This window comes from Lithobates pipiens, unplaced genomic scaffold (assembly GCF_037356315.1).
Source record: "Lithobates pipiens isolate NorthernLeopardFrog02 unplaced genomic scaffold, aLitPip1_a1.2 Scaffold_157, whole genome shotgun sequence".
NCBI classification, from domain to species: Eukaryota; Metazoa; Chordata; class Amphibia; order Anura; family Ranidae; genus Lithobates; species Lithobates pipiens.
This window is the reverse complement of record NW_027507746.1, coordinates 1,784,162-1,928,340: the sequence shown is the minus strand read 5'-3', so window position 1 is coordinate 1,928,340 and position 144,179 is coordinate 1,784,162. Positions and strand designations below refer to the sequence as shown.

General features: G+C 44.7%; 1 protein-coding gene across 3 annotated transcripts; it reads right to left on the bottom strand.

The window, feature by feature from the left end:
• Positions 1-27,942: 27,942 nt before the first annotated feature.
• LOC143981452 (NACHT, LRR and PYD domains-containing protein 3-like) lies at positions 27,943-130,088 on the bottom strand. Of its 3 annotated transcripts, none has more exons than XM_077479299.1 (9): positions 130,037-130,088; positions 121,746-122,045; positions 118,339-118,377; positions 97,152-98,862; positions 94,815-94,958; positions 53,600-53,770; positions 44,063-44,239; positions 42,659-42,741; positions 27,943-28,874 (listed from the first exon to the last, which is right to left on the bottom strand). In XM_077479299.1, exons 1-8 carry the CDS (start codon positions 130,071-130,073, stop codon positions 42,693-42,695), a joined length of 2,628 nt encoding a protein of 875 aa, XP_077335425.1. In that variant the 5' UTR covers positions 130,074-130,088; the 3' UTR covers positions 27,943-28,874; positions 42,659-42,692. The 3 variants fall into 3 exon arrangements, with proteins under 3 accessions (XP_077335425.1, XP_077335426.1, XP_077335427.1); XM_077479300.1 differs by lacking the exon at positions 27,943-28,874 and adding an exon at positions 39,331-39,348; XM_077479301.1 differs by lacking the exons at positions 27,943-28,874; positions 42,659-42,741; positions 44,063-44,239 and adding an exon at positions 84,006-84,051 and having other exon boundaries at positions 53,601-53,770.
• Positions 130,089-144,179: the final 14,091 nt, after the last annotated feature.

Genomic DNA, 144,179 nt, shown 5'->3' with positions numbered 1-144,179 from the left:
CGGGACAGTGATACTCATTTCTATCTCCGCCCAACGACTCGTCGCAAAATAGGAGGACCAGGAGACCGTCGTAGATAAGTGGGTCGCGTAGTAATATCGTATAATATCTGGTGCTCCCAGACCCCCGTGTGAGCGCGGTGCAAAGACAACCGTATGGGCAATTCTATGTGCTTTGTCACCCCATATGAATTTAGTAAAGGCCCTCTGGATACTGCGGAGTTGGGGCATGGGAAGGGCCACAGGTAGAGTTTCGAAAAGATACAGAAATTTAGGGAGTATTGCCATTTTAAGGACGTTTATCCTACCTAAAAGGGATAGGGGACATTCCATCCACTTACGGAGTAGACCGTGTGTTTCTGAAATCAAAGAGAGAAAGTTAGCCTGGTATAGTGTGCGATAGGATGCTGTTAAATGAATGCCTAAATATTTGAGCGAGTCAGAACGCCACTGGTAGGGAAAGGTGTTGCGTAAGGCAGCGAGAAGTGGGGGAGGGATATGAATGGGAAGCGCTTCAGTTTTAGCTGTATTAACTTTATATCCCGATATATTACCGAACGTTTCTAGGAGGGCATGGAGGCAGGGGAGTGAGGTGTGAGGTGTAGTTAAAGTAAGCAATATGTCGTCAGCAAACAAGGACAGCTTGTATTCTTTCCGTCGTAAAGAGACTCCCCTGATGTCTGAGTCCTCCCGAATGCGTGCTGCTAGAGGTTCAAGGCATAATATAAATAACAAGGGGGAAAGGGGGCAGCCCTGTCTAGTACCATTGCTATGTGTAAACGTTGGGGATTTGAAGGATGCCAATTGAACTTGTGAATAGAGGGTTTGAAGAGCCGATACAAAGGAGCCTGAAAAACCGTAACGTGCAAGTGTGGCAAACATGTAAGGCCATCCAAGCCTATCAAAAGCCTTTTGGGCGTCTAGGCTGAGAATAAGAGCAGAGCGAGCGGTTTTATCAAGCATGTCAATTAGATCAATGGTGCGTCTGGTGTTATCGCCCGCTCGTCTACCTAAAACAAAACCCACTTGGTCATTGTGAACAAGGGCAGGGATTATGGAAGAAAGTCTATTGGCTAAAATTTTTGTAAAGATTTTATAATCTGAGTTCAGTAGGGCAATGGGCCTGTAATTATCTGGTAGGGATGGGGGTTTGCCCGGTTTCGGAAGGACTGTGATATAGGCGTGTAGGAATTGCGAGTGTGGAGTGACCCCTTTTTGTAAGGAGGAGTAAAGCTTTAATAAGTGAGGGCCGAGGATGGGAAGGAAAGTTTTATAATATTGATACGGAAGACCGTCAGGCCCAGGGGACTTATGCAAGGGCAGTTCTTTTACTACTGCTGCTAACTCTTCTATCGAGATATCTGCATTAAGGGCGGCTAGCTGTGACGGTGATATTTTAGGCAACTTTAAAGGGGAGCAAAAAGAATCAAAAGCCTCTTGAGTGAAGGAATATTTAGGGTCAGAAGCTAAACAGTTGTACAATTTGTCGTAGAACGAGCCAAAAACTTTGGACATCGTCAAAGGACAATGGGTCGGGGAGCCGTCAGCCTGAAGGAGGAGGTCAGGATAAGATTGAAAGGGACGCGGTTTAAGCTTGTTTACTAGCATCCTGTGGGGTTTGTTAGCGAACTCATAAAATTTCTGCTTTGCCCAAATTAGGGCCTTAGAACATTTTTGCATATCTAGCGATTTCAAACGCTCACGGAGGGTTGTGACCGTGCGCAAACGAGTCACCGTAGGGGAAGCCAGGAGCAGATCTTCAGCCTTACGGAGCTGTGAGAGGGTGTCTTGCCTCAGGGCTGCCGAGTCCCGCTTTAAGCAGGCGCCGGCAGAGATACATGCACCTCTAAAAAATGCCTTGTGGGCTTCCCATAGGGTAGACACCCCTGCCACTGAGCCGTCATTCAGTTGAAAAAATTCCGATAAATTTTGGGATAGTTGAGCCTCGACAATGGGATTGCGGAGGAGAAAGTCATTGAGTCTCCAATGGCAGGTTCTCGGCATGGAGTAGGCAAGAACCAGGTCAAGCTGAACCGAGGCATGATCTGACCATGTTATGGGGTTCAGTTCTGATGCCACCGCCGATGTCAGTAGGGGCGCTGATATAAAAAGGTGGTCAAGTCTGGAGTACATCTTATGTGGGGGGAGAAAAATGAAAATTGTCTGCTAGTGGGGTGCTTGATTCTCCATATGTCCAACAGGTTATGGGTTCTGATTAGTTTACGAAATGTGGTGGACTGACGTTCCACTCTAGATGAGGGAATGGAAGGAAAAAGCGTCTGTCTGTCTCTCCTAGGAGACATGACCATGTTGAAGTCCCCCCCCATGATCATGAAGGGTTGAGCGTATTTACCTAAGCTGTCCAGTAAGTCAGAAAGAAATTGGATTTGGCCCGAGTTAGGAGCATATACATTAATCACAGTGAGAGAGCGTGAGAGATACTCGCAGTCCAGGAGGATATTTCTACCATGGGGGTCTATAAATGCAGATTTCACCCTGATCGGGCAAGATTTCCTAATCAGGATTGCAACCCCTGCTTTGCCAGAGGGATCAGAAGCCAGAAAGGAATTTGGAAAGTGTTTAGCAGCAAATTTAAGAGAACCCCCGGGGCGGAAATGGGTCTCCTGGACCAGGACTATGTCTGCAGCCGAAGATTTGAACTCTTTCAGAGCCAACCAGCGTTTATGAATAGAGTTCAAGCCTTTAACATTATAAGTAAGAACCCTTAAAGCCATCTTCATGAATTAGCATTAATGCAATGTAAGCAGAACAAACATGTATTAACCAAAAATACCCGTAAAAGTTAACTAGGCAGTATAAACCATGGTGTATCCTGTGGGATAAAAGCAGACGTGTGCATAAAACATTGACTATAAGGAAAAAAGCTACATAATACCTTGAGCAGTGTAGGTCAAAAACATCCAATAGGCCAAAAAAAAAGCCCATAACAAAAAAAAAGAAAGGAAAAAACGGAGAAAAAGAGCCTGGGGGGCAAAAACCACCCAGGAGTCCACGGCCAAGGCCGCGGAACAAACGGAGGCACACAAGGGGTTCCATCTCATCGGGAGTGGCTCCCCTCGCCACCTTCCGACAGCGCCCAAAAATAGCCAAAAAATAAAAAAATAAATAAACAGAACAATTTAACTTAGCTTGACTCTAGTCCAAAGGAGCAATGAAAGACCCATAATTACGGGCATGGCCAACCCCATAACAGGGGAAACATGGTGACTTAGGGGCCGAAGACAATCCCAACCAGGGTTGGGAAATGGGTCCATCTCAAGGAGGATGTCTGGCAAATGGTGAGCGTTGAGGGGTAGAGAAGTTCTTCTGCGACCTCTGCCGAGCGGGGGTCCAGAGTCGTCCTGGAATGGACGTGGGTTTGGGTGTCACGGGAAGAGGAGTGGGGTCTTCATCTGGGATCGGTGGTAGACCAAGGCTGCGGAGAAATGCTTCACTTTCCTGTAAGTCTCTCATGGAGTATTGAATTCCGTCTTTTGAGGCAGACAGGCGAAAGGGAAAACCCCATCGGTATGGGATTTGAAGATTCTGTAGGTGCGTAGTCACCGGTCGGAAGCCTCTGCGTTTGGCAAGTGTGATCGGAGATAAGTCGCTGAAAATCTGTATCTTCGCCCCCTTAAACTCCAGGCGGGATTTGTTGCGGGTAGCCACTGTTAAAGCCTCCTTACTGTCATAGTAATGAAAACGTACTATGATGTCTCTGGGGTTAGCGCCCGCTGGGGGTTTGGGGGCCAGGGATCTGTGCGCCCTATCCAGTCTCCAGTCAATATCCGGAATCCGAGGGGCCACCACATTGAACAAGCTGAGAAGATATGGTCTAATCTCTCCCTCGCCAACGGTCTCCGGCACGCCCCTGATACGTAAATTTTGGCGGCGTTCCCTATTCTCTAAGTCCTCTTGCTGGGATTGAAGCTGAGCGATTGATTGTTTCAGACCGGCGTTGTCTTCTTCCAATACGTGGACATATTGGATCATATCATCAAACTTCGTTTCCAAGACATCGGTGCGTTCACCATTTTGAGCTATCTCTCCCCGTAGTTCGTGTGCAAGCTTCCCCATTTCTTTAGAGACGTTGCTGGTCAGGTCTTGCAGCAGGGCCTTGAGTTTGTCATCAAGGACTTCGACCGTGACAGGGGCAGCCATTGATTCTGGTGAGGCGGCTGAGGTAAGCGTTCCGTGTCACCCCTTGAGAAGGCGTTTGCGTGGACAGGGTGGCCGTCGAGGTCGGGGGAGGGGATGTAGGTTTGCTCAGAAAACGATCAAGTGTATGCGAGGGTCGCAGGTCTGGAGATTGAGACTGAGTGGGATGTTTTGGCCCGTATTTCACCATGAGGCGTTTGGACTAGAAGTCAGACAGTCGTGCTGTCCCCCTTTGTAAAGTTGCTAGTTATGCGTCGTAGGGGGAGTAGGAAGGCGGCTTAGGGCGTCATTTAATAGTTACATGGTGCTCATCTCATGGGACCATATGTGTGGCCCCCACAGCAGAGAATGAAGCACATGAGGTATAGGGACCACACAGGTAGAAAGGGCAACGTGGGGCTCCTGGATGAGAAAGAGGATTCCAGGGGGGTAAATTGTGCTGGTGAGGTGGAGGGATCCGGGGAAAGAGCTGAGGAGCAGTGCCCACTGAAAATGTCAATGTCCCGGGAGTCCCAATATGGCCGCCAGAGAAGGCCAGAGCCTCTGTGTTTAGCTGAGAGTAGTGGTAGGGGGGGAGGCAGAAGACTATTGCCCTGTCAGCGGGCACAGTGTGCAGAGTCAAGCCAGCAAGGGTAACCACACTAATGAACTCCCAGGGCTTCTCCTCACCTTAGGCCCTGGGTGTAGCAAGATGGCCGCCGGAGCTCCTCAGGAGGCTGTAGAGCTGCTGCTCCTCCTCGATACCTCCGGGAATGCTGCTGTGGATACTCTCGCCGTCCGGGTTCACCCTCCGGTGTGTGCGACGGTCTAGCGGTGGGCAGATGTGTCTGCCTGTGTGGTGGAGCCCGTAGCCCGCAAGGCCCGACGGAGGAGGTAGGCCGCAAGATGGCGGCGGCGGGACTCTCACCGTGGCGCCGGCCGCGCACTAGGCCGCGAACGGCGAGAGCGCCGAAAGGTGGAAATTCCGCCCGCAAAACGATCCGGGCGGCTTCCCCACTCAGGATGAGCCGTTTTGGAGCCTCGGCAGTCGATCCTGGGTGCGGATGGAGATGGATGAGAACGGGAATGCACGGAGCTCTCTTCCAGTGCGTCCGTCCACCTCGGCTCCCCCCTTCCCATATTAGAGCTGGGCGATTTTCTAAAAAAAAAAATTTGTCATTTAAAAAAAAAAAAAACTCGATTCACAATTCGAATCGAGTTCTTTTCTATGGATACCGCGCCAGTCCTGAGGAGCTGTGGGCAGGAGTTTTTAGGTGAGGCCGTGGCTTCGTCCTAGTCTGTGGGTCCGGCCTCGCGGACTAGGCCGAAGCCGCGGCCTCACCTAAAAACTCCTGCCCGCAGCTCCTCAGGACTGGCGCGGTGTCAGCACCGATCCTGGTGAAAAAATAAATATCTAAAAAAAACTATTTGCTGAAAATTTGAATCGATTGGACCTCTCAACTCAATTCAAGATTCAAATAGATTTTTTTCCTCCAGCCCTACCCCATATGTGTACAATCAGAACTGTTTTTTTTTTTCTTGCTTGCTCAAAGTACCAGCAAAAAAATGCTATTCCTCTGAAAAGCGATCTGTGCTCAGATCGCTTTCCAGGGGCATTTGACAGCTGGTAAAGGGGCAATATGTTGCCTCCTGACCACCTGTTTTAATCCCTTAATGTGATTGTAAAGGTTTGCTTTTTTTAAAAATAACAAACATGTTATACTTACCCTCACTGTGCAGCTCGTTTTGCACAGAGTGGCCCTGAACCTTGTATTCTGGGGTCCCTTGGTGGCTCTCGTGACTCCTCCTCATATCAGACAACCCCCTAGGAGTAGCATTCTCCCGTAGGATGGATTAAGGTGAAAAAACACGAGGTTTTACAACCCCTTAAATGCATCATCACTATGCTGGAACTGCATGCAATGCACACAGTTGCAGGGGGGTTGCAGTGCAGCCTCATTCACATAGGGGGATGTACTTAAAGGGGCCCTGACTGGAAAAAGATTGAGAAACACCGACATAGAGGAACCCGTCTCTCCATTTTCCTCCTGCAGCCGCTGAATGCCTGTGGGAGGGAGAGGTGGAGAAGCGGGGGGGAAATGGAGAAATTGGTTCCTTTACATGCAGCCACCCACTTGCAACCGGGCCCTGTTGTTCCACCACCAAACTCGGAGTAAAGGGCCCTGTCAGGGGGGCCCTTCAGGGTTTCTTGCATCGGGGCCCTGAAGGTTCTAGTTACGCCACTGGTCAGAAGTTCACAAAATCAACACCCAGCAGTCATGTCATGTGACTCACTGTGACAGAGCCAGCCATCACCAAGATAGAGCACCCCCTGCCTGTCACTTATCATAATGCTGACAGAGCCATGATAGAGCGCCCCCTGCCTGTGAGTTATCATTATGCTGATGATCTTACCCAATTTCTGATCGCCTGATAGCAGATTTACTGCTAAAGGGGGGTCACGCTGCACAGGATCACTAATGCCCCGTACACACGAGAGGGATTAAGTCTGACAGACCTCCAAAGGAGTTCCGCCGGAGTTCCGACGGAGTTCTGGCGGACTTTTCGACCGAACGGACTTGACCACACACCATCACACCAAACTCCGACGGAGTCGAACGTGATGACGTACGACTGGATTCGACGTAGGAAGTTCCTAGACAGTAGCCAATAGCTGCCCTAGCGTCGGTTTTAGTCCGTCGGAGTAGCACACACACGAGCGGATTTTTCAAAGGGGACCGGGTCCGGCGGAGTTCCGTCGGGAAAATTTAAAGCATGCTTCATTTCTAAAGTCCGTCAGACTTTAGCTTCGCTAAAGTCCGTTGCAGCCCACACACGATCGGATAGTCCGCCGGACTCAGTCCGTCGGAGTTTGGATGTTGAAAAGTCCGCTCGTGTGTACGGGGCATTATATACGTGATCCTGCATTTCTGGGGGTCAGAGCCAATCAGCGGATCCGGCGGACTCGCCTAGTGGTCTGCCTATGTAAACAAGGCAGTTCACCATTCTGTCAGTGTGGAAGACATTGATCCTGTGTTCCTGCAAAGCAAGTACAGGGATCTATGTCTTCCTTTAGTAAGCACCTCCCCCACAGTGAGAAAACACTTGTTAGGCACACATTTAACCCATTGATTGCCCTAAATGTTATCCCCTTCCCAGACAGCGTCTTTAGTACAGTGACAGTACATATTTTTAGCACTGATCTCTGTATTAGAGTCACTGGTTCCCACAAAGTCTCAAAAGTGTCACTAATACCGCGTATACACGAGCGGAATGTCCGACAGAAAAAGTCAGACGTAATCTTTTCATTGGATATTCCGATCGTGTGTGGGCCTCATCTGACTTTTTTTTTTTTTCGAAAATCCTGACGGACCCGAAAATGGAGCTTGTTTTAAATATTTCCAACGGAACCAATTCCTATCGGGAAAACCGCTCGTCTGTATGTTGTTGTGATGGACCATAAACGACGCATGCTCTGAAGCTATTGGCTACTGAACTTCCTTTTTCTAATCCCGTCGTACGTGTTGTACATCACCGCATTCTAGACGGTCGGACTTTGGTGTGATCGTGTGTAGGCAAGACAGTTTCAGCGGAACTCCTTCGGAAAAACCTTCAGAGTTGATTCCGACGAGAAAACCGGTCATATATACGCGGCATTCGTGTCTGATGTGTCCACCGCAATATCGCAGTCCTGCTAAGAGTCGCTGATTGCTGCCATTACTAGTAAAAAAATATGTCCCCGGATTTCATTTTAAAAATCTGGTCACCTTACCCTACAGCTTAACCCATTCACTGCCAGTCACATTTATACATCAATCAATGCACTGATCACTATATAAATGTGACTGGTCCCAAAATAGCACCAAAAGTGTCCGATGTGTCCGCCATAATGTCGCAGTCAAGATAGATAAGAGATCTCTTAACATCTAGGAAACACCCGGAAGGGGTTCTAGTGCCATGGTGTGTCATTGCACTTTGAGGAACACCATCAATAGGATTTAAGCCTATCCTGAGGCATAGTTTGTATCCGTCTCTCTTGCAGGGGGTCCAACTGGGTCGGTGATCTGTCATAGATGAAGACTCGGTGGACCCTTTTTGATGTGTCTCTCTCCAAGAGGGACAAATATTGAATTTGATCTAGGGTTGCTTCATTAGCAATTTTTGATCAGGCTGGATGTTATTGTTGCAGCACGGCTTTCTTTTTCTATTCATTTTTATATACAGTGAATTGTCATTGTGTATAAGTTTATATATGTTATCGTTATGTATATACGTGTGTTGCACGCGCACTGCAAGCAGTGTGATCGCACATATATAAATATATGTATTTTTATATAGGTTTGTAATTTTAGTTTAAATAGGACCAGTGACTTAATTAGTGATATATACATGTGGATTAATGCAGGTGTATTTCCCTGCATGCTGGCATGATCCATGTAAATGGGTCAGATGTTATTAAGTTCTAAGGCATTTCTGAATGCATTAATTATATTCGTCTCATTTGTGGCATTCAGTTCTCCTTAATGGAGATATAGATATCAATAAAACCCATTTCTAATTTGTTTGCAGGTCACCCCCCGTCTCCAATGCATGTAGCATCTGATATAGTATAACAATAGAAATTGGGGGAGATAGGATGCTATATATGCCGATGCAGATTGATATGTTAATTGCGACTCCCTTTGTGGAAACTCTCCGCTACTATTCACTACAAATATCTGTATAGAGTATTAATCTGCTTTTACTTTTGTGCAATTGAGTTTTAGATTGTTGGAATGATATTTACATATAATTTTTTTAAAAGCTTGTTAGATTGCATCATGGATTGACTCTGTATTAATGAGCAGTGTGAACTGAAGCATTGATGGAATTGGGGACACAGGTGATGCGCATGTGTGGTGATTATACACCGCCCATTGAGAGCAGTTTGGGGAAAATATAAGTCAGTTTGTCTTGCCTAGTGACCAGCCCCATGATTAAGTCAATTTTATGACGAAACATGTCGGATTTTGGCTACTAGGCGAATGAGAGAGATACATATAGGATGCTGAACATCTTACATTGATCCTTGTAAAGCGGCGGTACAGTTAAGGAGCGGTGAGAGACTATCCATTATTCCCGCATATCCTGGGTCCGCCGTGACCACCTATGCTTCAGTATGGGTTATTCAAGAGTGCTATGAATTTTTATATTTGGCGTGTTTATTCATCCTTTGATGTGAGTGCAATGTGAGAGTTTTTTATGTGTGATTAAAAAGTTTTATACTGTATCACGCTATGGAAGCAAATCTTTTCTTTGTTGCATGAGAGTATCTATGGGAACAGCCGTGACACCTATGGAAACATCCGTGGCGTCTATGAGAACAGCCATGGCACTAGCCCTGCATTCTGGAGTGGAAACTTGAATATCCCATTTAAACCCTGTAAAGAGGAAAAGCACATCCAGCCAAACAGGAAAGTGTGAGACATATACAGCGGGTGAGTGTAATCACATAAGGGGAGAGGAGTCACATCTAGAGCGGTGTGGTGGAGGAGTGGAGATGTAATCTGCTGGTTATTCAAGAGACACTGGTTAAGCGTTTTTTTCACTATTCCATTATTTGGATTATGATCTGAAGATTCAACGTATGGACTATGATTTGACTGGGATACATTATATTATGTTCTCTGGAGCTTTCACAGTGGTGTTGGTAACAATGTTTTTAGGAAGTGGACATTGTTTGATAGAACTTGAAACCATTCATTTGATTCTCGTTATTTGTTTATTTATTTTTAGTGTTGAATAATATTTAGCCACAGGGTATTTTTTTCAACAGATCGTATATATTTATCACTATTCATCTGGTGACATGCACTATATAATAATTTGTGTTAATTAATTTCAATACAAACTATTAATTAATTTTCTCTATTTCTGTATGCTCGGGGCAGGGTTTGCACAGTGTAGTAACATTTAGTAATTCATGTTCACTGGACTGGGTCTATATTTTTTAATACTTTTGAATTCACTGGTGTGGATTTATATTTAGCGCTGCTTATTCTATTGTTTAGATAAGGAATACTGTACACATTTAGTTTTTTTAAAGTGACGGCTTAGTTTAAAGTTTTTTGTTTAGCGCAGTGGTGATACACAATAGATGGGGGGAAAGAGTAATGCCGCATACACACGACCAGACTTATGTCCGACAGACTTCCAAAGGAGTTCTGCCGGAGTTCCGACAGAGTTCTGACGGACTTTTCGAATGAGCGGACTTGGCCACACACAATCACACCAAACTCCGACGGATTCGAACGTGATGACGTACGACTGGACTCGAATAAAGAAGTTCATAGCCAGTAGCCAATAGCTGCCCTAGCGTCGGTTTTAGTCCGTCGGAATAGCACACACACGAGCAAATTTTTCGGTAGGAACTGGGTCCGGCAGAGTTCTGGCGGAAAAATTTGAAGCATGTTCCATTTCTAAAATCTGTCAGACTTTTGCGAATCAAAATTCCGTTGCAGCCCACACACGATCGAATAGTCTGACGGAATCATTCCGTCAGACTTTGGAAAAGTCCGCTCGTGTGTACTGGGCTTTAGTGTATCCTTGTTTTATATATATATTAAGGATAATAATAAAACAAGATAAAAAATTGAAAAAAATAAATAAATATTTTTTATTATTATTATTTCCTCTGTCACAGCAGCTGGCGGGTCAGGGGGTCTTTGGGGGGGTCAAGGATTAAACAGATTGGAGAAGAATTGGGGGCCCATCTAGGGCATGGCGCTCCCACATGGTTGGTTGTTGGTTGTTGGTGGTTCTCTCAGGAGCTAGGTCTCCTGGAGGAAAGTCAATATGTGGAAATCGCAACGTCTTCGAGTCAGATGGGGCACAGCTGAGGACATGGTCAGTTATAACAAGCAGAAAATGGGATTTAAGGACACCCAAAGACCCCCCTCCTGGTTAAAATTGTTTTTGGTTTATTAATTGTTTAATAAAGGGCTGTTGTGGCCGTTTCAATCCATGTCACGCAGTGTTGTGTTTTTATTATTAGTTCATAGCACCGAAAGTTGACGAATCCTATAGTCAGGTATTTTCTCTTTTAGGAATGCATTGAGTAAAGTCAATTCATCAAACAAAGCATCTCCATCTAGGGTTACATTTGGGCATTGTGTGTTCAGAAGTTGAACGGTCTTCTGAATATCAGACCTCGCAGGAACTCTTTTCAGAAGCAAGCATTGAAGGTCTTCAAGGTCATCTATATGCTTTCCCCATGCATGGAAATATTGGACCGAGGCATCAAAAAAAGAGCGAGCAACTTGAAAGTAGGAAGCTTGTGTTATAACCTCAGCTCTTTCTAGCTCCTTGATTAGTTTTTTTAGAATCACTGGCACAAAGTCTTCCTCATGTCTAGCAGACAGCTTAGTTTTAAGGGTGTTGAGAATCTCGGCTGATTCCACGGCACAGCGATCTTGTCCCTCCAGGGATTTTATTGTGTCATGGAAAAGTGACATATTACTGTGGATGTAAGTAAGCCACAGTTCAGTTGTAGGGTCTTCAAATACTTTCCTAAGGACAACTGGACACTTTTCTTCAGACAAAATAAATAACTTGAGTGGCTCATAGAGCATAAGAATTCTTTCTAAAGCAGGGAACATTGAGAGCCACCTGACATTGCTGTGCCCAAAGATGTTTTCATATTCTTGCCCCACAAACTCACAAAAACTCTTCAGTCTTTCAACACAAACAGTAAATATATGAAAATATACAAAAAATCTTGTTAAGAATATATTCAACATCCACTGGGATTGTATGTAGGGCAGTTGGGGCACAATTGTGCACAATATGAGCTGGACATCCAAGACCTCTAACTTCTCGCTGGAGGGCTCTTCTGACTTTAGTGTGCACGTCTTCTCTCCCTTGCCTTCCTAGTCCACCAAAGTTTGTATTTGGATTGTCGGCAGAGAAGGCCACAACTTTATTTTCCAGGTGGAATTTTTGTATCATTTTTATCACCTCATCTGAAATAAGTTCAGCTGTTTCACCTTTCAGTTCAACAAAATCAAGAAGTTTTGTCTCCACAGAGGAGCGTTCCTCTTGTACCTTGAAGTAGTGAACCGTAATAGGCAGCAACTTGACACGTCCATGGATTGAAGCATCTACCGAAAGTGCTACAAAATGAACATGCTCAAGGTCATGTTTGAGCTCATCTGTTGACCAAGGAGCAAATACATTTGTCACAATGACATCACACTTTGTCCGTGCACAACAACATTTAGGATTGAAGAACTTTCTATTTAATCCTGAAGTGCAGTCCATTGATCGGAAACTATGATTATGGGCAATGGTGTGATATGAAAAAACTCCCTCTTGTAAAGCAAAGTCATATTCACTCCGTGAGGGTTCAACCTTTCTGGAAAATGATGTCAAAGAGGTGGAACCTGCACCGGCAGTTAGAGCAGCTTTGTGTTTGCTTGTGGCTTTGTGCTCTTTAATTGATGTCCTTCCTCCACTTCAAATAGTAAACACAGAAATGCATATTGTGCATAAAACAGAAGATCCCTTTCCAGCACTTTTGAGGAAAGGATACTCTTTTTGGAGTGCATCATTGAAATAGCACTTTCTTTTGCTGTGCATTGCCATGACACTACTGCAATCACTACACTGCCAAACTGTACAAATTCTGTAGAGAGACAAGCATGTCTTACTTAAAGGAAAACTACCACTAATGCCGCGTACACAGACTTTCGACTGAGTTCTGACGGAGTTCTGATGGACTTTCCAAATGAATGGACTTGGCCACACACAATCACACCAAAGTCCGATGGATTCGAACGTGATGACTTACGACTGGACTAGAATAAGGAAGTTCATAGCCAGTAGCCAATAGCTGCCCTCGCGTCGGTTTTTGTCCGTCGGACTAGCACACACACGAGCGGATTTCTCAGTAGGAACTGGGTCCGGCGGCGTTCTGTCGGAAAAATTTGAAACATGTTCCATTTCTAAAGTCTGTCAGACTTTTGCAAATCAAAAGTCCGCTGCAGCCCACACACGATGGAATGGTCTGCCGGAATCATTCCGTCGGACTTTTGATGTTGAAAAGTCCGGTCGTGTGTATGCGGCATTACAGATAAGCTGTAACTAGATTACTTATGCATTACATAAAAAAAAACTTATAAAACACACACAACCATTTTTTTTGTTTTTTTTTTCTCATGCATTACATAGATACATAGTAGGTGAGGTTGAAAAAAAGATACAAGTCCATCAAGTCCAACCCATGTGTGTGATTATATGTCAGTATTACATTGTATATCATGTATGTTGTGGTCGTTCAGGTGCTTATCTAATAGAAACTATCGATGCCCCCCACTGAGACCACCGCCTGTGGAAGGGAATTCCACATCCTTGCCGCTCTTACACTAAAGAACCCTCTATGTAGTTTAAGGTTAAACCTCTTTTCTTCTAATTTTAATGAGTGGCCACGAGTCTTGTTAAACTTCATTTTGCAGAAAAGTTTTATCCCTATTGTGGGGTCACCAGTACAGTATTTATATATTGTGGGGTCACCAGTACGGTATTTGTATAAAAAAAAAAAAAAAAATATATATATATATATATATATATATATAATAATTACGGGGTCCTGTTAGTGACGAAATGCGTAGGCAGGAGGAGCTACACCGCTACACATGGCTGTCCCGGAAGTATCGGGCGTTCTTTTGAGACCGGCCGGCTCGATTGACTTAATGCTGTTTACTTATTGGTGCTATGTAAGTGCGCAATTTGTTTTTATTTTGTTATATTAAATGTTATAGTTTTACACTATTGCGAGCTCTATTCTTTGTATGTTCACTGATGTTTGGGATTGTGGCTGAGTTTGAACTGTGAGAGGCTGCTTTTACCATCCCATCCGTCCAAAGATCCTAGGCTGGGGAAAATTAGCCATCTGCGCTTTGCGGTTCTCTATAATAAAGAACAATTTGTTTCTGGTAAGCAGGAGCGTGAATTGTGGTGGAGGTGTTCAGTCTACACAACCTTGGATTTCTTTCACCGTTTCATCACGGTGGGAGTTAATATTATTATTATTATTATTATTATTATTCCTTATTTTGGGACTTTCTCTATGGACTTTCTAATATGATTATGGATCATTTAACATTAAAGCGATCGTGTTTTTTTACTATGTACTATTTATCAGTTATGTTGTTTTCACTGGCATTTGATCTTTTAACACTAGTTATCTGATTGGATATTTAGTCTTATTAGATGTCCAAATTGTTTCTCTATATATTTTTCTTATCACACTGGAGAGAGTATTATTTGTCTATATACCGTATTTTTCCGTCTATAAGACGCCCCCATGTATAAGACGCCCCCCACTTTTGCAACCCAGAATTAAGAAATCCATATTTTAAACAGGTAAAACAGAACACAGTTTTATTTAGTAATTAACTTTTACATACCAGTATATTATGCATCATATCACTTTATTCAACCTCTGTTGCATCAATGTTCTCTTCTTCATCACTAGTTCCAGACAGAATTCTTCTTTTGCATCATTGCTGTCTTCTGAGTCAGTCAACTGTCTCTCTGCAGCTCTATTCCCATGCTCTTTTGCATAGCTAACTACACTGAGTTTAAATTTTGCAGAATAAGACAGTCTCTTACTTTTATTATTCTGTGACATCTTGGGCTCAAAACGCTCTGCTCTCTGCATCTGCACAGTCTCCACGTCGAACGGGATCGTATCTGCGCACTCTCCACCTCCTCCTCTACCTCCAGCTGACGTCACTAACATATGGCTCGTGATTGGAGGAAGCCGTTCACAAGCTATGACCATCTAGGCACCCGCACGGCTCTCTCCCAGGCTGACTGACCGTGTATAAGACGCTGCTCGAATTTCAGGCTAACAATTTAAGGATAAAGTAGCGTCTTATACACGGAAAAATACGGTACACATGTATTTTGCATTTTTTGAACATACTTTCTTATAGGATCGGTGGTATTATCCATTCATCTAATTATTCAATTTTTCACAGATTAATTATTTACATATTTTTTTAGCGCAACCCACTTTTCTTTCTTTTTTTTCTTGTGAATGTAGTATAACATTTGGGTTTTGCAGCTTGTCTTTGTTTAGTGATTAGGCAATCGTGGTTTTTTTCCTTTTTTTATATTTGTATAATGAAATCATATCCCCTCTCAGGTGTCTCCAGAGAGAATAAGTTCAGAGCTCACAACCTTTTCGTTATAACTAATATCCTCCAGACCCTTTATTAGCTTTGTTACCCTTCTTTGTAGTCGCTCCATTTCCAGTACATCCTTCCTGAGGACTGGTGCCCAGAACTGGACAGTATACTCCAGGTGCGGCTGGACCAGAGTCTTGTAGAGGGGAGAATTATTGTTTTATCTCTGGAGTTGATCCCCTTTTTAATGCCAATATTCTGTTTGCTTTGTTAGCAGCAGCTTTGCATTGCTGAGCGCATCATCTACTAGGACCCCCAGGTCCTTCTCCATCCTAGATCCCCCCAGAGGTTCCCCTCCCCCAGTCTATAGATTGCATTCAGATTTTTGCCACCCAAATGCATTATTTTACATTTTTCTACATTGAACCTCATTTGCCATGTAGTTGCCCCTCCCCCTATTAATTTGTTCAGATCTTTTTGCAAGGGTTCCATATGCTGCAGAGAAGTTATTGCCCTGCTTAGCTTATGAACAAATTAAATAGGATTGGTCCCAGCACAGAACCCTGGGGGACCCCACTACCCACCCCTGACCATTCCGAGTACTCCCCATTTATCACCACCCTCTGAACTCGCTCTTGTAGCCAGTTTTCAATCCATGTACTCACCCTATGGTCCATGCCAATGCACCTTATTTTGTACAGTAAACGTTTATGGGGAACTGTCAAATGCTTTTGCAAAATCCAGATACACCACGTCTACGGGCCTTCCTTTATCTAGATACACCACGTCTACGGGCCTTCCTTTATCCAGATACACCACATCTACGGGCCTTCCTTTATCCAGATACACCACATCTACGGGCCTTCCTTTATCTATATACACCACGTCTACGGGCCTTCCTTTATCTAGATACACCACGTCTACGGGCCTTCCTTTATCTATATACACCACGTCTACGGGCCTTCCCTTATCTATATACACCACGTCTACGGGCCTTCCCTTATCTATATACACCACGTCTATGGGCCTTCCTTTATCTATATACACCACGTCTACGGGCTTTCCTTTATCTATATACACAACGTCTACAGACCTTCCTTTATCTAGCTGGCAACTCACCTCCTCATAGAAGGTTAGTAGATTGGTTTGGCAAGAACGATTCTTCATGAATCCATGCTGATTACTGCTAATGATGCCGTTCTCATTACTAAAATCTTGTATATAGTGCCTTATCATCCCCTCCAAGATTTTACATACTATTGATGTTAGGCGAACTGGTCTGTAATTCCCAGGGATGTATTTTGGGCCCTTTTTAAATATTGGTGCTACATTGGCTTTTCTCCAATCAGCTAGTACCATTCCAGTCAGTAGGCTGTCAGTAAAAATTAGGAACTATGGTCTAGCAATTACTTGACCGAGTTCCCCAAGTACCCTCGGGTGCAAGCTATCTGGTCCCGGTGATTTATTAGCTCATTCATTTTGATAGTGTAACTTTCATCACTTCCCAGACACATGTAAGTCTATGAGTTGTATTTCTGACTCATAGACTGCATTCTATGCCCAAAGCCCCACAGTGGGGACACTGTGGGGGACAGTTTACAAGACAAAATGTCACAAAATGGATGCACACAGGGACACATGCAGAGTAAAATATTTTATTAACTGCTTGCTGCCTGCCCACTGTCAAATGATGGCGGGGCAGTGCAGCTCTTGTTCTGGGCCGCTGTTATACGACACAGGGCTATTTAAAGAGCCAAGTCAGTGGCTCTTAACCATGTGATCGGCTGTGTCCAATCTCAGCCGGTCACATGCAAACACGGAGATGCCGGTAATCGATGCTCCTCTCCTCACAGTGACAGAGTATGAGGAGAGGAGAGCCGATCAGCAGCATCTCCTCACAGGGGACAGCTAAGGAAGTAATCAGGGCACTGATCATCAATGCCCTGATTACAATATATAAATATAGTATAAAAAATTGAGTGCCCACCAATGCCAGCATACAGTGCCCACCAATGCCAGTGATCAGAGCCCACACGTGCTGGCAATTAGTGCCCCCTATCAGTGCTGTCCATCAATGCTGTCCACTAATGCCCATCAGTGTCGCCCATCAGTACCACCCATCAATGCCCATCTGTACTGCTTCTCCATGCTATCCGTGCCCACCACTGCTGCCTAACAGTGCCCATCAGTGCTGCCTATCGGTGCTCATCAATTCCACATATCAGTGCCACCTATCAGTGTCCATAAGTATGGGATATTAGTGCCTCCTCATCAGTGCCCATAAGTGCCGCCTCATCAGTGCCCATAAGGATAAGTGCCACCTCATCAGTGTCCACCAGTTCAGCTTATCAGTGCCCATCAGTGCCGCCTCATCAGTGCACATCAGCGAAGGTGAAAAATTACAAAAAAGCCTTAGCGCTGATATTAATAAATATGTAGGATTACCATACATGTATAGGAAACACCCAAATGACTAGGCTGCAACCATGCCAGTGTTCTATCACCAAGAAAATATATACATTTGCGTATAATGGTGCGCTCTGGTCAACTTCCTTTTACACAATCTACAATGGAAAAAACAGGGATACTGGTCCATAGACTACTATAGAGGATATACGCTGAACACCATCCATGCAAAATTGCAATAATAGTATGTGAACAATAAAAAATTTATATAAGTTATATAAAGTGCTAACAAATATATGTGCACTAACCAAAAGATACGAAAAATACTCAGCACTAATCACAAAAGCATGTGCAAGTAAACCATAATGGAAGTCACTGGCAACAAACCTCCTTCACATCCAATACAAAGTGCTATTTGTGCTAATTGCTATTCCATCTAGTTCATGAACAGCAAAGCTCCCAATCCCGAAACGACTTCAGGGGAAGAGTATTGTGCAGAATTCTAATAGTGTCATATAAAATTTAGTAGTTCAAAGTGCATAAAGGATTTAGTGTAATCAATTTAACAAAGTGCAAACCCACAACTGTGCACTTTTTCGCAAAGATATGCAAATAAGCAATAAATAGAAAAAAATAAAAGTGCTATTGTGCTTCTTGGCATTCAGCTTGTTTCCCGAACACCCCAAAGATTCAAACAGGTGTCAGGGACATGTAGCAAGCATGTAGCAACAATATATAAAACACTCCGATGAGAGTTAGTATGTAGTAATCACAGAAAATATCCTAGAGAAAAAAAATTATAAGTATATATCAGCTATTGTTGTTTTAAATAACTCCTACTCCGCATACTGCAAACACAGGATAGTAATAAATATCACTACATATGCTGAATACTGATATCACTTATAGAGTGCAGTCTCTAATACATAAAGGAAACACAGTCCCTTCACTATCATGAGATAGTATAGTTGACAAACGTTTCCCGCTGTAGAGCGAAGAGGAAAAAACTTTCCAGGACGTCAACACACACTATCGTATGCCTTCAGATTCGATCCGATCTTGGCAGATCGTATGCCTTCAGATTCGATCCGATCTTGGCAGATCGTATGGGTTCAGATTCGATCCGATCTTGGCAAATCGTATGCCTTCAGATTCGATCCGATCTTGGCAGATCGTATGCCTTCAGATTCGATCCGATCTTGGCAGATCGTATGCCTTCAGATTCGATCCGATCTTGGCACTAAGTAAAACACAAACTTTCATTGCGCAGTGATTATAAGCTATGCAGACTTTATCCACACCAATTGCACTCACATAACCCAAGCCGATAGATAGCGCTTGAAAACAATCAGCTAGATACGATTGGAGGCGTTTCCCAGACAAGTCACCTTTCTGACTTCTCAGAGGGCTCCGAACATAACGTCACTGGCTCCACCCAACGCGTTGCATCATATGTCACATGACTTTAATAGCGCACCATTCTACACAAATTTTATATATTTTCTTGGTGATATAACGCTGGCATGGTTGCAGCCTAGTCATTTGGGTGTTTCCTATACATGTATGGTAATCCTACATATTTATTAATATCGGCGCTAAGGCTTTTTTGTTATTTATTCCCTGTGGCTTTCCCCATGATGTCAGAGGGGGAGCTGGAGCAAGATGCAGGACGAGAAGAGTGGAGGAAGAAGAAGATGAAGAAGATGGATTAGAAGAAGTTGGAGGAACAAGAAGAACATGGAAGGAAGACCAGATGTAAGAAGAAGAATTTAATGAAGGACTTGTCAAAAACCATCTACTGTCTTGTTTAACCTTTTTGTCACTTTTTTTGACCATAAGAAAGTGGATGTGTTTAGGCGCATGAGAAAGGTGAGAAATGCACAATTACCTGGATTGAGTAGAACATGTGTGGGAAGAAGGAGAGCCCCAGCTGCGTGTGATCCAGTGTGTGGAGAGCCTTGAATGCCAGACACTGCCCAGGGAAGCACCCATATGTGCGTCGCCAAGAAATGCCCACCAACGCCATGGCCCATGGCAAAAAGGGGGGAGGGGTGCTATCAGCCGGACAACTGTGTCTCCAGCCAAACGGCACCATGAAGGCTCCCATATTGCCCACTTTCTTATGATCATCAGTGGGTAACCATTTATTTACCCCTCTTTTTATGCACAGCTTTTAGTCACTTCTATCTTCCACCCCAGTCTGGTTAGCCTTCACTGCCCCACTTGCCCTCCCCTCACCAGCATGGACCCCTTTCCCACCTCTCCTTTCTATCCACACCCCCCATGAACTTCCTTGGCTCACTCCATTTTTTCACTCCCTTCACAGGAGTGCCTCGCTATTTACATGCCAGCCCTAATTTAAGCCTGTATGGGTTGTCTATCCCGAGCTGTCCACCTCAGCTCCCAGTTGGGGGTGTCCCTGGATTGCTTGTGGCACCCGGCCACCCTACCACCAATTTATGTATCTGATTAAGTAAACATGTACTTTGTGAAGACTTTATCTACCCTTCCCCTGTTCATGTTATCCATTATTTTAATTTGCTTATCAGTATATTATTATTTCATTATAAAATCATTGCATGCTTTTCTCCTGATGAGTGGTTCAAAAACCACAAAACGCGTAGAGCTACCAATTGCCGTGCTTCTACCAATATTTAAGTGAATTTCAAGCTACTACTACATTACCCTTTTCACAGGCCTAGGGAGGCAACAGGTCCTGCAGATCTTACCACGTTAATAATCTAACCCAAGTCTGGTCGTGGTTAGAGATGAGCTCTGTTCGACTCGAACACTGGCTGTTCACCCGTTTGGCAAATCCAGAATCCAGAACTTTGAGGGCCGTTCGCACCATGTTCGTGTGTGTCGCTCAAGGCCCACAATGCACTGCACCATTGCAGTGCATTGCTGGCTGTTGATTGGCCAAGCATGCACTGTGATCCTGCATGTTTGGCCAGTCACAGCGCCGGCAGCGAGGAGAGCCATAATTGGCCACAGGCAGGATGTCTGTGGCCAATTATAGCACGGGGAGTTTAGTACATGCCCCACACTATATAAGGCTGCCAGTGCGGTGGCCTTTTGTAGTGTGTTGTGGTGTTCAGTGAGAGAGCAGGATAGGCAGGGACGGTGCCTTTTTTTTCTTGTGAACCTAGCGCAGTCAGAGTTGGTGTATTGTGCCTCCTGCACAGTATACACCTGAAGCTATCCCCAATTGCTTGTGGTGGTCTGTTCATTTACCACAGGCAGCTTCAGCAGTTACAGTGGGTGTATTGTGCCACCTGCACAGTGTATACCTGAAGCTACCCCCAATTGCTTGTGTTGTTCTGTTCATTTACCACAGGCAGCTGCAGCAGTTACAGTGGGTGTATTGGGCCTCCTGCACTGCATACACCTGAATACCCCCAATTGCTAGTGGTGTTCTGTTCCTATATCACAGGCAGCTGCAGCAGTTAGTCAGTGTATTGTGCCACCTGCACAGTATACACTTGAAGCTACCCCAATTGCTCGTGTTCTTCAGATCCTATACCACAGGCAGGCAGCTAAAGTAATTACAGTCGGTGTACTGTGTTATCTGCTCAGTGTGCACCTAAAGCAATCGCTGGTTGTCTCATCTCCCTGCAGGCTATTAGTATGTCTGGAAGGCCAACAAGGAGAGGCAGACAGTCACAAGCCAATAAAAGAGGGCAGGCAGGCTCTGTGTCTAGAGGCCACAGTGCTGGTTGTGGATGCGGTGCATTGTCATCAGCACGTGACCATGGGACATGCTTGTCCTTATTTTCAGCAGCTGGAAGTGTTGAGCCACATCATGCCGAAGACTTGGTAGAGTGGATTACCAAGCCCTCTTCATCCTCCTCAGCCTCTCTCACTCAGGGTACTGGCAAAGCCGCTGCTAACTCATCCTCTTCCCTCGTCTCAATGTCATCAGTCACTCTTTTGTTTGAGCACAGTGTTGGGTACATGCTCCAGGAGGATGCCCAGCCTTTTGAAGGCTCTGATGATGATACCCAGCTAGAGGAAGGCAGTAGTGTGAGTGCAGAGAGAGGGGATGCCCAAGAAGGACAGCAATCTGGCAGTCATGTTCCACCAGCTGCAGCATACTGCCAGGTTTGCTCCGGTGATGAAGAGGGAGGGGATGATGAGGTCACTGACTCTATGTAGCTGCCTGATAGAAGAGAGGAGGAGGCACATCTCCAATGAGGCAGGATGCTGTCCGGGGCCAGCTTAAGGGCATCACACTGACTAAATTACACCACAGAGCTCCCTGCCTCTGCGTGTTATTCCAAAAGTTCTTTGGTGTGGGCCTTTTTTGAGGCGAGTGCATCAGATCGCACTGCTGCTATTTGTAACATATGTCTCAAGTGTATCTCACGTGGACAATTGGGCACCACATGCTTGACCAGACATATGTTTACCTGTCATGCAGCTCGTTGGCAAGCTTACCTCAAAGACCCACACCAAAGAACAAAGCAGACCTCTCCTTGCTCCTCATAAGCTGGGATCTCCAACCCCACTAGACCTTCAGTCCTCTCTGAAACCTGCACTTAGAGGAATAGATGTGTAAAATTAGGTTTGTCACAGTCAAGTACTTGTGGGCATTCTGCTAGCAGTACACTGACGTCCGATTGTACCAGGCAAATTTCCCTGCCCCAGCTGCTGGACCATCAAAAGAAGTTCACTCCCAGCCATCCACATGCCCAGCAGTTGAATGCTAGCTTGACTAAATTGCTAGCACTTCAGCTGCTGCCTTTTCAGTTGGTAGACTTGGCCCCCTTCCGTGAGTTTGTACAATGTGCGGTTCCTCAGTGACAGGTCCCCAAACGCCCCTTTTTCTCATGGAAGGCGATTCTGGCTCTCTACCGGCATGTGAAAGGTAATGTCCATACCTCGCTGGACAGGGCGGTCAGCGGTAAGGTGCATATTACCGCTGACTCATGGTCCAGCAGGCATGCACATGGATGTTGCTTATCTTTCACGGTGCATTTGATCACTCTTCTGGCAGTTGGGAAGGATGCAGGACAAGGTGCAGTAGTGTTGGAGGTTTTTCCGCCACCATGCCTCCAAAATGCTACTACTGGTTGTGACACACCTCTCTCCTCTACCCCTCCTCTTCTTCTTCCTCCATGGCCTCTTCCTGTGCTTTGTCCTCGGAACCAGCGGTGCTCCGTAGGCGTTCAAGGGGCTACGCAAGTACGCAGGCAAAACGATGCCATGCCGTGCTTGAGCTGGTGTGTTTGGGGGACAGGAGCCACACTGGGGCAGATATTTTGTCAGCTCTGCAGGGGCAGGCTGAGAGGTAGTTGATGCCATGACAGCTTAAGCCAGGAATGGTGGTTTGCGACATTGACACCAACCTCCTCTCTACCCTCCGACAGGGACAACTGACCAATGTGCCCTGTGTGGCTCATGTCCTTAATCTGGTGGTGTATCGGGCAGGTACCTGGGCTTACAGAATGTCCTGAGGCAGGCCAGGAAATTCTGTGTGCATTTCCACTGATCATATAAGCGCCTAGAGGCGATTCAGTTCGCATTGTGCGCTATACAAGTATTTCATTCATTCATTCATATAATGCCAGTGCTCGGCTGGCTGAGCTCCAAAAGGAGTTGAACCTGCCCAAGAACCGCCTTATATGTGACATGCCCACCAGGTGGAACTCAACGTTGGCCATGCTGCAGGGGCTGCACATGCAGCAGAGGGCTATCAATGAGTACCTGTGCGACTACGGCACCAGGACAGGGTCAGGGGAGATCGTTTTTTTTTTCACAACACCAGTGGTTCGTGATTAGGGATGCATGCACTGTCCTGTCACCATTTGAGGAGGCCACGAGGATGGTGAGCAGTGACAGTGCATGCATCAGTGACACTGTACCCCTTGTCCACCTGTTGGAGCATACGCTGCGTGGAGTAATGGACAGGGCACTTGAGGCAGAACAGAGGCAGGAAGAGGAGGACTTCCTTGCCTCTCAAGGCCCCCTTTATCCAGACAATGTTCCTGCTGTCCCACCCATCACACAGGAAGAGGAGGAGGAATAGGAGGAGGATTGTGTCAGCATGGAGTTGGAGCCTGGCACTCAGCATCAGCAGTCTTTTAGGGATGATTTACAGTCCCAAGAAACCCCTGGACTTCTACGTGGAGGAGGTAGCTGCGGATCATGTTGTCCTTAGTGACCCAGAGGACTCCGGACCGAATGCTTCAGCTAACCTATGCTGCATGGCCTCCCTGATCCTGCAAAGCCTGCAGAAGGATCTTTGTATTCTTCGGATCAAGGAGAGGGATCATTACTGGCTGCCAGCTCTCCTTGATCCACGGTACAAGGGTAAGGTTGCGGACCTTATCTTGCCATCGCAGAGGATGAGACATCTCCGGGAGGCCTTGCAGAAAGGTCTGTGCAACGTGTTCCCGGACACTGGGAAGTTAAAAACTCCTGGTCCTGAAAAACATGTTGCTGAGGCTTCAGTCAGTCACAGAAAGAGTGGTGGAGAAGGTGGCCGTCTGACCGATGCATTCAGACAATTTTTTAGTCCGCAGCCCCAAGGTATGATCAGTTCCAGCAACCATCGCCAGCATCTGATTTACATGGTGCAGGAATACCTAGGGGCAAGGTCAGACTTGGACACCTTTCCCACCGAAAATCCTCTGGCTTACTGGCTCTTGAGAATGGATCACTGGCCAGAGCTTGGACAGTATGCAATTGATCTATTGGCCGGTCCTGCATCCAGCATTCTTTCAGAACACACATTCAGTGCTGCTGGAGGCTTTGTAACCAATCACAAGGTGCACCTGTCCAATGACTCGGTTTATCGACTGACCTTCATAAAGATGAATCGGTCTTGGATCACTACCAGCTACCAAGCACCTGAAGCTGATGTAACCAAATAATTATTTTGAAATGTCACATCCCTTCAAGACTGCCTATGCTGATGCTGAGTGACTATCCTGTTATGTTGACTGACTATCCTCTTTGTCCTCAATTATCCTGCTGATAGCTTGGAAGAACATTTTTGGTTCTGGGGTCGCCACCAGTGGCTAAGGCCCAATTTTTGCAGCCCCTGTTTAACAAGGGCATGTAATTACAATTTTTGATGCAATGCTTTGCAGCAGGGCTCATTCCTGCTCTTCAACTAGAGTTTCTGTGAGGTGTTGCAGTTTTGTGGCACCAGTGCCTAAGGCCCAATTTTTCAGCCCCTGTTTAACAGGTGCATGTAATTACAATTTATGATATATTTCACAGCAGGGCCCGTTCCTGCGCCCACCAAGAGTAACTGTGAGGATTTGCAGTATTATGGCACGAGCACCACAACCACCATAGGCCCAATTTTTCTACCACTGTTCCACAATGGCATGTAATTACAATTCTTGATATAATAGTTCACAGCAGGTTGCTCCAGCGCCCACTAATATTCACTTTGAGGGCTTACAGTGTTAACTTGTGGCAACACCAACACCTTAGGGCCACATTTCTGCAAGCATATAGGGCAGGCCCCTACTTACAAACATCTCCTACTTGCAAACAGAAGGAGACAACAGGAAGTGAGATTAAAAAAGACGGACCGCCCAAAAAATTATAAAGGGGCGATAACCCTTCCCTATGTTTTCCAAAAAGCTTAAAATAGATTTTTTGACTGGAGCTACACTTTAAAAATATACCAGTTGAAAATTACAAACAGATTCTACTTAACACAACAAACCTACACAGTCCCTGTCTTGTTTGCACCACCTGTATACTGCTGTTCTGAGTTTCTAGGGCCTCGGGGCCCCGCGCCTTTCCTTTTTTTTATTTGGGTACGTGGTTCCCCTTAATAATAATAAATAATAAATAAAGTAATAATAATAAAGACCCAAAGGGGCTGGTAATGGGTGGGGGGCTACCCATGCCATTTTTCTCAATGATTTTCATCCGTAGTGCCGGAACCAGATATTACATTAAAAACACAAGCAGTTTTAAATTACTTTTTTCCGTTAAATTTCATTTTGTGCAGGGACTGTTCTAAACACGGGAAACATGTGCCACTTCACAGGCATACAATAGACACCCGCCCAGGCACAATATTTAAAGGAATATTTTTTTTTTTTTCACTTTAAGCGTCATTAAAATCAGTGCTCCTGAAAAAACGTCAGTTTAAAAAAAATTGCATTCATGTCCCCTGGGGCAGGACCCGGGTCCCCAAACCCTTTTAGGACAATAACTTGCATATTATCCTTTAAAATTAGCACTTTTGATTTTGAATGTTTGCGTCCCATAGACTTTAATGGGGTTCTAAAGTTTGTACGAGTTTTCGGTCCGTTCGAAGCATCTGGTGTGAACCGAACTGGAGGTGTTCAGCTCATCCCTAGTTCTGACATTGTGTACAGGTGGAAATCTCAGGAGGACCGGCAATGAGGAATAGAAAAGGGTCTTCAGCAACCACAAGATTGGAGGAGCACAACTGTCTACAGTGTCTTTGCATTATGGCAGATTAGCACTGGGAACACCTGAGCTCATCTGGGGGGGCAGCACATACTTTTGCCTCCAACTGAGGAGATCACACCCCACCCCACCCATTCCCTCCATGTGTAAGCCCTTGTACACTCGGTCGGAGAATCCGTCGGAATGTGTCCTATCGGACCGTGTTGTCAGATAATCTGACTGTGTGTGGTCTGCATCGGAATGATTCCGTCGGAATATCCATCGGACCCAATTTTCCAACTTGTTGGAAATATTTTCTGACCAACTGGTTCGATCGGACATACTCCAATCATGTGTAGAGAATTTTGATCGGACCGAGTGCCACGCATGCTCAGATTAAATTCCTACATCAAAGCTATTGGCTACTAGCCTCAACGTAGTCCAATCGTAACGAAATTACATCATCACGTTCTGAATGATCGGATTTTTCGACAATTTAGTCCGCCCGTGTGTATGCAACAGTTTCGGACAAAATTCGACGGATTTGGTTGTCGAAATCTCCGACCGTGTGTACAGGGGCTTAAAGATTCCACCTCACCTAATATCGCTCCCTCAACCTGAGGAGATTACCACCTCATCTAAAGCTGTTCCCTCAACCTGATTAGACCCCCTCATCTAATGCCATCCCCCCTGCCTGAGGAGACCTCACATCACTTGAGGAGACCTCACCTCACCCAATACTGTCCCCTCCATCCAAGAAGACCCCACCTCAACCAATGCCATTCCGTTCACCTGAGGAGACCCCACCTCATCTGAAATACCACCCCCTCCACTTGAGGAGACTTCACCTCACCCGATACTGTCCTTCCTGCATGAGGAGACCTCACCTCACGCAATATCATCCCCTCCACCTGAGGAGACCCCACCTCACCAAATACTATCCCCACCACCTGAGGAGACTCCACCTCACCTAATATCATACACAAGGTGGAGGGGACCACAAGAAAAACAGAAATGGAAGGCACGCACACATAGCTCTGAGGAAGGGAGTGCACCCTCGAAACATGTTAGCTGTACCCCGTGTTCTGTGCATGTCCATGACCATTGAATTTTGTGAGTACCCACTTTTATATAAAACTTTTTTTTATTAAATTATCTTTGGTAATGCACTAGGTGTGCGCACCTTCCATTTCTGTTTTTCTTGTAGTTGCTTTCGGATTACGCATCTGAGGAAGGTGTATACACCCAGTTCTGGATACCATATATACCTTTCACACCACCTCATATTTCCATAGAAGGGGAAGGTGCTTCACCAGAGACCTCAGGAGATTCCTGCTTCTCCTGCCTGTACCTACCTTCTTACTACCCATAGCAAGGTGTGATTGGACTGTAATTTCTTCACCCACCACTAGTTGTCCTCAATGCTCCATCTGCAACCCCTGCATTCTGTGCATCTAACTTAAGGGTAATATATAGGAAACACTAATGTATTTCATGGTACAAATTTCATGTCATATTTACAAACAGTATATGGAAGGAACATATTATGTGGTAAATATAGAGAGAGGGCAGGGAGAGTGCAAGGAAAGGACATAATGCAGAGAGGGGGAGGGAGAGGTGAGGGAGGAAGGGAGAGGAAAGAGAGGGGGAAGGGATAGATGAGAGGGGGAAAGGGAGAGGTGAGGGGGATGGGAGAGGGGGAAAGGGAGAGGTGAGGGGGATGGGAGAGGGGAGAAGGGAGAGGTGAGAGGAAGGGGAAGGGAGAGGAGGGGGGGAGGGAGAGTTGAGAGGGTATCAGCTGTGGAGAACAAGATAAGAATTTTGAAAAAAAAAAAATCACAGAATCACAGAATATGATTAATAATATATACAAAACTTTATTGATGAGTAAAACCCTCAATGGGGTAAATCTATAGAGAATAACACCTTCCAATAACCAGGTAATAATATTGGCGGCCCAATAATCAATCGGGATAATCGCGTCCCTTTGGGTAATGATCCATGACATGAAATCCTCCGGGAATAATACATGATCCTCATATACAATATATCAGACATGAAATGTAATCAGAACAATCGGTGGATAAATCCATTTAGATGATATAATAAAAATTGCAGCAAGTTCTCAGTGAAAGGCGAAACGGCTGAATGGACTCTGTTCTTATACAAGATAATGTCAGCAACATGGAGAAAGCAATTGCAGAGAGACACTGGGAGCCAGGAATGCCGTATATGTTAGATAGAGTTGCATCACTTTATTACACCCAAGGAGAGGAGAGAGAGGAGTGTGGAGCAGAGTGTAGAGAGGAGGATGGAGAGGAGTATGGAGGATGGAGAGGAGGATGCAGAGTAGTATGGAGGATGAAGAGGAGTATAGAGAATGGAGAGGAGGATGGAGAGGAGTATGGAGGATGGAGAGGAGTAGGACAGCAGTAAGAGGAAGATGCGGTCTCTTTCTCTGTATTAGTGATTTCTCCAGTCAGCTTTTATTAATGAGAAACTTTAGAAAATGTCTTTTTCCCGCCATGAATGAGTCTTAATAACGAGTCGGATCCTCATCACCATCATAGTAAGTATTGATAATATTGGAAAGTGCGGAATCCTACAGAGGGGAGAAGAGGGAATTCACAATGGGAGGCGACCATTATATCCATGAAGAGTAGAAGACTTTCCTTTAGAGGGTTGCAGAGAAGTCCGAGGTGTCGGTGAGGAGATCCTCTATACATGGAAGAGTTCCAGCAGACCCAACACCAGGACACAATCACCAGAAAAATCTGTGGCCATCTACAAGAGATAATTGTACAATTACACCGAGATATTATATTGTATACATTCCATGAAATGTGTCATCAATACATATATATGTGAATGTGATGTGAATATCATTCCATGTTACACAGGGACTCGTCATATCAGTAATTTGGCTACTTTCCATCCACAGAAGAATTGGGATCATGTGACCTGAGGAAGATCTGCAGATCCCAATATCAGCAGCAGAGCCGATTGAGGAGACGATTGTATTCAGAATATTGAAGGTCGGCCCCATTCCCATCCCTGGAACAGCCAGGACAGGTTTTATTATTTTCTGTTAGGAAGTGATCCAGATTTATAGAGAGGAGAAGCCGGAATCCAGGAACTGGACTGATCAGCACTAGAGATGGGCCAACAGTTCTATCCGAGCAAAAGTTCCCCCCGAACATCACCTGCTCACCCATTCACCAAACACCCAAATTTGCGGTTAGCTTGGCGGGATATTCACCCGCTAAGCACCCCCACAATGCACTGTGAGCTTCGCAGTGCATTCTAGAGGACCTAATTGGATGAAGCCAGCAGTCAGGTGCAAGGTTTCACCAATTACCTGGACAAGACTGCTAAACAGTAAGTGATGCCAGTCTGCCCGTCTGATTATGATTTACACCTGCATTTACACACAGCATGATGAGAGCGCTCAGGTAGTTCAGCATCACTCTTCAGTCTGTAAGAGACCACTGACCAGACCAAAGCACGCTCTCACCATGCCATGTGTAAGACATTGTGTGAGAGAGGGGCAGTTCTTGGGCCCAAAAGGTGTCTTGAATTTAAAGCAGTGGTGGTGCGTCCATAAAGGAATTTGCCTTGCTAACACTGACCCACCTCTCAGCCAATCAGGTGCACTGGGTCTGGGTGATTGGCTAAAACAACAGGTGCTGTGATTGGATGCCTAACAGGTGTCTAATTACAGGAGAGGAGGAGTGGAAGGGAGAACAGAAGAGATTGAGGAAGAAATGGAGGACACTGCTCACCGCCTGCCGCCATCACCTGCTGCCCACCCAAGACAAGGTAAGGGCCGGGCAGACGGTTGGCGGGGGCACAGTGGCAGCATTTCATGCGCACAGTGGCAGCATTTGGGGTACTGTGGCAGTGTTTGATGGGCACATTGAGGCTGCAATTGATGGGGGTCTTTCCAGAATGTTTTAGTTTGTTTGCGCCCCCAAAAATGTTGAGCCACCACTGATTTAACCCCTTCCCGCCGAGTGTACGCAGATATGCGGCCTTGGCTTTTGGGGGTTATACCAGGATGATGCACGCAGCCTCAGGCATCATTCCAGTACAGTTTTTTTTAGAGTGGGCGATCAGTTTTCCAGGGATAACAACTGATGCAGCTAAATGACGCTCAATTGTTATCCCCCCTCCCGCCGCCTCCCGACACTCTGACTGGTCCTCCCGTCCCCCCGGGAGACCCGATCCTCGATCCGCCACTTACGGCGGCTAGAGAGAGATGGGCACAAAGCCGTAAATGGCTTACTTCCAGTCTGCTGAATGTAAACATGGAAGTGACGTCACTTCCTGTTTACTTGGCTGCCAATGGAGCCAGATTTGAAAAAATATACAGTATTCAGAATCACAGTTTTTGGTGATCTGAATACTTTGAAGTGCCAAGGAGGTATTGGAGGTCTTTTAGACCCCCGATCCCTCCGTAAAGAGTACCTGTCACCACCTATTATTGTCACAAGGGATGTTTACATAAACACAATTGAATAATATAAAAATAAACAAAATACCCCTCTCCTTACTCAACTAGACCCCCCCTTTTTTAGATTCTCTTTATCTTTTACTACTGTTTATATACAGGTTTGGTTCACATTCTCAAGAATCATTTGAATTTTCAAACCACATAGGCCATTGGAAGCATTTTACCCATTCTCCAATATCGGAACAGGCTGTATACAGAACACTCCTATCCCATTCAATGTATTTACATTGATATCCTTCCACCGCCCCTACCTTGCCCCATTTTAGAATTACTACTCAAATACCACTTTAGTGTCGAATGTGCAATTGGAAGGCAGCTTTGACTGCATTTACTTCACACAATGTTCTGGAATATGTTTTTAGTTATTTTTAATTTGTATTTCTCTGCAGTATCATTCCCCAACAAATTGTTCTATTCCTTAAGTATTCGTGAAAATTAACTCTAGTCCCTTTTCCACATTATGACATCAAACTTTTCTGAAGTGACACTAAATCCCTCCACTGAGATCTCGAGATCTAATACTCTTTCCCCTTTTTTTTTTTAGTAGACTATTTAGTTGAATAGACCAAGCCTACAGATATTTACCTTAAAGAATGACATCATAGTATTGGTTAGAATTTCTTGCTATATGCCATTCGAGATTGTCGACTCTTATATGTACCGAATAATATTGTCACTTTTTTCACTCATACATATGTTATTGTTTTCGTTTATGATATTGTACACGTACAAATTCTTAATAAAAACTTCTTTAAAAAAAAAAACTTCAAAAAAAATAAATAAACAAAATAAATAAGACTTTTTTTTAGAGCGCCCGCATATGTAAACGGTGTTCAAATCACACATGTGAGATATCGCCGTGATTGTCCGAACGAGAGCAATAATTCTAGCACTAGACCTCCTCTGTAACTCTAACCTGGTAACCGTAAAAAAAATAATGAAAGCTTCGCCTATGGAGATTTTTAGGTACTGTAGTTTTTCGCCATTCCACGAGTGTGTGCAATTATAAATTGCGACATGTTTGGTATCTATTTACTCGGCGTAACATTATCTTTCACATTATACAAAAAAATTGGGCTAACTTTACTGTTTAATTTTTTTTAAATTCATGAAAATGTCCCTTTTCCCAAAAAGTTGCAATTAAAACACCGCTGCACAAATACCGTGTGACATAAAATATTGCAAAAATTACAATTTTATTCTCTAGATTCTCTGCTAATAAATATATATATATATATATATATATATATATATATATATATATATATTTTTTTTTTTTTTTTTTTTTTTTTGGGGGGTTCTAAGTAATTTTCTAGCAAAAAATATGGATTTTAACTTGTAAACACCAAATGTCAGAAATAGGCTTAGTCATGAAAGGGTTAAAGTGTATATATGATTTTCTTTTGTGTTTGTAATTGTGGTATATTTAGTACTGGCTGGCGAGAAGTGCAGTGTTAACAAAAAAAAACAAAAAAATTATATATATGTATATTAAATGCAGGACACCTTTTGGATTATATGATATATAATTGGGGGGAATATATTTTTAATGTGCCCTAAAATGAACTGTTATCTCTTTCCTGGGTTCACACTAGATGTGGTGCAAATTCACAGCAAATTTGCTGCGGTTTCAGCACTGCATCCAAATCGCAACCCGTCCATGTGATGCAATCAATTTGCAAAATGCAGCACAGTTTGCCAAATCGGATCGCATGGGTATGATCACCTATGTAATCTGATTCTGGTGTGGACAATAAAGGGTCCTGCACCAGTTTGGTGTGAATACAGTGTGATTTTAGCCATACAAATCCATGGCTCAAATCGCACCCCAGAGACACCACATGTAATTCACACAGGAATGTGCTGCGATTGCTGTGCGTATTACATGTGGTGTCTCATGCTGAGGCATTAAAGCCAGCTGCAGCATTCCCCTTGGAAGAGGTGAGCTCAGGTGTGTTTGGATCCTAGTCTGAACTATCCTGAGCTTTCCCACAGCCGCACATTATATATATATATATATATATATATATATATATATATATATATATATATATATACTCCTCTTGTATATGTGCAACTGCAGACCATGAAATGACTCGGCTGCATCTGATTGGCAGTGCACTGTGACAGGAGGGGGCCCGAGGGGGCTTAAATAACAAATATGTCATGCTTCCCTGATCTGTATAAAAAGAAAATGGGCTGCTCAGCCTAAAATGCCGAGGTCTATTTTTTGTCCCAGTCCGGGCCTGAGTGCGAGTATAGTGTAGTGTCAGTGTAGAATGTGAGTATAGTGTAGTGTCAGTGTACAGTGTGAGTATAGTGTAATGTCAGTGTACAGTGTGAGTATAGTGTAGTGTCTGTGTATAGTGTGAGTATAGTGTAGTGTCTGTGATTAGTGTGAGTATAGTGTAGTGTCAGTGTACAGTGTGAGTATAGTGTAGTGTCAGTGTACAGTGTGAGTATAGTGTAGTGTCAGTGTAGAATGTGAGTATAGTGTAGTGTCAGTGTACAGTGCGAGTATAGTGTAGTGTCAGTGTAGAATGTGAGTATAGTGTAGTGTCAGTGTAGAATGTGAGTATAGTGTAGTGTCAGTGTAGAATGTGAGTATAGTGTAGTGTCAGTGTAGAATGTGAGTATAGTGTAGTGTCAGTGTACAGTGTGAGTATAGTGTAGTGCCAGTGTATAGTGTAGTGTCAGTGTACAGTGTAAGTATAGTGTAGTGTCAGTGTACAGTGTGAGGTGAGTATAGTGTAGTGTCTGTGTAGAGTGTGAGTATAGTGTAGTGTCAGTGTAGAATGTGAGTATAGTATAGTGTCAGTGTACAGTGTGAGTATAGTGTAGTGTCAGTGTACAGTGTGAGTATAGTGTCAGTGTACAGTGTGAGTATAGTGTAGTGTCAGTGTAGAGTGTGAGTGTATTGCTAGTATAGTGTGTGAGTGTAGAGTGTTAGTATACTGTTAGTATAGTATGTGAGTATAGTGTAGTGGGTGTGTGTAGAATATTAGTATACTGTTAGTAGAGTGTAGTGTGTATGTGTGTGTGTAGAATATTAGTATACTGTTAGTAGAGTGTAGTGTGTATGTGTGTGTGTAGAATATTAGTATACTGTTAGTATAGTGTGTGAGTATAGTGTAGTGTGTGTGTAGAATATTAGTATACTGTTAGTAGAGTGTAGTGTGTGTGTGTAGAGTGTTAGTATAGTGTTGTGTTTGTAGAATATCAGTATACTGTTAGTATAGTGTGTGAGTGTAGTGTATGTGTGTAGAGTGTTAGTATAGTGTAGTGTCAGTGTAGAGTGTTAGTGTATTATTAGTATAGTGTGTGAGTATTTTGTGTCAGTATAGTGTAGTGTGAGTGTAGAGTGTAAGTTTACTGTTAGTATAGTGTAGTGTGTGTGTGTGTGTGTGTGTGTGTGTGTGTGTGTGTGTAGAATATTAGTATACTGTTAGTAGAGTGTAGTGTGTGTGTGTGTAGAGTGTTAGTAGAGTGTGTGAGTGTAGTGTGTGTGTAGAATATTAGTATACTGTTAGTATAGTGTGTGAGTATAGTGTAGTGTGTGTGTAGAATATTCGTATACAGTTAGTAGAGTGTAGTGTGTGTGTGTAGAGTGTTAGTATAGTGTAGTGTCAGTGTAGAGTGTTAGTGTATTATTAGTATAGTGTGTGAGTATTTTGTGTCAGTATAGTGTAGTGTGAGTGTAGAGTGTTAGTATAGTGTGTGAGTACAATGTAGTGTGTGTGTGTAGAGTGCTAGTATACTGTTAGTATAGTGTGTGGGTATAGTGTAGTGCCAGTGTAGAGTGTGAGTATAGTGTAGTGTGTGTGTAGAATATTAGTATAGTGTGTGAGTATAGTGTAGTGTAGTGTGTGTGTGTGTGTGTGTGTGGAATATTAGTATACTGTTACTGTAGTGTGTGTGTGTAGAATATTAGTATACTGTTAGTATAGTGTGTGAGTATAGCGTAGTGCCAGTGTAGTGTGTAAGTATAGTGTAGTGTGTGTGTGGAATATTAGTATACTGTTAGTATAGTATAGTGTAGTGTGTGTGTGTAGAATATGAGTATACTGTTAGTGTAGTGTGTGTGTGTGTGTGTGTGTGTGTGTGTGTGTAGAATATTAGTATACTGTTAGTATAGTGTGTGAGAATAGTGTAGTGTGTGTGTAGAATATTAGTATACTGTGTGAGTATAGTGTAGTGTGTGTGTGTGTGTGTGTGTGTGTAGAGTGTTAGTATACTGTGTGAGTATAGTGTAGTGTGTGTGTAGTGTTAGTATACTGTCAGTGTAGTGTGTGTGTAGAGTGTTAGTATACTATTAGTATAGTGTGTGAGTATAGTGTAGAGTGTTAGTATACTATTACAGTGGTGTGAAAAAGTGTTTGCCCCCTTCCTCATTTCCTGTTCCTTTGCATGTTTGTCACACTTAAGTGTTTCGGAACATCAAACCAATTTAAACAATAGTCAAGGACAACACAAGTAAACACAAAATGCAATTTGTAAATGAAGGTGTTTATTATTAAAGGTGAAAAAAAATCCAAACCATCATGGCCCTGTGTGAAAAAGTGATTGCCCCCTAAACCTAATAACTGGTTGGGCCACCCTTAGCAGCAACAACTGCAACCAAGCGTTTGCGATAACGTGCAATGAGGCTTTTACAGCGTCCTGGAGGAATTTTGGCCCACTCATCTTTGCAGAATTGTCCTAATTCAGTTACATTAGAGGGTTTTCGAGCATGAACGGCCTTTTTAAGGTCATACCACAACATCTCAATAGGATTCAGGTCAGGACTTTGGCTAGGCCACTCCAAAGTCTTCATTTTGTTTTTCTTCAGCCATTCGGTGGTGGACTTGCTGGTGTGTTTAGGATCATTGTCCTGCTGCAGAACCCAAGTTCGTTTCAGCTTGAGTACACAAACAGATGGTCGGACATTCTCCTTCAGGATCTCTTGGTAGACAGCAGAATTCATAGTTCCTTTTATCACGGCAAGTCTTCCAGGTCCTGAAGCAGCAAAACAGCCCCAGACCATCACACTACCACCACCATATTTTACTGTTGGTATAATGTTCTTTTTATGAAATGCAGTGTTCCTTCTACGCCAGATATACTTGGACACACACCTTCCAAAGAGTTCCACTTTTGTCTCATCAGTCCACAGAATGTTGTCCCAAAAGTCTTGGGGATCATCAAGATGTGTTGTGGAGAAATTGAGACGAGCTTTGATGTTCTTTTTGCTCAGCAGTGGTTTTCTCTTTGGAACTCTGCCATGCAGGCCATTTTTGCCCAGTCTTTTCCTGATGGTGGAGGCATGAACGCTGACCTTAACTGAGGCAAGTGAGGCCTGCAGTTCCTTGGACGTTGTTGTGGGGTCTTTTGTGACCTCTTGGATGAGACGTCGCTGCGCTCTTGGGGTAATTTTGGGCGGCCGGCCACTCCTGGGAAGGTTCACCACTGTTCCATGTCTTCGCCATTTGTGGATAATGGCTCTCACTGTGGTTCGCTGGATTCCCAAAGCTTTGGAAATGGCTTTATAACCCTTTCCAGACTGATAGATCTCAATTACTTTCTTTCTCAATTGTTCCTGAATTTCTTTGGGTCTCGGCATGATGTGTAGCTTTTAAGGATCTTCTGGTGGACCTTACTTTGTCAAGCAGCTCCTATTTAAGTGATGCCTTGATTGTGAACAGGTGTGGCAATAATCAGGCCTGGGTGTGGCTAGAGAAATTGAACTCAGGTGTGGACAACCACAGTTATAGTATGTTTTAACAAGGGGGGCAATCACTTTTTCACACAGGGCCATGATGGTTTGGATTTTTTTTCACCTTTAATAATAAACACCTTAATTTACAAATTGCATTTTGTGTTTACTTGTGTTGTCCTTGACTATTGTTTAAATTGGTTTGATGTTCCGAAACACTTAAGTGTGACAAACATGCAAAGGAACAGGAAATGAGGAAGGGGGCAAACACTTTTTCACACCACTGTAGTATAGTGTGTGAGTATAGTGTAGTGTGTGTGTGTAGAGTGTTAGTATACTATTAGTATAGTGTGTGAGCATAGTGTAGTGTGTGTGTGTGTGTAGAATATTAGTATACTGTTAGTATACTGTGTGAGTATAGTGTAGTGTGTGTGTAGAGTGTTAGTATACTGTCAGTATAGTGTAGTGTGTGTGTAGAGTGTTAGTATACTATTAGTATAGTGTGTGAGTATAGTGTAGTGTGTGTGTAGAGTGTTAGTATAGTGTAGTGTGTGTGTAGAGTGTTAGTATAGTGTGTGAGTATAGTGTAGTGTGTGTGTAGAATATTAGTATACTGTTAGTATAGTGTGTGAGTATAGTGTAGTGTGTGTGTGTGTGTAGAATATTAGTATACTGTTAGTATACTGTGTGAGTATAGTGTAGTGTGTGTGTAGAATATTAGTATACCGTTAGTATAGTGTGTGAGTATAGTGTAGTGTGTGTGTAGAATATTAGTATACTGTGTGAGTATAGTGTAGTGTGTGTGTGTGTGTGTGTAGAATATTAGTATACTGTGTGAGTATAGTGTAGTGTGTGTGTAGAGTGTTAGTATACTGTGTGAGTATAGTGTAGTGTGTGTGTAGCGTGTTAGTATACTATTAGTATAGTGTGTGGGTATAGTGTAGTTTGTGTGTAGTGTGTTAGTATAGTGTGTGAGCATAGTGTAGTGTGTGTGTAGAATATTAGTATACTGTTAGTATAGTGTGTGAGTATAGTGTAGTGTGTGTGTAGAATATTAGTATACTGTTAGTATACTGTGTGAGTATAGTGTAGTGTGTGTGTAGAATATTAGTATACTGTTAGTATACTGTGTGAGTATAGTGTAGTGCGTGTGTAGAGTGTTAGTATACTGTCAGTATAGTGTAGTGTGTGTGTAGAGTGTTAGTATACTATAAGTATAGTGTGTGAGTATAGTGTAGTGTGTGTAGAGTGTTAGTATACTATTAGTATAGTGTGTGAGTATAGTGTATTGTGTGTGTAGAGTGTTAGTATAGTGTTTGAGCATAGTGTAGTGTGTGTGCGTGTGTGAGTAGAATATTAGTATACTGTTAGTATACTGTGTGAGTATAGTGTAGTGTGTGTGTAGAATATTAGTATACTGTGTGAGTATAGTGTAGTGTGTGTGTGTGTGTAGAGTGTTAGTATACTGTGTGAGTATAGTGTAGAGTGTTAGTATACTGTCAGTATAGTGTAGTGTGTGTAGAGTGTTAGTATACTATTAGTATAGTGTTTGAGTATAGTGTAGTGTGTGTGTGTAGAGTGTTAGTATACTATTAGTATAGTGTAGTGTGTGTAGAGTGTTGGTATACTATTAGTATAGTGTGTGAGTATAGTGTAGTGTGTGTGTGTAGAGTGTTAGTATAGTGTGTGAATATAGTGTAGTGTGTGTGTAGAATATTAGTATACTGTTAGTATAGTGTGTGAGTATAGTGTAGTGTGTGTGTAGAATATTAGTATACTGTTAGTATACTGTGTGAGTATAGTGTAGTGTGTGTGTAGAATATTAGTATACTGTTAGTATACTGTGTGAGTATAGTGTAGTGTGTGTGTAGAATATTAGTATACTGTTAGTATACTGTGTGAGTATAGTGTAGTGTGTGTGTAGAATATTAGTATACTGTGTGAGTATAGTGTAGTGTGTGTGTAGAGTGTTAGTATACTATTAGTATAGTGTAGTGTGTGTAGAGTGTTAGTATACTATTAGTATAGTGTGTGAGTATAGTGTAGTGTGTGTAGAGTGTTAGTATACTATTAGTATAGTTTAGTGTGTGTGTAGCGTGTTAGTATAGTGTGTGAGCATAGTGTAGTGTGTGTGTAGAATATTAGTATACTGTGTGAGTATAGTGTAGTGTGTGTGTAGAATATTATTATACTGTGTGAGTGTAGTGTGTGTGTGTGTGTGTGGAGTGTTAGTATACTGTGTGAGTATAGTGTAGAGTGTTAGTATACTGTCAGTATAGTGTAGTGTGTGTAGAGTGTTAGTATACTATTAGTATAGTGTGTGAGCATAGTGTAGTGTGTGTGTAGAATATTAGTATACTGTTAGTATAGTGTGTGTGTGTGTGTGTGTGTAGAGTGTTAGTATACTATTAGTATAGTGTGTGAGTATAGTGTAGTGTGTGTGTAGAATATTAGTATACTGTTAGTATACTGTGTGAGTATAGTGTAGTGTGTGTGTGTGTGTGTGTAGAGTGTTAGTATACTGTCAGTGTAGTGTGTGTGTGTAGAGTGTTAGTATACTATTAGTATAGTGTGTGAGTATAGTGTAGTGTGTGTAGAGTGTTAGTATACTATTAGTATAGTGTGTGAGTATAGTGTAGTGTGTGTGTGTAGAGTGTTAGTATACTATTAGTATAGTGTAGTGTGTAGGTGTAGTGACGTGCTGTATATCCTTTTTCTTGGTTGCTGTGTGTTTTTTTTTTTTTTTTATCCCCTTTTTTTAAATTGTCAGTTGCAGTTTTTTCTGAATGTGACATCGGTTTTCCCCTTTTTTATTTAGAATTTTTTTTTTCTTACATTTCTGTGAGCGTCAATCCTCAATTTAGCCGCTTGTCACCTGCCCTCCATCAGATGGTGGCGGGGCGGTGCAGCTCTTGTTCTGGGATGATGTCATATGGCGGCGTCCCACAACGGCCGCTCTCTGGCGCGCAGCAATTACCACGGCAACGTGTCACTGACAGAGAGTGAGGAGAGGAGAGCCGATCAGCGGGACATCGAGGAATGTAATCAGGGCACTGATTATAATAAAGAAAAAAAGTGTCACATATAAGTGCCAACCATTGCCCACCAATGTCAGCTATCAGTGCCCACCAGGCGGCAGCAATCAGTGCCCATAACTGCCCACAAGTGCCACCAATCAGTGCCCATTAGCCATGCTAGTCAGTGCTGGCAATCAGTGCCACCTATCAGTGCTGCCCATGAATGCCCATCACTGCTGTCGATCAATGCCCATCAATGTCCCCCATCAGTGCTGCCCATCCATGCCACCCGTCTGTGCCCACCAGTGCTGCCTATTAGTGCCCATCAGTGCCACATATCAGTGCCCATCAGTGCTGCTTATCAGTGCTCATCTCAGCTGTGAAAGTGTGGGGGTCACTGTCACTCATAGAGAGAAGGCGGGGCAGAGGCACCAATCAGATGACAATGGAGGCGGAGCTGTAGCAGTGATGTGATGGGCGGTGCAGCCAGTGTGTCACCGCAGGCTTGTAGTACAATAGATGGGAGCGCGCATGCGCGGGTGCCCCTATCAGATCAGTGGTGTGAAGGGGGCACCGGTCACACAACAACACAGGAAGTGGGCAATACTGAGCAGAAATGATGCCATTTAGAAGAGGAAAAGAAGAGAAAGATTACTATTAGGCCGCGTACACACGGGCGGACTGTTCGCCCAACCTTGTCTGCTGAACAGTGTTTGGGCGGACAGTCCGCTCGTGTGTGGGCTTTCAGCGGACAGTTTCAGCGGACAGTTGGACGGACAAAGTCTTTCGGAAATTCCGAAAAACTGTCCGCTGAAACTGTGTTTGAGCGAACAGTCCGCCCGTGTGTGGGCCTGTCCGCTGTACTTTCGAAATGAGCGGACTGTTCCCGCTCGGAAAGTCCGCCCATTTCGAGCGCGTGTACAGGTAGGCGGGGCCCGCGAAGGAGACGTCGCGGGCTCCGCCGCCTGGAATGGGCTTAAAGGGGAACCCCAACGCCGAAAAAAATCGGCGTGGGGGTTCCCCCCAAGTCCACACCAGACCCTTGTCCGAGCACGCTACCCGGCCGGCCAGGAAAGGGGGGCGAGCGCGCCCCCCCTCCCGAGCCGTACCAGGCCGCGTGCCCTCAACATGGGGGGTGCCTTGGGGAAGGGGGGGCCGCGCGGCCCCCCCACCCCAAAGCACCTTGTCCCCATGTTGATGAGGACAAGGGCCTCTTCCCGACAACCCTGGCCGCTGGTTGTCGGGGTCTGCGGGCGGGGGGCTTATCGGAATCCGGGAGCCCCCTTTAAGAAGGGGGCCCCGGATACCGGCCCCCCACCCTATGTAAATGAGTATGGGGTACAATGTACCCCTACCCATTCACCTGTGAAATAAAGTACAAAAAAAAACACAACACATGGAAAAAGTATTTTATTGCACAGCTCCGGGGTCTTCCGTCTTCGGGGGTCTTCTCGCCGGACTCCTCCGCTATGTGTGTGTAGCTCTTTTGCTAGCGGAGGAGTCCGGCTTTCTTCCTCCCCGCCGCCGGCCTCTTCTCCCGACTTCGGGGGTCTTGTCCCCCTCTTCGGTTCTTCTGCCGGGCCACCGCGCCTGGTCCGGTGGCCCGGTCTTCTGTCGCCGTCTTCCGTTCTTCTGTCGCCGCCTTCGGTTCTTCTGCCGGGCCACCGCGCCTTCTTGTAGCTCTTTTACAGGCGGTGGCCCGGTCTTCTGTCGCCGTCTTCCGTTCTTCTGTCGCCGCCTTCGGTTCTTCTGCCGGGCCACCGCGCCTTCTTGTAGCTCTTTTACAGGCGGTGGCCCGGTCTTCTGTCGCCGCTGTCGTCGTCGCCGCCGCCGCCGCCTTCCGTTCTTGTTCTTCTTCTTGTTCTTTTTCTTCTCCTGGAGATGTTGACTCGACGAGCTCTCCGGCCGGAATGCCAGGGACACGCTCCGCTGCCACTTATATAGTGACAATGGGGCGGTGTCACATGGTATATGTCACATGGGTTGGTCACATGGGTTGATGTCACATGGGGACTATGACATCGTAAGGGGGCGGGGTCACCATGTGACCAACCCATGTGACATATACCATGTGACACCGCCCCATTGTCACTATATAAGTGACCGCACAGCGCGGCTCTGGCATTCCGGCCGGAGAGATCGTCGAGTCAACATCTCCAGGAGAAGAACAAGAAGAAGAACAAGAAGAAGAACAAGAACGGAAGGCGGTGGCGGCGACGACGACAGCGGCGACAGAAGACCGGGCCACCGCCTGTAAAAGAGCTACAAGAAGGTGCGGTGGCCCGGCAGAAGAACCGAAGGCGGCGACAGAAGAACGGAAGACGGCGACAGAAGACCGGACCAGGCGCGGTGGCCCGGCAGAAGAACCGAAGAGGGGGACAAGACCCCCGAAGTCGGGAGAAGAGGCCGGCGGCGGGGAGGAAGAAAGCCGGACTCCTCCGCTAGCAAAAGAGCTACACACACATAGCGGAGGAGTCCGGCGAGAAGACCCCCGAAGACGGAAGACCCCGGAGCTGTGCAATAAAATACTTTTTCCATGTGTTGTGTTTTTTTTTGTACTTTATTTCACAGGTGAATGGGTAGGGGTACATTGTACCCCATACTCATTCACATAGGGTGGGGGGCCGGTATCCGGGGGCCCCCTTATTAAAGGGGGCTCCCGGATTCCGATAAGCCCCCCGCCCGCAGACCCCGACAACCAACGGCCAGGGTTGTCGGGAAGAGGCCCTTGTCCTCATCAACATGGGGACAAGGTGCTTTGGGGTGGGGGGGCCGCGCGGCCCCCCCTTCCCCAAGGCACCCCCCATGTTGAGGGCACGCGGCCTGGTACGGCTCAGGAGGGGGGGCGCGCTCGCTCGCCCCCCTTTCCTGGCCGGCCGGGTAGCGTGCTCGGACAAGGGTCTGGTGTGGACTTGGGGGGAACCCCCACGCCGATTTTTTTCGGCGTTGGGGTTCCCCTTTAAGCCCATTCCAGGCGGCGGAGCCCGCGACGTTTCCTTCGCGGGCCCCGCCTACCTGTACACGCGCTCGAAATGGGCGGACTTGCCTCCGCCTTACGTGGGCGAGTCCGTTCATTTCAAAAGTTGAGCGGACTGTTTGGCAAACAGTTCGTTGAAACAGTCCGCTCGTGTGTGGGCAAGTCCGCTCATGCAAATTTTGAGCGGACTGTTTGCCCAAACTGTTTGACGAACAAGGTTGGGCAAACAGTCCGCGCGTGTGTACGCGGCCTTACTGGAATTCTATATTTAAGGATCAGAAAGAGAAAATAAAAGCTGAGAGTTGATGTGACTTTACTCTGATATCATCCATTCCGGACATTCTCTTCATATCCGGATCCGTGTATTACCTGAGAGGGGGAGGGGCTCCCACACACCATCTTCTTATCTTCTTCTCTTTATAGATACACTCCAGCCTCTTCCTCCTACACCCCTTCATAGAAGAATAAAATGAGAGTGTTAGAGGAGGAAATGTTGCTGTGATGATGGAAGGGGGAGGGGCTCATACTGAGCTCTGTAAGAAATGATGGAAAAGAGAGGGGCCCTCACCATGGCAGGGGCCACACACTCATCTCCATCCAACCATTGGGATAGCAGACTGTATGCCGGGTGTGCTGGGCTGTCATGTGTACAGGCTGAGAACACACATCTGATTGGCTCAGTTATACTGACACATTGGATGGACCTCGGGGGATGGGGGGTATTTTTCTGTAAAGGTAAAACCTTGTGGAAGATTGTAGGACCTGACTAAGATTATTATTGGTGGATCTGATTCTCCCATCCCCCATCTGTAATGATAAAACTTGGGATGAGGAATAAATTCTCCATCATCTGGGAAATCTGTGACTGGCACAGGAAATCTCAATCATCTCTCTCATTATCTGTATAACTACAGAGACCTCCAATGGGCTCTACAGAAATTGTATAGAATGTTTGTCACCCGTCCTTCCATCTTCATTACAGAGCAGCCCGGGTGTCAGAAGACCTTCCAACAACGTCCCACCTCCATCATTCATCTCCATCATCTCACCTCCATCATCTCACCCCATCATCTCATCTCCATCATCTCACCTCCATCATCTCACCTCCATCATCTCACCCCCATCATCTCACCTCCATCATCTCACCTCCATCATCTCACCCCCATCATCTCACCTCCATCATCTCACCCCCATCATCTCACCTCCATCATCTCACCTCCATCATCTCATCTCCATCATCTCATCTCCATCATCTCACCCCCATCATCTCATCTCCATCATCTCATATCCATCATTTCACCCCCATCATCTCACCTCCATCATCTCACCTCCATCATCTCACCTCCATCATCTCACCTCCATCCTCTCACCTCCATCATCTCATCTCCATCCTCTCACCTCCATCATCTCATCTCCATCATCTCACCCCCATCATCTCACCTCCATCATCTCACCCCCATCATCTCATCTCCAACATCTCACCCCCATCATCTCACCTCCATCATCTCACCCCCATCATCTCACCCCCATCATCTCACCCCCATCATCTCATCCCCATCATCTCACCCCCATCATCTCACCCCCATCATCTCATCCCCATCATCTCATCCCCATCATCTCACCCCCATCATCTCATCCCCATCATCTCACCTTCATCATCTCACCCCCATCATCTCACCCCCATCATCTCATCTCCATCCAATGTTGTCTACATTTTACTATTCACATTCTAAGACTTAGTATGTGTGTTACCTCCAATATAACAGATCTTACCCTCTATACACAGAGAAGCCGGCATTCCGGAGGACCTCACAACGTCGTCTCACTTCTGACTCCGACATCTTCTCATCATCCTCCAATGTTATATACAGATCGGTCAGAGTTCGGTTTGTGGAGATAACGGAGCAAAGATCATCACAGCTCCATAATGTCCCTTTACATTTATAGACACTGGAGGGAGAAGCAGGAAAGAGGTGAAATGTTCTTCCAGGGAGGGGCAGAAGTAGACACATCCAATGAATAATCAGTGGGCGGGGTCTTAGAGAATGAAATGTTGGGACATTTGGATGGAATATTGGTGGGACCTCCCTGTGAAATGGAGGTAAGTTGTCACCCACCTGAAAAGTCTTAGTGTGGGGTTACACTGTTGCGGGTACATTGTAGTGACGTGGTAACGCACACATTGGAGCTGTGAATGGCTCCATATAGATTCCCTTTCACACTAAACTGCGGCACATCGATGGGAACCGACCACATAGGAAATAATGGGATTTCTACTTCACATGCGTCTCTGTGCAGCAAAATCCATGAGGATCGCTAAACACACTGACAAGTGATGATAATATGTCAGCAGATCAATCAATCATTGGACAGTCGGCCCTCGGATGGAGCCAGGTGATGTAATTTCCTGCCTGGACCTGAAACAGGAAGTGGCGCTGGTGAGTGATATTATTTACTGCCCAATTGGTTGCTGGATATGCTGACATATTATTGGTTGTCAGTGCATTTATTGTAAATAAAGAGACAATTGTTTTGAAGGACGTGCTTCACTAATGGTGGCATTTTTATTTTATTTGGAGTTCTATATCCAGCCAATCAGGAGGGACCAGATCCCTATAAGGGACCCCACACTTGTGACAGCTGATCTTGTGGGAAGTCCCCCGGGCCCATTGAGCCCCCCAGAGGGGGGACAAGCACATGACACCTATATTGTATATGGGGCCAATACCTGAGGGGGCATTTCATCAGCACGGAGGTGGAGGACTCTGAACACACTTCATGTTGTAGTGACACACTGGAGGGGGCGCCATCATTGAGGAAGATTGATCACAGATATATAGACTTTCCTCTTATATATCCAACTAGATACATTCATTTTACAGCACTGGAGTTGTGGCATCAATTACTTGTAACTAGTTATTGTTTTATTACATTCATCATTTCCATTAGCAATGTATTAGTTTGTAATATGTATTCACAGCACTGGGGTTGTGGTATCACCAGCCAATCACAGCACTGGTACTTTGGTATCTCTTAGGCCCCTTTTACAGGGGACGGATCAGTAATGATCCGCTTGCTCAGTAGGGATCGCTCCATTGTCCCCGCTGAGCCGGCGGTGGACAGGGCGGTCACTCTGTGCAGGGACTGCCCTGTCAGCTCTCCGCTCTCCTCTATGGGGATTGGATGAGGACGGACCGTCTGTCTGTGTTCATCAGATCCGCTCTGCAGACGGATAGAAAAATAGGATTTTCCTCCGTCTGCAGAATCGGACAATTGCGGAGGCGGACAATAGCGGGTGTCTGCGGATGAACATCCCCCATAGGGATGCATGTATGTCCGTATTTCATCCACAAACGGATGGATGAAATACGGACATACGGCCCACATGTGTGAAGGGCCCTTAGGGTGAAGGACATTACAAGGTGTCATGCTCTGATTCTGGTGATATTTGGACACAGATCTCTATACATTCCATGTTGTTGGTAACATACAAATGTTTTCGCCCCTCAGATCTTCTCTATAGGTGAATGATGTGTACGGTGCCGATCTGCTTTGCTGGGAGGGTATCAATAGATGTCCTCCCTTTACAAGCTGGCCACACCCCCTGCAGGGAGCGCGCGGCATGCGCTGTGATCACCCAAATCAATGAGACTTGGGTGATCACAGATTGGAGTAAGGGGTCGATCCCGGCCCTTTACCACGTGATCACCTGTCAGCCAATCACAGCTGATCATGTGATGTAAATAGAGTACCGGTAATATGTGTAAAATGGACCCTCGCGCCACTATGTGCTAAACATAAAATAGATCAATGTGTGACAAAATAGAATATATAACGAAATATAATGAAACAACCTGTGGAATAAAAAAGTGCAAGTGCTGCTAAATCAAACAAAAATGCAGCGGGACAAAATAGTAAACACAAACTATCACTAAAATAAATAAAAAAGAGCCCTGCGCAAATAATACCACAAAAAAATGAATAATATATATAAATGTGAAAAAACAAGAGTCAATGAAAATATTTCAAAATAGACACACCAATAGTGTAAGTGTGTAGTGAAAACACTGGAGAAAGAACAGGACCAAATGTTCCAAAAAATCAGGCTCCCAGAACTCTCACCTCAGAGATGGAATAATAAGGCAAAAGAAAATGATTCCAATGAACTTCTCCTTCACTTCTCTGTGCACAATCACCAAATGGTATAAACTTCTACCACTAGAGGGCCGATTCAACCTCTTATGAGTAATACTGCAGCATATGTATCCTTGTGGTATGAAACTTAAAGAAAACACAGAGGGGAGGGGGGAAGGGAGAGAGAAAGGGGACTCCAATAGTGTAGTGGTTTCCAAAACTGAATAATTTTTTTTTAAGAGAAAGCACATTTAAAAAGAAAGTATCAAACAGAAAGAGATCTGGCGTGTACAGCGAGTCTTACGCTTGGCCGTAGGAAGACCGGAACAAGCGTAAGACTGGCTGTACACGCCAGATCTCTTTCTGTTTGATACTTTCTTTTTAAATGTGAGAGTCCATTGCTTTCTCTTAAATAAATTTATTCAGTTTTGGAAACCACTACACTATTGGAGTCCCCTTTCTCTCTCCCTTCCCCCCTCCCCTCTGTGTTTTCTTTAAGTTTCATACCACAAGGATACATATGCTGCAGTATTACTCATAAGAGATTGAATCGGCCCTCTAGTGGTAGAAGTTTATACCATTTGGTGATTGTGCACAGAGAAGTGAAGGAGAAGTCCATTGGAATTATTTCTTTTGCCTTATTATTCCATCTCTGAGGTGAGAGTTCTGGGAGCCTGATTTTTTTGGAACATTTGGTCCTGTTCTTTCTCCAGTGTTTTCACTACACACTTACACTATTGGTGTGTCTATTTTGAAATATTTTCATTGACTCTTGTTTTTTCACATTTATATATATTATTCATTTTTTGTGGTATTATTTGCGCAGGACTCTTTTTTATTTATTTTAGAGGACCGGTAATCATTTCTTTTTTCTTCTCACGCAGCATGAGGGGAAAAAAGCCGATCACCGACTTCTGTTGAAGGGATATCATTCTGAGCAGAGAGAGGGAAAGGCACCTCATATGTGCCCACAGTGCCCACCAATCAGCGCCCACCAGTGATGCCTAGCAGTGCTGATCAGTGGCCATCACTGCCACCCATCAGTGCCCACCAGTGCCGCAATATCAGTGCTAATCAGTGTAGCCTCATCAGGCAATTTGATGGGGCAGATTTGATGGTAGCACTTTTTATGGGGAAAATAGGAAGGGGCAATTTTGATGGTGGCAGTATTATGGGGCAGTTTTTATGAGGTCATTTTGATGGGGCAATTTGATGGAGCAGTTTATATGGAGCAATTTTGATGGTGGCAGTATAATGGGGCAATTTTGGTGGGGGCAATAGGATGGTGCAATTTTGATTGTGGCAATATAATGGGACATTTTGTTGGGGCAGTATAATGGGGCAATTTTGATGGGACAATAGAATGGGGCAATTTTGATGGTGGCAGTATGATTGGGAAGTTTTTGTGGGGCAATTTTGATTGGGGCAATTTCATGAGGAAATGTGATGGGGCAATTTTGATGGGGGAAATTTGATGGGGCAATTTTGATTGTGGCAGTATGATGGGGCAACAGGATGAGGCAGATTTGATTGCGGCAATTTTGATGGTGGTAGTATAATGGGGCAATTTTGATGGTGGCAGTATGATGGGGCAATTTTGATGGGGTAACAGGATGGGGAAATTTTGATGGGGCAATAGTGTGGGCAATTTTTATGGAGGCAATTTGATGGGGCAGTTTTGATGGGGGCAGTATACTGGGGCAATTGTGATGGGGCAGTATAATGGGGAAATTTTGGTGGTGGCAGTATGATGGGGCAGTTTTAATGGGAGCAATAGGATGGGGCAATTTTGATGATAGCAGTACGATGGGGCAGTTTTTATGGGGGCAATATGGTGGGGCAATTTTGATGGTGGCAATAGGATGTGGCAGTTTTGATGGGGCAATATGATGGGACAATTTTGATAGGGGCAATTTTGATGGGGGCAATTTGATGGTGGCAGTACAATGGAGCAATTTTGATAGGGCAATTTCATGGGAAAATTTGATGTGGCACATTTGATGGGGCAATTTTGATTGTGGCAGTACGATGGGGCAATTTTAAGGGGGCAATTTGATGGGGCAATAGGATGAGGCAGTTTTGATTGTGGCAACTTTGATAGTGGCAGTATAACGGGCCAATTTTGATGGTGGCAGTATGATGGGGCAATATGATGGGGGAATTTTGATGGTGGCAGTATGATGGGGCAGTTTTTATGGGGGCAATAGAATGGGGGCAATACGATGGGACAATTTTGATAGAGGGCAATTTGATGGTGGCAGTATAATGGGGCAATTTTATGGGGAAATGTGATGGGGCAATTTTGATTGTGGCAGTATGATGGGGCAATTTTGATGGCGGCAGTATGATGGGGCAGTTTTGATGGTGGCAATAGGATGGGGCAGTTTTGATGGTGGCAATAGGATGGGGCAGTTTTGATGGGACAATATGAAGGGACAATTTTCATAGGGGCAATTTGATGGAGCAATAGGATGAGGCAGTGTTGACGGGGCAATTTTGGTGGTGGCAGTATAATGGGGCAACTTTTATGGGGCAATATGATGTGGCAATTTTGATGAGGGAAATATGATGGGAAAATTTTGATGGGGAGATAGGGTGGGGCAATTTTTATTGGGCAGTTTTGAAGGGGGCAATTTGATGGTGGCAGTACAATGGAGCAATTTTGATAGGGCAATTTCATGGGCAAATTTGATGTGGCACATTTGATGGGGCAATTTTGATTGTGGCAGTACGATGGGGCAATTTTAAGGGGGCAATTTGATGGGGCAATAGGATGAGGCAGTTTTGATTGTGGCAACTTTGATAGTGGCAGTATAACGGGCCAATTTTGATGGTGGCAGTATGATGGGGCAATATGATGGGGGAATTTTGATGGTGGCAGTATGATGGGGCAGTTTTTATGGGGGCAATAGAATGGGGGCAATACGATGGGACAATTTTGATAGAGGGCAATTTGATGGTGGCAGTATAATGGGGCAATTTTATGGGGAAATGTGATGGGGCAATTTTGATTGTGGCAGTATGATGGGGCAATTTTGATGGCGGCAGTATGATGGGGCAGTTTTGATGGTGGCAATAGGATGGGGCAGTTTTGATGGTGGCAATAGGATGGGGAAGTTTTGATGGGACAATATGAAGGGACAATTTTCATAGGGGCAATTTGATGGAGCAATAGGATGAGGCAGTGTTGACGGGGCAATTTTGGTGGTGGCAGTATAATGGGGCAACTTTTATGGGGCAATATGATGTGGCAATTTTGATAAGGGAAATATGATGGGAAAATTTTGATGGGGAGATGGGGCAATAGGATGAGGCAGTTTTGATTGCGGCAATTTTGATGGAGGCAGTATGTTGGGGCAATTTTGATGGGGTAATATGATGGGGAATTTTGATGGTTCAGAATGATGGGACAATTTTGATGGGGGCAATTTGATGGAGCAATAGGATGAGGCAGTTTTGATGGGGCAATTTTGGTGGTGGCAGTATAATGGGGCAATTTTGATGGGGGCAATGTGTGGGGCAATTTTGATGGATGTAACAGGAAGGGGAAATTTTGGTGGGGCAATTTTTAAAGGGCAATTTGATGGTGCAGTATACTGGAGCAATTGTGATGGGGCAATTTTGGTGGTGGCAATATGATGGGGCAATTTTGATGGTGGAAATGGGATGGGGCAGTTTTGATGGGGCAATATGATGGAACAATTTTGATAGGGGCAATTTTTGATGGGGCAATTTGATGGTGGCAGTATAATGGTGCCATTTCATGGGACAATTTTGATTGTGGCAGTATGATGGGGCAATAGGATGAGGCAGTTTTGATGGTGGCACTATAATGGGGCAATTTTGATGGCAGTATGTTGGGGCAATATGATGGGGGAATTTTTATGGTGGCAGTATGGTGGGGCAGTTTTGATGGTGGCAATAGAATGGGGCAATTTTGATGGGGCAATATGATGGGACAATTTTCTTAGGGGCAATTTGATGGTGGGAGTATAATGGGGCATTTTTGATGGGGCAATTTCATGGGGAAATTTGATAGGGCAGTTTTGATGGGGATAATATGATGGGGCAATTTTGATGGGGCAGTATTATGGGGCAATTTTGATTGGGTATTTGGATTGGGGAGTTTTGATGGATGGCGGCAGTATGATGGGGAATTTTTGATGGGGCAATTTTGGTGGTGGCAGTATAATGGGGCAGTTTTGATGGGGGCAATTTGATTGGGGCAATAGGATGAGGAAGTTTCAATGGGGCAATTTTGATGGTGGCAGTATGATGGGGCAATATGATGGGGCAGTTTTGATTCCGGTCATATTATGGGGCAATATTATGTGGCAATTTTGATGGTGGAAGTTTTGATGGGGTAATTTTAATGGAACAATTGGATTGTTCAATTTTATTGGGGCAATAGGATGAGGAAGTTTTGATGGGGCAATTTTGATAGGGGCAATTCTATGGTGGCAGTATGAAGGGGCAATATGTTGGGGCAATTTTGATGGTGGCAGTATGATGGGGCAGATTTGATGGGTCAATTTTGATGGTGGCAGTACAATGGGGGAATTTTGATGGTGGCAGCATTATGGGGCAATTTTGATGGTGGTAGTATTATGAGGCAATTTTGATGGGGACAATAGAATCAGACAATTTTGATGGTGACAGTATAATGGGGCATTTTTGATGGTGGCAGTATTATGGGGCAATTTTAAAGGGGCAATAGAATGGGGCAGTTTTCATGGGGCAATATGATGGGACAATTATGTTGGGGGAAATATGATGGGGCAATTTTGATAAGGGCAATAGGATGGGGAAATTTTGTTGGTGGCAGTGTAATGGGGCAATTTTGATAGGGCAATAGGACAGGCAGTTTAGATGAGGAAATTTTGATGGTGGCAGTATAAAGGTGCATTTTTGATGTGGGCAATATGATGGGGCAATTTTGATGGGGGCATTAGGATGGGGCATTTTTGGTGGGAGCAATATGATGGGCATTTTTTTATGGGGGTAATATGATGGGGAAGTTTTTATGGGGCAATTTTGGTGGTGGCAGTATGATGGGGCAGCACCTGGAAAAAGTAATTACTTTTTAAACAATGCTAAATGTAAATGATATCCCTCTTTCTGTGTAGATGATATATACACACACACATCTGCACATAAACAAGGGATATCATTTACAATTATCATCTTTTATAAAGTAATTTCCTTTTGCAGGAGATTTTTGTATTTCTAGATTTATAATCTTTGTAAATGTAGATAAACTTCCTGCTTCCTGGAGGGGGAGGGGAGGTTTCCATAGCTAAGGGGCAGGAACTTCCTCTGACACGGCTGTTGCTATGGAGAACCGACCTACAACCTATTACACGGCTCGTGCTGCTCGGAGCATGTGCGAGATCTGGAGGTGCATGCTGGGTAACCATGGAATACAGGAAGAGATACAGTCTGGCTTCAGATGCCCACACATGAGATGGCGGCGGCCTGCTGGGACTACCAGAAGTAAGAAATCAATGCTGCAAAAATAGAAAGCGGCCCTTGGATTACAGCGTAACCTTTACTAGAATACATGAATCATGAGGATTATAGGGGGAGATTTATCTACAAAGTCACATTTCTCCGGAGCACCACTTTATATATACAAGTGCCATAAAAGCCCCCCTTAGGGGTATTTATTTTGCTTCTAACAAGTTTTTGGATGTGGCACTACTGAGAGGAAATCCTCACCGACTCCATTTCTACAATTACCGGGATAAAGTTGTTAGTTTTCTGTATAAAGTGTATTAATAGCAATTCATTATTCTGCAGCACATTGTTCCAGCACTGAGGTTGTGGTAGTAGCAGACATATATTCTATGTAGTATTTGCTTTGTATTATCATTTTTGTTGTGTAATTATTATTTGGAAGTATCAGGATCAGGTGGTTAGGTGGTTTGTTACATAGTTACACAGCCGTATAGTAACACTGGGGTTGTGGTAACACTTACCTCTGTCTGCAGGTAGGTTGTGTGTCTGTGTAATATAGAGCAGAGCTTCACTAGTTTGTTATTTAGTGTATAAAATATGTAGAAAGATAAAGAATGAGAGAAAATACAACAAAGACAAAAGGACAGACACAGTCTGGCTGTAAGAATAAAAAAGAAATAAACTTTTTCTGAGGATTATCCTGTGACAGGAACATGTCAGGAACATCCGCTATTCACCGGTTAGACCGGCACCATGGGAATCCCCCCGTCCATATCTCAGGATCCTCAATTTATGGATGTGTGTGGAGTTTAGCCATCAGCCAATCAACCCTGGGGGGTGTTCCCTGCCCAGCCCACAAGCCGGTCCTGTGTTCTGAAGGAACCAGAGCTAAATGGACCATAAATGGTTCTGATGGATGAGGATTGGATTTCCAACACCGGCATGTCAGTCTGATCCCAACAAGACCAATCAGAGCTTGTCTGGTGTGATCAGACCCCACAGAACCATTCTGGGGGTTCTCCTGGATTCTATCCTCACTACACATACAATGTTATATGTACATGTACCCCAACATGTCTAACAATCAAGGGCAATTATTTCCATCTCTCTGCAACTAATATTTTATTTTGTATGAGAGATAAAATAGATTCCTCTGATATAAATCAATGTCTGGCAGACAGTTCGGGGTCTTCTCCGTGTATCGGCCTCGTCCCCTGCTGGGCTTGTAGATGAAATGACTAGGACTTCTCTTTGAGGCTCAGTGAGGTGACAATTTTATATCTACAAGGATTGGGGGATTTTATTGGCATCTAGGGGTCACTTCTGGTCTAGAGACTCGCTCTGTCCTTCCAGATTCTAATTGAGTCCTCTGCGTCTTCTGGTCTGTTTCAGGTCCGAATTCAGCCCAAAATTCTGACAGAAATCGGACCTGAAATGGTGAATGGAGACGCACCGGACCCCCTGCTGTGACCTGCTGTGACCTCCAGTGTGACCCCCAGCCAAAGTCTGATCTCTGATAGTCAGTGGAGGGGGGAGGGGATGAAAGCCAATAACAGCGAGGTGACCTGAAGGACTATGATGGGAAGTCCCAGTGTAACCGGCCAATCAGAAGTCTGTCTTTGTATAACTTTCATCTAGGTGACATGTCTGGATCCCTCACATAGAAGATTTATACCAGAATCCTGCAGAATATTATATCATTTATAGGATAATTCTCACCTCAGCCTCTGCAGAGTACAGCCAGGATCTCTGAGCCCCTCACATAGAAGTTTTATTTCAGAGTCTTCCAGATTATTATATGATAAATACAGTCTGGTGAGGGATCGATTATTGATAAGAATGGATCGGAGATCATCACAGCCGGAGGAAGTCACACCACATCCAACCAACCTGCAGAAACAAATCCAGACACATGATATTATATTATAAGATGAATATGAGGAATTATTCCCATTTAGTGAAAAGTAACATAACATTACTAGAGCGGAATATCAGGATATACAGAATGTTATACAGAGGAAAGATCTTGTTATTAGAGAAGCTGATAAAGGTGAAGCTGTTGTAGTACTTATGTCTACACAGTATAAAGAGGGGGCGCTGTGACAGCTCAGTCACCCCCTTATGTACCCGGTTATTAAGCAGGACCTCACACAGTGTCTCAAAGGGGCTTCTGAAATTGATAGATAAAGGAAAGGATCTGGGGGGTTTATGAAATAAAACAGCAGAATTTCTGATGGTGGATCCCCTAGTAACCCCAATATTCCATCACCTTCCTAATGTCCACCAATCAGAAGTTCCCATTGAAAGTCACCGGATTGTGTCAGGAATAGGATCCCTTATAGAGAATGTAGGGGGGAGGGGTGGATATACATTTCCAGCCTTTAGTGCTGAGACTTCTGGGATATATTAGAGATACAAGTACTATATTGGTGGATATTCCACATTTACAATGGGATTCTACATTCACATGGGGGACACTTCACATTAAAGCACTTTATTCTCCCATCCCCCATTCTTTAGTGTCTCCACCAATCAGATATCATCTCCATAGATATAGATCATATACTAGGATGTTACAGGAATTATTACAGAGGATGTAGAGGATGAAAGCTTTTTACCTTAACTACTTCACCCCCGGAAGGTTTTACCCCCTTAATGACCAGAGCACTTTTTACAATTTGGCACTGCGCTGCTTTATCTGGTAATTGCGCGGTCATGCAATGCTGTACACAAATATTTGTGTCCTTTTTTTCCTACAAATAGAGCTTTATTTTGGTGGTGTTTTATCAGCTCTGGGAATTAAATTTTTTGCAATATAAATGAAAAAAGACAAAATATTGAAAAAATATACATTCCAACTTTTTGTTATAAGAGAAATTCAATAAACTAAATTTTAGTCAATGTTGGAAAGTAAAGTAGATCGCCTCCAGTCATATATCTGCCAAAATATGCCGATAGTATCACACTGACACTGAATGAGATAACAACTGATGCAGTGTCAGTGTGATACTATCGGCATATATAGAGACATAGTTGGTCAGGTTGAAAAAAGACACATGTCCATCCAGTTCAACTACAAAATAATAATAATAATAATATCATACAATCCCATATACCCAATTCTATACCCACAGTTGATCCAGATAAAGGCAAAAAACCCCAGCAGGGCATGATCCAATTTGCTAAAGCAGGGGAAAAAATTCCTTCCCGATCCCCCGGGAGGCAATCGGATTTTCCCCGGATCAACTTTATCTATAAATGTTAGTACCCCGTTATATTATGTACACTTAAGAAATAATCCAGGCCCTTCTTAAAGCAATCCACTGAGCTTGCCAAAACCACCTCTGCAGGGAGTCTATTCCACATTTTCACAGCTCTTACTGTGAAGAACCCTTTCCGTATTTGGAGATGAAATCTCTTTTCCTCTAGACGTAAAGAGTCCTCCTTGTCCTCTTTGTTGACTGTAAAGTGAATAACTCGACACCAAGTTCACTATATGGACCCCTTATATATTTGAACATGTTGATCATATCCCCCTTAATCTCCTCTTCTCAAGAGTGAATAAATTCAGTTCCTCTAATCTTTCCTCATAGCTGAGTTGCTCCATGCCTCTTATCAGTTTGGTTGTCCTTTTCTGCACTTTCTCCAGTTCCCTGATATCCTTTTTGAGAACTGGTGCCCAAAACTGATCAGCATATTCCAGATGAGGTCTTACTAATGAATTCAACAGGGGCAAAATTATATCTCTCTCTCTGGAGTCCATACCTCTCTTAATACAGGAAAGGACTTTGCTTGCTTTGGAAACCGCAGCTTGGCATTGCATGCTATTATTGAGCTTATGATTTACCAAAACCCCCAGATCCTTCTCCGCTATGGATTCCCCCAGTTGTACTCCCTCTAGCATGTATGATGCATATTCTTAGCCCCCAAGTGCATAACTTTACATTTCTCAACATTAAACCTCATCTGCCACATAGTCACCCAATTAGACAGAGCATTGAGGTCGGCTTGTAAATTGGAGACATCCTGTAAGGACGTTATTCCACTGCACCCACCGGTGTCATCTGCAAAGACGGAAATGTTAAGCCGTGTGCACACGGGCGGATTGTATGGCCTACTTAGTCCGCCATACAATCCGACAGACAGTCCGTCCTACTTTCGAATGAACGGACTTGACCACACACGGATGCACAAACAGTCCGTCGAAAGCTTGCGTGATGATGTGTACAGCACGTACGACGGGACTAGAAATAGGAAGTCCAATACACAGCAATGCAACCTTTCGCCGTGTAAATCCTTTCTGAGCATGCGCCATTCTTAGTCCGTCGAACTAGCCTACTCACGAGCGGATTGTCCGCTGAAACCAAAGTATGACGGACAGTATTTAGAAAAATCCGAAATACTTAGTACGCCAGACTGCACGCTGAAAAAGTCCACTGAAGCCCACACACGAGCGGACTGTCCGCTGAAATGTGTTTTGACGGACTAAGTAGGCCATACAGTCCGCCCGTGTGTACGCGGCTTTACTTTTGATCCCAGACCCAATATCATTTATGAAGATATTAAAAAGTAAGGGTCCCAGCACTGAACCTTGGGGTACACCACTGATAACCTTAGACCATTCAGAGTAAGAATCAATAGCCACTACTCTCTGAATTCTGTCTTTTAGCCAGTTTTCTATCCATTTACAAGCTGATATTTCCAAACCTGTAGACTTTACCTTACACATGAGCCGTGTGTGTGGAACTGTATCAAACGCTTTTGCAAAATCCAAGTATACCATGTCCACCGCCCCCCTTCTGTCCGAGTATACCATGTCCACCGCCACCCCTCTGTCCAACTATACCCCATCCGCCGCCACCCCTCTGTCCAAGGTTTTACTTACCTCTTTGTAAAAAAGATCAGGTTTGTCTGACAACGTCTGTCTTTCATGAATCCATGCTGTCTGTTGCTTAAAATATTTTTTTCCTGCAAGAACTCGTCTGTGATCTTTTATTAATCTCTCCAGTATCTTCACAACTATAGAAGTTAAGCTAACAGGTCTATAGTTACTTGGTAAAGACTTTGTTCCCTTTTTAAATATAGGCACCACAATGGCCCTGCACCAATCCAGTGGTACTATTCCTGTCATTAATGAGTCCCTAAAAATTAGATACAATGGCTTTGAAGTTACAGAGCTCAATTCTTTTAGGATCCGTAGGTGGATGGCATCAGGTGCAGGTGCTTTATCCACCTTTATTCTGTCCAAATATTTCTGTACCATATCACTTTTGAGCCATTGTGGATTTGGGGTTGTGTCACTACCACCCCACTATAGACATAAGCTCCTCCATGCTCCTTTGTATACACAGAGCTGAAGAAAGTATTTAATAAGTTAGCCTTCTCTTTGTCCCCAGTCACCCACTCCAGATTATTTTGTAAAGGGGCTACATGCTCAGACCTGACCTTTTTTACTATTAATATATCTGAAGAATTTTTGGGGGTTTGTTCTACTATCTTTGGCAGATATATGACTGGAGGCGATCTACTTTACTTTCCAACATACGGGATACCAGCTGAAAGGCAGCCAGGTGATTTACAGACGGATACTGCAGTGGATGCCGACACCGTGATTCTCGGGTGACTGTGGTGCTGATATACATATTAACACTCGCTGACCAGCATCTGACTTGAGTTTCCTTTTGAAATAGCAGCTGATAATCTTATCTGTTTATTCACATCAGAGACTAGTAATGTCATTCTCTCTTGCTACTTTGTCTGCCTAAATAAACAAAGGAGATAACTTGTTGCCAGTTGTTGAAACATTATAAGTCGGCCTGCCACTTTGGAATGTGCATTGGAATTGTGGTGAAGTGATTAAATAGAAGGGTGTTACAATTAAATGCCATGGATTGGATGGGATTTCCTACTGCACATTGGCTTTTTCTATCGTTACACTATTGCACATTGTTTAACCTTTCCAGCACCAAGGGATGGAGACATGTGACTATCATAGCAATATTATTAGCACTAACTACAGATAGGATTTGTCTGAATTGAACACGTCATTTTTCAGCTATCTACCTCATTCCCTCTCTCCCTTCCCCCACTCAATATTGATTCAGTTCATTGATTAACCGTTTAGTTATTGAAAGAAATAGGGAATTGTTACCCTGTAATATTCAGTAGGTAATCTAATACGTGGGTTGCAATGGACTAAAGCGATTTGTCCAGACCTGAGTAGTGTTTTGTGTTTTATGTCCTGTTTGTCTTATTGTCTGTGGGTACAGAATTAATTATATTAGATTGAGAACCATTACTTTTATGAACTGCACACTTTTTTTTTCTATTTTCGATACTTTAATAAAATTGGTTGTTATTCAAACTGGAATCAATTCATTTAGATCTATTTATTGTTGCCATTAGAAACCCCTTGTTAGCCTGCTCTTAGCGGGCTAAAGTTCTCTTTTTTCTATATCTCCTGTACCATGCCCACCGCTTCTGACATGTCCTGTACCATGCCCGCAGCCTCTACATCTCCTGTACCATGCCCACAGCCTATGACATCTTATTTACCATGCCCACAGTCTCTGCCATATTGACATCTTCTGTACCATGCCCACAGTCTCTGCCATATTGACATCTTCTGTACCATGCCCACAGCCTCTGCCATATTGACATCTTCTGTACCATGCCCAAAGCCCCTACATCTCCTGTACCATGCCTGCAGCCTATGACATCTTCTGTACCATGCCCACAGCCTCTGACATTTCCTGTACCATGCCCGCAGCCTCTGCCATCTTGACATCTCCTGTACCATCCCCACAGCCTTGACATCTTCTGTACCATGCCCACAGCCTCTGACATTTCCTGTACCATGCCTGCAGCCTCTGCCATCTTGACATCTCCTGTACCATCCCCACAGCCTTGACATCTCCTGTACCATGCCCACAGCCTTTGACATCTCCTGTACTATGACCACAGCCTCTGACATCTCCAGTACCATGCCTGCAGGGTCTGCCATCTTGACATCTTTTGCACCATGCCAACAGCCCCTACATCTCCTGTACCATGCCCACAGCCTATGACATCTCCTGTACCATGCCCACAGCCTCTGACATATGCTGTACCATGCCCACAGCCTCTAAAATCTCCTGTACCATGCCCACAGCCTCTGACATCTCCAGTACTATGCCCAAAGCCTCTGCTATCTTGACATCTTCTGTACCATGCCGCTGCCTCTGACATCTCCTGTATCATGCCCACAGCCTCTGCCATACTGACATCTTCTGCACCATGCCCACAGCCTCCGACATCTCCTGTACCATGCCCGCAGCCTCTTACATCTTCTGTACCATGCCCACAGCCTCTGACATTTCTCGTACCATGCCCGCAGCCTCTGACATCTTCTGTACCATGCCCATAGCCTCTGCCATCTTGACATCTTCTATACCATGCCCACAGCCTTGACATCTCCTGTACAATGCCCAAAGTCTCTGACATCTCCTGTACCATGACCACAGCCTCTGCCATCTTGACATCTTCTGTACCATGCCCACAGCCTTGACATGTCAGCCGGCAGCTTTGGAATATGCATTGGAAGTGTGGTGAAGTGATTAAATAGAAGGCTGTTACAATTAAATGCCACGGATTGGATGGGATTTCCTACTGTGCATTGGCTTTTTCTATCGTTACACTTTTGTACATTGTTTAACCTTTCCAGCACCAAGGGATGGAGACATGTGACATCATAGCAATATTATTAGCACTAACTACAGATAGGATTTGTCTTAATTGAACACATCATTTTTCAGCTATCTACCTCATCCCCTCTCTCCCTTCCCCCACTCAATATTGATTTAGTTCATTGATTAACCGTTTAGTTATTGGAAGAAATAGGGAATTTTGACCCTGTAATATTCAGCAGGTAATCTAATACGTGGGTTGCAATGGACTAAAGCAATTTGTCCGGACCCGAGTAGTGTTTTGTGTTGTTTTATGTATGCCCTGTTTGTCTTATTGTCTGTGCGTACACAATTAATTATATTAGATTGAGAACCATTATTTTTATGAACTGCACAGGTTTTTTCAATTTTTGATACTTTAATAAAATTGGTTGTTATTTAAATCAAATTGGAATCAATTAATTTAGATCTATTTATTGTTGCTATTAGTAACCCCTTGTTATCCTGGTCTTAGCGGCTAATGTTCTCTTTTTTCTATATCTCCTGTACCATGCCCACAGCCTCTGACATCTCCTGTACCATGCCCACAGCCCCTGACATCTCCTGTACCATGCCCGCAGCCTCTTACATCTCCTGCACCATTCCCGCAGCCTCTGACATCTCCAGTAATATGCCCGCAGCCTCTGCCAACTTGACATCTTCTGCACCATGCCCACAGCCTCCAACATTTCCTGTACCATGCCCACAGCCTCTGACATCTTCTGTACCATGCCCACAGCCTCTGCCTTCTTGACATCTCCTGTACCATGACCACAGCCTCTGCCATCTTGACATAGTCTGTACCATGCCCACAGCCTCTGACATCTGCTTTACCATACCCACAGCCTCTTACATCTCCTGTACCATGCCCACAGCCTCTGACATTTTCTGTACCATGCCCGCAGCCTCTGACATCTTCTGTACCATGCCCACAGCCTCTGACATCTGTTCCATGTACTTAACCATGCCCACAGCCTCTCACATCTCCTGTACCATGACCACAGCCTCTAACTTCTTGACATCTTTTATTACATGCCCGCTGTTCCATTCCCGCATCCTCTGACATCTCTTGTACAATATGCCTGCAGCCTCTGACATCTCCTGTACCATGCCCACAGCCTCTGACATGTTCTGTACCATGCCTGCAGCCTCTGACATCTCCTGTACCATGCACACAGCTTCTGCCATCTTGACATGTTCTGTACCATGCCTGCATCCTCTGACATCTCCTGTACCATTCCCACAGCCTCTGAAGTCTCCTGTACCATGCCCATAGCCACTGACATCTCCTGTACCATGCCCAAAGCCTCGACATCTCCTGTACCATTCCCACAGCTTCTGCCATCTTGGCATCCTCTGTACAATGCGCACAGCCTCTGACATTTCCTGTAAAATGCCCATAGCCTCTGACATCTCCTTTACCATGCCCACTGCCTCTGCCATCTTGACACCTTCTGTACCATGCCCACAGCCTCTGACTTCTCTTGTACCATGCCCGCAGCCTCTTCCATCTCCTCTATAATTGTTAATTATGTTCCTTTGTGCCGTGAGTATACTCCTCCTATGGTGTACTATAATGGAAAAATCCCAGTGACAATATTTAATTTAACAGGGCACTGTGTCCTCTGAATTAATTTGTGCCGTGAGTGCACCCTGGCACATTAATTTGTGCCGTGAGTGCACCCCACTTACTGGGTATTACAGTAAGTGAATCAGTGACTATATTTAAGAGTGTTGCATTCCCTGAATCAAAATGTGCGTCCCTCCCATCCTTAGAAAGGGTACTTGCAAATAGTAGAAAACATTTTTTTTTTTTTAAAGTATGTGAAAAATGTAGTAGATAGTGATACATATCTAAGATCAATATCTAATGACCTATTTGCAACCATAAACAACCATTATACATACATGCATACCTCTAATATACTGTATAATCAATAGATGATAAACAGTTGACTGTACAAGGATGCATACATATGGTAATGTGCCTAAATAAAGCAAGTGAGGTGAAAAAAAATTCTATATAAATAGACCCAAAAAGTTTTTTTCAAAAAGTGACTTGTGCAGACTTTCTGTAGTTGTTCCAAAGGTGGAAAGAACTCCTGGTGCTTTTCTGTGAAAATAAATGATATTGCGCTCACCAGATACCTTGCCCCTGCAGGGGTAGATTTGCCCCTGTGCCGCTCTCTGGTGTGTCCCTGGGAGTTTAATTTCTCATCCACTGGTATAAATGCCTCATTCATATGTTCAACAAAAGAGAAGAATATCCATGGTGTAGTATGTCTTCATGAACAATTTATTTAGAAAATAAAACTACTCACATGTAGCAAAGATTAAAAACCGCAATATAAGAAAACCACGCCATCCGCTGTAGTTTGTTATGGAGAGGTTACGTCCTATGGCCACTCTCTACACGTTTCGTCATCAGGACGTCATCTGGAGGGGCCATATTGGTGCACCTCTCTGCTTATATAGGGTGCAGTGATCCACTCATGCGTTGGATCGATCTACGCCATCTTTGTAGGGGGAGCCTATCAGTTCTATGTACTCATCCAATCTCCTGTACCATGCCCACAGCCTGTGACATCCTGTTGTATATCATGTCTGGAGTCTGGATAGGAATCAACAGTGGAACACCGCCGGGATGGGGGTCATGGGAGAAGTCAGACTTGTGTGTGGACTTTGGAGAGGATAGTATAGGAAACCAGAACTTAGTGTATTCTTTCTGCGGAAGGTCATCTTTGGTCATCAGAGTCCCCCCAGAGTCCCAGGTGTCCCCCTTAATGATTGCTCCACTTTTAGCACTTATAACTGGAATTATATATATATATATATATATATATATATATATATATATATATATATACAGAAAATTTAGTACCTGTATGAGTATGGCACCAGGACAGGGTCAGGGCAGCTTGGCTTCTTTTCACCATCCAGTGGCTACTGATCAAGGATGCATGCACAGTCATGTCAACATTTGAGGAGGCCACAAGGATGATGAGCAGAAACCATGCATGCATCAGTGACATTGTCCCTCTAGTCTAGAACATGCTTTGTGGAATCATGGACAGGGCACTTGAGGCAGAACAGCGGGAGGAAGAGGAAGACTTCCTTTCCTCTCAAGGCCCCCTTTTTCCAGATAGCATTCCTGTGAGCCCACCAAACACACAGGAAAAAGAGGAGGAGGATTGTGTCAGTATGGATGTTGAGGATAACATGCAGCAGTCTTCAACAGATGGTTTTTAGTCCCCAGAAACCCAAGGAGTTGTACATGGCTGGGAGGAGGTAGTTACTGATAATGTGATAATTAGTGACCCAGAGGACTCAGAATCAAATGCCTCTGCAAACGTATGTTGCATGGCCTCCCTGATTCTGCAAAGCTTGCAAAAGGACCCAAGCATTTGTGGTATTAAGGAGAGGGATCATTACTGGCTGGCAACCCTTCTTGATCCATGTTACAAGGGTAAGGTTGCAGAACTCATCCTGCCTTCGCAGAGGAAGCAGAGGATGAAACATCTTCAAGAGGCCTTAAATAAAAGTTTGTATAACACATTTCCAGACCCTGGGAGGTTTCCATCCTGGTGATGGACAATCTGTTTCTGAGGCTTTGTTCGGTCAGAGGAAGAGCGGTGGAGAAGGTGGCCAGCTAAGCGATGCCTTTAAACAATTTTTCAGTCCTCATTGCCAAGTTCTGATAGGTTCCAGCAACTATCATCAGCATCTGCATTATATGGGGCAGGAATATCTAGGGGCAAGAGCAGACTTGGAGACCTTTCCGAGCATCCACTAGGTTAATGGGTCTTGAGGTTGGACCACTGGCCAGAACTTGCTCAATATGCAATCAAGCTACACAGACTCCATTGATAGGCTCACATTTATAAAAAAAATACTCAGTCCTGGATCAGCAGCTATCAAGCACCTGATGCTGATGTAACTGATTGAATTTGCTATTGTCAGGGCTCTGCTCGCGCTTTGCGGGCGAATCTGCGTGCACCATTATGCAACCCAAGAATCAGCGCGTGTGTGTGCGCCAGTATGCACCTCAAGTGCACTCGCATGCACAACGGGTGCGTGTGGACGCTAGTGCGGTTTGCGCCAGTGGCCCTATTTAAAGTTACAGCTGCATTTGTTCAGTGCTGTTTGTCTGCAGCTTGTACCTGAGACTCCGGTTACCTGTTCATCTGATTGCTATCACTGACCCGGCTTATGTCGGACTCTGCTGATCTCTTCTGCCCCGATCCCCGCCTGCCTGACCCTGTTTATGCACTGCCTATTTGATGCTGAACCTTTGCTAGCCTATGACCTTGCCTTTGCCTGCCGTTACTGCCCGATTGCCTATCTGCTCTGACCCGGCTTGTCTGACCAACCCTCTGCTTGTTCCAAGTGTGCTGAGTCTATCCAGGATCTGCTGCCACTGTTCCTGTGCCTTCTTCTACCTGGCTTGCTGTTCATCCTCCTGCTCTGCCAACTTCTGCCAGCTCTGCCAGCCTCTGCCAGTTTCTGCAGTTCCAGCCATCCAGAGGACCATCTCCACTGCCTGCATCAGCTGCTGCATCCAGCTCAGACACTCCTACCTCGCTGCACTCACGGGACCACTGTCTTCACTCCAGTGGGCCCTGAACCAGAGTCGTAAGAGAAGTCTTCTTCCACCAAGTCAGGCTCACCACCCAGGTACCTAACAGTACAAACAGCCATGACTGAGCCTGCCGAAGAAGCTTCTGCTATGAAGGAGATCTGTTCACTAGAGGTGGGCGAACTTCCGACGGGACGTTTCGCGAATGTGAACTGTGAACGCGGATGAAAGTTTGCGAACAGCAAAGACACCAGCACTGTGATATAGAGCACTGACACCAGCACCATGATATAGAGCACTGACACCAGAACCGATATATAGAGCACTGACACCAGCACTGTGATATAGAGCACTGACAAAAGCACTGTGATATAGAGCACTGACACCAGCACCGTGATATAGAGCACTGACACCAGCACCGTGATAGAGAGCACTGACACCAGCACCGTGATAGAGAGCACTGACACCAGCACGAGATAGAGAGCACTGACACCAGCACGAGATAGAGAACACTGACAGCAGCACTGATACAAGCAACTCACTGCTGGGCCCCAAAAATATGACACCGCTCAACCTCTTCAAATAGGAGGGTACGCGCATATAGTATGGTGTGCTTTTTTTGTACAAGGAAGTGAGCCAAATGTAGAAAAAAGGTCTGTGTGCTCAATTAAATAAATCATTTTTAGAGACATACATGGTCTACTGCTCACGTGTGTTGAATTCCTCCGAGATCCATGCCTAGAGTGCACTGACACTAGCACCGTGATACAGAGCACTGACACCAGCACCGTGATAGAGAGCACTGACACCACACCAGCACCATGATAGAGAGCACTGACACCAGCACCGAGATAGAGAGCATTGACACCAGCACCAGCACCGTGATAGAGAGCACTGACACCAGCACCGAGATAGAGAGCATTGACACCAGCACCAGCACCAAGATAGAGAACACCGACACCACACCAGCACCGAGATAGAGAGCACTGACACCACACCAGCACTGTGATAGAGAGCACTGACAGCAGCACTGTGATAGGGAGCACTGACACCAGCACCGTGATATAGAGCACTGACACCAGCAATGTGATATAGAGCACTGACACCAGCACCATGATATAGAGCACTGACACCAGCACGAGATAGAGAGCACTGACAGCAGCACTGATACAAGCAACTCACTGCTGGGCCCCAAAAATATGACACCGCTCAACCTCTTCAAACAGGAGGGTAGGGGCATATAGTATGGTGTGCTTTTTTGTACAAGGAAGTGAGCCAAATGTAGAAAAAAGGTCTGTGTGCTCAATTAAATAAATCGTTTATAGAGATATACATGGTCTACTGGTCACGTGTGTTGAATTCCTCCGAGATCCATACCTCATTCATTTTTAGAAATGTGAGGTAGTCAACACTGTCGTGAGCTAGACGAGTGCGCTTATCAGTCATGATCCTGCCTGCTGCTCTGAACGTCCTTTCGGACTGGACACTGGACGAGGGGCAAGCCAACAGTTCCATTGCAAATTAGGCTTGCTCTGGCCAGAGGTCAAGCCCGCCCACCCAGTAGTCCAGGGGTTCATCACTCCTCAGAGCGTCCACATCGGCCGTTAACCCGATGTAGTCAGAAACCTGTCGGTCTAGGCATTCCCTGATGCTGGATCCGGATGACACCTGTCGATGGGTCGGCTGAAAGAATGACCTCATATCAGAAGTCACCAGCACATCTTTAAACCACCCTCTTCTTGCAGGCTCTGTTGGATTGGTACCCGCAACTCTTTCTCTGGGAGTGGGAATTGCTCCACTGCCAGCACACACAAAAGCAAAATGCAGCATTTCTCGAAGGAAGGTCTGGAAGTGCTCCATTCTGACAGCCCTCTTTTGTGTTTGTACCGGGGTCTAAGTACGTTGCCACCCAGTACTGGTCCTTGACCCTTATGATTTTTATACGGGGGGTCCCTGTTAAAACACTGGAGCATGAAGGCCCCCATTTGCACTAAACTGGATGCGGTGTGGTGGCCAGGCTCCTGCTCATTATCCAGAATAATGTCATTCTCCTCTCCCCATCCACGCACAACAACAGGGATCCCAGAAAGGTTTAAAGCATGCCCTTCTTGCTCCTCCTCCTCAGAGGAGGCTCTGACTCCTCTTCAGACTCCTGTTGTTGACTTGTCTCAGATAGAGTAGCCCCCATTCATTCAATTCATCCAGCATTGCGACTTCCTCATCTTCCCGCTCCTGCTCCTCCATGGCTTGATCAATGGCACGATGCAACGCAAACTCCATAAAGAAGGCATAAGGTACCATGTCACTGATGGGGCCATGGCTGCGACTGACCAGTTTTGGTGATCTCATCAAATGGCTGCAGCATGAGCAGCCACTGGCGCGGTGAAAAAAAACCCAGCTCCCCAGAACCTGTTCTGCCGCAGAGTTCATACAGGTAGACGTTAACTGCACGTTTCTGCTGGAGCAGCCTATCAAGCATATAGAAGGTTGAGTTCCATCGCGTCGGGCAATCGCAAATAAGACGTCTGACTGGCAGATTGTGTCGCCGCTGAATGACAGCAAGGCGAGCCATGGCCATGTAAGATCTTCTGAAATGGGCTGAGATTTTCCTTGCCTGCCGCAAGATGTCCTGGACCCAAGGGTATTTGACAATGAATCGCTGCATAACCAAGTTTAAGACGTGTGCCATGCATGGCACGTGCAGAAATTTTCCCTGTTTTAATGCGCTAAGACGGCTGGCACCTTTGTCACACACCACTTTACCAACTGTCAAATTGAGCAGTGTTAGTCACTGATCTGCCTGTGAATGCAAAGCTGAAAAGAGTGTCGGGCCAGTGTGGCTCTTGGCTTCCAGGCACAACAGACGCAGCATGGCATGGCAACGTCTCACCTGGCATGTCAAATAGGTTCTGGGGAGCTTGGGCGGCGCAGCGGAAGAGACACTAGCAGCAGAAAAGGAGGAGTCAGCCATAGATGAGAGGGAGGAGGATGGAGAAGGAGGAGGAGGAGAAGAAGAGCCAGGCCTGCATGCAATCCGTGGCGGTAAAACCAAATCTACACAGGTGTCACGGGTTACATGCTTGACGGCCATCAGAAGGTTCACCCAGTGGGCAGTAATAGTGATATACCTTCCCTGCCCGTTTTTGCTAGGCCACGTGTCTGTGGTCAGATGTATCTTGGCACAGACACTGTGTGCCAGAGATACATTCACTTGCCGCTGAACATGGCTATAGTGTTGGGCTTACCGCGACTTATGTGTTGACTGCAATGATTGCAGATGGCAACACTATTGTCAGCAGCGGACACGTTAAAAAAGTCCACATTGCGGAGCCATGTGCCGGCATCCTGGGAGCGCCAGATGTGACCGTACATGGTTGATGACTCGCTCCTGATACATTAGCAGTCTGCTTTGTCCCTCCTGTGCAATCTAAGTTCTTCCTGTTTCGCCTCCCTATCTGCTGGTCCATATCTTCTTCTGAACTCCCCTCTTCTTCCTCTCTTGTGGGCACCCACATCACATGGCATCACTAGACAAGTCATCATCAACGTCACCTTCCCCACCACTATAATTAGAGATCTCGGAGTAGGCAGCAACAGCTCCACCTTGGGATGATCTGGGTACTGTCGTCAGACTGCTGAGTGGTAGTTGTTGCTACCTCCTCTTCCTGATACAATGCCAAGAGTGGCTGCACATCAGAAATGTCTTGATATGGATCAGAAAATAATTCCTGTGACTCAAGCAGAAGGTATATGGTGGTGGTGGTGTTGGTGGTAGTGTCTTTGGGGGTGCACATAGCAGAGAGTGAAGAGGGTGCAGATCGAGAGGATGAGGAGGGTACATAAGAGTAAGGCTGAGTGAGCCACTCAACCAAGTCTGGTGCATCCTTTGACATAATCGCACGCACCTTCTGCAATTTGCCACTTTGGCTCAAGTCTGTTGCTCCTGCCCTACCCCTACCACCCCTGCGGAAGGGCCTGCCTCTTCCTCTGCCTGTCATTTTTTAAATGACCCTGTGACAAAAGTCTCTAGAGAAGTGCAGTATGTATGTGGAAGAAGGTATATAACACCCGCTTCAATCTTTCCTTTTTGGGGGCCACTGGTCTATCACACCAGTTATAATACTTTTTTTAATTGCGTTTGTCACTCTTTGTAGTATCGCTGCAGAACCCATCAGCAGTCACAATGCTGCACAGTGGAAATGCACTATACTATGCTTTCTATATGTGCAAGTATTTTATACGTGTATTACACACCTATATACTGCATATCAAAGAGAACACCTATACCAGTCCTTAAAAAGACCTTAGTGGACCTAGTAGCTAGTGATTTGCAGACTGTACCTCAGTCCCTACACTGACAAAGGACTGCTGCAGAATAGGGCAGTAATCTGCAGCACAGCCCTGCACCAGCACCCTATATATTGTATACCTATGCCAGTCCTTACAAGGACCTTTGTGGACCTATTAGCTAGTGATTTGCAGACTGTACCTCAGTCCCTACACTGATAAAGGACTGCTGCAGAATAGGGCAGTAGTCTGCAGCAGTGCACCACAACCCTATATATTGTACACTTATACCAGTCCTTACAAGGACCTTTGTGGACCTAGTAGCTAGTGGTTTGCAGACTGTACCTCAGTCCCTACACTGATAAAGGACTGCTGAAGAATAGGGCAGCAGTCAAGTATAATATTCTTTCTATATTTGGAAGAAAGTATATTATACGTGTACAACCCTATATACTGTACACCTATACCAGTCCTTAAAAGGACCTTTGTGGACCTAATAGTAATAGTTAGTGATTAAACTGACTGTCCCTGCTGCACAAAGCGTCCTTTGCCTCCCTGCACTGACAAAAGACAGGCTGCTGCAATCACCAGCACAGCAGTGCACTGAACCCTATATACTGTACACCTATACCAGTCCTTAAAAGGACCTTTGTGGACCTAATAGTAATAGCTAGTGCACTCAACCCTATATAGTGTACTACACCTATACCATACCAGTCCTTAAAACGACTTTTGTGGACCTAATAGCTAGCGATTTGTGTCACTACAGTCTCTCCCTGCTCCACACAGCAACCTCTCCCTATAATGACATAAGACAGAATGTAAAATGGCTGCCAGATTAGGTCTATTTATAAGGTAGGGGGAATGTCCAATTGTCCATGTGCTGAAATGTCTCAATTGGCTGTCCTGTACCCCATGATGGATGTGTCATCATGGGTCAAAGTTCTTTCACACTGTAAACACATATGTCCGCTGGGCGAACAGATACACCAGATTGGAAGAGCGGGCTCAGCATCTTTCTGGTTCCAGTCCCATGGTCGCTGCACCTCCTTCGCTTCCTGCTCAAACCACTTCCCAGCCTGCAGTGATGATGCTCCCACCTGAACCAAGGGTGCCTATCCCAAAAGGATTCTCGGGGGCTGTTCTAAGTTCCGGGCTTTTCGAAATGCCTGCCAGCTGTATTTTGCTCTCCAACCCAGGACTTTTTCTTAGGAATGTACCAAGGTGGAATTTATGATTTCTCTGCTGCAAGGGGAGGCTCAGACCTGGGCCCATCATCTCCTGGAAGCAGACAGTCCCTTCCTTCCTTTTTGAGGCCATGGCACAGCTGTATGAAGACCCCCAGAAAACTGCTACAGCTGAATGTGCCCTATGTGCACTCCAGCAGGGCCGCAGAGAAGCCGAGGACTACATTACATTCACCCAGTGGAATGAGTCAGCTCTGAGACACCAGTTCCGCATGGGCCTCTCAGAAGGACTTAAAGATGAACTTGCTCATGTTGGTACCCCAGATTCCCTGGAAAGTCTGATCACACTCGCCATCCAAATTGACCACTGGCTCCGGGAACGCTGATCTGAACATTCCTCACAACTCCATCACCCGGCTTGGATGACTGCAAGGGTCCCTACTCCTGCCACCCGCTACCCACCTGCTCCGCAGGGGGGTTCTTCCTGCTCCTGTCACCGATGAGCCAATGCAGCTTGGACTTATGCGACCCACCTCGTCTCCGGAAGAACGTGCTCGTTGCCGGCAGTTGAACTTGTGCCTCTACTGTGGTGGGTCCGGACATTATGTGAATAACTGCCCTGCTAAGATACGTAAGTGCCTCTCCTCTGTGTCTGCCAGCCCTGTATCCTTGCCAGTCAACACCACCCACATCGCTCTCCAGTGGAGGCCCATCCATAGGGGGCACCCCCCCTTCTGTGTAGTTACAAAAAAAAGCGCCGGACACAGTGCACTATGGGAAGCGCCATGTGAATGCAATCATGAGATTGCAGACGTGGCGCTTCATTTGCAGGAGTTTAGCCCACCTTGGGGCACTTTCTGAAGCGCTGAGTAGTTTCCGCCTGACGCTGTAGTATGTATTACTACGGCCAGGCTGTTTGATTGATATCTGACTCAGATGTCACTTCCTGTCTGCTCTCTCCCATTGTACCGGAGAGAACACAGGAAGTATGAGGAGTGGAACACACCGCAGGAGAGGAGAGGAAAACGCAGTCATCAAGGTAAGTGCCGAGGCTGTGCTCCCATGGAGAAGGGGGGGAGTATCTGTAACATTTTTTAAAGCTGCTGGATTTTTTGTGGTTTTATTTCTCTGTGAGCGATTGAGCTTGCCCCTGCCTGTCTGGAAAGAACACATAGAGAGAGAGCTCTGCTGTTCTGATCTGCAGCTTTCCTGGGCAGCTGTAACTTTGCTCTCCCTCCTGCACTAACTTTGGACATAACAGAAAATAGAAGAGCCCTGCCAGGGAGTACACTTGGTATCACATGGCTCCAGCCTGTCCCTGACAAAACTCTAGCCCTGCAGCTGCAAAGCAGATGCCTCTGATCCTTCCCATGCACCCCCCCCCTTCCCCCTGGTGCTTGGTAATGGAGGTGAAGTCCTCTCCAGCCAGCTACTGTCTCTGATGTTCTTCCATCCACTGCATGGTGCCTCTCTGATCCTTCCCATGCGCCCCCCCCCTCCTCTCCCTGTGCTTGATGATAATGGAGGTGAAGTTCTCTCCATCCAGCTACTGTCTCTGATGTTCTTCCAACCACTGCATGGTGCCTCTCTGATCCTCCCTCTTGCTCTCCCCTTCCTCTACTTGGGCTTGATAAGAGAGGTAACTATAATGGCTCCTTTTCAGCCTCACAGACTGCACACCTCCTTTCTCTGCATGCCTGGTTGCTGTGAATCTGCCTGAGATCCCTCAAACACCACAGTAGAAGAGGGGCACATTTAGGGTCATTTCACACTGCTGCAATGTCAGACATCACATGTGATTCACACCGTACTGCTGTGCAAATCTCATGTGAAGTCTGTGTGATGCAAATGGCTGAAATTGCATTCGGACCAAACTCACACAGGACCCATTTTTTTGGTCCACACCAGAATCGGATCACATGAGTGTTTACACCCATGTGATCTGATTCCTGTCCAAATTCACAGTTCGCACTGTGATATGCAAACTTTACTGGAGGTGTCATAGTGTGAACCAAGCCTAAGAGTACCTGTCTTGCTCAGCAGCAGCCTGGTCTGTCATCACAAATTCTGGCCCTGCTACCAGCAATTTCTGTGGGGAAGCATGCAGCGAGTACTTCTGGCTCCCTTGGCAGCCTGGCCAACCACAACTCACAAATGGTTGTCAGTAAAACACTTTGGGGAAAAAAATGTCTGAAACCCCGACAGGCCCGCTGGGCCCTGTTCTTTTCTCGATTCTGCTTTCACATCGTGTATCGCCTTGACTCAAAGAATGTGAAACCAGATGCGCTCTTGCGCATTTATGACTGCTCCAAAGACTATGCTGCCCCAGATACTATTTTACCTGTGAGCACCTTTCTACTCGTTAGCCTGACCTGCTGTCCCAGATCAGAGAGGCATCTTTAAATTCACCCTCTCCTCCAATAATTACTTTGACAACCAGGCAGGGCCTTTTTCGAAGGACAGTCAAATCTTTGTTCCTGAAAGTATCCGAGTAAGAGTCCTTGCCCTTCTTCATGACCACCCATTAGCAGGGCATTTTGGGGCTCGCAAGACTCTAGAGTTTGTGCAGCACACTTTCTGGTGGCCTGGTTTAAAAGAATTCTGCAAGAAGTATGTCAATTCTTGTCCTGTATGCATCCGGAGGCAACTAGGAACTGAGCCTGGGGACTTCTGAAACCTCTTCCTGCACCTGATTGGCCTTGGCGAATGATCACCATGGACTTCATAGTTGAGCTTTCCCCCTCCGAGGGTTGCACAGCCATTTTTGTAGTCATGGATCGACTTTCCAAGATGGCTCATTTCCTACCATTAAAAGGGACTCCATCGGCATCAGAGACAGCCTGTATCTTCATCAAGGAAATCATTAAACTACACGGGGTACCTTCTAAAATAGTGTCAGACAGGGGGTCCAATTTACATCCCGCTTCTGGAGGGCTCTGTGTGAGAGTTTGAAGATCGAGCTGGCCTTGTCATCTGCTTATTACCCCCAGACCAAGGGGCAGACTGAACGAACAAACCAGACTCTTGAACAGTATCTCAGATGTTTCATGTCCTTTGTACAGGACGATTGGGTATCCCTACTGCCCCTAGCAGAATTTGCTTACAACAATGCCAGTCATTCAACCACAGGACAGTCTCCATTTTTTGCCAATTATGGGTTTCATTTATCATTTCTCCCTGATTTCCTTCCAGAATCTTCAGTGCCAGCAGTCCAGGACACAGTGACCTTCCTCAGCCATAACATCCAGGTTCTACAAGAAGCAATAATCAAGGCCCAGGCAGACAGGAAGAAAGCCTTCGATCGGAAGAGAAGGGGAGAATTGGATCTTCAAATTGGGGATCAAGTATGGCTTTCTACTTCTAATCTCAAGTTAGCCTGTCCTTCGAAAAAACTTGCACCCATGTTTTTGGGCCCTTTCCCAGGGAAGAGAAGGATTAACGAAGTATCTTATGAATTGTCCTTACCTGAGTCAATGAAGGTGCACCCAGTTTTTCATGTGTCCCTGCTAAAACCTTCGATACCTGACCCCTTTCCGAATAGAGGAACTAGACCAACTGAGCCCGTCTTAGTTGATGGTAGTGAGGAATATGAGGTGGAGGCCATTCTTGACTGTAGAAGACGGCAAGGGCAAAGACAGTTCCTGATAAATTGGAAGGGCTACTGCCCGGAGAACAACTCTTGGGAGCCTGATAGTAATTTACATGCTGGAAGATTAATTTGTGCCTTTTTCTCTTCTCATCCCGAAAAGAAAGACATGTTGGGCACCCGAAGGTTGCCCCTTGTGGGATGGCAATGTCAGGGCTCTGCTCACACTTTGTGGGCGAATCTGCATGCGCGCTTGCGCACGTGCGCCATCAGGCAATCCAAGCATCGGCGCCAGTATGCACCTCAGGCACGTGTGCTCAATATGCGCATGTGTGTACGCTAGCGCGGTTCGGCGCCAGTGGCCCTATTTAAAGTTACAGCTGCATTTGTTCAGTGCTGTTTGTCTGCAGCTTGTACCCGAGACTCCTTTTACCTGTTCATCTGATTGCTATCACTGACCCGGCTTATGTCTGACTCTGCTGATCTCTCCTGCCCCGATCGCAGCCTGCCTGACTCTGTTTATGGACTGCCTATTTGATGCCTTTGCTATCCTATGACCTTGCCTTTGCCTGTCATTACTGCCTGATTGCCTATCTGCTCTGACCCGGCTTGTCTGACCAACCCTCTTCTTGTTCCAAGTGTGCTTAGTCTATCCAGGATCCGCTGCCACTGTTCCTTTGCCTTCTTCTACCCGGCTTGCTGTTCGTCCTCCTGCTCTGCCAACTTCTGCCAGCCTCTGCCAGTTTCTGCAGTTTCAGCCATCCGGAGGACCATCTCCATTGCCTGCATCAGCTGCTGCATCCAGCTCAGACACTCCTACCTCGCTGTGCTCACAGGACAACTGTCTTCACTCCAGTGGGCTCTGAACCAGAGTCATAAGAGAAGTCTTCTTCCACCAAGTCAGGCTCACCACCCAGGTACCTAACAGCTACGGATTTGGGATCCCTTGAAGAATGCCTATGCTGACTATCCTATTCATACTCAATCATGATGATGCCAGCTTCTAACAATATTTTTGGCTTAGGGCACCACCAATGCCCAAGGCCCAATTTCTTTGCCCTTGTTTAACAGGGGCATGTAATTACAATTTTTTTTTTAATTATATTTAACAGCAGGGACCATTCCTGTGCCCAACAAGAGTAACTGTGAGGGGTTACTGTGTTCTGGCACCACCAACACCTAAGGCCCAATTTTTCAGCAGAGTATATAGTGCAGTCTCTATAATATATATACTGCAGTTCAGAGTATATAGTGCAGTCTGTATAGTATATATACTGCAGTTCAGAGTATATAGTGCAGTCAGTGTGGTATATATAATAGAGTGCAGGGTATAAAGTGCAGTGTACAATATATTATATAGTGTATTGAAGTGGTTAAGGGTAGCCCTGTGACAGAATTAACAAACAAAAAATGGAATGGGTGGACTATCACGCTATTTAAAAACAAAAAAAAATTCTGTGGAGTTACGCTTACTATCAATACCAGACCTGGAAGGGCCTGGTATGGACTGTGGGGGGTACCCACGCTGTTATATACATTACAGCCGTGAGCAATTTTAGATGAATTTTTTCCTTTAGAAATGTTATTTTGCTGTGGTACTGTTATAAACATGGGAAAATGCGCTACTTTACAGGCAGACTAAGGGGACACCCCGGGCACAATATTTAAAGGAATATTTCATTTTTATTGTTTCACTTTAAACATTATAAAACCACTTCAGCCCCGGAAGAATTTACCCCCATCCTGACCAGAGCACTTTTTGCAATACAGCACTGCGTCAATTTAACTGACAATTGCACGGTCCTGAGATGTTGCACCCAAACAAAATTGACGTCCTTTTTCCCCCACAAATAGAGCTTTCTTTTGGTGGTATTTGATCACCTCTGCAGTTTTTATTTTTTTATAAACAAAAAAAGAGCGACAATTTTGAAAAAAAGCTATATTTTTTATTTTTTTCTATAATAAATATCTCCAAAAAATTTATATATAAATGTTTTTCCTAAGTTTAGGCCGATACGTATTCTTCTACATATTTTTGGTAAAAATAATTGCAATAAGCGTATATTGATTGGTTTTCGCAAAAGTTATACAAAAGTTATAGCGTCTACAAAATAGGGGATAGATGGGGCGTGGCTAGCCAGTGGAATGGATGGCTGCTTTCTAAAACAGCTCCTTTCCACTGAGGGTCAACGGAGGTCGATACAGCGACGTGCAGCCTTGTTTCAGCGCACAGACTGCACTACAAGGTCCAACGAACCTAAGAAATGACATCCCGCAAAAGAAAGGGGTAAAACAACTGGGAAAGATGACCTAATTCTTTGCCATGCAGCGCCGTTACACGAACCGAGATGGCGGCGACAGGCACTGGGGAGACACACGTGGCTCCTATACACAGCGCAGTGCGCCCACAGGATCCCAACTCGGCCGCAATCACAACAAGCAGGGACCGGAGAACTTTCCCTCACCCCCATTGGCATCATCCAGTCCAGCTAAAAGTAAACAGAAGCTGAATGAAATGCCAGATCCGAACGGCTTGGAGGTAAGCTTAGACTCCTCTTTAGATGACACAAGATAACTGTAGGAATCTATATCTGACTTCCCCACAGCAAACAAACCAGTAATGGACACCACACTAAAAGACATGTTAATGTCCTTAACATCCACTCTGCATGCTGACATAATGGCACTAACCAGCCAATTTAAATCAGAAATATCAGCAGCCAACAAGCGGGTCTCTCACGCGGAAACAAAAATGGGTGAATTTGCCTCCACTTTCAATGACTTGGTGGATTCCCACAATGATAGGGACGACGAGATATTGCAGATGCAACCGAAATTGGCAAATTTAGAGGATAGGTCCAGCAGGCATAACATTAAAATAAGGTGAATACCTGCAACAATAAAACCTCCTGACATAAAAGAATACTTTACTATGGTGATGAAATCAGTTCTTCCTGATGCACCTATAGAAGACCTAATTGTGGACCGCATCCACCGGCTTCCCAGGCCTAAACACATTGCATCACACCTGCCCAGGGACACCATAGTCAGGATTCATTTTTTTTCATACGAAAGACAGATTCATGGCCGCTGTTAGGCACCGCAACAATATACCCCCTGACTTGCAAGACCTCTCCTTATTCACAGACCTGTCGGCATACACTATGCAACAGCATAGACAACTGGCAACCATCACAAAACCTCTGAACAACAACAAGATAGTGTACAGATGTATATACCCAGCGAAGCTGCTAATAACTAAGGATGGACACAACTAGGGATGAGCTTCGTGATCGAGTCGAACATACATTCGACTCAAACATCGGCTGTTCACCCGTTCGGCGAATTCCGAACGTTATGGGCCGTTCGCGCCAAATTCGTGTGGCGCTCATGGCCCACAATGCACTGCGCCATCGCAGTGCATTTCTGGCTCATGATTGGCCAAGCATGCACTGTGACCCCGCATGCTTGGCCAATCACAGCGCCGACAGCGAGGAGAGCCATGATTGGCCACAGGCAGGATGTCTGTGGCCAATCATAGCTCAGGCTGTGTAGTACACGCCCCACACTATATAAGGCCGCCAGCGCGGCGGCCTTGTGTAGTGTGTTGGCGTATGTAGGAGTTAGTGGGTGTTCTGTGTACCTTCAACACAGTATACACCGATCGTTATTGTCCGATTTTTTTGTTCTTGCTCTTCTGTAGTGGTTGTTGTCTACATGCCCTGACCGCAGTATACACCGCTATATTCACCTATATAGCTAGCTATATTTCTCTTTTTTAATAGAGCTTGCAGTCAGTGGTAGGAGATTGTGCATGCTGTCTGCGTGCTCTGAACCCAGTATACACCGCTCTATCCACCTATATAGCTAACTATCTTGCTCATTTTAAATAGAGCTTGCAGTCAGTGGTAGGAGATTGTGCGTGCTGTCTGTGTGCTCTGAACCCAGTATACACCGCTATATCCATCTATATAGCTAGCTATCTTGCTCGTTTTAAATAGAGCTTGCAGTCAGTGGTAGGAGATTGTGCGTGCTGTCTGCGTGCTCTGAACCCAGTATACACCGCTATGTCACCTATAAAGCTAACTATCTTGCTCATTATAAATGGAGCTTGCAGTCAGTGGTAGGAGATTGTGCGTGCTGTCTGCGTGCTCTGAACCCTGTATAAACCGCTATATCCACCTATATAGCTAACTATCTTGCTCGTTTTAAATAGAGCTTGCAGTCAGTGGTAGGAGATTGTGCGTGCTGTCTGCGTGCTCTGAACCCAGTATACATTGCTATATCCACCTACATAGTCTTCTCTATTTGAGCCATCTGCCATCTGCAGGAGTGGAAGTTGTGTGTGCCTCCAGCACAATATACACTACCCAATTGCTGGTTTTCCCAACTCCCTTCAGGCCATTACCATGTCTGGAAGGCCAGCAAGGAGAGGCAGACAGGCGCGAGCCAATAAAAGAGGGCAAGCAGGCTCTGTGTCTAGAGACAACAGTGCTGGTCGTGGACGCAGTGCATCGTCATCATCAGCATGTGGCCATGGGACACGCTTGTCCTTCTTTTCGGCAGCTGGACATGTTGAGCCGCAACATGCCAACGACTTGGTAGAGTGGATGACCAAGCCCTCTTCATCCTCCTCATCGTCTCTCACCCAGGCTCAGGGTACTAGCAAAGCAGCTGCCAAGGCATCGTCTTCCCTCCTCTCAATGTCATCATCAGTGACTCCTTCCCTAGACCCACCACGTCTTCCTGAGGAGTCTCCTGAACTCTTTGAGCACAGTGTTGGGTACATGCTCCAGGAGGATGCCCAGTGTTTTGTAGGCTCTGATGATGCTACTCAGCTAGAGGAAGGCAATAGCATAAATGCAGAGAGAGGGGATGCTCAAGAAGGACAGCAATCTGGCAGTCATGTTCCACAAGCTGCAGCATACTGCCAGGTTTGCTACAGCGATGAAGAGGGAGAGGATGATGAGGGCACTGACTCCACGTGGGTGCCTGGTAGGAGAGAGAAGGAGGCACATGGCCAACGAGGAAGGATGCCCTCCGGGGGCCAGCTTAGGGGCAGGACACCGACTCAATTACACCGCAGAGCTCCGCCTGTGCAGGGCGCTTCCTCTGCGCGTTATTCTAGAAGTTCTTTGGTGTGGGCCTTTTTTGAGACGAGTGCATCAGATCGCACCACTGCTATTTGCAACATATGTCTCAAGCGTATCTCACGTGGCCAAAACATCAGCCGCTTGGGCACCACATGCTTGACTAGACATATGTTGACCTGCCATGCAGCTCGTTGGCAAGCGTACCTCAAAGACCCACACCAAAGAACCAAGCAGACCTCTCCTTGCTCCTCATCAGCTGGGATCTCCAACCCCACTAGACCTTCAGTCCTCTCTGAAACCTGCTCTGAGAGGAATGAAGGTGTACAATTAGGTGTGTCACAGCCAAGTGCTTCCGGGCACTCTGCTAGCAGTACACTCACGTCCGATTATAGCAGGCAAATGTCCCTGCCCCAGCTGCTGGACCGGCGAAAGAAGTTCACTCCCAGCCGTCCACATGCCCAGCGGTTGAATGCTAGCTTGGCTAAATTGCTAGCACTTCAACTGCTGCCTTTTCAGTTGGTAGACTCGGCCCCCTTCCATAAGTTTGTACAATGTGCGGTTCCTTAGTGGCAGGTCCCCAAACACCACTTTTTCTCATGGAAGGTGATTCCGGCTCTCTACCGGCATGTGGAAGGCAATGTCCTTGCCTCGCTGGACAGGGTAGTCAGTGGTAAGGTGCATATTACCGCTGACTCATGGTCCAGCAGGCATGGACAGGGACGTTACCTGTCTTTCACGGCCCATTGTGTCACTCTTTTGGCAGCTGGGAAGGATGCAGGACAAGGTGCAGTAGTGTTGGAGGTTGTTCCGCCACCACGCCTCCAAAATGCTACTATTGGTTGTGACACACCTCTCTCCTCCACCCCCTCCTCTTCTTCTTCCTCCGTGGCCTCTTCCAGTGCTCTGTCCTCAGAACCAGCGGTGCTCCGTAGGCATTCCAGGGACTATGCAAGTACGCAGGCAAAACGATGACATGCCATGCTTGTGCTGGTTTGTTTGGGGGACAGGAGCCACACTGGGGCGGATGTTTTGTCAGCTCTGCAGGGGCAGGCTGAGAGGTGGTTGGCGCCATGCCAGCTTAAGCCAGGAATGGTGGTTTGCGACAATGGCACCAACCTCCTCTCCGCCCTCCGACAAGGACAACTGACTCATGTGCCCTGTGTGGCTCACGTCCTTAACCTGGTGGTGCAGCGGTTCTTGGGCAGGTACCCAGGCTTACAGGATGTCCTGAAGCAGGCCAGGAAAGTCTCTGTGCATTTCCGCCGATCATTTAATGCCTGTGCTCGGCTGACTGAGCTCCAAAAGGAGTTGAACCTGCCCAAGAACTGCCTTATATGTGACATGCCCACCAGGTGGAACTCAACGTTGGCCATGCTGCAGCGACTGCACACGCATCAGAGGGCCATCAATGAGTACCTGTGCGACTACGGCACCAGGAGAGGGTCAGGGGAGCTTGGTTTTTTCTCACCACGCCAGTGGGGCATGATCAGGGATGCATGCACTGTCCTGTCACCGTTTGAGGAGGCCACAAGGATGGTGAGCAGTGACAGTACATGCATCAGTGACACTGTACCTCTTGTCCACCTCTTGGAGCATACACTGCGTGGAATAATGGACAGGGCACTTGAGGCAGAACAGAGACAGGAAGAGGAGGACTTCCTTGCCTCTCAAGGCCCCCTTTATCCAGACAGTGTTCCCGCTGTGCCACCCATCACACAGGAAGAGGATGAGGAGGAGGAGGATGATTGTGTCAGCATGGAGGTGGAGGCTGGCACTCAGCATCAGCAGCAGCAGCAGTCTTGTAGGGATGACTTACAGTCCCAAGAAACCCGTGGACTTGTACGTGGCTGGGAGGAGGTAGCTGCGGATAATGTTGTCCTTAGTGACCCAGAGGACTCCAGACCGAATGCCTCAGCTAACCTACGCTGCATGGCCTCCCTGATCCTGCAAAGCCTGTGGAAGGATCCTCGTATTCTTCGGATCAAGGAGAGGGACTATTACTGGCTGGACACTCTCCTTGATCCATGGTACAAGGGTAAGGTTGCTGACCTTATCTTGCCATTGCAGAGGGAGCAGAGGATGAGGCATCTCCGGGAGGCCTTGCAGAAAGGTCTGTGCAACGCGTTCCCAGAGACTGGGAGGTTACAAACTCCTGGTCCTGGACAACGTGTTGCTGAGGCATCGGTCAGAAGGAGCAGTGGATAAGGTGGCCGTCTGACCGATGCTTTCAGACAATTTTTTAGTCCGCAGCCCCAAGGTATGATCGGTTCCAGCAACCATCGCCAGCGTCTGATTTACATGGTGCAGGAATACCTAGGGGCAAGGTCAGACTTAGACACCTTTCCCACCAAAAATCCTCTGGCTTACTGGGTCTTGAGGATGGATCACTGGCCAGAGCTTGCACGGTATGCAATTGAGCTACTGGCCTGTCCTGCATCCAGCGTTCTTTCAGAACGTACCTTCAGTGCTGCTGGTGGCTTTGTTACCGATCACAGGGTGCGCCTGTCCACCGAATCAGTTGATTGACTGACCTTCATCAATATGAATCAGTCTTGGATCACCCACAGCTACCAAGCACCTGAAGCTGACGTAACCGAATATTTTTTTTTGAAATATCACATCCCTTCAAGACTGCCTATGCTGATGCTGAGTGACTGTCCTGTTATGTGATTGTCTATCCTCTTCCTCCTCCGCTGATATGTTGGAAGAACATTTTTGGTTCTGGGTGATGCCATCAGCCCAATTTTTCTGCCCCTGTTTAACAGGGGCGTTTAATTACAATTTTTTATGCAATGCTTTGCAGCAGGGCTAATGCCTGCACTAAAACTAGAGTATATGGGAGAGGTTGCAGTATCGTGGCACCAGCACCAGTTCCAGCAGCCCAATTTTTCAGCCCCTGTTTAACAGGGACATGTAATTACAATTCTTGATATAATATTTCACAGGAGGGCCCGTTCCTGTGCCCACCCAGAGTAACTGTGAGGACTTATAGTGTTGTGGCACCAGCACCACAACCACCAAAGGTCAATTTTTCTACCACTGTTCAACAATGGCATGTAATTACAATTCTTGATATAATCGTTCACAGCAGGGCGCTCCAGAGTCACTTTGAGGGCTTACAATGTTGTGGCAAAACCAACACCTTGTTCCGCCATTTCTGCATAGCATATAGGGCAAGCCCCTACTTTCAAACATCCAACTTACAAACATCTCCTACTTGCAAACGGAAGGAGACAACAGCAAGTGAGATGAAAAAAGACGGACGGCAAAACAAATTATACAGTAGTGATAACCCTTCCCTATGTTTTCCAAAAAGCTTAAAAATATTTTTTTTTGACTGGAGCTACACTTTAAAAATGTACCAGTTGAAAATTACAAACAGATTCAACTTAACACAACAAATCTACACAGTCCCTGTCTTGTTTGCACCGCCTGTATACTGCTGTTCTGAGTATATAGGGCCTGGGGGCCACACGCATTTCATTTTTTTAATATGGGTACGGGGTTCCCCTTAATATCCGTACAAGACCCAAAGGGGCTGATAATGGGCAGGGAGGGCTACCCATGCCATTTTTCTCAATGATTTTCAACCATATTGCAGGATCCGGATATAACATTAAAACCGCAAGCAGTTTGAAATGACGTTATTTCCGTTAAATGTCATTTTGTGCAGGGACTGTTCTAAACACGGGAAACACGTGGCACTTCACAGGCATACTATAGACACCCCCCAGGCATGATATTTAAAGGAATATTTCACTTTTTTTTTTCACTTTAATCGTCATTAAAATCAGTGCTCCCGCCAAAACGGCAGTTTTTAAAACTTTTTTTTGCATTGACCCATGTCCCCTGGGGCAGGAGCCAGGTCCCCAAACCCTTTTTAGGACAGTATCTTGCATATTAGCCATTAAAATTAGCACTTTTAATTTTGAACGTTCGAGTCCCATAGACTTCAATGGGGTTCTAACGTTTGTACGAATTTGGGGTCCGTTCGAAAGTTCTGGTGCGAACCGCACCGGGGGTGTTTTCGGCTCATCCCTAGACACAATCATATATTTAAATAGAAAAATGGGGATACGAGATATCAAAAAACACTTTGTGGCTAAGTAGTGGATATCTCAAGTATATTGATATAAAAAGATGCCATCATCCTTAATGAATAAAATTACAGAAGAAATATGAGTAGGGACTTTGGGATTTTAAAGGCACCAGTATAGGTTCAAAAAATTAGAAAAGTAATAAGTTAGTATTCTTTATATATAAATTTATTCAAGAATAGAAAGACTTAACTTATTACTTTTCTAATTTTTTGAACCTATACTGGTGCCCTTAAAATCCCAAAGTCCCTACTCATTTTTCTTCTGTAATTTTACAACCACATAATTTCTAGCGTCAAGGAAGGCATGCGCCTCATGAGAGGCTGGCATATCATTCCCACTGGCACCGCGGAAGGGGACGGGATGAAACTCTCATATCTAACAAAGAGGATTCAGACACTGAAACTGGCTGACAATTGGGCTCATAAGCCACTACCTTCATTAACTCTGTTGGCCCAGGGGATGGCGATGTTGATTTATCCCCTTACCTAAACCCCTAAGTTGAGTGGTTGTTTTACCGCACAGATTATAACCAGAATCGCAACCTGTTACTCTGGTGTGTTACAACCGATTAATCCACCTATGTTTTACCTCACTTAATTTTTACTTTTTTGTTTGTTTTTTTCCTTTCTTTTCCTTTTCTTTCTTACTAACCATCATCTAAGAAGTAATCCAGGAGACTTCCTAGAACTACCTTCCGGACTCAGCAGTCATCATTCCAACACTTACCAAAACCTCGCTTTCTGGGGAAACCCAGCCACACGCCTGTGACAGGTAACGTGTAATACGCTAATATAAACATAACTGCAGTAAATCAGCCCCACTAATCACCATAGGATGCCTTTCAATATCTCTTCACTCAATGTTAAAGGACTGAAAACCCCTTTAAAAAAGACAGATGACATGGAGAGACGCTATTAAGCTTCACAGTGATATCTTTTGCATACAAGAGACCCATTTCTGTTCTCTCAAACCCCCAGTTTTTCAGCACCGTAAATACCCACATGTTACACGGCCAACGGCCCCAAAAAAAGGGGGAGTAGTCTCAGACTCAGTCCAATTTAAAGAACTGGATGTTCATATGGATAGCTTGGACAGATATATAATACTGGTATGTGAGATTGACAATACTGTATACACTTTGGTTAACATATATCTACCTAACACAAAGCAATTAAAGATTTTGAATAAAATATGGAAGAAAGTATCTTCAATGAGACAAGGATCTACTATCCTATGTGGAGATTTCAATACTGTGAAAGAGAGAGAGAGATGGACGTTTCTGACTGATCTAAATCCCGACATAGAAGAGTTTCTTTGGACCGTTTCATTTTTTTGTCGGGTCTTTATGATGTATGGAGATGCCAGCACGCATCAGAGAAAGACTTTTCCTTTTTTTTCAAATGCTCATAATTCATATTCTCACATAGATCTGTTCTTGGTAGACAAATTTATGTTACAAAAAATTGACCAATCAGAAATACATTGTATTACGTGGTCTGATCATGCACCGATTTCCAGAGCAAACAGATGGCATAATAATATTTACGTATTATCGCAACCTGCAAATTTAGAAGCTATACGCTCAGCACTTACGAAGTTTTTTGCCATTAACGCTCCCTCGGTTGGCGATCCCTTCACACTGTGGAATGCACATAAAGTGAATATTAAAGGTTTGCTCATTCAGATGAGCGCTAAATTTAAAAAAACAGCAATCACAAAAACTGGGCGAGCTACTGACTAAGATAAAACACTTAGAAACTATTAATAAGCAAAACCCCTCCCTAGAAATTAGAGATGCACTATTCATCACTAGGCAAGAGTTGAGATGTCACACGATAGCCCAACATAACCACCAGCTTCGCTCTTTAAAAGCTCGTACTTACAGATGTGGCAATAAAGCTGGGAAAACATTAGCAAACCAACTAAAGGAAAAAATACCCACACAGAAAATATCTTATATTTGGAACCCTAAAACTAAAAGAATAGAAAAGTCACAAACCCTAAAGAAATTTTGGATGCCTTTAGTGATTATTACAAAACATTGTATAATCTTAAAAATCACCAAGACACTCCCCAACTCAATGACGATATTATTGCGGACTTCCTGACATCAGTGAATCTACCTACTGTATCCCAAGCAGACTTAGACAAATTGAACCAATAACGACCCAAGAAATAGAACAAATGATAAAGACCCTTCCACATAATAAGTCACCAGGCCCAGACGGTTACTCTTCAAAATATTATCAGTTATTTAGTAACATCTTATCACCATACCTACAAATGGTATTTGACACTGCCACGGCTGTAGCTGGTTTTCCCTCAGAAATGCTCAAGGCCACAATTATTACACTGCCCAAACCAGGTAAGGAACCTAACATGCCACAAAACTTCAGGCTCATCTCATTGTTAAATGCAGATGTGAAGTTATACGCCAAGCTATTAGCACACAGATTGACAAATATACTGCCCCAATTAATAAATTATGATCGGGTGGGTTTTGTGTTGGGCCGACAAACGACAGACGCTACTAGGAGAATGCTTAATCTTCTACATATAGCAGAAAAAGAAAGAAGGTCTTCTCTGCTCCTCACATTGGATGCAGAGAAGGCCTTCGATAGAGTACACTGGGGGTACCTTAGAGGGGTATTGGGGAAGTTTGGCTTCTCCGGCCTGATACAAAATGCAATACTGCCTCTATATTCCTCCCCGTCAGCATATGTGTATACGGAGGGAATGTTTTCCAAATAATTTCAAATCATGAACGGAACGAGCCGGGGTTGCCCCATGTCGCCATTAATTTTTGCACTAATAATGGAACCCTTGGCAGAGAAAATCAGATCTGACCACTCCGTACAAGGCATAGCATCACAATCGTACCAGCATAAAATGACATTATTTGCTGATGATGTAATATTATCACTCTCTAACCCAATCAAATCTCTACCTGCAGCCCACAGTATTCTCCAACAATTTGGCAGAATATCCTATTACAAAGTAAACACAATAAGATCAAACATACTAGGCATAAGAATAAACAAAAGAGTAGAAAATCATTTACAAGAGATTCTCCCATATCCATGAACCACACTGTCCATTACCTATTTGGGTATCAAACTCACATGTCCACTCTCTAAATTATACCAAGAAAACTATGTACCACTCATTGACAAATGCCAGAAAGAACTCTCAAGAATTCAAAAGTTTTACCTATCCTGGTCTGGATGGTTAGCAGCATATAAAATGCTAAAACTGCCAAAAATACTTTATGTCTTTAGAGCACTGCCAATTCAAATACCCGCTAATTTCTTTATAACAATACAAAAACAACTGTTGGGTTTTGTGGGGGGAAGCAGGGCGAGGTGCTCTCCTTTCATACAAAATAAACATAAAAATGCAGGGGGTATGGGCCTGCCAATACTGAAGGATTATTTCACAGCACTAGTTATTGACCAAATTAAAAATTGGTTTGTTAAACCAGTCATCAAACCATGGTGCCAACTAGAACTTACTAGATTTCAATCACTTTCACCCCTTTCATTTCTCATGGCCTCTGTCATACCTACAGCTAACCAAACCACAGACCACCCCACAATTCAAGCAGCGTGTAGGGCATGACCTGAGATCAGCTTAGAAGGTTCAGCACATTACCCAATAGTCAAAGTCCCCATTCCTCTGGAATCCATCAAATGGTTAATCCCTAACATAGCATTGAATAAATGGCTTGAGAACAAAATAAGTAATATAGCAGATCTCACCACAGGGGATAAAATAAGGCCTTTCACATACATTCAGCAAAAATTCTGAATCCCAAACACAGAAATCTTTACCTACACACAGAGAGCTTCTTTGGTTCAAAGCATAAAAGTGACACATATCCCCATCATAGAAAGAATATGGAAATTCCTTCAGTCCTGCAACTCCAAAGCTAAAGGTATAACATTAATATATAATTCTCTTCATTCTAAAGATGTCTTTCAGTAATATAATCCAATAATAAAGTGGGAAACAGAGTTGGGAAAGACTTTCTCGGAAGCTCAATGGGAAAAAGCCATTAAATGCAACTATAAGTACTCTAGATGCTCAAACTATGAAGAATTAAATCAGAAACTTATGCTGAGATGGTACTTTTCTCGAGGGACAATTCCAATCTGTGCTGGGGGGGGGGGGGGGGGCAGGTAGGTGCTCTTCTACATGTGGTCTGGGCCTGCCCTCTGCTCCGTATATTTTGGTCAGATGTATTTAATCTGATTTCAAAAGTGACAAAAGTAAGTGTAAATCTAATGTGGAACAAGCCATTCTGAGTTTAAACACAGCGGATCATCCCTGCTCCATTAGATCCATATTTACACATATCCTATTATCCTATTATCCTATCCTAAGCAAATGGAAGTCCAGTGAAATTCCTAAACTGATTGAGGTTTCAATTAAAGTGAAGATGATTGCTGAATATGAAAATATAATAGTTTGCAGAGAGGGGACATACCAAGCATATCAGTCCAATTGGTCTTCTTGGAAGAATTTCTCCAAAGCCCAGGAGAGACCTGTTCAGAAATAGTCTTCACTGAGCGGACGCTACTTTTCATCTTCATTTTTATTTTTTGTTGTTATCTTGTCTATTCTTTTCCTTATTCATACTTCACCTTGTTGTGTCGGTACTTTCAAGATCCAGTGATCCTGGCTCCATTTTCACTATGTACTTAGTAGATGAGACTATATAAGTAAAATAGAGGGAGGAGTGTGCCCCCTGAAGACACAGTGTGTCTGGGGGGTGTCCTTATCCCTGTGACCATGGGATAGATCCTGGTAATTCCTAAAGCAGCAGAATATATGTTGGAGCAAAAAAAATCTTGAAAGTAGATTACCCGCGACAATTAAGACCACCTCATACTGTTCATTGTTATAATTGTTTTACTATTTATTCTGTTAAGATTGTAAATGGAATTCTTCTGTAATCAGTAATTCTTCAATAAAAACCACTGAAATAAAATAGGGGATAGATTTATCACATTTTTATTATTAGTATTTTTTTATTAGTAATGGCGGTGATCTGCGAATTTTTATCATGACTGTAACATTATGGCGCACACATCGGACACTTTTGACACTATTTTGGCATCATTGTCATTTATACAGCAATCAGTGCTATAAAAATGCACTGATTACTGTATAAATGACACTAGCAGTGAAGAGGTTAAACACTAGGGGGTGATCAAGGGGTTAAGTGTGTCCTAGGGAGTGATTCTAACTATGGGGAGATGGTCTACCTAGGACAAGACAGCGATCACTGCTCCCAATGACAGGGAGCAGTAGATCTCTGTCATGTCACTAGGCAAAATGGGGAAATGCCTTGTTTACATAGACATCTACCCATTCTTCTGGTCCGTGACACGATCGCTGGACAAAGTCGAACATTGAGTCCAGGGGTCCCGCGGGCACAGAGCATGTGGCAGATGCGCACGCACCCACAATGCTGCATCTTAAAGGGGACGTACTTATATGTCCATTTGCAAAGCCATGCAATTGTGCCTACGTATATCGTCGTGCACTGGTCGACAAGCGGTTAAAATCACTGCTACTGAAAAAATGGCCATTTTAAAAATGTTTTTGCATTGATACATGTCCCCTGGGGCAGGACCTGGGTCTCCAAACACTTTTTATGGCCATAACTTACATATAAGCCTTTAAAATGAGCAGTTTTTATTTTTCACATTCATGTCCCAATGGTGTTTGCATGTTCACACAAATTTTTAGTTCTGGTGAGAACCGAACTGGGGGGGAGTTCGGCTCATCCCTAGTCAAGGGTACTAAAATTTGAATTCTGGGTTGGACAATGAATGGGGGAAGTACGGGAGCTGCAGAAATGATGGGCTGCTAATCAGGATTAGCAAACACATCAGGAAGGGCACTCTGGGCTCTACGGGCCTTTCTTTGAATTCTTGGTGGCTGCGGGGCACTTCTTGTGCTAGCCACCGCATCAGTCAGGTACTCCTGACCTTAGCAGGGACCAGTACCCCATCATCAGAGCTATCTGTCAGGGTGATCTCTACCAGTTTGTATACTGAGCCTGAATCTGACAGTGTGGTCTCTTCAATGCTGTACATGTATAGGTACAGCTAGTGTGACTCACAGGTAAAAGAGCACCTGGTTGTCAGTGACTGCTTCAATCGCTACAAAAAATGAACTGTTAGTGCTAGCAGGGATCAGGCGTGACTCTGCTAACGCTGCAGTTTTGTGTGCTGTGTTTTGTAGGTGACAGTGATCTAGTGATACTGCACTTGGGTGGGCTGGGCTGGGTGGAGGAGCAAAATGCAGGTGCTGCCAGGTATCTGGGCTGATTCTAATAACGCCACATTTTTGGGAACAATATACTATTGGGAACGCTAATATAGATCTGATCAGATCAAAGATATTGATCCGTTCAGATACTATACTAGTAATGGAGCTATATATAGTGTGAGTGCGTGTGTTAGTGTACCAGGCACTAATCTGATGATGTCTGGGATTGACGCTGATCCTAACTGACACTAAAACCTAACTGATGTCACCCATGACACTAATACAGTGGTCAGAAAAGAGATCTGTACACTATACTAGTGACACTGTGACAGGGAGTGAAAGGGTTAACTCGGGGGAGGTGATCAGAGGGTTAAACCTTTAATAGGGGGTTAATGGGGAGTACCCTAAACCTACCTGGGCATACCACTAACTGCCCTAACACTGATTAGGGACACCAATACAGTGACCAGTGAAAAATCTGAAAACTGCACTTGGTGACACTGTGACAGGGAGTGAAAGGGTTAACTGGAGGGTGATCAAGGTGTTAAATGTGTACCTACATGTCCTGGTGTCAGTGTAGTGTTGGTGTACTCACAGTATATGTCTTCTCCTCACTTGCTGGAAACTAAAAGGGCCCCACGAGGGGAGATGACATCACTTCCTCTGCCTGTGTTTATATTACACATGTAGAGGACAGTCTGCCATTCACCAGAACTCATCAGCAGGTCCTGCCCAGAAATCATTGACCTGGGCCTGTAGACTGATCAGTTCAGAAATCAATCCAATCATTGTGGGGACCCCCCCATACCCACACACGTGACCGACATACGATGATGGCGATTCACGCAGGAGAGCCAAAATGCCGCAGTACAACTGTGGCGGCTGGTCAGGAACCGGTTAATGTATTTCCCCCAATACTTACCTGAGCCTGATCCCCATCCAGCAATGTACACAAGAGCAGAGGCTCTCTTGGCTCTCTCCCTCCTCATTGGCTCAGACACAGCAGGGGGAGCCATTGGCAGAGGAAGATTTGGGACTTTTTATGGCAGACAAGGACTCATAAAGGGGATGGGAGTTGGGGATGTTCATCATTTCTTCTAGTGATGGGGGAGGGGTAACTTTCCAGGATTTATAACTCCTATCCTGCAGAAGGGAGACAATGACAGATGATATTTCTAGAGTATGAGTTGTATTGGTTATGGGACGGCCTTTTGTACAGAAGTGAGAACTGTCTGAGGTCTTTGTCTTCAGAGGAATGGATCCTGTTTTCTGTCTTTATTATGGTCAGGACAAAACATTCCATTCATAGATTTGTAAATATGAAATATTGGATATAAATAATTAGCATTTTCATTTTCAGCCAGCAGGTGGAGCTGAAATCTCTTTTCCACATGTTTACCTGCCTGTCCTTCCCGGATCACTGTACAATCCATGTTATTTACAGAGCTCAGTAGCTCAAGCTGCAATTTCCCTTCATAACTGAATGACTCAGAGGAGGGGGAGGGGAAGTAGATTTCTGAAACCCACCGGAGGGACCTCACTGGACATTGTGTGAAAATTGAGGATGAATTGATCCGTGGTGTCTGTAGCTACAGAGGTCAGTGAGGTCTCGGTCACACGTGTGTCAGTACCATGTGATTATGTGACATTTTTTCATCATTTGTAAAGCCCGATAACCGCCTTCCATGCCTGCCATGAATATTACAATGGTGGCACACAGTGCTGGTCACACAGGAGCGGTAGCGTTGTGTCGTGTTATAAATGAAGCCGCATGTCGCTGTCATGAGACATCCACGCTTGTCAGTCCCTCCATTCATTTCATGTGATGTCCAATAATCGCTGGGCATTGGAGGACAGACAGCGGAGGCTCCGGTATCCCAGAATGCACTGGGAAATAATAGAGAAGTAGGACAGAGCAGCTCCGGTCACTTCTGGTTGTACAGAACAGCCGTGTGGTAACTCCAATAGCTTCTGTGTGCCGGAAAAATCACCAACCAGCCGGCAATACTGACAGTGCCAGGCAGGAAATGTGTCACTGCACAGCCAAAAACCTCTTCCAATTATATATACTAATCAGCTGAACACAGAAGGATTCATCCACAAAATCCAACACCAAATACATAGAAAGACAACTGTGCAGCACTACAAGTGAGACTCCCTAAACCTACAAATAGGATTTTTATGTCAAATGTTTAAACAATCCACACGTGTTTCAGCACAATTATACAGGGATATTACAATGTTAGAAAAAACAATATAAGTAAGATATTGTCAAAGTGCTCAATATTGCAGCATGATGAGTGAGACCACCCAAACTTTAGCATATTATGTACATCAAAAAACCTACTTTGTGGTTGGCCACTTATGATTGGTGATGTGCAGTGACACCTCCCTTACAGGATAGATATAAAGATAGCTGTGCAGCACTAGAAGTGAGACTCCCTAAACCTAAAAGTGTTAATATTTACACATTTTAAACAAACAACACAAATATACATGATGAAGCCCTGCCTAGGGCGTAACGTGTAAGGTGGAGACGTCATCACGCCTGTCAGATACACTAGGAGAGCCGCTGCTATACTGTTATGAAGGAGAGGAGGGTCGCCGGGTGCTCTGTGCATTCTTATATGGATATATTGTGATTCTATGTGAGGATATATTACATGTTATTATTAATAAACTATTAATGATCCGAGTATCCCAGCTATTGTGACACATACAAATAAAACAGATGTGGTAAAAAGTCACCAAGCGGGTATTATCCTCAGACCGGGAAATCTGTCCTCCAGGGGGCAGGAGATAGTGAGTATGATGACATGGCGGCTGGTTTTCATTCTATAGAATTATTGTAATATATCCGAAATCCACATACCAGAGGAGATCATTTCCTCTACATCACTTCCCCTTTAGGCTCCTCCCACTAGAAGAACAACCCCTCCCCCGCACATTTCTCCAGCATTCTTATAGTGTTTTCAGAGCTTCATAAACACAATGAAGACACATGATAAATGCAGGGCCAGATTAAGAACATCATGGGCCTGGTGCTGAGGATTTTGGGGGGGCCTTTTATAAACAATAAATAAATAAAAATACAACTATTTTTTGTTATAACAAATTCAATTAAAGAGAGAGAGGGGGAGGATGAGAGAGAGAGAAAGAGAGACAGAGACAGAGAAAGAGGATGAAAGAGGTGTGAGGGGTAAGGGAGGGAGGATGAGAGAGAAAGGGGGGGATGGTAGAGGACGCACATGGGCATGTGTGGGAATGACATCAGGGCAGCCTGGCCAAGGTAAGTGTCGGAAGGCACAGAACCCAGAAGGATGCCCGGGTGAAGATGGAGGTGCCCGACCCCCGCCGGAATGATCACAGCACAGCACTGGAGAGCTCAGTCTGACAATTTAAGTGTACCCTAATGTGCTAATATGCTGGACATACTTGTACATTATGGCATAACCTACCCCAGGGCTTCTAAAAAGTTGTAATTTTAGAAAAGTTTACTACCGCTTTAATATCACAGGAGCCTCTCATGGGGCCCCCTACTTACTCTGTCGCCCTTGGGCAGTGCCTAAGTGCATAGTTGTCAACATTTTAAAAATAGTTTCAGGGACACTTTTTTCTACAAGTGCTATATTTAGAGTAGCTGACATCCCCCGTGTTCCTCTATACATCACAATAGTCATTACAACATGAAATAAGTACTAATAATGGGGAAGAACAAATATGAGGACTGTGAGATTTCCTTTAGTTGAACTGACAAAAGTGCCCATTCTAGAGCTGGTAACATTGAGGATATTCAGCATAATAATTTTAAAGAACAAAAGAACAGTTTTTTGTGAGTAAGAGGCATAGGAGAGGAGTATGGATGGTATAAAAGTGGGAAGTATGTGCAGGAGAGGGAGAGGCATGTGGAGGGTGTAACAGTGGGCACTATGTACAAGAGAGGAGTGTGGAGGGCATGGCAGAAGGCACTATGTACAGGAGAGGAGTGTGAGGGGTATGACATTGGGCACTATGTATAGGAGAGGAGTGTGGAGGGTATGACAGTGAGTAGTATGTACAGGAGAGCAGTGTTGGAGGTATGACAGTGGGCACTATGTATAGGAGAGGAGTTTGGAGAGTATGACAGTGAGTAGTATGTACAGGAGAGGAGTGTGGAGGGTATGACAGTGGGCACTATGTAAAGGAGAGGAGTGTGGAGGGTATGACAGTGGGCACTATGTATAGGAGAGGAGTGTGGAGGGTATGACAGTGGGCACTATGTATAGGAGAGAAGTGTTGGAGGTATGACAGTGGGCACTATGTATAGGAGAGGAGTGTGGAGGGTATGACAGTGAGTAGTATGTACAGGAGAGAAGTGTGGAGGGTATGATGGTGGGCACTATGTATAGGAGAGGAGTGTGGAGGGTACGACAGTGGGCACTATGTACAGGAGAGAAGTGTATGAAAGCAGGCACTATGTACAGGAGAGGAGTGTGTAGGATATGACAGTGGGCGTTATGTATAGGAGAGAAGTGTTGGAGGTATGACAGTGGGCACTATGTATAGGAGAGGAGTGTGGAGGGTATGACAGTGGGCACTATGTATAGGAGAGAAGTGTGGAGAGTATGACAGTGGGCACTATGTATAGGAGAGGAGGATGAAGTAATCTGGGAAGGAAAAATGTAAAGGTTTGTGGAAGGATGTTTAGGGACTGCGTAGTGGTTAAGCGGGCCAGACATGGATTGAAATGACACCAATTAAGCAGAGACCAGCCATAGTCGATCTATGTATGGGCTAGCTGGTTTTACACAAGTCAACCTATTAACCGACTTGAGTACAAGCAGCCTGTCAGGTTTTCCACAAAACAATCAGTGCTGCCACCTATAGTTAGCAGCACTAATCATTGTATTCACTGGCAGAACACAATAACCCTGCGGGAGTGATTGCCCCATTCACAGGTCAGCAGGTGAGAGGGTGTGTGGGGACAGGCTGGGGAGAGATACTATTCAGTCCCTGGGTAGGCACTGGTTAGTATCAGAGCCAGATACACTCAGGTTACATACACTATGATCGTTAGAGCGAGAGCAATAATTCTAGCACTAGATCTCCTCTGTAACTCTAAACATGTAACCTGTAAAAAAATGTAAAGCATTGCTTAGTACACAACAAAAAATCGTGCTAACTTTAGTGTTTTTTTATGAATAAAACAGTTTCTTTCCAAAAAAAAGTTTGAAAAATTGCTGCGCAAATATCATGTAACATAAAAAGTTGCAAAGACCACCATTTTATTCCATAGGGTGTCTGCTAAAACCATATATAATGCTTGAGGGTTCTGAGTCATTTTCTAGCATAAAAAAATGATGATTTTTACATGTAGGAGAGAAATCTCAGAATGGGCCTGGGTGGCAAGGGGTTAATTATCATAAGTAATTTACAAATAATTATTATAAGCACTGTGAGGTCATCCTCTCCGTCTGCTGCAGAGTGTTCCGGCTGTATTTATACTGCCGCTCTGTATGCAGCTTCTGACAGGCTGTACAAGGAGCCCCGTATCTCCGGAACCATAGATGATAGCCGCCCCATATTTTAACCAGTGTTGGGGTGGGTATTTAGCTACCTACCCCCCAACATTGGGGTCTCTGTGACTCCTGGTCGCCGAGCTACAATCCTTGAAGTCGATCTTTTTTTTTTTTTTTTTTATGTTTTTGGGCAAATGGGCCTATCTTGAGAAAGGGGCCTGGAGCTGCAGCTCCAATAGCCCCTATGTTAATCCGGCCCTGGATAAATGTCATAGAAGTGTTACTGAGCATTGCTTCCTTCTACATAATCATCAGACGTGTGAGCGAGTCCTAAGGGGGTCTATTCCATCCTATTTCCTGCTTGTTAGGAATATGGATGGTCATTCCATATGTACAGAGCCTGGTCACTGTTCTACTATAAGGGGAACCCCAAATCCCATGGATGAGATTACAAAGAGAAAGATTCCCTCAGAGAGAGGAGAAGACATGAGAAGAGGACAGGTGATGGAAGATTCTACATGGGTGAGGATGGAGGACACCCAGAGATAGAAGGAGACACTGAGAGACGGGAACAATCACAAGACGTCACATTTCCCCATCACGGCACATCACACATTTCTCTTACCGCAATTCCTGAATTTTACTCTCCGGGTTCATCAGAAAGGAAAGAGAATCACACTCCATTTCATCTTCTGAAGAGGAGGAATCTTCTTCTTCTGCTTTGTCCTCTCCCAGACAATCTTTACTGGAAATATTACACCACCAAAATCTAAAATCCAATAATGAGATAATAATTATCACCAAGAATGTATGACCTCTGACCCCAAGAATAACAATGTAACCCCCAACATTTCCCTTCCACATGGCTTCCTTCCCTCCGGCTCTACAGCCTCATACTGGACCTGATGAGGACTTCTCATTGGTGGCTATGAGTGGTCTTTGAAGTCACACTCCAGACAAAACTTAAAGGAGGCCCCTGATATGTATACGGGGTCTCCGGCCTTCCTACACAGGGGTCTCCATTCATCTTCTGGGAAATCCTGGAACACCACTTTGGTTCCAGATATAAAATGCAGTCCAGACATTCCCATCTCCGCCCACTTCTGCAGACAATTGGCCCCTCCAATGTTGGGATGATGATGTCACACCCCTGACATTATTTCCCTCCCCCACATCTCTGAACACGAAGCTTTCCCTCCAAATGTTCTGTGTGATAAATGGTATAATTGGGGGCAGGGAAAGGGTTAATGCGATGTAAATGATGTGATTTTTACCAGAAGTTGTGTAGAAGGTGATATGTGGGAACCACCATTTAGCTCTGGTTCACACAGCACAACATGAAAGTCGCAGCCACTTCCAGCTTGACTTTGCTCTACAACTTCCCGGCGACCAGGTGCGACTTCAAAGTGACTTTACTGAGAAGCATTCCTATGTGACTTTGATGGATCCGTGTTTATAGCGTGTTTTATCACATGACAAAACATGCGTCTGATAACTGTGATTGGGGCGTCATTAACAATCAGGCTGCATTTACATCTGCATGATTCTGAATGCACATCAACCGCCAGAAATTGTGTGCTTTGCCGCACGTTTCAGAAATGCACTGCGACCGCGCGTCACGCTTGTACTGTAAACATGGCAAGGCGAGCGTGATGCATGTTTCCAAAACGTGTGGCAAAGCATGCGTTTTCCTGCAGGTTGCCGGGCATTCAGAAACGCTCAGACGCCAACGAATGGTATCACAAGTGCAGCATGTGTTGTCACACATTATCAAAATTCACAGCAAAGCATGCGTTTTCTTATGGGTTGGCGTGCGTTCAGAAACATGAAGATGCAGATGAATGGTAACACAAGTGTGATGTGCATTGCCACACAAAACACGCAGAAAAGCATGCGTTTTCTTGTGGGTTGCCGTCAGTTGTAAATACGTTTCCATTCATTCACATCTGTACATTTCCAACTGCACAGCAACCTGCAAGAAAATCCATGCTTTGCTGTGCGTTTCATAAATGTGCGACAATGTGCGTCACACTTGTGTTATTATTCATTTGCTTCTGTACATATTTGAATGCATGGCAGACCACAAGAATACATGCGCTTTGCTGTATGTTTCAAAAACGCACAGCAAGGAGCATTGCTTTTGTGTTATCATTCATTTACATCTGCGCATGCGTGGCGTGCGTTGTTGCGCATTTTTCAGACATATGAAAAAGCGCACATTTTCTGTGTGGGTCGCCTCGTATTCGGAAACACGCAGATATGAATGTCGGCTGATTGTTAATGACACCCCAATCACAGTTAGCAGACGCATGTTTTGCTGCCAAGATGCATGACGCTCCATGACTGAGAAGATTCTTGAGCTACTTTGGGGTGTTTGTTGCATGTCGGGCAGAACATTCCAGTGAATGGGCTCCCTATACACAATGTGTGATTACACATGAAAAATACACAAATAATGGAAGTGGGAATGTGCGTTTCTGTTACGCTCAGGTGTGACTGGGATGTGATTGGAGGAAGATTTTAGGCAGCAAGGATGACCAGGGAGGAGAGGTGGGGGGTAAAGAAGCCTCAGAAGTTGCAGCAAAGTCTTAAAGATTCAGACAAATGTGCGACTTTCTGGTGATTTTACATTGAAGTCTATGGGAGTTGTGCAGCACAAGAATCGAACAAAAGTAGTGCAGGAAGTATTTACTTTTGTTGCAGTGACTCAAATCGCAGCAATTAAGACAACACCCAATAAAATCTTTGTGTTTTCACCTGACCTGCGACTTTACATGTCATCAGAATGTTGCTGGAAAATTGCTGTAGTGTGAAGCAGGGCTTAGGGCTGAGGAAAGTGTGAGTTCCCAGGACTTCTAACAAGTGTGGTAGATGGAGAACATGTCCGATAATCACCGTTATACTGTATGCAGGTTCCTGCCCATTCTCTGAATTCAGTTAGGATATCCTCACACTCACTTACTTGACCTCCTGACTCCTGTGTAGGAATGGAGATAGAAGTTTCTGGCACTCTGGATCCACAGTGAGATCTAGAAAACTTAAAGACTGAAAACTTTCTCTCTTCAAAGTCTTCAAGCAATAGATCAGCTGCTTGGAATAATTCCTCTTCATCCACAAGTGATCAGTACGTGAGCCGCACAGCTTCAAATCTGTACAACCCGACATGACTCTCCTAATGAAGTCCTCATCCTGAGTCTCATACAGACAGAAGATGGTCTGAGTATAGAAAGTCCGATAGATGTCCTTCATGGCCCATTCTATGATTGCAGGTTTGGCTCGGAGTGAGATGGGGATTCCTGTGACCTCTGAGAATGTCTTCACCTGATTTTCATTTAAGAGACCAAACAGGAATTGTACAGATAATGATAAATGTGAGTAATCTGAACTGAGGCCACGGAGTGATTTCTCTTTACAGATCTCCGGGAGGAAAGTACCTTCCATAGACCCAGACCCATCATCCATCCCATAATAGAGAGCAGCAAGGAACTCCTGTACACTCAGGTGGATGAAGCTGTAGCAGGTCTGGTGACGGACGTCCCAATGAAAGATGTTCTCATTCAGAAATACAGACTCCACCTCATCCAGAGAAAGTCCATGTCTTTCTAGATCTTTCTTCTCAAATAAGATTTGTTGGTTCAGAAGTCCCCGATTGGCCAGAGCACACAGCTTCTTCAGACAGGTTTGTTTCCGGTGTACAGACTGCTCCTTCTTGCTGTGATGGGTTAGTAAAACCTCCAGGTAGAGAAGATAAATTGAAGTCGTTGTCTTACACTGAATTACATCCAAATCTTTTCTTATTTCTTGTGTCATTACAGTGCAGACAATCCAGCATGTGATGGGGACGGCACACATGGTGTACACAACGTCATTGTCTTTTATTATACTGAGAACCTTGTCTGCATCTTCTTTATTTCCATAGAATTTATGGACATATTCCTCTCGATCGTCCCTTGTAAATCCCTGGATTTCCACATTGTGAGAATCCTTGATGAATGTGTTAAGTTTCTCCATGGCCAGTGACCTTGTGGTGATGATCAGAGAAGATTCTGGGAGAACATGTCTCCTGAGCAAGCTTTGGAGAATTATTTCTTTGTGGGTTTCCATAGAAATGTCAGGACAACCCTCAGATTTCTCCTCCAGAGTCCACCTCAGTTCATCAAACCCATCAACTATGGTGAGAAGTTTTCTCTGACTTCCAGGATCCTTCAGAATAGACACCAGGTCATCTGAACTCAGTCTGCAGGTTCTGGATAAAAGTCCCACAAGACTTACGTTTCCAGGGATGGTGTTGATTTCTCTACAGCTCAGATAAAACACAAAATCAAACTTGTCTCGGTAGAGATCCTTAGAGGCCCAGTCCAGCATGATCTTCTTGGAGGTCATTGTTTTTCCAATCCCAGCAGGTCCTTGTAACACCACAATCTTAGGGATGAACCCACATTTATCAGGGTCAAAGAGGGCCTGGATTGTGGTTGGGGGTCTTTTCTCCGTGATCTGTAGATGTCTTCTGCCTGAACTCCTTATTTCTTCTTTTTTCCCCTCTTTATTCTGCGGTCCGTTTATCATCAATAAATTGGTGAATCTTTCCTGTAGATGAACAGTCTCCCCCATACGGGAATTATATTCTTTAATCCTCTGGAATTTCTCAGATTCTCTGTGTTCTTTACTGATGTCTTTATGAGAGAAAAGAGAACATTTTATTCCTCATACACACATGAAATATTACAATGCAGAAAAACCCACAATGGGGTATGGGAGTGAATTGGGACTATACAATACCCAGGAAATAATGAAGATAGATGGAAATGATTAGTGATGGGCCGAACACCCCCCTGTTTGGTTCCTACCAGAACATCTCAAATAGGCAAAAGGTTCTAGCGAACATGTGAACCCTATTAAAGTCTATGGGACACGAACGTGATAATTTAAAGGCTTATATTCAAGTTATTGCCATAAAAAAGTATATGGGGACCCGGGTCCTGCCCTGGGGGACATGTATCAATGCAAAAAAAGTTTTTTAAAACAATAGCTTTTTTTTTCAGGAGCAGTGATTTTAACCACTTCCCATCCCACCCATAGTCATATGACGTCTGCAAGAGGGATCTCCCATCTTGGATGGGCATCATATGACGTCATCAGCTTCCTTGCAGTATAGTGACCATGCATGGGCACTCGCAATCAAGTGTTACAGAGTAGGACCGTGGATCTGTGTGTATGAACGCACAGATCCAAGTCCTGTCAAAGGAGAGGGGACTGATCCTGTGTTCCGAGTATAGAGGAAAACCGATCGGTCTCCTCCTCTTGTGAGACCCCTCCCCCTACAGATAGAATCACTCCCTAGGTAACACATTTAACCCCTTGATTGCCCTTAGTGTTAGCCCCTTCTCTGCCAGTGACATTTATACAGTAATCATTTTCATAGCACTGATTGCTGTATAAATGCCAATGATCCCAAAATAGTGTCAAAAGTGTCCGATATCGATATATCTGCCGCAATTTCACAGTCACAATAAAACAATTTAGTGGGTTCTCCTCTGTCCATAAGGGCCTGGTAAGGATTTTAAGGGGAACTTCATGCCAAAATGTAAAAAAAAAATTACGGGGGAGGCCCAAAATCCATATCAGACCCTTTTCCACATGACCTCTGTAACAGAACCCACTGTCAGTGTGTGTTTTGGAGGGGCCGTGGGCTCGTCTCCTACCCACAGACTATGGCCCAGCAGAGAATGTGAGATTTGGAGGGCTATTTGCCATCTCCCACCACCTGGAGTAGTTTCCAGCTACCTAAACCTATTGGCTCGGCTAAATATAATATAATGTAATTAATGTAATGCTACATCCCTTCTTCCCCTACCCCCCTCTTGTTGCTGTGTTTAATTGTGTTGGGTCATGGCATGTAGACAAAGGTCTGGACTGGAGACATATCTCAGCAGGGGATGTGTAAGGAGGGGCTGCCTGCTCATCATAATCCCTTCATGTGCTCCAACTGTAGTTGTTTGAATATACAATTGTTGAGTTCCCATTGGTTCTTCCTTGTCCCCTACCCCCTCTATGACCAGGCTAAGGGGAGTGTCCCTATCTATGTTTAAAGTGGTTGTATACCCACTGAGGTTTTTTTTTCAGACCTGCAAAGGAAAAGGCATAATGAGCTAGTATGCACCGCATACTAGCTCATTATGAAATACTTACCTTAGCCCGAAACCATGCAGAGGGAGCTGACATGCTCCCTCGGTGTGTCTTCCGGGTATCGCGGCTCCAGCACTGTGAGTGGCCGGGGCCGCACATGCATGCAGGAGATTTCTTCCCGGAAGGGTCTGGTGCCTGCCGGGCTTTCAGCCGAGAATCCCCGGTGTGCATGCGCTGCTGCAATCAGCGGCTCATTGTGAGGGGGAATGTCACCTTAACCATACAAGTTTAGGAGATATTTTTTTTTACCTGTAGGTAAGAATTATTATAGGCTTACCTGTAGGTAAAAGTTAAAAAAAGTCTATATAACTGCTTTAAAGGTGGATGTTTTGTATTTTTAATAAACAGGTTATCTGCAGGAATCTGCAGGCTGCGGGTGCGTTTGGAGGACAGAAGACAAAGGTCTGGGGGAGGTTCTCATACAGGGGAACCGAGATCCATCACACCCTCAACATGAGGGATGGATGCTTTGGGGCAGGGGGGGCTCTGTACCCCCCACCCTAGAACACTTTGTCCCCATGTTAGGGACAGGGGCTTCTTCCTGACAACCCTGGGCTGTAGTTGTCAAGGTCTGCAGGGGGCTTATTGTAATCTGGAAGCCCTCTTTGACAAGGGGGCCCCCGGATCCCTCATATGTGAATAGGTATCAGGTATATTGTACCCCTACCCTGTACCCTGTACTTCACCAAAAAAAGTGTCAAAAAGTAAAAACCACAGCATACAGTTTTTGAAAATCCCTTAATCTAAAAAGAAAAGTGTCCCGCGATGTCCATCCATCATCAATCACGCCGCCTTAAGGACCCGAAAAAAACAAAAACAAAATTTTTCCTCCATGGGAGGCCTCCCAGCGAGTTTTTGCTTTGACAGCTCTTATATAGACAAGGGCGGGGCCACCTGCTGAATTAACCTGATGACCCCACCCCCTCTGACATCAAAGGACTTCAGAAGGGGCAGGGACACTCGGTTACGTCACAGGGTAGCCCCGCCCTTGCCTATATAACAGCTGTTAAAGACAGCAGTCGCCAGGAGGCCTCCCATGGAGGCCGAGCTTTTAATTTTTTTTCTATTCTATTTTTTTCAAAGAGGACTGGAAATTAGACAGGGTCAAACAAGCCAAGGTCATACACGTGGGGTCAGATCAAGTACAGATTTGGAGGCCAAAGAGGAGTCAAGGTACGAGCCAGGGTGGGTGCAGGTGAAGAGCAGGGGTAGTCAGAACAAGCCGGGTCAAACACTGGAACAGGAGAAGAGCAACAGGGAACAGGATATTCAAGGGAATGTTGTAGACAAGACAACACTGATCCTGGGTACTGATCCAGTTTAAATAGCCCATTTGGGGCCATCATCTGTCACAAGCTGCGCAGCGTATGCACATCCATTTGTATTCTGGCATCTTCGCGCACATACATTCACAATCGCCCGTGCACCTATTCTTCGTGGAACAGGAAGCTGTCTGAGGGAGACATCTTGTCTACTGGAAAGCCCATCTTGACACTATGTGACTTTCTATTTTAATAGTGTTGTTAAAACGCCTTTCCTATTTTGAGGTTTTGTATATTGCTTCAATAAATGTTGTCATTTTTACTTCTATATCATTTCCATGTATCTTCATTATTACCTGAGTATCATATAGTCCCAATTCCCTCCCATACCCCTTTGTGTGTTTTTCTGCATTCTATTACAGAGATAGATCCCCCTTATTTTCGGGCCTAGGAACCTACCTGCATTCACATGAAATAACATTTATAAGACAGAGTTGGAAATATTGTATTTCAACCATAAACACGAAGCATGGAACCCTAAAAGAAGATATCCCATGAAATACAGGAAGATGGTGGAAGCATCTGAACTATGGACACACCATCCAGACCAGAGGAGTAACTAGAACCTTCAGGGCCCGGTACAGGAAACCATGAAGTGTTTAAATAAAAGTGCAGCACTAGGGCAAAAAGTGCAATTCATGGGAATCACACAACACATGTGATGTCCCGACATCTAAATATTGTATAATAAAGTGCAACTCATGGGAATCACACAACACACGTGAAGAAAAGCCCGGCGCCGCAGGCAGTGGCGGCTGGTGAAGTTTTAAGATGGGGGGGCGCTAGACCACGCCCACCCTTTTGACCCATCCCACTTCTCATAAGCCCCACCCATTATAGAATCCACCAACTCCGTCCCCTGTAGTACATCATATACAAGGCTCTACATTATACACAGGGCTCTATACTTCATATACCAGGCTCTACATTATAGACAGGGCTCTGTACATCATATACCAGGCTCTACATTATACACAGGGCTCTGTACATCATATACCAGGCTCTACATTATACACAGGGCTCTGTACATCATATACCAGGCTCTACATTATACACAGGGCTCTGTACATCATATACCAGGCTCTACATTATACACCAGGTTCTAATGACACATCAATATGTCTGACAGCCCAGCCACACTCCTCGTTCACCAGAGAAAAAAAAACAGGAAACACAAAAAAGGTGCTCGGGAAACAGCAATAGGCAGAGGTCACCGCAGACAATGAAGTACAAGAAAGCCTTATAAAATAAAACAAATACAGTCATCACATTTAGTGACTGCAATAATGCAATATCTTACATGTTTGCCTTTGGTGGTGGGATCAGAGGGATGGTGATGATCAGAGACAGAAGGATGGAGGTGGGGTGGGGAGTTGGATCAGTGGTGGGTGGGATGGGATCAGGGACAGAGGGATGGATCAGGGACAGAGAGATGGTGGGTGGGATAGATCAGGGACAGAGATATGGTTGGTGGGATGGATCAGGGACAGAAGGATGGTGGGTGGGATGGACCAGGGACAGACAGATGGTAGGTGGGATGGATCAGGGACAGAAGGACGGTGGGATGGATCAGGGACAGAAGGATGGTGGGTGGGATGGACCAGGGACAGAAGGACGGTGGGATGGATCAGGGACAGAGAGATGGTGGGTGGGATGGATCAGGGAGAGAAGGACGGTGGGATGGATCAGGGACAGAGAGATGGTGGGTGGGATGGATCAGGGAGAGAAGGACGGTGGGATGGATCAGGGACAGAGAGATGGTGGGTGGGATGGATCAGGGACAGAGAGATGGTGGGTGGGATGGACCAGGGACAGAGAGATGGTGGGTGGGATGGACCAGGGACAGAGAGATGGTGGGTGGGATGGACCAGGGACAGAGAGATGGTGGGTGGGATGGACCAGGGACAGAGAGATGGTGGGTGGGATGGACCAGGGACAGAGAGATGGTGGGTGGGATGGACCAGGGACAGAGAGATGGTAGGTGGGATGGATCAGGGACAGAAGGATGGTGGGTGGGATGGATCAGGGATCAGGGACAGAGAGCTGGTGGGTGGGATGGATCAGGGATCAGGGACAGAGAGATGGTGGTTGGGATGAATCAGGGACAGAGGGATGGGTGGGTGGGGGGAGGCTTCATATGGGCTGTGTGTTTCACAAGAGCCTCCACTGCCTGAAACCATGGATCAAGTAAAAACCTGAGCTACATCACAACTGATTTGATGTAAATTTTATAATAACTTTAAATGTGTACTCGCTGAAAACACATTTTAGTTTCCTAAAAGCAATTATAAGTAAAATGTGACAAAATAATTCGTTTTTTAAAACGTACGTTTTTACATATAAATTTAGAGTTTTGGCATTGCTCATTTAAACAAGAACATTGTTCAATGCTAATGCCAGTAAATATTAGAAATGACAAGATTCTAAAATAAGAGTTTTACATGCAGCTTTGTATCTGCCAGAACAAACAGGAAACATTAGCTTGGATGACAAATAAAAAGTTAAGTTATTCCATTGCAGAGTAAATGTCCATTTAACCCTTCTAGAGTATAACTAGAATGAGATTTTTTCTAAAACTGCCCTCCTTATGCATATAGAGCAGGAAGGGGAGTACTACCAGACGTCACCGGATCCTGTGTATGTTATCAAGTCTGGCTGAACACTCCTGACTAGAGAGTAATTGGTAAAGTTTTAGAATGCCCACAGGAAAATCATCAATTCATAGTCTGACAGTAGGCTGCCAAACCGAGACACAGCAACATCAGTGGAGATAAACAGAAGCACTGACGATCAGCACTTGACAAAACACACAGCCCGTGTGAAGCCTCCCCCTCCATCCATCCTGTAGCTCTGCCCCCCTCCTGTGGATTTCCAGCAATGCATCTACGCTACGGTCTACCTTGTTTCATAGTGTACTCACTGCACTGGCACTGCAGTTCTCTCCTCTGCTCCTCCGCTCGGCGCACTGATCTGACGAAGACCGGAAGTGACTAACTAGTCTGTCACTCAAGCCCATAGCAGGCGCTGGGCGGATGCAGATCGGCATTTGTACTTGCGCCACAAGGCGGGTTAAAACCCCGCAAATGAAGCGCCGCGTCTGCAATCTTGTGATTGCGTTGACGTGGCGCTTCGCATATTGCACTGTGTCCAGCGCTGCACTGTGTCCGGCGCTCGTACACAGTGCACTTAAGGACTTTTTTTCATTTTTTTTTTTTTTTTTAAAGGGCCATTTCAAAAAAAATTTTTTTTTTTCAATATTTTTTTTTTTTTTTGTGACTGCCTGGAGGGGGGGCGGCGCCCGGGCGCCCCCTATGGACGGGCCGCCACTGGCCGCAGGGGTTAACAAAACCCTGTAGGCAGAGGGCTGGCATGACTGTGTGAACAGTGCATGTCAGCCCTGCATGATAGGGAGCAGGGGATTGGCCGAGGGGAGTAGGAGGTGGGTTACTCAGTGCAGAGAAGCTGATCCTGCCCCCTCCACGAGGCAGCATTCAAGAAAAAAAGTTTTAAGAAGACAGCAGCATGGCAGCCATAGAGGAGCTGATTGCAAAGGTTAGAGAGGAGGCAGCCACTTGGGGGAGGCATGGGTGCAGGAGACCCTGGGGGTTTTGCTGGGGCAGCCAGGGGAGATGTCCACGGACGGCGGGGGGGTGGGGGGCACCCACGAAGGTCACGGCTCCCATCCAGGTTTTCACCTGAACCCCCCAGGAGAGGGAGGGCTGATGCCAGCTGTCCGGGGAGGGCTCCATCGGGCCCCCGGCGAAGAGAGCCACCAGGACTGGAGGGGGGAGACTGAGGAGCCCATCCCCAAGGAGGCTGGGACAGAGGAGCAGGCCAGAAGGGGGATCTACAGGAGCTGCTGGGCCCCATAGGAGGGCAGTAGGAGCAGATGCAGCCCCCCACCCAGCGTGGAGCATGCAGGGTTAGGACCTCAGCGGGGGAGATCTCGGGCCGCGGGGGTGCCCCCCAGGGCTAGCATCACCAGGTCGGGTGAGGAGGGACGGAGACTGGCGTCTGCAATTGGTGGTCGATCGGACGGGGCTGAGGTGGTCCACACCGGCCCTACAAAGGCAACGCAAAAATCCAATGGCGGGTACGCAGCACGGCGGCAGGCCAGATCGGCTGTTTTACCCTCGGCAGCCAGGGCCGTGTCCCCTGGTGGGCTGTCTGGAGAGGATGCGCTGATGTCCGGTCAAAGGTCATAGGGTGAGGTGTCCGTATCGGAGGAGGAGGTTCCGAGAAGTCCAACCCCTGCTAGGGTGTCCGAGAGATCGGCTGGTGGGATCACTCCTGTGCAGCCTGGTGAGTACCCTTTAAGTTTACCTATTGGTGGGGGGTTGTTTCGGTGGATGCCAGTGGTGCTGTGAGTGTGGGTACACAGGAGGTGGTGGAGCAGGGGGGTTTGGGGACAGGTGGGGCTGTCAGGGTGGAGAGAGTGGGCTGTTGGGTTTTCTGGCTGTTATCAAGGAGCTAGTGGGCAGGTTTGAGCACCAGGAGAGGGCTGCCGCTGGCCCGGCAGCGGCGTGGGTCCCTTCTGGCGGGGTGTCAGGGGGAGGCGCAAAAGGCACGGGAGCAGTGGTCGGTGCCCAAGGGGTGGTTGTCCTGGCAGTGGCTGGGCCCGCGGGGCAGGAGCTGCCAGTGCCCATTAAGGCATTGAGCGGGAGCGGGTCCTCTACTAGACAAGACATTGTGCGTTTGGCGGAATCTTCGAAATGCAAGGTGTATGTCTGCTTTGAAGGGCCGTTGGGGGCTCATTTGAAGCCAGAGGTACGGGAGAAAATATGGAAGGGTGAGTATGTGGAGATATTTTCACTACTACCACTAGAGAAGTTCAACCTGGACAGGGTCAAGCCGGACGATACTAAAAAAGACAACGAGGAGAAGCGGCGGTACAGACTGATACCGAGGACCTTTGCGAATTGGCTGCAGGCATTCGCCATCATGGCAAGTGTGATTGGAGAAAAGAACACTGAGCATTTCTCTGCTCTTTCCTGTTACATGGACTTGGATGGGGAAGCTTACCGTGTGTACGGGGGAACCGCGTGCCTGAGATACGATGAACAGTTTTGCCAGCGGAAATCGGTGCGGCCGTCGCTGAGATGGGACCACAAGGACATTAGTCTGTGGATGCGCCTGATGACATCGGTGAGGACACCGGGCCAGTTTTTTCAGGGGGGGGGCAGTGGATCTTCCGCTCCCGGACAATCGACCAGTAGAAAGAAGGGAACATGTTGGCAGTTCAACGAGGGATCCTGTAAGTTCTGCGGATCCTGTCGGTACAAGCACGAGTGTTCCGGCTGCCGGGGAACACACCCTTTGTCACGCTGCTTTAAACAGGGCAAGAACAGATCTGGAGATGCTGTGCAAAAGAGGGAGGACGCCAGTGATGGTGGAAAGGATGCGACCGTTTCTCAGTAGGTATCCGGATAGGAAGGCAGCACGCCTATTGGAGGAGGGTTTCACAGAGGGGTTTCGGATACCGGGGGGGTTAGAGGTGGTCCCGCGGGACCTAAGTCGGCCTTGCTGCATCCTGACGTGGTTTCTATGAAGCTGCGTAAGGAGGTAGAGTTGGGATGGATGGGAGGCCCTTTTCCGGTGGCACCTTTCCCTGATCTTGTGGTTTCTCCTTTGGGGGTGGTTTCAAAGAAGGAACCGCAGAAATTTCGGCTAATTCACCACTTGTCTTTTCCGAAAGGGGGGTCGGTCAATGATGCCATTGATCCTGAGGAGTGTACAGTTAGCTACATGTCCTTTGATGTGGCGGTGAGTTGGGTCCGCCGATATGAGCGGGGGGCGCTGATGGCGAAAACAGACATTGAGTCGGCTTTTTGGTTGCTCCCGAAAGTTTTTGGTTGTTGGGGTGTCATTGGGACAACATGTTTTATGTTGACCGTTGCCTCTCCATGGGGTGCTCCATTTTGTGCACGGTGTTTGAAACATTTAGCTCATTTGTGGAATGGGTGGTGCGGGATGTCACAGGGCTGAACTCTGTTATCCATCATTTGGATGACTTTCTCTGCGTGGGTCCGCCGGATTCCAAAGTGTGCGGGGTGTTGCTGGCGACGCTGGAACACGTAGCGGAACGGTTCGGCATCCCGTTGGTGCCCGACAAGACGGAAGGGCCCAGGAAGGTCATCACCTTTCTGGGTATTGTGTTGGATTCTGAAGCGATGGAATGCAGGTTGCCGGAGGACAAGCTTGTGGATCTGAAGACTGTCATTCAGGGACTACTGGACAAGCGCAAGATGCAGCTTAAGGTTCTACAATCACTGTTGGGGAAACTCAACTTTGCTTGTAGAATTCTTCCAATGGGTAGGGTGTTTTGTCGGCGGCTGTCGGCGAGCACGGCAGGTGTGCGGTCACCCGTGCACTATGTGCGGCTGCTTAAAGTGCATAGGGATGATCTGCGGATTTGGCACCGTTTCCTGGAGGCCTTTAACGGAAGGGCTTTGTGGATGTCTGGACTGGTGAGTAATTTTGATATGGAATTATTCACTGATGCGGCGGGGGCATCGGGCTTCAGAGCTTTTTTCCAGGGCTGCTTGAGTGCGGGCCCCTGGCCGAAGTCGTGGGTGGATGCTGGGTTCACCAAAAATCTGGTGCTGCTGGAATTGTTTCCGGTGGTGCTGGCGGTGGAGCTCTGGGGGGCATCGCTCTGAGACAGAAAGGTTTGGTTCCATGGTGATAACCTGGGGGTGGTGCAGGTGATCAACAGAGTATCTGCATCGTCCCCTCCGGTCATCAAGCTACTGTAACACCTGGTTTTACGGTGTTTGCAGCTGAATATCTTAATTTATGTGGTGCACTTGCCAGGTGTGGAGAACGTGATTGCTGATGCGTTGTCTCGCTTTCAGTGGGACAGGTTCCGGGAGTTGGCGCTGGCCGTGGAGCAACACGGAGTGCCCTGTCCCGACTGGTTGTGGACGATTGCATTGGGTGACTCACGGGATGGATCAGGAAGTCGGTGAGCGAACCCACATGGAGAGCATATGGTAAGGTATGGGAGGAATGGGGGGTTTTCGTTCAGGGTTTGGGTGAGGATCCCACGGGCCCGGTAGTTCACTGGATGGTGCTGTATTACCTATCTAGACAGATGGAGGAGGGAGCCTCAGGGGCTGCAGTGAGCAGGAAAATGGCAGGTTTGGCATTTCTGTTCAAATGGCAGGGGCTTCCGGATTTTATCAAGGATTTTTGGGTGCGCCAGGCGATAAAAGGCTACAAGAAGTCGGTTGGGCGGAAGGATGCTAGGAGACCTGTGTGTTTTGCGATCCTGGGGGGCATTCTGGAGCAGTTGGTGGGGGTTTGCTTCTCGACCTACAAGCTGGGTTTAATCAGGGTGGCTTTTCTGTTGGCGTTTTTTGTGGTGTTTAGAATTGGGGAATTGGTTAGCCCGTCTAAGAAAGTCCAAAGGGGCATTGGGTTCAAGGATGTCCAGTGCGCTGCAGATGGGGTTTCTGTTCAGCTGCGGAGATAAAAAATGGATCAAGCGGGCAGGGGTAAGATGGTGTACGTCTACCCCTTGCCGGGATTGGATGTCCAGTGGTGGCGGTTACGGGGTTTTTGGATCACAGACCGGGGTTTACAGGTTTGTTATTACTGCATGAGGATGGGTCCCCGCTGTCCAAATTTCAGTTTGTCGCTGTTTTCCGGAAGTGTTTACGGGGTATGGGTTTGGAGGACAAAGGTTTCTCTTCTCATTCGTTCAGGATAGGGGCAGCGACTGAAGCAGCTAGGTCCGGTTTGGACGAGGAAGCAGTAAAACGCATTGGGCTGTGGGAATCCAGGAGGTTTAGACTGTATGTCCGCCCTCACCTGTTGTGATGGCAGTTCTTTTTTGGGGGGTCTCAGCTCAGGATCTGTTGAGTTGGGGTTCAAGTTGTTTTGGATGGTCATGGTGGCACGTTTGTCTCTCTTTTATTGCAGATGAGGTGCAGTGCCTGATCTGGATTTTGGGCCACTCATATGTTTGCTGGGGGGCCAGAAGGGCAAATGTCCGGCCTAACGGGCGGCAGCTGGGGTTTTCCAACCGAGAAGCCTGTGTTCATTGGTTGAGGTTTCCGGGTATGTTATGGAGCAGAATGGTATCGGAAGTTCACTGTTTTGCACGGCGGGACATGCCTCCAGATGTTTTGATTTTACATGTGGGGGCAACGACTTAGGAGTCAGGTCCATGTTGGATATCACACGGGACATGAAGTTCGACATACTGCGGCTGCGTATGTCTTATCCGGACACTATCATCGTGTGGTCCGACATGGTGGCTCGTCAGTCTTGTAGGATGGTCAGATCAGTGGAGGGTGTGAACAGGGCCAGACGCAAAATAAACAGGGGTATCAGCAGGTTTGTGATACAGCATGGAGGTTTGGGGATCAGACATCTGGAGTTAGAATTTGAAACTTGGTGGTACTGGAAGAAGGATGGAGTGCACTTTAATGATGTGGGGACTGATCTGTGGGCACTGGGGATCCAGGATGGAGCGCAGTGAGCATTGCGTGTGTGGCGGGGCTCCCAAGGGTAAGCTAACCCTTGTTAGCTGTGGCTGGTGTTTAGTCTTTGTGGGTGAGGAAGAGAGTTCTGAAAGAAGTCAGGATCTGTCAGTCGTACGGGTCTTGTGGGTTGTACTCCAGTTAACGGCGGTTACCTGGTAATTGGTTATAGGGGCATTGTAGTAGTTGGGCGTCTCTGAGTCAGCCTGTCGGCTTGAGGCCCAATAACCCACGTCAGAGGGACCATAGTGTCATAATTTTTGGATATAACCTGAGGGTTATTGGTGTACCTGCAAAGACCAACACTAGGGGGAGCTGGTGTTTTCGTCATAACTGATGTTGTTATTGTTTTGTTACTGTATTTATTATGGTTTATGTTATTTAAAGAGTTATATATTTTTGGATATTTTATACAGTTTGTTTAATAAATTAATGGCTGCTACGGCCTATTTTACTCCAAAAGTGGTATGGTCTTATTTATTATATAATGGGGAGGTAAGTGGAGTATAGGTTGGTAGCAAAATGCATATATGTTATACACTAGTCATGTGCCGACATCTAAATATGAAATAATAAAGTGCAATTGTGTAATTGGTAAAGTTTGAAATAAAATTAATCAGAAGATATGTGTAATATAATATATAGTGCAAATACCGTGCAAATAAAAAGAAAAGTTGATCGAATGCTCAGCAGCGTGATATCGATCACCACAAATAAAATGAAGTCTTACCAGAAAGCCCTGCCCCCCTTATTCAGAGAGGTCACAAAGCACTTTGTTGGGTCTGTGATCCCCAGAAAAGATCTTCGGACGTCTCTCCCCAGTATCCTCAGAAGATATACACCAGGAATGTCAGTCGATCGGGGCATGGTGTTATAGAAAAGCCCAGAGCCGGAGTATATAGAGACACAAAAAACTCCACATAATATAAGATTGTCTCTTCTTTGCAGTTTATTAGCAGCAGTGCAAATACACAGGAGAGCAAAAAGTCCAAACTGAGAACATGTCTCAATCCAAACACTTCCTTCAAATCCAGACAGCGATGGAATATGCACAGTAGCGTGTGTACAGGTCCATCCCAATGATCATGATGTCATAAATGACATCATCAGGGGTATGTACACACCCCTCTACCTGCGCTAAAAAAAAACTATAATTGGCAGACAAGGGAGCACAACCATTGGTCAAAAGATTAACTTAAGGACAGTCATTAGTAGACAGTCATAGGTGAAGTGAAAAAGATTGACCTATGCAGTCATTGGTGGAATGACATGTCCATCATCCTGGATGAACAGATCCTTTGTAGACAGCAATACAAAAGGCACTAAAATATACTGTGCCATCTTGTGGAGCAAAATATAACCTATCAATTAGGCTCCATGCACAATACACACTAAAACGTGTGCTAATGGAATGATAAAATTATAAAATTATGGGGGCGTGGCCTGCTGCCAACCGGAATGGCCGCCTAGATCCGAAGCTCTGCTCCACAGCTGGAGAACAGGCAACCTGAGGAAACTGATCTCCGTCCCAAGCTCACTGCCTGGGCCCTGCGCCCCCCCACCCCAAAGCAACTTGTCCCATGTTGATGAATGAATGAATGAATGAAGTATTTGTATAGCGCACAACACAAACTGAATTGCCTCAAGGCGCTGGGAAGAGCTTGGTTGTCCAACATCTAGAAGAGGAAGGTCTTGAGTTTTTTCCTAAAGGCCAGGTGGTTTCCTTCCAGGCGGTGAGGACAAGGGCCTCTTAACGACAAGCCTGGCCAGTAGTGGTCGGGGTCTGCAGGCGGGGTATTATGGAAATCTGGAAGCACCTTTTAAGAATTAAATTTATTGTACCCCTACCCATTCACCTAAAAAAGTGTCACAAATAAACACAGTATACAGGTTTTTAAAGTATTTTATTAAAGCAGCTCTGGCCTCTCTTCTGATTTCTTCTCTCCTCTCCGGCTCTTCTCCCTTCTCCGGCAATGTCTTCTCCCTCTGCCGGTTCTCCTCCCTCTCTGGTTCTTCTCCCTCTTCTGCTGGATCTTCTCTCTCCACTGTCTTCTCGCTTTTTTACTGTGTCTTCGCTGCTGTCTTCTTCCCCTGTTTTCTTTTCCGATGTTGACTCGACACTAACTCTTGGCATAATGTTGGGTCTGACATGTGCAATGACTTGTGGGGGTGCAATAATTTTGGTGGGGGCTCTCCTTCAACATCCTCAGAAAACAAGTTGCATCGCAAGTCAGATCAGCATGACCCAGCTTCTGGTGCGACTTCTATTCAAATCAATGGGCTCCCATAGGGAACAATTGATTTTGAATAGAGGCATGTCCCGTGCACACGGTTGGAAATTACGATGGAAAAAGTCAGATTGGATTAGGTTGTTGGAAAATCCAATCGTGTGTGGGCTCTAGCATACTTTTTCCCTCAGAATTTCGCACAGAAAAAGTTTGAGAGCAGGACCCAAAATTTTCTGACAACAAAATCTGATCTGACTTTTTCCGATCGTGTGTAGAGAATTCCAATGCACAAAGTGCCACGCATGCTCAGAATAAATTTGGGGATGAAAGCTATTGGCTACTGGCCTCTTCGTAGTCCCGTCATACGTTTTGAACTTCACCTCGTTCATAAAGATCGGATTTTCCGACAACTTTGCACAACCGTGTGTATGCAAGACAAGTTTTTGCCAAAATCCGTCAGAAAAAAATCTGACGGATTTTGTGGTCGGAATGTCCGACCATGTGTATGATGCTGCAGAGAAAAGCCTGTATACAGCGTTAAACCGCGCTTAACAGCTTTTACCGGCAACTGGTGTTTTTAGGACTGCTCTTGAATGCGATTTTAGGGAGTTCAGACAACATCCCATAAACTCTCCTGCTGATAAACTTCAAAAAACTTCCATGTGTGCAAAGACACGTGGGATAACATAGAGGGGAGTTTAAGGGCTGTTTAAAAAATGCCCAAACTCCCAAAAAAAAGATATTGGACCCAAAATGGCTAGAATAAAATAGTGATGAATTTGAGAAAAAAAATGTAGAATAAATAAAATAAAATGAAAGAAAAATAAATAAAATTAATTTATTCAAAGGGAACAAGTTGTAACGTGTGGTGGAGAGGACATGAACTATTATTAATAAAACAGTTGATGTCCTACTCCACATTCAAACCATGAGGCACATGAGAGCCCAATTTATATATCCAGTTGGTCTCAGCTCTGGAAATATTCCACTTGCCATTGCTCCCACGCCAGTGAGGAACATACTTCTCAAGGGCAAAAAAAATGGGGCCCTTGTTGCCAACTTAACAGCAGCACAGGCGCGTACGCCTATGTGCACGGGCACGTACACCTATTATATATCGGCCTATTTTAACTGGAAGTGCACCCTGGGTTGGTGCTGTCTGATCTGCAGTTCCCTGTCACCACTGCTCCTGTCTACCTGTCTTGTGCGTTTGATCTCCTGACGACCCGGCTTGACATTTCGCCTTTCCTTCTGCCTGACCTTGGCCTGCTTTTGATTCTGAACCCATCTGCTCCTCTGGTACCTCATTGCCCGCCTGTTGTTGACCTTGCCTGTGACCTGACCTGTTTGCTCTGCTCCTGCTCCAGCATCATCTGCCTGTGCACCTGCCTGCCTGTCTGCTGTTCAGTTGTTGACCATTTCTACTGCATCCAGGATCCCAGAGCCACCCTTCCTGCAACTGACCCGCCAGGCTTTCATACCATCGGCCGCAAATTAGACACGTAAGGGAGACATTCCTCTGCTCCATTGGTCTCATCAGTCAGGTATGTGAAAGTCTGACAGTCTAGTAGGGGGATTAGGGACACTAGGTGCTTAGGGGCGCTACCATATTTTTTTTTTCATAATTCAAACTGTATTAAACATTTTCTCCCTTATTACATTTGTCATTTACGTGATATATCTATATCTGCAATATAAAGAGGATAAGACAAAATTCTCCATTTTTTATCTTCTACCCTCTGTCCATTTTTGGAGATTGGCTCCCCCAGCTTTGCCCGTCCATTTCCCCTCCTTCCTTCTCCTCCTAGTGCCTTGTTTATAATCTGTTTTATTTGTGCCGTCTATACAGGTTACTTACATCTTTCTTCCTTCTTTCTAGGCTTAAGTCATTTGTATGTGTCTTTTAAGGATGAGCTAAACCCCCCCCCCCCCCCGGTTTGGTTCACACCAGAACCTGTGAACAGACCTAAACTTCATGTGAATTTTAGAAACCTATTAAAGTCTATGGGACTCGAACGTTCAAAATCTAAAGTGCTAATTTTACAGGCTAATAAGTAATAAGCTAATAAGCAAGTTATTGTCCTAAAGTGTTTGGGGATCCGGGTCCTGCCCCAGCGGACATGGATCAATGCAAAAAAAAGTTTTAAAAACTGACGTTTTTTCAGGAGCAGTGATTTTAATAATGCGTAAAGTGAAACAATAAAAGTGTAATATTCCTTTAAATTTCGTACCTGGGGGGTGTCTATAGTATGCCTGTGAAGGGGCGCATGTTTCCTATGCTTAGAACTATCAGAGTCATGACACCAATGCAGAATTCTCACCAATGTCATTGCTCTATAGTATTGTGCTATATCCGGCAGCCCGACTCCTCCCTTTTCTTTACTTCGACATAGGATTTTGTATGCTATTCTTGCACTCCCATTTTTCCAAATAAAGGACAGGAATATTTTTTGTTTCCTTTTAAAGAATATCTGTGGGAGTGGGATGGGTACTGTATACAGCACATACAGCAGTCTGGGTATTATGTTCATCTTTAGGGTATTAACTCTCCCAAACAATGATAGTGCCTGACCTTTCCATCACTGCAGATCTTCTGCTATTTTATCTAATATGGGATTATAATTTTGTTCGTACAATAGTTTTACATCTGCAGAGGTATGCACTCCCAGGTAATACAGGGACCTCCTGTGCCACACAAACGGGTATTTATTTTGTATGCATGCTGTCAATGATGGTGATACGTGAATGGGTAATAATATTGATTTCTCCATATTAATTTTAAAATTTGACAATTCCTCGTATTTCCTCACCCCTCCTGCATCACTTCTCTTATAGATTCTTGGGGATTTGATAAAAAAAATAGTAGATCGTTGGCATATGCCAATACTTTATATTCTCTTTCCCCAATTCCTACTCCCTTTATCCCTTTATTTTCCCTTATTTTGCTTAAGAGGTTCTAGCACAAGTGCTAACAGTATTGGGGACAATGGGCACCCCTGCCTTGTGCCATTCGCTATATCAAACCCCCCTGATAGGGTCCCATTCACTTTCACCCTTGCTTTTGGTCCAGCATATAATGCTGTCACCCATCCCCTCATTCTTTTCCCCAGGCCTATTCCCTTTAATACTTCCATCATAAATGTCCAATTCACTCTATTTATGGCCTTTTCAGCGTGCATCAATAGAACTACACTTGGGATCTTACTGGGTCTGTGCTGTATCCAATGTAACATATGGAGGGCTCTGATGGTGTTGTCCTTGGTTTCTCTACCCGGCATGAACCCTGTCTGGCCATGATGTACCACCTGTAATATTTCACCTTGCAATCTGGTGGCCGCTACCGTATTCCTTAGGTTAGATGCCCCTCTGAAAATGACCCTTGGACTATATGATGCTATAGAACCAAGGACACGGTCATTCTTGATGACTGGCCAGTGTCACTTGATAATTCTCTTAATTGTCCAATGATGACTCGAATATGTGGTAAAAAAGGCTAGACCAAAATCATTTACATTCTCACCTCGATTGTGGCAATTAATGATTGACCTTGAGTTGATCTTTTGACCAATGGCTGTGCTCCCTTGTCTACCAATTGGAACATTTATAGTGCAGGTAGAGGCGTGTGTACATACCCCTGATGATGTCATTTATGACAAAATGATCATTGGGATGGACACGTACACACGTTACTGCACATATTCAATCGATGTCTAAATTTGAAGGAAGTGTTTGGATTGAGACATGTTCTCAGCTCGAACTTTTTGCTCTCCTGTGTATTTGCACTGCTTCTAATAAACTGCAAAGAAAACACAATCTTATACTATGTGGGGTCTTTTGTGTCTCTATATACTCTGGCTCTGAGGCTTTTCTATAACACCACGCCCCGATCGACTGACATTCCTGGTATATATCTTCTGAGGATACTGGAGAGAGATGTCAGGAGATCTTTTCTGGGGATCACAGACCCAACAAAGCGCTTTGTGACCTCCCTGAATAAGGGGGGGCTGGCTTTCTGGTAAGACTTCATTTTATATGTGGTGATCGGTATCACGCTGCCGGGCATTCTTTTACAAAAGTTTTATTGAAGATTCACATCAGTGAGACAGTACAAGTATAACAAAAATCTGTCAAATACACATAAGTAACAAGTGAAGAGTTACATATGATCATAAAGTTGGGCTAGTGCCCGACCTATAATAATCCTCAAGGAGTATCCGAGGCGGGCTGTAACACGTAGCCGCACTCCATAGAGCATAACTAAGGGGGGCTTAGGGACGGCCAGAGTTCATGTGTCCAATGGGACTCCTATGTCGCATAACCACATAGCACATGGAAGTTCAGACAAAACTCTTGCACAACGATAAGATGAATCAAGGCTGCTTTCGAAAGGGGACTTGAGTACCCACTACTGGCTAGAGATTACCACTGGGTAGCCTGTGTGCGCTGAGAGACAGATTTAGGGGTGAGAAGAGCAATTAAGAGAGATAATTAGTAATGGCAGTGTAGAGAAGAGAGAAAGAGAAAAGAAAAGAAAAGGGGGGATGGGGAGGGAAATGTGGAAGGAGGAGGGGTGGGGGGTCCATGGAGTGGGGGGGGAACAGTCAGTATTTAAAGGGAGAGGAGAACCTGATCAAATCTAGATGGGCAGGTATAAGCCACCCAGGGCTGCCAAACCCGAAGGAATTTAGCATGGGTGTCTGATGCTATCGCAGTAATTTTTCATTTACCATGATGTCATTTAACGCTGCCGGGCATTCAATCGTCATTCCCAATACACCCCTCTTCATGGGGCTTCTTCTGATGAAAATCAGCTGCATATGAACTTTTCTTTTTGTTTGCACTTGTGATATTATATTGTACACATCTTATGATTTATTTCATTTCAAACTGTATAAATTATTACACAATTGCACTTTATTATACCATATTTGGATGTCGGCATATCACGTGTGTTGTGTGATTCCCATGAATTGCACTTTTTTTCCCTATCGCTGCACTTTCATTTAATGTGTTTGTTAACCCCAAAAAATTGATCCTGCTCCTTTAAAGCATGTTATACAGCACAGTGCTTGTCCCGTGTCATTTGGCTTCTTGTAACACCTGAAATACCTGGCTGATCCTGCCAGTTTCTGCCCTCCCTTCTGTAAACTGACCACGGTGTGTCATGGCCGCTGAGACCTGACACTGTGGTCAGTTTACGTGCCTCCATCATTTGCAGCCTTCTATCTGCTCTCCTCTCTCTGCCCCTATGTCCTCCTCCCCCTCCACTCTCTGCTTGTGACAGTTCTGCTTTTTTCTTGGTGCCCGATATTTGGGTGATAGTCCTCGGCTGCTGGCTTTTTTATGTATTAAGCGCAGATATCTCTTTACACTTGTTCAAGAAACCATTAAGGCCCCCTACCACAGGGGCCCTTTCTGTCAGTCCCAGGCCCTTTATTCTGGTCCCAGGGCCCTTCCCTCCAAGACTGGGGCTCTTCTCTCTGAGGCAGGAACCTTTTCTCTAGTCCTTTATAAGCCCAGGTTCCCACTGCTGTGACTTATCATTTGACTTGCAACACAAGTCACATGCGTGATATCCTAATCAATGCAACTTAAGTCAAAGTAACAAAGAAAAAGGTTCCTGCAATACTCTTCTGTGACTTTGGTAAGATTTGAGTGCCATAGACTACAATGTTAAATCACAAAATCACAAGCAAGTCACAAGAAGGTTGCAAGCAAGTTGAACAACTTTGGGATCAGCAGTGTGGAATGTTCTGCAGTGGGTCCCCTTGCTGCCATCTTGGGCCCCCTACAGTGGCAGAATGCCAGGACCCAGTCTCAAGTGCAACCTTTCTGACCCTGGTAGTTCCACCAATGATCCAGACTACAATAAAAACAAAATGTTCATCCAGAAGAGATTTCATATGAAACATGGATGTCCTACTAACCTGATAATGTTTTGCTATGTGTCGTCTTTTTCAGTTTGGCTGGAAATAAGATTAGGGAAGTGATTAGTCCTGACAAACCTCTGAAATGTATAAAATAATAACTAAGAGAGTTATTAGTGTAGCAGATCCTCCCAGACACCATCATCCCACCAACCCTCTGTAGATTGGAGTCTCTCCTCCTCCAGGTGATGGGAGAGTCTTTGCCTGGTAACATCTCAGCACATTGCAGTGACATGTGACCATGGTGGGGGACCAGAAAAGCCCCCAGTTCTCTATGCAGGGTTTACAGACACACACCTAGAATCTGGAGCCTTGACTCCTCTTTCTGATGGAGGTTCAGGTGGATGCATGGGGCACAAGGCTCAGAACCCCAAGTAACAATCATGAGGGTCTCCTAGGAATACAGCTCTAAATATGGAGTTCTGTATAATAGACAAGTGGCTGTGACTGTATTGCTCTGCTCGGCATGCTGAGTGATCTCATAGTGTTATGGTGACTGACTGCCGGCATCCTGGAGAAGTGTTACTCTGCTTCCCTTTTACATTGTTCCTGAACTCTGTAGCCTTTTCCTTCATGCACAATTTTATAACCAAATACATTTTATTCTGTAAACTCTCTCAGTAAAGATTATTTAACCCCTTGGTGACTGAGGGGAAAACAAATGTTAATGCCTGAACACAATTTTGCAACTTTGACCTGTGTTAGTAAATCTGTATGTAGCGCCCCCCACCTTTAGGTGGGTGCTAGTAGGTAAGTGTTAGGTAAATTGCCAGTGCCTTACCCTTTTTGTTTAGGCCTGGTTGTTAATTTGGTTTGGGGAGGAGTAGTAGAATAGAGGGGGTGTGACCACCTGTACTCTGAGATGAAAGATCTCCTTTGCTTTCTCCAAGAAATGTTCTGGAAAGGAGGCGGGTCAGGGACTGGAGTGCAGGCAGTTTACATGGCCCAGGCCCAATCATTAATTTGTATGGGCAGGGGCGGGACTGATATACATACTGAGGTCACATGCTTCCTGGGGGAGATGGGAAGAAACTGAGTCCAGAGAAACAGACAAAATGTGACGCCAAGGAGCAGGCTTGAAGGCTTGGGGGTTCAGAGACCCCAATGCTGGAGAGCAGGAACCAAACCTGAAGGCCTGAGGGTTCAGAGACCTCAGTGCTGGATGGTTCAACTACACCAAGTCATCAAAGAAACCCTGGGAGAAGGGAACCAGGCATCCCGGCTGGGATAGTTCTAACTACAAGAAACGGGAAGTAGCTGCAAGGAGGATGGAGTAGACCGGGATGTTAACCCGGACTTTCCTGAACTGACCTGGGAGGATCGCAGGAGACAAGAAAGGCAGGTGAGGCCTGGGACTTCCAGCATCCAAATACCAAGGGGCTTTTCAGAGGGGCGTTGTCAGTTCATTAAAGGAAAGGGACTTAAATACTGTAAGGAACCATAAGGAAGAGGAAGCTCATACATTCCTTTAACACACTTGTAATGACTGAAACCAAGAAGAATAAAGTTATCTGTTCAACCTTTATTGACTGCTTTTGTGGTGAATCGTGCCGGGGTGGAAGAACGGAGGTATGTGTGACAGAACCCAATGTCACTGTGTGTTTTGGAGGGGGCTGTGGGCTCGCCTCCTACCCATAGACTATGGCCCAGCAGAGAACATTGGGGTTTAGAGGGCTATTTGCCATCTCCCACCTGGAGAAGATACCACCTCCAGACATTTGTGTCCAGAGTCACCAGTTCATCGGAACCGGGTGAATGCGGTATCTGTGGCTGGGCTTGTGGAGTCATTCCTGGCTACCTAAACCTATTGGCCTGGCTGGGTTAAATATATACTTTTATTCCACAAACAATGTACTTTTAGCTGATAAAGACATATACAAGATGGCACTGAGATAATGTAATGTAATGTAATGCTGCATCCCTTCTCTCCCCCCCTTGTTGTTGTGTTAATTGTGTTGGGTCATGGCATGTAGACAATAGGTCTGGACTAGAGACATCTCAGCAGGGGATGTGTAAGGAGGGGCCGCCTGCTTGTCATAATCCCTTCATGTGCTCCAACTGTAGTTGTTTGAATATACAATTGTTGAGTTTCCATTGGTTCTTCCTTGTCCCCTACCCCCTCTATGACCAGGCTAAGGGGGGTGTCCCTAGCTATGTTAAAAGTGTATATTTGGCACTTAATAAACAGTTTATACTCTGGATGTTTAACCCTCAACACCTGTGTGGCTTGTCTGGTGATTGAGGGGTTAAAGGCTGGTTATGGGGAATCTGCAGGCTGCGGTGCATTTGGAGGACAGGAGACACAGGTCTGGTGGAGATGCTCAGCAGGAGTATCCGAGATCCGTCACAGTTAGCAGTAAAGTATGAACACACAGCAGCTCCCAATGGAGTAGTGCGCTACATGTACATATCATCACGAGGGATGGGCCCGATGTTCAAGTCAAACGTAAGTTTGACCCAAACATTGGGTGTTCAACCATTCACCGAATAACAAACATTATGGGGAGTTCACGGCAAATTTGATCACCGCGGAATGCCCCATAATGCACTGCGAGATCGCAGTGCATTGACATCTGATGATTGGCCAAAATATGTACCTGACCTGAATTCTTTGGCCAATCATAGCATGCTCTGCTGTGAGAGCCATAATTGGCTTGTTTTCAATCCTGTATTATATAATATATCCTGTATGTATACAATGTATTATATAATATATCCTAAATGTATACAATGTATTATATAATGGATCCTGTATGTATACAATGTATTATATAATAGATCCTGTATGTATATAATGTATTATATAATATATCCTGTATGTATACAATGTATTATACAATATATCCTAAATGTATACAATGTATTATATAATGGATCCTGTATGTATATAATGTATTATATAATATATCCTGTATGCATACAATGTATTATATAATATATCCTGTATGTATACAATGTATTATATAATATATCCTGTATGCATACAATGTATTATATAATATATCCTGTATGTATACAATGTATTATATAATATATCCTGTATGTATACAATGTATTATATAATGGATCCTGTATGTATACAATGTATTATATAATGGATCCTGTATGTATACAATGTATTATATAATATATCCTGTATGTATATAACATTATACTATATAAAGGATGCTGTGTGTATACAACTTATTATATAAGGGATTCTGTATGTATACAATGTATTATATAATGGCTTCTGTATGTATACTTCCGTGAGGCCTCATATTTGCGTACTGTCATTGGGAAGTGGTTCATCCAGTTGGAAGCTCCTGATTGGTCACTGGCTTTCCCTGGATGACATTCCTGGCTCTTCCTCACACAGATATTGATCGGGAACTGATCGAAAATGAACATTATAGATGGGGACTCACCATTTTGTGCTCTCCTTTCCTTGAGCTCATTTGCTGGTCCCTTCAGATTGATGACTTCAAAGACATGAATGGTGACATCCAGAGCCTCTTCTCCATATTTGTCTATAAGGAGGTCCTTGGTGGTGATCCAGTCTGCATTTTCTAGTTTTCCTCGGGGGATGGGACATGTATCTCCATAGGAGAAATCAGACAATTTGTTCCTAAATCTCTTGAAGTCACTTGTATTCAGATCCTCCAGAGAATATATGATAAGATCCCCGGGGGTTTGTGGGACCTTTCCCAGGACACCAGGAGCCGACCCTGCAGAGAGAACAAGCAACAACTATAAAAATTAATTCTGATTGGATGATTTCTGACACACGACAGCAGATACAGTGCCTTGAAAAAGTATTCAAACCCCTTGAAATTTTCCACATTTTGTCATGTTACATCCAAAAACGTAAATGTATTTTATTGGGATTTTATGTGATAGACCAACACAAAGTGGACATAATTGTGAAGTAGAAGGAGAATGATAAATGGTTTTCAAATAAATATGTGAAAAGTGTGGGGGAGGGGGATTTGTATTATGCTGAGTCAATACTTTGTATAACCACTTTTCACTGCAATGACAGTTGCAAGTCTTGCCACAAATTTTCAATTCAATTTAGGTCTGGACAGTGACTGGACCATTCTAACACATGAATATGCTTTGATGTAAACCATTCCATTGTAGCCCTGGCTGGATGTTTCGGGTCGTTGTCCTGCTGGAAGGTGAACCTCCGCCCCCGTCTCAAGTCTTTTGCACACTCTAACAGGTTTTCTTCTAAGATTTCCCTGTATTTGTCTCCATCCATCTTCCCATCAACTCTGACCAGCTTCCCCGTCCCTGCTGTAGAAAAGCATCCCCGCCACATGACGCTGCCACCACCATGTTTCACGGTGTGGATTGTGAGCTCAGAGTAATGTGAAGTGTTCATTTTCCGCCACACATAGCAATTGGTTTTTAGGCCAAAAAATAAAATTTTGGTCTCATCTGACCAGAGCACCTTATTCCACATGTGGATCTCTGCAGCTCCTCCAGTGTTACCATGGGCCTCTTGGCTCTTCTCTGATGAATGCTCTCCTTGCCCAGCCTGTCTGTTTAGGTGGACGGCCATGTATTGGTAGGTTTACAGTTGTGCCATACTTATTCCATTTCCCGATGATGGATTGAACAGAGCTTTGTGAGATGTTCAAAGCTTGGGAGATTTTTTTATAACCTAACCCTGCTTTATAATTCTCCACAACTTTATCCCTGACCTGTCTGGTGTGTTCCTTGGCCTTCATGATGCTGTTTGTTCACTAAGGTTTTCTAACAAACCTCTGAGGGCTTCACAGAACAGCTTTATTTATACTGAGATTAAATTACACACAGGTGGACTCTATTTACTAATTAAGTGACTTCTGAAGGCAAATGGTTGCACTAGAATTTTAGTTAGGGGTATCAGAGTAAAGGGGGCTGAATACAAATATATACCACACTTTTTGCAGATTTATTTGTAAAACATTTTGAAAGCCATTTATCATTTTTCTTTAAATTCACAATTAATGTCCAATTTGTAAATGTGTAATAGTGCTGTGCTGTATGGGGAAAGGGGGAAAGACAAGGGAAGAAAGGGGGGAGTGGGTGATCTGGGGGTGAATAAAGGATAAAAAGTGATATTACACCATAAAAATAGCTAATTATAAAACACGCTATATGTTCCCTATAGTAAATGATTAATATTGATATCAAACAACAATTGTTAAATAAATAATGTGGATCAAAGTGTCATAGTGATACACATATGATACAATAGCGAGTGCTAGAAGTTAAAGTGCAAAAACTCGCATAAAGTGACTAGTGCACACATATATGAAATGATCAACTAAAATAATCGCACTCAGAAATAAATCCCTAAAACAATCCGTATAAATAAAGTGCTAAGTGCCAATGAGTCCAAGCAATTAATCGCATAGATGGATAAACTGGGAGTGAAAACAGTGCAACTATTGCTGCCGTGGTATTCAGGCAAAATCCAAATCCATGTTTTGTGCTGTGCAAATCATGCAGGCAATTCAGTGGCACACTCCTTCTTTCCCCTTCGTGGGATAAATGGATGGATGTCCCCTTACCTTACCGCTGTAAGGTTACAGCGCATAACATATATTGGTCACTATGGGGCTTCCTCTCTCTTGTATCGGATGATTTTATGGCAGATGAACCTCATAAAATGCAAGAAACATTGCCAAATAGTGTAGTATTTTGATAAATCGATTTTTTATTAAATAAAGTTGTCTGGCTACTCACATTTTAGAAGGTAAAAACAGGTATTGAATGTAAACAGAACGGTGGACAACGGGTCTGGACGTCACTTCCGGCGTCTCTCTCTCTCTCTCTTTCCGCACGTGTTCGTCACTGTCACATGACTTCATCAGGGAATAGACAGAGAGAAAGAAGTGTCCCTTATATGCCCTTATTTTACTTATCACGGCGGCCATTTTGTTGAAGTCCACTTTTAATCCGCCTGTAAAGGATGGCAAACATATAGATGAATTCAAAAGAATAGTGACTGACGAGCTGAAGACATTAAAAATCTAAAAGAAGGAAGAACCCAAATATATAAAGAATGGAATTAAAAAATGTATCAAAAGAAAGGATTTGGTAATTCGTCCCACGGATAAAGGGGGAGACATAGTAGTTCTTTCCAAAGAACAATATTATCTCAGTATGGACTCCCTGTTACAAGATGACAACACCTATAGCCACCTACTAGGAAATCCAATGCATAAGTGTAGAAAGGCACTTGAACAGGTAGTACACTTAGGTCTGAAGAAACAAATTCTTAATAAAAAAGAGGCAAAATACCTCATACCCAAATCATGCCGGACTCCCATCATTTATTCCTTACCTAAAATTCATAAGGACCAAAATAATCCTCCACCAAGACCCATAGTAAATGGGATTGACTCGCTGACATCACGTATAGGCCAATACATTGACTTTTTTCTTCAACCAGCAGTTCAAAAATCTCAAGCCTACCTTAAGGATACCAAACACATGTTACAACTATTAATCTACCCACAAGTGAGGAACCATGGCTAATAGCAACAGCAGACGTGTCCTCGCTGTACACGATAATCCCACATCACCGTGCATGTGAAGCAGCCAAATGGGGCTTAAAGAAATACACAACTCTCCCCTGCAGCCAGAGGAAGTTCATTATCAAAAGCCCAGATTTCATGTTAAAAAACAGCTATTTCTGGTATAACCGATCCTATTATTTTCAGAAAACTGGGGTGGCAATGGGAGCCAAATTTACCCCCAGTGTAGTGAGCCTTTTTATGGCCAAGTGGGAGGAAGAAGAGGTATTCATGAATATACCAGAAAATCTGTGTATATACAGAAGATATATAGACGATATCATGATAATATGGAGAGGTGCAAAAGAAGAATTAAATAGCTTCCTGGAAAAATTAAATAATAATGATAGAAATATCCACCTCACCTGGGAAATAAGCAATGAGCAAATCAACTTCCTAGACTTGACAATCACACAGAATAATAATACCCTCTCCTCTAAGACCTTTTTCAAAGAGGTTGATAGAAACAGCTACCTTCCACTTCAAAGTTACCACCATAGGAATTGGCTATTTGATATACCGAAAGGACAACTCATGAGGATACGCAGAAACTGCGTGGATAAGACATCCTATGAAATACAAGCAGCTACATTGAGGTCTAATTTTTTGGAGAAAGGTTATGACAGCGAGTTCATTGATGGAATAAGTAAAAGAAGTAGTAGACAGGGGCATAACTATAGGGGGTGCAGCAGCCGCAACCGGGCCCTGTGATGCAGGGGGCCCATGCAGCCCCCTCTACATATGGCCTGCAGCAGCATAGGCAGCTAGGGGTACCAGTGCACCATGCACACGGGTGGCTGGAGGTGGAGGGTGACTAGCAGAGCTCCATGCTCGACTATCGCACTGGCTGCTCTTTAGGCCTCATGCACACGGACGTTTTTACAGCAACTTTTTTGAGCTTTTTTTGCAGCTTAAAAACGGTTGTCCATGTTAGTCTATGGCTTCATGCCCACCTAGGCGTTTTTGAGCTGCAAATGGCATAGACGTTTTTAAGCTGTAAAAAAAACGCAGGACCAGTGCGTTCCGTGGCGTGGAGCTAGAGCTGTAAAAACGCGAATCGCGGGAAAACGCGCACAAACGCGCAAAAACGCGCATAAACGCGCAACATATTTTCTTTGTTTTCTGAGTGCTATAGCCAAGAGATGTGTTTCTTAAAAAACGCTACTAAACGCTAACGCTAAAAAACGCGCAAAAACGCGCAAAAACACCAATGCAAAACGTGGTAAAAATCTTGTTTTTAACAACGATTTTTCCTGGCATCGGAGCTAGCTTTGCAGCCAGTTTTTTAAAACGTCCGTGTGCATGAGCACCTAGTTGTGCATTCCCTGCATGACCTGTGTCCTCGGCCGGGACAGTCCCCCAATGGGGCACCTAAAAATAAAAAATAAAAATAATAAAAAAAAACTACTGATACCAGTGGTGGAACTATAGGGCTCACAAAGGTCATACCTGTGACCAAGCCCTGGAGTTCCACCACCGGACTCGGAGGGAAGGGCCCTGGCTGGGTTTCAGGGGGGCCCTTCATGGTTTCTTGCATCGGGGCCCTGAAGGTTCTAGTTATGCCACTGGTAGCAGACATTGATCGGAAAACATTAATGGTAAATAAATCAAAGTATGAGGCCTCGACAGACACAGTACCCATTGTCTTGGATTATAACATTCAATATAAGGAGGTAGAAAGAATAATCAGACGCAATTGGAATATCTTGCTAGCTGATAGACAATTACAAACCATTCTCCCTCCAAAGCCCAAATTTGTCTACAGACGGGCCCCAACCATCCGTGATAGGATGGTGAAAAATATTCCAGATCCTCACAAAAATAATTTTACATTCTTTTCAGGCAAAGGGTTCTACCTGTGCAAACGATGTTTCGCATGTGTGAGCACCAAATGTCAGAATACGAAAAGGAAAAATTTTACCTCTACATCTACAGGCAACATGTATGAGATTAAAAACTTCATCTGCTGTAGTACTGAAGGGGCAGTCTACGCGCTTGAATGCAGTTGTGGCCTCAGTATGTGGGCCGCAATAAGAGACCGTTAAAAACCAGTTTGAAGGAACGCATACAAAATATCAAAAAGGGGTTCGATAAACACAGTGTGTCAAAACACTTTGCGATGGTTCATAATAGGGACCCCTCCCAGCTCAAATTTTGGGGTATAGAACCGTACATCAAACATTGGCGGGGAAGTCACAAAGTGAGAACGCTAAGCCAGTTAGAATCCAAATGGATTTTTATCATGGATACTTTTGCGCCACAAGGCTTACATATAGACTTCGACTTGAACTGTTTTATTAGTGATTTTTAAACATAATATTCTTTGGGTCCTTTTTACACATTGCTCCCCCTTCTAGAGTAATTTAACATATTAGGAATTTTTTATAAAAAAATCTCTTTTTTTACACACTATTTTTTTGTATAACAGCTTAACAATTTTAGGAGATTAACTTTTGGGCCAGGTTATATATACGATGTTTAATACATCTATGGTCAATTTTGCTATTAACATCACTTTTATAACAATAGGGTCTATATTTTTATATTTTTTATATGTTTATTTTTATTTACATTTCTATTTTTATTTTTATTTTCATCTTTATTTATATTCATTTTTATTGTTATTTATTTTTTTTATTCATTATTTATTATTCATTACTTTTTATTTTTCTATATTGTGGTTTTATGTAATGATTTTATTAAAAGTGTTTCAATTTATGTAAACAGCGATGCCTACATTTCTGGTGTCACCCTATCTCTGACCGTTCCGGTATACACATAGACTGTATTAACCGGCGAATATAAGTTCACCAACACACCTGGTGTCTGACACAGTGGTAATTAGTATTTATATCCATTCATTTGAGGTATGGACTACAACAAAATGGAGATCATCACTTATTTGCCTCCACTGTATTATCACCAGCGCATGGTAGATAAGAAAATGGCCGCGCTTATACTTCGGTCATATTACCTGCGCAAGATAGACAAGAAAATGGCCGCGATTGTATTTCCGGCCACCGGACTTCAACAAAATGGCCGTCGTAATAAGTAAAATAAAGGTATATAAGGGACACTTCTTTCTCTCTGTCTATTCCCTGATGAAGTCACGTGACAGTGACGAACACGTGCGGAAAGAGAGAGAGAGAGAGACACCGGAAGTGACGTCCAGACCCGTTGTCCACCGTTCTGTTTACATTCAATACCTGTTTTTACCTTCTAAAATGTGAGTAGCCAGACAACTTTATTTAATAAAAAATTGATTTATCAAAATACTACACTATTTGGCAACGTTTCTTGCATTTTATGAGGTTCATCTGCCATATAATCATCCGATACAAGAGAGAGGAAGCCCCATAGTGACCAATACATGTTGTTATGCGCTGTAACCTTACAGCGGTAAGGTAAGGGGACATCCATCCATTTATCCCACGAAGGGGAAAGAAGGAGTGTGCCACTGAATTGCCTGCATGATTTGCACAGCACAAAACGTGGATTTGGTTTGAATACCTGAATAACACGGCAGCAATAGTTACACTGTTTTCACTCCCACTTTATCCATCTATGCGATTGATTGTTTCGACTCATTGGCACTTAGCACTTTATTTATACGGATTGTTTTACGGATTTATTTCTGAGTGCGATTATTTTAGTTGATCATTTCATATATGTGTGCACTAGTTACTTTATTTGAGTTTTTGCACTTTAACTTCTAGCACTCGCTATTGTATCATATGTGTATCACTATGACACTTTGATCCACATTATTTATTTAACAATTGTTGTTTGATATCAATATTAATCATTTACTATAGGGAACATATAGCGTGTTTTATAATTAGCTATTTTTATGGTGTAATATCACTTTTTATGCTTTATTCACCCCAGATCACCCACTCCCCCCTTTCTTCCCTTGTCTTCCCCCCTTTCCCCATACAGCGCAGCACTATTACACATTTACCTATTCTTATTAGGGTTAGAGTTTTTCCCTTTACCAGTGCATGCAGCAGTAGCCCATCTTCCCTTTACATCACACCCATAGGGTTTAGTGCAGAGGTACTATATACAATACAATGTCCAATTTTTGTTGGTCTATCATATAAAATCCCAATAAAATACATTTATGTTTTTGGCTGTAACATGACAAAATGTGGACATTTTCAAGGGGTATGAATACTTTTTCAAGGCACTGCAAGTCTGTACTGGCAGCTGGCAATGCTATAAAGAACATATAGCAGGGAAGGGAAATTAAATGTTCCTTCAATATGTGTATATGTACATTATTCTATGGAGAGATTGATTTCACAATCTCACACAATCGCCTCCATATTGGTAAGTTACCTCTCAGATGGATGAATATTGGGTGCAAACACTCAGGGGTCTATTTATTAAAAATAATCACCTTCATGAATAATTCACATAATGTGTGTAATATGTTTATATCCTATAATCTTCAGCTCCATCTAGTGGCCATAATGTCATATATGACTGGTTGAGTTATTTTAAGAAAATACTGTATTATGGCCACTAGATGGAGCTGATGATTATAGGAAGTAAACCTGTTAGACAAACTATGGGGATTATCAGTGATGGTTGTAGAAATGACACAAGCTCATAATATTTTTATAAATATATAGACCTCCTAATGTATATGTAGGGATTTTAAATTATTATTATGTTTATTGTTTCATAGTTAACTAAAATAAACTATAAATCCTTTAAGAAACCTCCCCCCTGAATAATGATGAGTCTGATCAGTGTGAACTAAGAATTCAGATTACCCCCAAATATCCCAGCAGTATGTGTCATGTGACACGGGGCTGTTTTCTCCTTAGGATAATAGACAAAGGATTCCCCCGACCACTACACAAATAACCATAACATTTGGGGTCCTCCAGTCATTATGGATCACTGGACCATCTCAGAAGATCATTTCCATCACTGATAAATAAAATCTGAAGACACGGGAATGTGATGGTGGAATTGATGAAAAGCTCCTGAACTCTTCTAATGGGTGGACTGACCAGATGTCTACAGGAAATATCCAGACTATGGAGACATAAGATGTCCTATCATCTAATTCCAATCTCTGGAGATGTGAGATGGAGGAAAACATTGGAAAGGATGGTCAGGATCAGCAGTCATACCTTGTGAGCAACAGAATTTGGAGTATAAGGTCCCCATGACATCAGAAGATGACCTGAGATTACATCACCTGGAAAGAGACCAAACAATAACAATCTCATTTGTAGTGCAATGAACAGGAATTTGCTTCCTTATGTGAATAACGATTGGCTGTCTAGGTGTCCAATCTGGGAAGATCTGAAATGGACTTCTGTCATTTACAGCCCATAACTATGATGGTCAATAAATAACTTCATTCCAGCATTTATCTGATTAGTATCTCGGGGGTCACAAAGGAATTTCACCCTGTTTAGGGCCCCAATTTTTACAGGCTCATATATTTAGGTGTCACCTCCACAAATCTGTGCCATTCATAGCCAAGACTGGTACTAACCAGCACCAAAGTATCAGCCAATAAGATGTCTAGAGAGAGATCAGCAGAGACCTCCATTCAATAATAAGATGCTTCCAAATGGATTCTTCAGGAAGGTCGGTAATTATTGTTCATAAAAAGGTTAAACACCATTAATGAATTTTGTGTCTCTTTAGTGGCCACTTTGTCAGGAAAGGTGTACAGGACACTTTAATGGGTGGGATCTGTGTGTGTCCTTCAGACCAGACTATACTGTACAGTATACTGATATGTCAGGTTTTTTTATACAATTATTTATGACCTATTAATATTTCTGACCAGGACCAAAACTAGGGGGGCGGGGGGGAGGCTGCCTCGGGTGCGGCATTGAGAGGGGTGCTGCAGCTGGTACTGATCCTCCTACAACAGCTGAAAGGCCGTTTCTCCTCCTTTACCTCCCGCTAGCTTTCAACTGCTGCAGGAGGAAAATTCAGGGATCGGTACATACCCGTCAAAGCTGACCCAGCTGCCACTCTGGTTCCTGCCCCTTCTTCAGATCATGCCCCCCTCCATTCCTCTGTCCCCCTCCTCTGGTACCCCTGCATTGCTCACATCTTCTTCCTGGCTAGTCATGTAGTGCAGGCTGAATAAAAACATGATACTGAGCACAGAGAAGTCCATCATACGATCAGGAAGACAGCCACACAAAGTTATAACATACAAAAAAAGTGGGAGAGGGTGGAGCAAAGAAATGCCCCTGGAAAGCAATAATGAGGGTCAACAATGATATACCTTTTTAAAAAAATAGAAAATAACTTTATTGTAATCTCATAGTAGTGGGTGATGCTAATTAGAAAATGTATCTCACACAGAGTGGTGCTGTGGATACATAGAAGTATAGCAAGTGCCACGTCCCAATTAATATTTTACAAAAAAAGACAAAAGATGGGGCTTCTGGACTTTTTAGGCACCATATATAAAATAACAATCATAGAATAAAGATAAAAATCAACATTTTATTAAGAACATATTATTTTTTCCATTGTACTGAACAACAGAGATTGCTAAAAGAACATCTAATCACAGCAGGACTCCTATCCTCCATAATATACAGACTATACCGCCATTTCACATTTTCACTTTTGGAAATAGATAGTAAACATTTAATACATAATCTTCAGAAATATGATTATTCTACTCACGTTATTAGGTGTACTGCTTGAGAAGGAGAAAGCTCTACATGTTTCGCGTGTTTTAACACGCTTCTTCTGGAGCGAGAGATTTGTGTGACTAGTAAACTAACAAAGAAACAAAGAATTATTATTATTAATCATACAAAAATATTATACAACATCTCAACCCTAACAAAATAGGTACTAAACAACATAAGTCAACATATGATATATTACAGATTAATAACAGGAATGGGGATCACATTGTCAAAACCAGGGAGGCCAATAGCGTATATATAGGTCACCATGGGGACATGTAAAACATGATAGCTAAATTTAAATAGAAAAAAAAGAAACAAAAACTCACTCAAAAGAGTAGGTTCAAAAAGAGGGACCCCACAAGGCTGATTCCCAATCCTATAGGGGACTGCTGCAGTTTCAATGTTCAAATGGTTGATAGCGACTAAAAGCAAGCATCAATGCCTCCAGTTCAGGGGAAAGGTTTTTTATTTTATCTTGTTTTGCTTTTTGGCCATGATACCCTAAGAGTAAGAGAGCCACCAATTATTTAGTAAATCACAAGGACAATCATAATAGAATAAAATAAAATATATTAATTAGGAGCACTCACCACACCATAAAGTATGGCCTCTCCTGCAAACATCTACTGTTTGTAAGCCTGAAATCCGGAGACTGTATAAATCAGTAGTTGTCTCAAACCGGGTGGAACATCCGATTCAGACAAGAAAGTTTCCCTATGTAATTGCACCAGAGCCAGTAATCTGTAACAGTGGTGTAATAAGGTTCAAAACTTGGAGGCTCTCTCCAGGTATTAAAGGAAAAAATAGAGATGTGGCCAGACGCTTACCTCTGCAGTCCTCTAAGGCTCGGTTCACACAGGGACGACTTGTCCAGGCGACTTCACCGCCTGACAAGTCGCGCTCCGTTCTGTACTATGGAACCGTTCTAATAGGAGCGACACAAGTCGCTCCGACTTAGAAAAAAGGTTCCTGTACTACTTTTTGCAAGTCGTTTTGCAAGTCGCCGCTGATCGTGTGCAGGTCGCGATGCTGCAAGTCATGCCGCCCCTGTGTGAACCGAGCCTCAAGGTTTCAGCCTAGTGTTTGTTTCCCAGATCAGCTGTGCAAAGTAAGTGCAGAGCATGCTGGTTAATAAACTGTTTTAATTATCTCATCATTCGACAGCTGTGCCGGGCTTGCACAGAGCGTGCTGGTAAGAATACATGCCCCACCTTGTGGTCACCAATCGAATCTCATTCGACGTGACGTCATTCAAGTCGGCCGAATGGACACTGTGCAGATTCGCCGCCCGCATCGCGCACAAGCGCACAACGCGCTAGGTCGAAAAATCCACCGAGCGTCCTATGATTGGCCGACAGAGAGACACAGGAGACCGCTCCCCCTCCCCGCAGGCCAGCGAAAGCCTAGGCAATGCACCTTCCCCAGCGGGTAATACACGTCGGGGAGCCAGGCAACCATAGCTAAACAGGGCAAACGAGGGACCGGAGTCCGACGCATCCCCCAGACAATCAAAGCGCCGTGGCTGACATGGGAAAAAATTTTACCCAGTCAGTCACGGCGCATGGTGCCAAAATGCTGTGTCCCCACCCCAAGTCGGACAGCGACCCCCAACCCCGTCCCTCTACAATCACCATAAACCAAAAAGGGAGAAAAAAATATATAATGACATAACCGCATCATAAATATAAGATCTAAATCAATCATCAAATCAATACTCCTGAATGGAATATTAATACTGACCCTAAGCTTACTAGGGTATTCAAATCAAATTCAATTGTTGTTTTTTATTTGTTTTTATTTTCACTTTTACTGAATTAACATTAAAATAGGTGGTAATGTTAATGTGTGGACAGTTGGAAAATGGGTAATGTCAGAAGATTTTAAATCTTTATGGTTATTATTCCAATGGCAAAAATAGGTTAGCTAATTCCAAAACTACACCTAGCTGTCTACTTTTGTATTTACCTGAAAAAACAGACAAGGAGGCCACTATATAAAGGGTTTATAAGACTGGGTCTCGTTAATACCTGGGGGCTGTTTTGCATTTAGATGTTCTATCCATATCGTCTCCTTACGCAAAATTTGTCTATCCCAGTCCCCTCCCCGGGGGTTTCGAGGGATTACAGCCAAAGCTATAAACGATACCACTGAAGTGTCAAATTTGTGATATAGGTCTAAATGCCTACTCACTGAGGTAACCATCTTGCCTTCTGAAGAGTAGTAAACATGATCCTTTATCCGCACACGGAAGCATCTGATGGTCTTGCCAATGTAGAATACACCACATTGGCAGAGCATCAGATACACTATACCTTGTGTATTGCAGTCAGCATGAAATTTGGGGATAAACAATTGCCCATTAGGAAGATAGAATTTGGTGCCCACATTAATCCAAGGACAAAATGCACAGTTGCCACATATCGTTATCCCCCACGGTTTGTGATCCATTCCCAGATTGACAGAATAGTGACTGGAAGTTAATTTATCTTGTAACGAGTACGAACGTCTAAACGTAATATCCGGTCGTGGATTCAAATATTTGGCCAGTATGGGGTCTCTAGAAAGTAATGACCAATGGTCAGTAAGAATGTTTCCTATTTCCTGATGTTGTTTTGAATACCTTATAATGTATCTAACAGTTACCCTATCATTAGCAGTTTTGGTTTTATACAATACAGCATTACGAGGTTGGCGAAGCGCTTTATTGAAAGCACTCCGCAGCACAGTCTTACTATAGCCTCTGGCTTTTAGTCGATCACGGAGAAGGTTAGCCTGTAACTTAAAATCGGCAGTAAATGTACAGTTTCGTCTAAGTCTTAAATATTGTGCATACGGAATACTTCGTATTAGAGAAGTTGGATGGGCTCTAGCAGCATGTAGGAGCGTATTGCCTGCTGTATCTTTTCTAAACAATGTAGACGAGATATGGCCAGTGTCATCCTTGTTGATCACAAGGTCCAAAAAGGTGACACTGGATAAGTCACTATAAACTGTAAATTTCAAGTTAAATGCATTATTATTATTATTATTATCAATAAATGTATTTAGGGAGATTAAAGTCCCCGACCATATGATGAAAATATCATCAATAAAGCATAACCAGCATAGCACCTGGTCCATAAATGTAGTTAATGCATCATCAGAAAAAAATTGCTCGTTCCAACCCCCGCAGGTACAGGTTTGCGTAGGCCGGCGCACAACAAGTGCCCATGGCCACCCCCTGTACCTGGAGAAAGTGGGATTCCTTGAAAACAAAACAGTTTTGAGTCAATACAAATTTAAGGAGGTCAAGAATAAACTCACAGTATTCCCATTTGTGGTGATCCTGTTCACGAAGGAAGGTCCGTACAGGCCCGATGCCCTGCTCGTGAGGGATGCTAGAATACAAAGCTTCCACATCCAAAGTCATGAGCAGAGCATCGAGAGGCACGACCATACCTTCGATGTATTTTAGAAGGTCTGCTGTATCTTTTATAAAAGATGGTAAAGCCATGACATGTGGCATCAAAATGGAGTCGATTAAACGACTCACCTTCTCAGTGAGAGAGCCTATACCTGACACTATGGGTCTACCCGGAGGTTTAGTCGGATGTTTGTGTATCTTAGGTAATGCATAGAACGTTGCCAGACGTGGATTTTTTACATTCAGGAATGTACAATATTTAAGACTTAGACGAAACTGTACATTTACTACCAATTTTAAATTACAGGCTAACCTTCTCCGTGATCGACTAAAAGCCAGAGGCTATAGTAAGACTGTGCTGCGGAGTGCTTTCAATAAAGCGCTTCGCCAACCTCGTAATGCTGTATTGTATAAAACCAAAACTGCTAATGATAGGGTAACTGTTAGATACATTACAAGGTATTCAAAACAACATCAGGAAATAGGAAACATTCTTACTGACCATTGGTCATTACTTTCTAGAGACCCCATACTGGCCAAATATTTGAATCCATGACCGGATATTACGTTTAGACGTTCGTACTCGTTATGAGATAAATTAACTTCCAATCACTATTCTGTCAATCTGGGAATGGATCACAAACCGTGGGGGATAACGATATGTGGCAACTGTGCATTTTGTCCTTGGATTAATGTGGGCACCCAATTCTATCTTCCTAATGGGGAATTGTTTATCCCCAAATTTCATGCTGACTGCAATACACAAGGGGTAGTGTATCTGATGCTCTGCCAAAGTGGTGTATTCTACATTGGCAAGACCATCAGATGCTTCCGTGTGCGGATAAAGGATCATGTTTACTACTCTTCAGAAGGCAAGATGGTTACCTCAGTGAGTAGGCATTTAGACCTATATCACAAATTTGACACTTCAGTGGTATCGTTTATAGCTTTGGCTGTAATCCCTCGAAACCCCCGAGGAGGGGACTGGGATAGACAAATTTTGCGTAAGGAGACTATATGGATAGAACATCTAAATGCAACACAGCCCCCAGGTATTAACGAGACCCAGTCTTATAAACCCTTTCTATAGTGGCCTCCTTGTCTGTTTTTTCAGGTAAATACTAAAGTAGACAGCTAGGTGTAGTTTTGGAATTAGCTAACCTATTTTTGCCATTGGAATAATAACCATAAAGATTTAAAATCTTCTGACATTACTCGTTTTCCAACTGTCCACACATTAACATTACCACCTATTTTAATCTTAATTCAGTAAAAGTGAAAATAAAAACAAATAAAAAACAACAATTGAATTTGATTTGAATACCCTAGTAAGCTTAAGGTCAGTATTAATATTCCATTCAGGAGTATTGATTTGATGATTGATTTAGATCTTATATTTATGATGCTGTTATGTCATTATATATTTTTTTCTCCTTATTTTGGTTTATGGTGATTGTAGAGGGACGGGGTTGGGGGTCGCTGTCCGACTTGGGGTGGGGACACAGCATATTGGCACCATGCGGCCGCTCGCGCGGTGACTGACTGGGTAAAATTTTTTCCCATGCCAGCCACGGCGCTTTGATTGTCTGGGGGATGCGTCAAACTCCGGTCCCTCGTTTGCCCTGTTTGGCTATGGTTGCCTGGCTCCCCGACATGTATTACATGCTGGGGAAGGTGCATTGCCTAGGCTTCCGCTGGCCTGCGGCGAGGGGGAGCGGTCTCCTGTGTCTCTCCGCCGGCCAATCATACGACGCTCGGCAGATTTTTCGACCTAGTGTGTTGTGCGCTTGCGCGCGACGCGGGCGGCAAATCTGCACAGTGTCCATTTGGCCGTCTTGAGTGACATCACGTCGAATGAGATTCAATTGGTGACCACAAGGTGGGGCATGTATTCTCACCAGCACGCTCTGTGCAAGCCCGGCACAGCTGTTGAATGATGAGATAATTAAAACAGTTTATTAACCAGCATGCTCTGCACTTACTTTGCACAGCTGATCTGGGAAACAAACACTAGGCTGGAACCTTTAGAGGACTGCAGAGGTAAGCGTCTGGCCACATCTCTATTTTTTCCTTTAATACCTGGAGAGAGCCTCCAAGTTTTGAACCTTATCACACCACTGTTACAGATTACTGGCTCTGGTGCAATTACACAGGGAAACTTTCTTGTCTGAATCGGATGTTCCACCCGGTTTGAGACAACTACTGATTTATACAGTCTCCTGATTTCAGGCTTACAAACAGTAGATGTTTGCAGGAGAGGCCATACTTTACGGTGTGGTGAGTGCTCCTAATTAATATATTTTATTTGATTCTATTATGATTGCCCTTGTGATTTACGAAATAATTGGTGGCTCTCTTACTCTTAGGGTATCGTGGCCAAAAAGCAAAACAAGTTAAAATAAAAAACCTTTCTCCTGAACTGGAGGCATTGATGCTTGCTTTTAGTTGCTATCAACCATTTGAACATTGAAACTGCAGCAGTCCTCTATAGGATTGGGAATCAGCCTTGTGGGGTCCCTCTTTTTGAACCTACTCTTTTGAGTGAGTTTTCGTTTCTTTTTTTACTATTTAAACTTAGCTATTATGTTTTACATGTCCCCATGGTGACCTATATATACGCTGTTGGCCTCCCCCTGGTTTTGACAATGTGATCCCCATTCCTGTTATTAATCTGCAATATATCATATGTTGACTTATGTTGTTTAGTACCTATTCTGTTAGGGATGTTATGTTGTATAATATTTTTGTATGATTAATAAATAATAATCATTTTTTTGTTTCTTTGTTAGGTTACTAGTCACACAAATCTCTCGCTCCAGAAGAAGCGTGTTAGGCCGCGTACACACGGGCGGACTGTTCGCCCAACCTTGTCCGCTGAACAGTGTCACATGGTATATGTCACATGGGTTGGTCACATGGGTTGATGTCACATGGGGACTATGACATCGTAAGGGGGTGGGGTCACCATGTGACATCAACCCATGTGACCAACCCATGTGACATATACCATGTGACCCCGCCCCATTGTCACTATATAAGTGACTGCGCAGGGCGGCTCTGGCATTCCGGCCGGAGGGAGCGACGTGTCAACATCTCCTGGAGAAGAACAAGAAGAACAAGAAGAACACGAACGGAAGTCGGCGGCGACAGAAGACCGGGCCACCGCCTGTAAAAGAGCTACAAGAAGGCGCGGTGGCCCGGCAGAAGAACCGAAGGCGGCGACCGAAGAACGGAAGACGGCGACAGAAGACCGGGCCACCGGACCAGGCGCGGTGGCCCGGCAGAAGAACCGAAGAGGGGGACAAGACCCCCGAAGTCGGGAGAAGAGGCCGGCGGCGGGGAGGAAGAAAGCCGGACTCCTCCGCTAGCAAAAAGAGCTACACACACATAGCGGAGGAGTCCGGCGAGAAGACCCCCGAAGACGGAAGACCCCCGGAGCTGTGCAATAAAATACTTTTTCCATGTGTTGTGTTTTTTTTGGTACTTTATTTCACAGGTGAATGGGTAGGGGTACATTGTACCCCATACTCATTCACATAGGGTGGGGGGCCGGTATCCGGGGGCCCCCTTCTTAAAGGGGGCTCCCGGATTCCGATAAGCCCCCCGCCCGCAGACCCCGACAACCAACGGCCAGGGTTGTCGGGAAGAGGCCCTTGTCCTCATCAACATGGGGACAAGGTGCTTTGGGGTGGGGTGGCCGCGCGGCCCCCCCTTCCCCAAGGCACCCCCCATGTTGAGGGCGCGCGGCCTGGTACGGCTCAGGAGGGGGGGCGCGCTCGCTCGCCCCCCTTTCCTGGCCTGCCGGGTAGCGTGCTCGGACAAGGGTCTGGTGTGGACTTGGGGGGAACCCCCACGCCGATTTTTTTCGGCGTTGGGGTTCCCCTTTAAGCCCATTCCAGGCGGCGGAGCCCGCGACGTTTCCTTCGCGGGCCCCGCCTACCTGTACACGCGCTCGAAATGGGCGGATTTGCCTCCTCCTTACGTGGGCGAGTCCGTTCATTTCAAAAGTTGAGCGAACTGTTTGCCCAACCTTGTTCGTCAAACAGTCCGCTCGTGTGTGGGCAAGTCCGCTCATGCAAATTTTGAGTGGACTGTTTGATGAAACTGTTTGCCGAACAAGGTTGGGCGAACAGTCCGTGCGTGTGTACGCGGCCTTAAAACACGCAAAAGATGTAGAGCTTTCTCCTTCTCAAGCAGTACACCTAATACCGCAAGTAGAATAATCATATTTCAGAAGATTATGTATTAAATGTTTACTATCTATTTTCAAAAGTGAAAATGTGAAATGACGGTATAGTCTGTATATTATGGAGGATATGAGTCCTGCTGTGATTAGATGTTCTTTTAGCAATCTCTGTTGTTTAGTACAATGGGAAAAAAATATGTTCATAATAAAATGTTGATTTTTATCTTTATTCTATGATTGTTATTTTATATATGGTGCCTAAAAAGTCCAGAAGCCCCATCTTTTGTCTTTTTTGTAGAATCTCAAAAAATGGTCTGGTCTTTGGCCAGCAAAATGGTCCGGGGGCTGAAGTGGTTAGGATCTTCCTCCTGTGTTCCTCACCTCTGAGGGTTCCTATTTCCTCCTCCCATTTTCCTATATACGTTGGGTATTCAGGCTCTTCTTCTTTTACTAGTATTTTATATATCTTAGATATACTTTGGTTTAAACACAAAAGGAGAGCAGAGTAGCTTCTCTATTAGTCTCATATTACCCTTTTCCCCGCAGTGGTTGTGGTAGTGATTGTGTAAAATGCTGTAATTGTGTGTATCTCCATCTAACTAATGGTATATTTCCCCATTTTTTTTTGTGTAATTTCCGTGTATATTCTATTCCCTTTCATCATAACCTGCAATAATATTTCCTCTTTTTTTGCCCATCTAGTAAAGAATACATGTTCCTCTTTCTCTGGCTTAAAATAATTTGTGTCTAATATAGAAATGAACGGTGCATTGTGTTCCCAGTGATACTGTCTGCCTTGTCTGTCCCATATCCTAAAAGTGTTCCTAGTGAGTGGGTTTGCACTATTAGCTAAATCTCGGTTTAGCCATGGTATCCATACCATCTTCCCTAAATCAACTTTACTGTGTGACGTCTTCCTTATTGTGCACCCACTCTGCTATCCGAGATAGAAATTGCCTGATAATATTTCTTACCCACTTAAGACCCGGAACAATTTGCAGCCAAAGGACCAGGCGCCTTTTTGCGATTCGGCACTGCGTCACTTGAACTGGCAATTGCGCGGTCATGTAATGTGACTCCCAAACAAAATTGGTGTCCTTTTTTTCCCACAAATAGAGCTTTCTTTTGGTGGTATTTGATCACCTCTGCGGTTTTTATTTTTTTTCGCTATAAACAAAAATAGAGCGACAATTTTGAAAAAAATGCAATATTTTTTACTTTTTGCTATAATAAATATCCCCAAAAAATATATTAACCGGTTCCCGACCAGCGCACGACGATATACGTTGACAGAATGGCATGGGCAGGCATATTGGCATACATGTACGTCCAATCTTCAATGCCACCCCGCTCCCGCGCTGGTCGGGACCCCCATGAGTCCGGTCGCGGGACCCGCAGACTCAATCGCAGCGGGCATACCCGTGATCGTCTCACGGGACGACTGAATGGAGGAAATACCATGTAAACAGCATTTCTCCATTCTGCCTAGCAACTAGTGATGCTGATCTCTGCTCCATGTGATTGGAGCAGAGATCAGTGTTCACTAAATGAAAGCCCAACCCCCCCACAGTTAGTAACACACCCCTAGGAACACTTAACCCCTACACTGCCACCCACTGGTTAACCCCTTCACTGCCAGTGTCATTTACACAGGAATCACTGCATTTATATAGCAGTGATTACTGTATAAATGACAATGGTCCCAAAAATGTGTCAAAAATGTCCGATGGGTCCCCCACAATGTCGCAGTCACAATAAAAATCGCTGATCGCCGCCATTACTAGTAAAAAAAATTATTAATAAAAATGCTATAAAACTATCCCTATTTTGTAAATGCTATAACTATTGCCCAAACCAATACTTTTTTTTACCAAAAATATGTAGAAGAATACGTATTGGCTTAAACTGAGGGAAAAAAAAATTTTTTATATATTTTTGGGGGATATTTATTATAACAAAAAGTAAAAAATAATGTGTTTTTTTTCAAAATTGTCGCTCTATTTTTGTTTATAGCGCAAAAAATAAAAACCGCAGAGGTGATCAAATACCACCAAAAGAAAGCTCTATTTGTGGGGAAAAAAAAGAAGGTCAATTTTGTTTGGGAGCCACGTCGTACGACCGCGCAATTGTCAGTTAAAGTGACGCAGTGCCGAATCGCAAAAAGTGGTCTGGTCTTTGACCAGCAAAATGGTCCGGTCTGTAAGTGGTTAAAAAAAAAACATTATTTAGTTTAGGCCGATGCGTATTCTTCTACATATTTTTGGTTAAAAAAATGCAATTAGCAATTATTGATCGGTTTCCGCAAAAGTTATAGTGTTTACAATATAGGGGATAGTTTTATAGCATTTTTATTAATATTTGTTTTTTACTAGTAATGGCGGCGATCAGCAATTTTTATTGTGACTGCGACATTATGGCGGATATATCGGACATTTTTGACACATGTTTGGGACCATTGTCATTTATGCAGCAATCAGTGCTATTTAAATGCACTGATTCCTGTGTAAATGGCACTGGCAGTGAAGGAGTTAACCACTAGGGGGCAGTGTAGGTTTTATGTGACGTTATGTGTTTTTTTTTTATTGTAGGGGGCGTGGCCTGGTATGTGACTTCACTGATCGTCTTTCCCTATAAAAGGGAAGAGACGATCGGTGACAGCCACACAGACCTCTCCTCGTTCTTCAGCTCTGTGACCTGATCGGCGATTGGGTCCACTGGTCCCGCGGCCACGGTCACGGAGCTCAGGACCGGGTCGGGAGTGCGCCACCGCTGTCGTGCTCCCGACCCACAGCTGGGCACTTACAGAGCCACGTACAGGTACGTGATTGTGCCCAGCCGTGCCATTCTGCCGACATATATCGGTGTGAGACGGTCCTTAAGTGTGTTAAAGTCGGGAGCTGCTAGCCCCCCCCCCCCCGTCTTTTTTTCCCTTCACTAACGTTGCATATGAAATTATAGGGTGTTTGTGTGCCCATATTTATTTTAATACCATAGATCTTAATTTCCTGAAATATTCCTGGGGTAGTGTTATTGGAATCATTTAAAAAATATATATGTTAATTTTGGCAAAATGTTCATTTTCAAATCATTTATTCTGCCTATCCAGGAGAGGGGTCTATGTTGCAAATAAATCAGTTGTTCCTTAATCTCGTTGAGCGTTGGCTTATAATTAGCCTTGTACAAAGTCGCTAAAGATGCAGTTAACTTTATCGCCAAGTATCGCAGTTCCTCCTGCACCATACAAAGGGGAATTTAGGTTGGATTGCCTGCTGCTCTTCCCTTGGGGTAGTTATAGTCAGAATTTCTGATTTAGACATATTGATTTTAAAGTTTGTCAGCTTCCCGTATCGACCCAACTCCATCTAACAGATCATCCACGTATGCAGCCACCCTATACTCCCTCTCCCCTACTCTCACTCCTCTGATATCCATGCTTTTGCGGATCGCGGCCAACAGGGGTCCCAATGCTATTACCAACAGAATTGGAGAGAAGGGGCATCCCTGCCTCATCCCGTTAAATAGCTTGAGGGGAGAGGATAGATTCCCATTAATTCTAATTTTAGCCATTGGGTGATGATAGAAAACAGTTATCCATCGCATCAAATGGGAGTGCACCGCTCCAAAGTGATCGCCTCTCCTAAAGAACAGCTGTCTCCAAAATCAGGCAGGGTGCTGGCTCAGTTTGCAACAGAGATAGTGGAAAATCGCTGGATAGCCGCACTCCAAAAATGAATATAATTTTATCTTTATTAAAAAAAATAATATCAAAGCATCACAGGGCAATACAGACTAACTGCACAGGTGCTGACGCTTTTCACACCAGATATGGTGCTGAGTCATAGCTAAAGAGTGCTAAATAGGGATGAGCTTTGAGTTCGAGCCAAACTCATGTTCGACTCGAACATTGCCTGTTTGCCAAACAGTGAACAAATTGGGGTGTTTGCGGCAAATTTCGAAAAGCTGCGGAACACCCTGTACAAGTCTATGCTAATTTTAAAGGCTAATATGCAAGTTTATTGTCCTAAAAAGTGTTTGGGGACCCGGGTCCTGCCCCAGGGGACATGGATCAATGCAAAAAAAAGTTTTAAAAACTGACGTTTTTTTTCGGGAGCAGTGATTTTAATAATGATTAAAGTGAAACAATAAAAGTGTAATATTCCTTTAAATTTCATACCTGGGGGGTGTCTATAGTATGCTTGTGAAGGGACGCATGTTTCCCATGCTTAGAACTGTCCCTGCACAAAGTGTCATTTCTGCAGGGAAAAAAAGTCATTTAAAATCACTTGCGGCTATAATGAATTGTCGGCTCCCCGTAATACAGAGAACACTCATTGAAAGTCATTGATAAAAAAAAAAAGCGTGGGGTTCCCCCAAATTCAATTACCAGGCCCTTCAGGTCTGGTATGGATATTAAGAGGAACCCCGCGTCAAATAGAGAAAAATGATGTGGGGGTTCCCCCCAAATATCAGGGTCTGGTATGGATTTTAAGGGGAACTCCACACTATTTAAAAAAAATAAAAAAAATTGTCGCGGAGTTCCCCCCAAAAATCCATACCAGACCCTTTATCCGAGCATGCAACCTGGCAGGCCGCAGGAAAAGAGGGGGGACAAGAGAGCGCCCCCCCCTCCTGAACTGTACCAGGCCACATGCCCTCAACATTGGGAGGATGCTTTGGGGGTCTGTGACCCCTCAAAGCACCATGTTGCCATATTTATGGGGACAAGGCCCTCATCCTCACACCCCTCTTATCAGAATCTGGAAGCCCCCTTTAACAAGGGGACCCCCAGATCCCACCCCCCCATTTGAAATGATAACGGTACATTGTACCCCTACCATTTCACAAAGAAAGTGTAAAAAATTGTTAAAAAAGATACAGACACTGATAAGTCCTTTATTAAAAATAAAAAAAAGATTCCAGTGGTGGTAATCCACTGTTGGTATCCTGCGATGGCTGATCATCTCTCCGGGGTACAGCAATGGGTGATCTCTTCTTCGGGGTCCAGCGATGGG

Excerpts from the sequence above, each read along its gene's own strand:
- LOC143981452 (XM_077479299.1), bottom strand. The coding sequence starts at position 130,073 with ATGGGGACCTTATACTCCAAATTCTGTTGCTCACAAG. Across the intron at positions 118,378-121,745 it reads GGAAAGGAGAGCACAAAATG|CCAAACTGAAAAAGACGACA; the intron begins GTGAGTCCCCAT and ends TCTTATTTCCAG. Across the intron at positions 42,742-44,062 it reads GGCTTCTCTGTGTATAGAGG|GGGTGTAGGAGGAAGAGGCT; the intron begins GTAAGATCTGTT and ends TCTTCTATGAAG.